We start from the raw sequence: 144,179 nt of genomic DNA, 5'->3' as shown, positions 1-144,179 counted from the left end.
TTCTGAAGAAGAAAATCTAACAGACAACCCCATCCACATACACAGGCACATACCACACAAATATGTATACACAGTGTGGTAGTGACGTCCAGACCAAACAAGAGGTGCTTTCTTACATGGAAATTGATTGGGTTTTAATTAATAAATCATTTATTTATTTATGGCTGCGTTGGGTCTTCGTTGCTGCGCGTGGGCTTTCTCTAGTTGCAGTGAGCAGTGGCTACTCTTCGTTGCGGTGCATGGGCTTCTCATTGCGGTGGCTTCTTTTGTTGTGGAACACAGGCTCTAGGTGCGTGGGCTCAGGAGTTGTGGCGCACGGGCTAAGTTGCTCCGCAGCATGTGGGACCTTTCCGGACCAGGGATCGAACCCGTGTCTCCTGCACTGGCAGGCAGATTCTTAACCACTGCGCCACCAGGGAGGTCCTAATTAATTTTTAAAAGTCTGTCTTAAACTTTGGTCCATTTTCACCTCGGATAAGCTATGATATGTTAAATAGATATTTCTATGACTTTGTTCTTACTGACCCTTTATTTCTCAATAATCGAACCCTTCAGATTCTAATGGAAATTAAGAGGTTGTTTATATGCTGAGGGTGGGCAGGTGTTACATTTTATTTTACATGTTGGTTTGTAGCTGATACAGTTAGAAAACCGCTTTGTCCTGTTTTTTCAAGCTGCATGGGAACTCCATTTCAATGCTGAAGAGGTAGGTAGAGTTATAAGTTATATGTGTTGTAGATATGCTGATAATAAGTTATTCTTTTCTTATAGCTTTTCCAGGAAATCCTTCTGGAGGAGAGGCAGCAGGAGCACTTCTGTCTTGCTGTTCTTGGAGCACACAGAGAGTGACATACTCAGGAAAAAATGAAAATGTTTAATTTTTATACTTTCACCTCAGTTTGAAATGCAGGTGAAAGTTGCATTTTTATTTGTGGCTTGAAGGATAGCAAGGCCTGATAACAAATCATAAAGAAAGATGGAAGCCTCAATAGCAAATTTTATGTTCAAATTTCATCATTTGTCACATATCAGTGGCTAAAAAAAGGAGAAAAACCTTGAATTTGTGCAATACTCCAAACTTTAAACATAGCTGAAATTGCGCTGTGCAGTGGGCCATTCAAAGAGCACATGCAAAGACCTGGGCTCTTCTCTGGTTCAGCAATTGTCCTGTGTACACTCTGGAAGCCTAGAAACCATTCTGTGTGAGAGTTAGCTTTCCAAGTGGCCTCCCTCTTTCCTGACATTGCAGTCTCAAAAGTGCCAGTGTTGTCGCAATCTTTGTATGACATAGACAAGGAGAGACTTTGATTAGAAAGACTATTGCAATAGGGAGGTTGCTCTGATCTCAGAAATCTGCAAGCATGTCAAACTTATACAGAAAAATGTTTTTATCTATTACAAAGTTTTTCCCTAATACCCTGTGCCTCTGGCCATATGAGGGACCACACTTTGCACAGAAAGGCGGGGGTCAAAAAGAGAGCTAAGGGTATTGAATTAGTGCATTTGGTGGTATGGAGGTTAGAGGGCAAGCAGCCTCAAGATTTCTCACGGTCACCTAATAGCATTAATGCCCTGTAAAAATAACTCAATTTTGAGCAGCTAGACTCCAGGCATATAATGAAGTAGGGACCTTTATACTGAGCATTCCATTTTTTTTTAATATATGAAAATTTATTTATATGCATATAAAAAGAACCTTCAAGTCTGTGTCTTTTCCTCTTTTCCTCTCAGAAATAGCATCTACTCAATAGGTGCTCTTCGCTACTTAGAAGTTTGATGTTATTTACTTATTTATTTATATATTTTTAAACTTTTTATTTTATATTGGGGTACAGTTGCTTAACTGTACAGTTGTATACATCTATGATATGTGTAGTGGAAAAAAGAGTGAACAGGGAGTGGCAAAGCAGACTTCTAAAATATTGGGACAATTATGTAAATAGCTTACAATTGTGTTAGTTTCAGGTGTATAGCAGCGTTGGGCCCGGTTAGTACTTGGATGGGAGCATTCCATCTTAATTCCTCATAGCTATTTTTTTTCCTTCCTCCAACCTCCAAATACTGCTGTGTACCTTTACCTGCCATCTGCAACACACAGAAACACAAGAAGACAGCCCTCAACCCCTATTTCTGTTTGCAGTTGGAGATCTCACCAGGTTTGCTAGCTGCTGTTCATTACCTCCCTTCTCTAAAATGTTACCTGATGATAGTTAGATGTGTGACCCATTTCTCAGCGTGGCTGCCTTACACAAGCTTGTATGTCACATAAAGATGTAATAGACACTGGAGAAAATATTCTGGGCTGGAGGTCCTTTCAAATATTGTCATAAACAGGGTTACTTTCTCTATTTGAAGGAATGGCAATATTAGACAATATTAGACAAAGATGGTTGGAGATTAAAAGAAGGGCACAGGATAAATAAAACATGGCTGCTTCTTAAAACAAAGAGATATCCGAATGATTAAAAGTAAATGAAAATAGGTCTTCCCTGGTGGCGCAGTGGTTGAGAAGTCCGCCTGCCAATGCAGGGGACACAGGTTCGTGCCCCGGTCTGGGAAGATCCCACATGCCGCGGAGCGGCTGGGCCCGTGAGCCATGGCCGCTGAGCCTGCGCATCCGGAGCCTGTGTTCTGCAACGGGAGAGGCCACAACAGCGAGAGGCCTGCATACCGCAAAAAAAAAAAAAAAAAAAAAAAAAAAGTAAATGAAAATATTGAGTTGGCCAAAAAGTTCATTCGTGTTTTTCTATAATATCTTCTGGAAAAACCTGAATGAACTTTTTGGCCAACCCAACATTTTCAATGTTAATTTTTGTGGCTATGATGTAGTAAACTAAGAGACAGTGTCTAAACATAGACATTGGAATCAGATGACCTGGGCTTTTACCCAGTCCTATCTTTTATTTGCTGTGGGATCTTGGGCAAGTAATCCAGTCTCTTTGAACATTACCTTCTTTGATTTATAAATTAGGAATGGTTATTCAGAGGATCCTAATGCGATGATGCAAGTCTATATAAACATAGAAGGTGTGTAAAAGTGTTGGATATCATTTATAATAGGTAGTGTCCAACCTTTTTTTAGAAATATTGCCTGTTTGCAAGTTGATTAAGAACCTATTAGCTATGATATGTGTAGTGGAAAAAAGAGTGAACAGGAAGAGGCAAAGCAGACTTCTAAAATATTGGGACAATTATGTAAATAGCTTGAATTTATTGATTTAATGCTAATTATTTTTAGCTTGAATGAGTTTGTCAGACATATAATGGTTATATTAATATACCTTTGCTAGTTGGATTGGTTTAATTTTCCATGTAATTTTCAAGGCTGCATTGAACAGCCAATAGCTATCATATGGGATATTAGAGAACATTGCCGTTACTTTACACTAAAGAGTTGTCATTTGGGGCAATGGTTTTAGAGAAGAGTGTAGCAATAAATGCACTGTTAGATTTATATTTATCCATTCCATTGGAAGAGATTCAAAAGGAAAGAAAAGAAAATGCACGTCAACAACCCTAATGAAGTCAGTTTTATTTCAGTGATTTACACATAAAACTTCCATTCTTCATACTGTAATGAGGAGAGAATGGTAGCGACTCATTCTGCTAAAGAAGACTGTTGAAACTCCCTTGGTTGGAAACGGAGAAGCCACTCATCATTTATAAGTCTAGTGACCCGAATATCTTTGACCAGTATTCACGGAAACTAGTGACCAAAATTCATTGCTGGAATATGTGAATTATTAATAAAGCTTCTGGAAATCCCCAGGTTTCAGGGAAGCATGTGTGGCCAAGGAGAAATAAGGAGATATACAAGTAAACTATTGCTGTGACTCTTTATAAGGGGAGTTTTTAGAGAAGCCCACGGAAATCTGTAATTCATCATGAGACACCAAGTAAGGGCACCCGGGAAATTGCTCTAGTGACCTCCAAGGTGCTGTGTTTACCTTTCTGCAGCTCCCAGTTATGTGCAATGGCATGTGGCTGGATGCTGTAGGAGAAGGTGAAAGGAGCGTTCCTTTAGTTCACAATCACAGAGTGCTAGAAATCTGAGGGCCATTGACATCATCTGGTTTAAACTTCTCTTTTGGTGGATGAGGTGAATGAGACCAAAGTATTTGTCTGAATTCCACAAATACTTACTGCCCCAAGGAAACAGGTGGGGGTAATTAACAATTATTATATACTTGTTATTTTTCAGTATATTCTATACCACAAAGCTACATTTGGGTATTATATCTATTTCACAGATGAGAAAATTGAGGTTCAATAAAAATAAGAAACTTTCATAAAATTCACTGGCTGATAATTTGCGGGAACTGAACCCAGAATGACCTCACCTTTCCACTATGTGAGAGTATCTCCTCAGGAGCAGAATTAATTGTGAGGAAGAAATTCACCTTGATTCTAAAGCATTGGTTTCTTTCTCTTTTGTACTATGATTTGCTGTTAAACTGTTGAATATGATTAGATGAGGTGGAAGAAATGATCCAAGAAGGGAGACAGGAAGAAAAAAAATTCTATGAAGATGGAGGCTTCCCTGGTGGCGCAGTGGTTGAGAGTCCGCCTGCCGATGCAGGGGACATGGGTTCGTGCCCCGGTCCGGGAGGATCCCACATGCCGTGGAGCGGCTGGGCCTGTGAGCCATGGCCGCTGAGCCTGTGCATCCGGAGCCTGTGCTCCACAACAGGAGAGGCCACAACAGTGAGAGGCCCGCGTACCGCAAAAAAATAATAATAAAAAAACAAAATTCTGTGAAGATGAAGTAATATCAGTGCTAGGATGAAGAAACTGGTAAGTGCATGAATGTGATAAAGCAGAGTAAGAGAAGGAAAGTAAATTCACTACTTTGGGAGCCATGTAAAGATCTGAGAGCCTAGAAAATTAAGCTGTACCTTTACTGGAAAATACAGAAAACTAGACTACATGAAATCCTAATGATGCAAAAAGCACATAGAACTACAACTCTTAAGAGTTACTAGTGGTTAGTGTCTTTCAGCTGAGGACTCCAGAAAAAAGTAAATTGACATGCCTCCCCAGGTACTGAGGTATAAATCTAAGCCATAAATGAGACCTGCTTAGACTCATTGTAACCACGAAGCAGTTAACTCCAGCTGGGATTGAAGGAACAAACAAAACATTGTTTCCAAACTATGTTCCGAAGGAAACTTCAATAAGAAGGGAAGAGAGGCTTTGTGCTGAAATAAGCTTAGGCAATATACTCAGCGGAATTCCCTGGTGGTCCCTGGTGGTCCATTGGGTAAGATTCCACACTCCCAATTCAGAGGGTCTGGGTTCAATCCCTGGTTGGGGAACTAGATCCCACATGCATGCTACAACTAAGAGTCCACATGATGCAACTAAAGAGCCTGCATCAGTGCTCCCCAAACTTTCCTCTTTCATGGAAGACAGTTTTTCCACAGACAGGGAGTGGGGTATGGTTGGTTTAGGCTGTAATGTGAATGATGGTTCAGGTGGTAATGCAAGCAATGGAGGGGATGGTTCAGGAAGTAATGAGAGTGACGGGGAGCAGCAGATGAAGCTTTGCTCGCGGGCCCAGCGCTCACCTCCTGCTGTGTGGCTCTGTTCCTAACAGGCCACAGACCGGTAGCAGTCCACAGCCTGGGGGTTGGGGACCCCTGTCCTGCATGCTGCAGTTAAGACCTGGCGCAGGCTAAGTAAATGAATATTTTTTAAAAAAATCTTTGCTCTTGGACAGTGTCAGTAAAGAAACCTGATATACTTTGTATAGCCAGAATTTTCTGGAGAGATTTGACCATGGCACACTTTTTCAGTAACATATGTATTACTGTATGGAACAAAGTTTTTCAACATGCAGTACTTGAATACCTGGTGATATTCGTTGGCAGTCAAGTGATTTGATAGTTAAAGAGAAAAAAGTAAAGATATAATTTTGTTTACATATATTTCAGTGTTTTGAAATAGAAGATTAATCACTAGATTTTCAGAAATTCCAGTATTTTCTTTTGTCTTATATGTGCTACATGTACTAAATTGATCAGTTCATCTTGATTTGAATTCAGTTATCAGGGAATAGTTTTGGTTAAAGTATTGGTACATCATTTGCTTATTGGTTAAAGTCAAGTTCACATTTTATTTTTACAGCTGTACATTTTAGCCCCAATTCATGAAAAATTGATTAAAATGCTTTTTGTTTATTTATTTATTTATTATTTATTTTTTTTTTTTTTGCGGTACGTGGGCCTCTCACTGTTGTGGCCTGTCCTGTTGCTGAGCACAGGCTCCGGATGCGCAGGCTCAGCGGCAGTGGCTCACGGGCCTAGCCGCTCCGTGGCATGTGAGATCTTCCCGGACCGGGGCACGAACCCGTGTCCCCTGCATCGGCAGGCGGACTCTCAACCACTGCGCCACCAGGGAAGCCCTAAAATGCTTTTTAAAAGCATAAATGTCATGCTAAAAATTATAAAGTAAGTGTATCATCTCAAAGTCATGTGGATATAGAACATATATCTATATGTTCTCAAAAATATTAATCAAGTGCAATAAGTTCACAGAAGCAGCCAAAAGGAAAAACTGCAGGTAAGAGATACAATGAACATTCAGATGGGTATGTGAGAATATTATTTCATAGGATCTGCAACTTATTTATTGCTAGAATTCTGTGAAATATCGACAAAAAGCCATATTTATTATGATGCTATTTTCAAAGTACTGGTAAATCCGTCAAATCCAGATTCTTCTAGAACAAGAATAAAAATAAAATTAAGGGATTCCCTGGTGGCCCATTGGTTGGGAGTCTGCCTGCCGATGCAGGGGACACGGGTTCGTGCCCCGGTCCGGGAAGATCCCACATGCCGCAGAGCGGCTGGGCCCGTGAGCCATGCCACTGGGCCTGCGCATCTGGAGCCTGTGCTCCGCAACGGGAGAGGCCACAACAGTGAGAGGCCCGCGTACCACACACACACAAAAAAATTTTTAAAAAATAATAAAATAAAATAAAATTAAGCCTATTTGGAGAACTGCTGAGATCTCCAAGTTGTCAGAGCACAGTGATCACAGCTTTGGGGACAAGAAAAGGAAGCAAAGGGAAATTGATGAAACTGGAAAGCTGGAGAAATTCCAAATCCTTGGGAGCTTTAAAAAAAGTTTACCTAAGAAATTATTAAATCTTGTTATTCAATTGAAGGAGATAGTAAATTTACTGTGAGTTTTTTTTGTTTTAATTGAAGTATAGTTACTTTACAATATTGTGTTAGTTTCAGATGTACAGCATAGTGATTCAGTATTTTGCATATTATTATTCTATTACATGTTATTACAAGATAATGGGTATAATACCCTGTGTTATACAGTAAATCCTTGTTGCTTCTGTTTTATATATAGTAGTTTTTATCTGTTAATTCCATACCCCTAATTTGTCCTTCTCCCCTTTGGTAACCACAAGTTTGTTTTCTATTTATGTGAGTCTGTTTCTGTTTTGTATATACATTCATTTGAATTAGATTTAGATTCCACATATAAGTGATATATAGTATTAGTATTTGTCTTTCTCTGACATTTCATCAAGCATAATATTGTCTAGGTCTATCCACATTACTGCAAGTGACAGTATTTCATTCTTTTTTAAAGCTGAATAATAATCCGTTGTATATATATATACCATTTCTTTTTAATACAATCATCTGTTGATGGGTGCTTGGGTTGCTTCCATGTCTTGGCTATTGTAAATAGTACTGAATACTGGGGTTGCATGTATCTTTTTGAATTACAGTTTTTGGTTTTTTCTGGATGTTTACCCAGGAGTGGAATTTTTGGATCATATGGTAGTCCTATTTTTAGTTTTTTAAGACACCTATACTGTAAGATTTTTTGATACTACATTCCTCAAAAAAAAAGGCATGAGTCCTGATATTGCCAAAAAGTTGATAAACTAGTATAATTAATGTTGAGAAAGAAATTTACAATTTCTTTTTAGCTACAACTTATAATTTTAGAATCAAATAACACTGTTGGATGTTGCCTAATATCAAGGGTAAATGATTTAGAAAGGCAATTATCATATACTTACTAAATACTAAGCAGTTTCAGGTAGGTAACACCAGTGATGTGCTGACCATGGATACACTCTTGGTAAATACCCAGTGAGTTTATGGAGAAAAGTACTCAGTGACACACTGTTTTGATCATCATTAAATATAATGCCACAGAAAGATATTTTAAAATTGTAAATGATTATGTATTTGAGCTATGCTGCAGAGTAGTAAAAGTGTTCTGAGATTGGTATGGCAGAGTGTAAGTCATTTGTACAGGAAGGAATAGCATTCCTGGGTGGGTAAAAGATTGCCTTGAACACCACAGAACAAACAGCTTTATCCACAGTAAGTGTTTCGTTGGACACAATTTCTTTCTCTTCTTTCAACAAAATTAAATAGTGAAAATTATTTATACAGTGACATTATTGTCAGTGTTCATACTTCTTTTCAGTGTGTTTGAGAAGAAATGGACAGATTCTATAGGACTGTTTTTTCACTGGAGTATTCTGGCTGTCAATGGGAAACAGGTACTCCCACCAGTTTTTGAAATGAAGATGATACAGAATATTTCTTCTTGATATTTATTATGCCAGTAATTTCAATGGCTTCTTCAAATGATGAATCTTAGTGATATGTTTGAATCTTAAAGTCTAAACTCAGTGCTTAAAAACAGGGCTTCTCTGGTGGTGCAGTGGTTGAGAGTCTGCCTGCCAATGCAGGGGACACGGGTTCGTGCCCCAGTCCGGGAAGATCCCACATGCCTTGGAGCAGCTGGGCCCGTGAGCCATGGCCACTGAGCCTGCGCGTCTGGAGCCTGTGCTCCACAACGGGAGAGGCCACAACAGTGAGAGGCCCACGTACCGCAAAAAAAAAAAAAAAAAAACAAAAAAACAGAAATAACGTGATTTTATTTTTTAAATGAAGGTATACCAAGATCTAAAATAAGACTAAATATGGAGCAAATGGCTCAAACCATGAATTTGACTCTTACTAGTGCTTGATGATTTTCTGCACTCATCAGAGAAAAAACATTGATAATATAACATGATTATATTTGACATCGATAACTAAATTCTATGACAAAATTATTTTCTAGGGCTTAATACAGTGTAGCAAATGGAAACAAATCTATTTGCTACAGTCTTCCAAATTAAAACATTTTAATGTGGTGTGGTTGCCAATTTATATTCTGAAGGAGCATTGAAAATTGTGTTTTATGTGAAATTTCTTCATAGTTTTTGGATCACTGTTTACCTTTTTCCCTAGAACTATCTAAATTTGCTGCCCTTCTGGATCACTTATAAGACTAAGAAAATAAATCAACCCAGTTGTGTACCTAACATATAACTAATTTTACTGCTCATCACTGACATTATGCAGAGATTTGGTGAAAGTTTAGAAAAAATATTTTCCCTACTGTTGATAGGAAATTTATGAAAATATTAATTTCAATATACATTTTATTTTTGTAACTTAAAATTGTAATACTGAAAGCTTACATAAAATAGTGATATGGATGTTTGATGAATAGCTAGTACATGTTTTATAGATGAAATGTTTGAGAAACATCGATGTAGAGTATTTTAGAAAATGCTAGGTGAGAAACTCAAGGGTTTGGAGGTGTGGAACGGAAAGACAATTAGCAATGGAAATCCCATGGTTTCTAATACCAAAATTGAAATAAGAGAAGGTGTGAGTTAGATGCTCAGATAATTCTATAAAACAGAGTTCTGTTCATGAGGACACATGTGACTGAGAAAATACACTGGTGAAATACCACTGGGAATTGGGAAATAAGAAAGAATGGAGGGAGCAACACACTTTGGTGTTGATTCTTTTATTCATTCATCCAGTTATGAATAGACTATTTTCTGAAGCTGGAGAGGTTAAGTAGTTAGTTGATATAAAAATGAGTAAGGTGTCTGAGGTAAGACTAGAGCCTGTGTCTGTTTGAGTCATAACCAGTGCTCTGGACCTTTGGTGACTGCCATTGACTGAATAATACAACCAGAACAAAACCCATTTTTTGGAGAAATATCATTAGTTGGATTTTGTGTGTGTAAAACCAAGGGTCTACGTGATATCTGCCTGGGATATCAATTATGCAGTTGGATATAAAGGTCTGTGGTTGAGAGGAGCTGTCTGAGCTAGAGATAACAAATAAGGTGTCACTGTATTACATGTAAATCCTGGAATCAATATGAATTTACCTAAGGAAAAAGTTGAGGGTGAAAAGAGAAGAGAGTCTAGAAAATTATACTTGATATTTAAAAGTTAGGTATAATCTTTTTTTTTTTTTTTTTTTTTGCGGTACGCGGGCCTCTCACTGCCGTGGCCTCTCCCGCCGCGGAGCACAGGCTCCGGACGCGCAGGCCCAGCGGCCACGGCCCACGGGCCCAGCCGCTCCGTGGCATGCGGGATCCTCCCAGACTGGGGCACGAACCCGCGTCCCCTGCATCGGCAGGCGTACTGTCAACCACTGCGCCACAAGGGAAGCCCCTAGGTATAATCTTGATATTTAAAAATTAGAGTAGAAGATGTTAGAGAAGACCAAGAAAGAACAATTAGTAAGATAAGAGGAAAACTGGTGGAGTGCAGTATCACAGAATTGAAAGGAAGAGAATGTATGAGAATGGCCAAATATGTGGAATTCTGCTGAGAAGTCAAGAAACATAAGGAGGTCAGTGTTCATAGCAGCACTGTTTACAGTAGTCAAGATATGGAAGCAACCTCAGTATCCATCAACAGATAAATGGGTAAAGAAGATGTGGTATATATATACAATGGAATACTACTCAGCCATAAAAAAGAAGGAAATTTTGCCCTTTGCAGCAACATGGATGGACTTGGAGGGCATTATGCTAAGTGAAAATAAGTCAGAGAAAGACATACTGTATGCTTTGACTTATCTGTGGAATCTAAAAAATACAACAAATTAGTGAATATAACAAAAAAGAAGCAGACTCACAGATATAGAGAAGAAACTAGTGATTACTAGTGGGGAGAGGGAAGGGGGAAGGGAAAATATAAGGGCAGGGGAGAAAGAGGTACCAACTATTATGTATAAAATAAACTACAAGGCTATATTGTACAACATGGGGAATATAGCCAATATTTTATAATAACTATAAATGGAGTATAAACTTTAAAAATTGGGAATCACTACATTGTATAACTCTAACTTGTACATAAACTATACTTCAATAAAAAAATTAAAAGAGTACTTTTACTTAAAAAAAAAAAAGAAAAAAGAAAAAGGAGGGAAAATTCCACATTGTTCCTCTTCCCTTTTGTTTGTTTTCACACATCTGCTCCTGAATGTCACTTTTCTCTTTAAGAGGGGTGTGTGTGTGTGTGTGTGTGTGTGTTTGGGTGGGCACAGTTCAAGGGCTCATGGGATAGTTTTAATATTGAAATATGGATTTAGTAAAGAAATGAAGACAGGTATCCAGGTTATTCTATGGAACAGTGTAATGACATAACTGAATTCAAAAGCAAATTTTAAAGTCCTTGTCATAGATGAATAATAAGCCTGGTGATTTGACAAGGAAAGTGTTTAATTTTATTCTAAAATTATAAACAACTACACTGAGATATGATTTCATGAAGAAGTTTATTTTTAGAAAAAATACCTGCTAAAAGCCCATTCCTGCAAAAATATTGCATGGAAAATAAAGAAGAACCGTCTCTTTTTTGACCATTTTCCTACCTATGTGAATAAGGATTTATTTAATATTGTGTCATATTTTTAAAAATGATATTAATATTGCAAAAGAAAGAAACGGTGGGGGAAATGGACCATTCTAATTCATTAGAAAGTTTTTCTCTTCTAATTAAAAAACTTGGCTTCCTAATCAACACTTTTTTGAAACATAAAGCTTATATTATAGAAGCAGTATCATCTAGGTATTAGAGGTACAAATTGGAAGACCATTTGTCTGGATTCTTAATTACTGAGCCTGCTCTATATGGTACCAAAATTTATAGACTTAGCCAGAGTTGTTTTGTTGTTATACCCAAGATCTGTACAATTTATTTTTGATATGGTGGTTATGGTACTACATTAAATTATCTGTGTATCCATTCCCTAAAAAAGTAGAATGTGATAAACAAGTATTTTGGTTTCAAAACAAATCAATTCTGGTTAAATTTAAATGCAAAAGGTATTTGTTCAGAAGAATTAATTCATTACTTCCCTTATTCATCAGATACGCACTGAGCACCTACCAAAGGCTAAGCTCCACTCTGGGCTTAGGAGATAGAGCAGGGGACAAAGCAAAGTTCCACCCTCAGGAGGCTTATATTTCTACTTCAGAAGATGGACTCTAAACATACGTAATACTTTGAATGTTGAAAATTGATGGAAAGGACAATAAAGCAGGATTTGGACACTGGAATTGATGAGAAGTACATGAATTATTCTCAGAAAAACGTGAATAAGGAAGGCTTAGCAGTTATGGCTACAGCCAAAATCGTCTGGGAAAGATGCTGCTAACTCTGCCTTTCTAGGACTCTGGGCATTGGCTTCTCTACCATGACCTTGCTTATGTACCTCATTCCAGAGTCCAACACAGGGCAGGGACCTCTGATGGCAGAGTGGAGATCTTGCATCCATATTGAGCTATTCCTTGTCACCATTTCTAGTGGAAGTCTGACTCTGTCACCCAACAGTCTTGGGTTTTCCCCAAATTGGGGATGCCAGGTAAAATACAGGATAACTAGTTAGATCTGAATTTTAGATAAATAGCAGTTAACTTTTTGGTATAAATTTGTTCAAATTTAAGTAAGTGTCCTTTATTTGTTTTTGCTAATTCTGACAACCCTACCCCAAAGAGGAAAGGTGTTTGGATGCCGAGCAGCTCCAAAATGACAAATGTCCATTAAAATCAGTTAAATGTGAAGATTCTAGGAAGACCATTACACAAAACCAGAATCATAGTACAGAGTAACAAGTGCTGTAAAAGGAGTGTATACAAAGATCTGTGGGAGAACATCTGAGAAAGCAATTTTTTTTTTTCTGACTACAAGTTGGCTGGACATTTGGCCGAAGCTGCAGATTGGGGATGAATTTTGAGCTGGGTTTCAAAATGAGTACAAATTGGCCAAGTAAGAAAACAGAAGGAGGGTGTATACCCAGAGAAAACCATACTTCAAAAAGACACATGCACCCCAATGTTAATTGCAGCACTATTTACAATAGCCAGGTCATGGAAGCAACCTAAATGCCCATCGACAGGTGAATGGATGAAGAAGATGTGGTATATATATACAATGGAATATTACTCAGCCATAAAAAGGAACGAAATTGGTTCATTTGTAGAAACGTGGATGGACCTAGAGACTGTCATACAGAGTGAAGTAAGTCAGAAAAAGAAAAACAAATATCGTCTATTAATGCATATATCTGGAATCTAGAAAAATGGTACAGATGAACCGGTTTGCAGGGCAGAAATAGAGACACAGATGTAGAGAACAAATGTATGGACACCAAGGGGGTAAGGGGGGCGGTGGTGGTGGTGGGATGAATTGGGAGATTGGGATTTACATATATACACTAATATGTGTAAAATAGATAACTAATAAGAACCTGCTGTATAGAACTATAAAATAAAATTCAAAAATCAATCAAACAATAAAAGAAAAAAGGAGAAAGACTTCACCAGCAGAGAGAATGATATGGACCAAGGTGCAGAGTCATAAAGTGACTCTCATGAGTTTGGAGTGGTTTGCATGAAGAACTTATGTGTATAAGGACTGACTGGAGACAGGTCTGGACAGGGAGCTTAGGATGAAGTTGGGAAGGGTTTTAAGTAGTAGAAGAAACAGGGATCCTTTGGATACGTTTGAATCAGCTGAGTTTTGAAAGCTTTAGCTATAGAAATACTATTCATGAATTTGATTATGGTTTTATATTTGTTAAAGCATCTTAAGTCTCCAAGAGAAAAAAAATACCTTAAGTTGCTCAGTTCTTATTAAAAGTGCGCTCGTTGGGTGGGAAGAGACTCTCAGCATCTGGTACGTGGGGGCTGTGGAAGGATGACCTAAAGCCAGAATGAATAGTAAACCAGGGGGTGAATTACAATACTGGGTGTTGATACATGGTGAAAACCTGTGAGGCGACAGCTAGGGCCTTTGGTATAGCTACTGAGATGGCAGTTAGGCTGGGTGAAAATGAATGGAGACAGAGAACCGCGGAGGTGATGAGCGAGTGAAGGTGCGTTAGATGTGCAAGTTAATGAGGTTATGGGTGAGTAAGTATAATGACTCTCCAGGACTTCTCCTTCAATGGCATGTTTACCCACTCTTCCTAAGCAACAGAGGGGAAAAGCTGAGCCCTTGAAATTGAATCATAGGTTTTATTCAAGGAGAAAGTGTGTTGTAGCAGAAGGCAGAGTAAGTGTTTTATTACTTGGAGATTTTTTATTCAGAGAGCAGACTCCTGTGGACTTTGGTAAATACTTGTCTGTAGTTTTTCAGGGGAAATCAGTAGGAGATGTTTGAACAGCTACGCATGAGAAGACAAATTCAGTTGTCACCCGGTTGGCTTATAGTTTGAAGACTTTAATCAAATAGAAGTGTAATGTCAAATTTACTTTTTCATGGCTTAAAATCATTTTCATCGTATCAGTTTCCACTTCATTCGTCATTTCATTGGTTTTTAGATATATCTTAAGCATTTTGAGTCACATCAAGCCTGAAGACTTTGATACATCAAATGAAGTACTTTCCTAACCTCCTTAAAAAATTGTTTTGTGTGTTCTGTGTCTTTGGGGTGTGTGTGTGTGTATATATATATATATATATTTAATTTTACCTCTTTCTGAGTATATACACTACTGGAGGAAGAGAAGCCATAGACAAAACAATTAGCAGCATAATATTTTAAATGGCTTTTTAAAAGAGCTGCTGAGAAACTGTACTTGATTACTTACATGTTTCATTATTTTTAACATCTGCCTCTGCCTGTCACATTAATATGAATAATGGGGAGTTTGTGTACAAGCTTCTGAATAGGCCCTATAGTTGTTCACATAATAGATTTATGCCATTATGCTGTAGAAGATATATACAAATACATATGTATGTATTTACAAACATGCAATTCAAATGTGAGTTTTTGGAATTCATATTTTGTAAAGGCAATAATTAATATTTGAGCACAAGTAATGGGAGAATAGACTAACTAGAACCAACTTTGCCAAAGAGTGGGAAGTGTACATTGAAATAAGGGAGGATTAAATAGAGGTAAATGAAAAACTGAACACAGAAAGAGGAAATATTGAGAGTATTTGGTCAAATTTGATTTAGCTGAGTTTCTGGAAACAGACTTTCTTCTAAAGGAATAACATTGGAAAACTGCAGATAACAAGGGGAAATAGAACACCATTCTGAGGGTGCAAAAGGAAGGTCAGAAAAGCAGTTTTGTCTTGATAGAAAGAATTATAGCCACTGATGGCCAGGGACGACACTATCTTCTTTGAAAACCTGAGTTCTAGAACTTCCCTGACCATGGAGCAGAGAGTTCTGGAGATTAGAAAAGAGTTAGTCTATGTTAGATAAAACTTAATCCATTTCAGTAAAATTCTACAATTTCCCTGTGCAGATCCTGAATACCTTTTGGTATACTTATTCTTCAGTGCTTTGTCTTCTTTGATGCAATTGTAAAATAATATCTTTTCCTTTTAAGTTTTCTAGTTTCCTGCTCTTGTATAGACATGCGTCTGACTTTCATATATCTAGCCACCTTGTCCAGAGATCCAATAATTTTGTGTTTTTAAAATGTAGTTGATAAAATCATTTGCAAATAATAACAGCTTTATTTCCTTAATTGTAACCTGTATGTTTCTGATCTCTTTCTATTGTGCTAGTTAGGGCCTATAATTCAGTATTGAATAGAAATAGTACTAATGAGTATTCCTGTACCATTCCTGACTTTTTAATTATTTTTAAAATTTTATTTTATTGTGGTAAGAACATTTAACCTGAGATCTACCCTCTTAACAAATTTTTAAGTGTACAATGCAGTATTGTTAACTATGGACACAATGCTGTATAGCAGATGTCTACTACTTACTCACATTGCTTAACTGAAACTTTATGCCCATTGATTAACAACTTCCCATTTTCTCCTCCCACTGGTCCCTGGCAACCATCATTCTACTCTCTGATTCTATGAGTTTGACTATTTTAGATATCTTATATAAATGGAATTGTGCAAATATTTGTCCTTCTGTGACTGGCTCATTTCCCTAGCATAGTGTCCTCAAGTTTCATCCATTTTGTTATTTATTGCATAATTTCCTTCCTTTTGAAGGTTGAATAATATTTCATTATATGTATATACCACATTTTCTTTATTCATTTATCTGTCCATGGGCATTTAGATTGTTTTCTCATTTTGGCTACTGTGAATAGTGCTGCAACAAACATGAGCTTACTACCATGTCTTTGAGATCTTTATTTCAATACTTTTGAATAAGTACCTAGAAGTGGATCATATGATAGTCCTATTTTTAATTTTCTAAGGAACCACCATACTGTTTTTCATAGCTGCTGGATAATTTTGTATTCCTACCAGCAGTGTATAAAGGTTCCAATTTCTCCACATCCACCCCAACAGTTGTTATCTGGTTTCTTTTTTTTTAATAGTAGACATCCTAAGTGTGAGGTGAAATCTCATTGTGGTTTTGATTTGTATTTTCTTAATGATTAATGATATTATGCATCTTTACATATACCTATTGGCCATTTGTATGACTTTTTTTGGAGAAATGTCTGCTTAAATATTCAGCACATTCTTAAATTGGTTTTTAGTTTTTTGTTACTGAGTTATCAGAGTTCTTTATATTTTTTGAAAATGAACCCCTCATCAGATACATGGTTTGCAAATATTTTCACCGATTCCATAGGTTGAATTTCACTGTTTATTGTTTCCTTTGCTGTGCAGAAGCTTTCCAGTTTGATGTAGTCCCACTTTTCTATTTTTGCTTTTGTTGCTTGTGCTTTTAGTATCATATCCGTGAAATCACTACCTAGACCAAAGTCCCCCTGGGACAAGCTTTCCCCTGTGTTGTCTTCTGCAAGTTTTGTAGTTTCAGGTCTTCATTTAAAGTCTTTAATACATTTTAAGTTTTTAAATCTACTTTGTATATAATGGAAGATGAGGATCCAGTTTCATTCTTTTGCATGTGGCTATCAAGTTTTCCCAACATCATTTGTTCAAGAGACTATTTTTTTTCCCCACCGTATATTCTTGGCTACTTTGTTGAAAATTAATTGACCATATATGCATGGATTTATTTCTGGGCTCTCTATTCTCTTCCATTGAGCTTTGTTTCTGTTTTTATGCCAGTATCTTACTGTTTTCATTACTATAGCTTTGTAACATATTTTGAAATCAGGAAGTGTGTTGCCTTCAGCTTTGTTCTTGATCAAGATTGAATTGGCTATTCAGAGACTTTTGTGGTTCCAATTTTAGAATTGATTTTTCTATTTCTGTAAAAAATGCCAGTGGGATTTTGATGTATTTGATACATTTGATACATGAACATTTTAACAATAGTATTTCTTCCAATCCATTAACATGGGATTTTTAAAAAATTTGTTTTTATCTTTAATTTCTTTCATCAGTGTTTTATAGATTTCAGTGTGTAAGTCTTTCATGTCCTTAGTTAAATTTATTCTTAAGTGTCTTGTTCTTTTCAGTGCTATTGTGAGATTAGTTCCCTAATTTCCTTTTCAGGTAGTTCATTGTTAGTGTATAGAAATGTAACTAGTTTTTGTATATTGTTTTTGTATCCTTCAACTTTACTAAATTTGCTTATTATTTGTAGCAGTTTTTTATGGAGTCTTTATTTTGTATATGTAAGATCATGTCATATGCAAACAGGACAGTATTACTTTTCTTTTCTCATTTAGATGGCTTTTATTTCTTTTTCTTGCCTAATTTTTCTGGCCAGGACTATATTGACTAGAAGTGGTGAGAATGAGCATCCTTGCTTTATTCCTGATCTTAGAGGAAAAGCATTCAGTTTTTTTTACTGTCAACTGCAATGCTGGTTGTTGCCTTCTCGTATATAGCCTTTAATACAATGAGGTGATCTCCTTCTATTCCTAGTTTGTTGAAAGCTTTTATCATGAAAGAGTGTTGAATTTGCAAAGTGCTTTTTCTACCTCTTTTGAGATGATACATGATTTTTATCTTTTATTCTGTTAATGTGTATCATGCCAACTGATTTTCATATGTTCTACCATCCTTGCAACTCAGGGTTAATGTGTAATAGTCTTTTTTTTTTTTTTTGCGGTACGCGGGCCTCTCACTGCTGTGGCCTCTCCCGTTGCGGAGCACAGGCTCCGGATGCGCAGGCTCAGCAGCCATGGCTCACGGGCCCAGCCGCTCCGTGGCATGTGGGATCTTCCCGGACCGGGGCACGAACCCGCGTCTCCTGCATCGGCAGGCAGACTCCCAACCACTGCGCCACCAGGGAAGCCCATGTAATAGTCTTTTAATTTGGTGTTGAATTCAGCTTCCTAGTATTTTGTTTAGGTTTTTTGCATCTATATTCATCATGCGTATTGGCCAGTAGTTTTCTTTTTTTATGGTATATTTATTGGGCTTTAGTGTCAGGGTAATTCTATTCTCATAAAATAAGTTTGGGAGCATTCCCTTTTTCTTTTCAACTTTTTGGAGGAGTTTGAGAAAGTTTGGCATTAGTTCTTTAAATGTTTGGTAAAATTCACCGGTGAAGCCATCTGGTCCTGGGCTTTGCTTTGGGGAGGTTTTTAATTACTGATTCAATCTCTTTACTAGTAATTGGTCTGTTCACATTTTCTGTTTCTTCATGATTCGGTCTTGGTAGGTTGTATGTTTCTAAAAATTCATTTCTTTCCTCTATGTTGTATAATTTGTTGGTGCATAATTTTTCATAGTAGTCTTTGTATTTTTGTAGTATTTGTGGTAATGTCTCCTCTTTCATTTATAATTTTATTTGAGTTCTCTTTTTACTTGGTTTAAATATAGCTAAAGATTTGTATATTTTGGTTATCTTTTTTAAAAATCAGCTCTTGGTTTCATCTTTTGTTGTCTTTTTAGTTTCTATTTAATTTATTTCCATTCTGATCTTTGTTATTTCCTTCCTTCTATCAACTTTGGGCTTTGTTTGTTCCTCTTTTCCTAGTTTCCTGAGGTATAAAGTTAGGTTGTGTATTTGAACCCTTTCTTTTCTCTTGATGTAGGATTTATCGCTATGGACTTCACTCTTAAAACTGCTTTTGCTGCATCCTGTAAGTTTTGGGATGTTGTGTTTCCATTTTAATTTGTCTCAAGATATTTTTAATTTCTCTTTTGATTTATTCCTTGAGCTATTATTCTTTGGTTGTTTAGTAGCATGTATAATCTCCACCTATTTGTGAATTTTTCAGTTTTCTTCTTGTAATTGGTTTCTACTTACACATGATTGTGGTATTACTGGGAGATGGGAACTTTTCTCCATTCGCTCTGAGCTGAGCCCTGAGTGAACAGCCATGGTAGTGCTTTCATTCCTGTTAACAACTGCTTCTTTGCAGTAGTCTTGTGGTTCTGTGGACACAAGGCTCATTGGTTTTCAGAGCTAAGTGTTTTAGATGCCTGTCCCTTGGGTGGGAGTCTTAAAAATGGGGGTGCTAAATGTGGGACCAAACCCTCCACTCCTCAGGTAGGAGTTAGGAGTTAACTCCTGATTGTATGGTGCTGGACCAGGAGTGAGGTTTATGGCAAGAATGTGTCTCAGCCTTTCCTACCTGTTTCCATATGGGTATTTTCTCATCTGCCTGATGTGTAGGAGTCTTTCAGCTAGCTTCTGGATTTCTTTCAGAGGAAATTACTCCATGTGTAGCTGTACATTTGGTATATCTGTGGGAGGAAGGGAGTTCACCTATGTGACCATCTTGGTTGACCCATATTTTAAATTGTTATATCCTTTTGGTAAGTTGAGGCCTTTATCAATATGTAGAGATACTCTCCATTCTTAATAGCGCTGTTTTTCTTAAAGTGTATTTTATTTGATATTAATATAGGTAGTCCGGTTTTATTTTGGTTACTATTTTCCTGATAGGTCTTTTTCTATTGTTTCCCCCCAATATTTGTATGTCCTTTTGCTTTTGGTGTGTTACTTACAAGCAGCATTTATCTGTCAGTCTTCAACCTTTAATTTTCCAATTTAGTATATTTATATTGATTATAATTGTTGATATACTTGGGCCTATTTTTACCTACTTTACCAATTTATTAATTAAGTTTGTTCCTTTTCCTGTGTCTTTTTCACTCTATTACTTTTATGATTTGAGTTGATATTTAAACCTCTCTCCAAGTAAGAAAGGAGTGTAGCACTTTCTCTATCAATGGATTTTCCCCCCCTAAACCCAAATCAGTGCCACTCCTCCCCTCTCTAAGCCCCACCCCAAGCCTTCTACATATATACACATAAACAGTAGTTAAAAATAAACTTTGTTATTCTGGAGATTTCAGGGTTTTTTTTGAACTTTCAATCTCTGTTCTTTCAGGGTTGATGATCTTGGCCAAAGGATCCAACAGTTTTACTAGATTTACATCTTATCAGAATTGAAACCCTGTTTTTTAGAGTTGGTATGTATTATATAGCTTTTTTCACTTCTGATTTGTGTACTCTTGTGTAGCTGATTCCCTGAGGTTATTTATGCCACAGTTAAGTAAAATTGGAATTATAACCAGTATATTTTGTGTTTTGCTTTACATGAGGCACTTTGGATAGAGGGTACAAGTTGTCTAATTTTTTCTTCTTGTTGAGGGGGGTGGGTGTTAAACTTTATTGTAAACTTTTTTTTAAGGTTAAAGTTTAAAATTTATTTCCTCATAATTTTTAAAATAACTGATCTTTATTTCAAATGTTAGAGAGATAGGCCAATTTGGATATAGGAATTCCTATCAACTCTCACCATTTGGAGAAATATTTACAGTTACTCAAAACCATTGGTATAGTTTAGATTCACAGCCCTTCTTAGGTCATTTTTGTTCACCAGTTCTGTAACACATTTAGTAAGCACTGGCATGGGCTTTTTTCAATATCATGACAATATTGAGGTGTTGACCTCCATTACTTTGTTGAATTTTCCACTTTTCATTATCTGGTACTCTCAACCCTGTGGATCCTAAAATATGATTTTGTCTGCCCTTTAAGACACCTTTGTCTAGAGTGAACTCATTTTATTACCTTATCTCACAACTGATATTTTAAACTGAGTTTTCCGTTATGTCTGTTTATTAAGCAAATATTACCGCCACAGAGACTAAGTTACCCTAAAAGTGTTTGGATTGCAGATTCTTAAAATTCTTTCAGTCAGAAAATATTTACTGAGAATATGCCATGTGTCAGACTTTGCCCTGGTAGCAGAAGATTTAATGATAAATAAGTCCAACTATTCCTGCCTTTTTAAAGACATAAGCCTAAGAAACAGAGTTAATACCCTATGAGATTCAGACTTTGAATTTCAACTTTTGTTAATTTAGTATGAATATTTACTACACAGGAATAAGAATTTTAAAGTCTTTAAGATTCTCATATTCTCCCTCCCTGTGGGCACATCAGTGTAATCAGCAGGTAGCTGGTGTGCATGGATTCAGAAGACGGACTTTTCCAATGGATGTGTATTACAACAGGGATTGTCCTATAAATTGCTCTTTTTTCCTTTTTTGGTTTTTGAACAAGAATGTGAGAATAATCATTGTCAACTTATACCTTGATCAATCCTCTCAAATGGAGAAACTCTTTCTTTAAATATCAAATCAGGTGGTAACCCAGTCTTCCTGGCTTTGGGACCAATTTTCTTCATTAAATTTGTATCTGAATTTGTTTTGATATTTTGTTATTAATTGGTTTTAAACAGAAGTTGAACTCTCAATAGGGCATTTTCATTCCTATTTTCTAGGTTGTTTTTTTTTGCATTATTTCAAAAGTGCTAGCAATTTTACACTTAATTCACAATAAATCTCTTTCAAATAGAATTATAATTTTAATTTATTTTGAATTACTTTGGTATTTGTAATTTAGTTTTGTCTTTGAATTTTAGATAAACTGATAGAATGCTCCCTGTAGTGAACTTCAGGTATGCAAGTGTTCTGATAAAGTATTTGCAAATGCAACATTTTAATATATGGATTATAATTCATAGTTTATTCCTTTCCATACATTCATGCCAGAAACTTCATATATATATATATATATATAGGATATTTGGGTTTTTAAAATTTTTTATTGAAATATAGTTGATTTATAATGTGTTAGTTTCAGGTGTACAGCAAAGTGAATATATATATATATGTAAATAAATAAATAAATATATATATATATATAAATAATATATATCTATTATAGATTCTTTTCCATTATAGGTTATTACAAGATATTGAATACAGGTCTCTGGGTTATACAGTAGGCCCCTGTTGGTTATCTATTTTATATATAGTAGTGTGTATATATTAATCCCAAACTCCCAATTTATTGCTCCCCACCACTTTCCCCTTTGGTAACCATAAGTTTGTTTTCTATGTCTGTGTAGATTTTTGATGTGACCAGGCTCTTGCCTATAGGACAGATGTAATCCAACTTGTTGTATGAATATCCTGGCTAGTATTAGAACCTGGAAATAAATATTAACTTAAGAAAATGCACATTAACTGAGGCTTGGAGAACTGCAGTGAAAATCAATCTTAGGAACATTCTGTCATTATTTCAGTTTTTTGTGCTCAATCTTTATTTCATTGTTCCTTACCTCAACAGTGCTATATTTGTGTTCCTTAGGTTTGTGTCATTTTAGAAAAATAGGTGGACCAGAACACAAGGACATAAAATTGGATTGTAACCATAACATGATATTTCTGTCATGTTATCTGTTTGTAGTTCAGTTAAGAATCCATATGAACACCTTTGGTATAGAAAAAATGATGCTTTGTTTTACTCTGCTGAAATCAAGGGCTGAACTGTTCAGGAAGACAGAGTTGGTGGTATTGTCAGAGGCTGCTCTGTGTGGGTGAAAAGCCTGATTTATTAACTGAAATTAAGTCCTAAAGAACACATGAAAGCAGATATAGTGGAACCAAAATCTATCAAGATTTAATGGCTAAGCTCATGAATTTCCAAAGTAACCGGTGGATAAAAGTTTAATTTTTTTTCAAAAAATGGACTTACTGTGTACATCTAAATTTAGTAGTGGATCAAAAGGAAAGATGGTTTTTCTCTGCATGAGTGAAGTGGGTCAAGCAAGTTATGGAATTTGGTATAATGGAAAATTTAATGAAAGGAATGAAATTGAGATTGGTATCTCTCATTGGCAGTTTGCAGAGAGTTTGTACAGAAGAGAAACAAAGCAGAATGAAAGAAACCAGTAGAGTTCTCCTTAGACACATCAGAATGGTAAAGAAGCAAAACAGTATGGACAATGCTAGGAAACTGCACAGAACTTCTGCATCTTTTTCTGCATGCTAATGCAACCTAGACTTTCAGAGCCTCAGTTTTTACCTACCTTTTCTACTGATGTTTTATTGGTAAACATTGTTCTTTAAATTCAGTTTAAATATATCTCTTGGTCAAAACCTGTAACCAGAACAGAGATTGATGCCATGAAATGCAGAGATGGATTGGGAGAAAACCTATCACAAATTGCAGGCCTGTTTTTCAATCCAGATAGTCTAAGGGTGGAGTGAATTCTAAAGTTGGCACTTGCAAGATCAAGATGACTGAGACTTGAATAGCAAACATCCTCCCCATTTGCCTTTATCTGCTTTATGTGAAAATACCCAAATTGACAGTGAAATGACTATCCTGAGAAACATACTGCGTGTGTGTGTGTTTGCGTGTGCTGTGGTAGATTGGTGAAAATAAAATTGAGAAAGAGGGAAAGAGCTTAAATATTTATCTTTTGATACATACCTGCCTATTTTCAGGAAGAATATAGTGTATGTCCCATTTAAATGCTAGCGAGACTGAGGTTGTGTGATTAGGTTTTACACAGAGAGATTTGTATGTGAAAGCTTTGCACTGTGAAAAGAATCTACAAGATTCTTCAATTAAAATAGCCCCTTAGGGGGAGACCTTCAAGATGGTGGAGGAGTAGGACATGGAGATCACCTTCCTCCCCACAAATACATCAGAAATACACCTACATGTGGAACAACTCCTACAGAACACCTACTGAACTCTGGCAGAAGACCTCAGACCTCCCAAAAGGCAAGAAACTCCCCCACGTACCTGGGTAGGGCAAAAAAAAAAAAAAAAAAAACAGAGACAAAAAATAGGTATGGGACCTGAACCAGTGGGAGGGAGCTGTGAAGGAGGAAAGGTTTCCACACACTAGAAGCCCCTTTGCGGGCGGAGACTGCGGGTGGCGGAGGAAGGAAGCTTCAGAGCCACGGAGGAGAGCACAGCAACAGGGGTGCGGAGGGCAAAGCGGAGAGATTCCCGCACAGAGGATCGGTACCGACCAGCACTCACCAGCCCGAGAGGCTTGTCTGCTCACCCGCTGGGAGGGGCATGGGCTGAGAGCTGAGGCTTGGGCTTCGGAGCTTAGATCCTAGGGAGAGGACTGGGGTTGGCTGCAGGATCACAGCTTGAAGGGGGCTAGTGTGCCACAGCTAGCCAGGAGGGAGTCCGGGAAAAAGTCTGGACCTGCTTAAGAGGCAAGGAACCATTGTTTTGGGGTGTGCGAGGAGAGGGGATTCAGAGTGCCACTTAAAGAAGCTCCAGAGACTGGTGCGAGCCGTGGCTAGCAGTGCGGACCCCAGAGACGGGCATGAGATGCTAAGGCTGCTACTGCAGCCACCAAGAAGCCTGTGTGCAAGCACAGACAGGTCACTATCCACACCTCCCCTCCCAGGAGCCTGTGTAGCCCGCCACTGCCAGGGTCTTCCCTGGGAGAACACACCGCGTGCCTCAGGCTGTTGCAACATCACTCCGGCCTCTGACAATGCAGGCTCACCCCGCATTCCGTACCTGGCCCTCCCCCTCTACCTGAGTGAGCCAGAGCCCCCTAATCAGCTGCTCCTTTAACCCCCTCCTGTCTGGGTGGGGAACAGACGCCCTCAGGCAACCTACACGCAGAGGCGGGGCCAAATCCAAAGCTGAACCCCAGGAGTTGTGCGAACAAAGAAGACAAAGGGAAATTTCTCTCAGCAACCTCAGGAGCAGCGGATTAAATCTCCACAATCAACTTGATGTACCTTGCATCTGTGGAATACCTGAATAGACAACAAATCATCCCAAAATTGAGGCAGTGGACTTTGGGAGCAAATGTAGACTTGGGGTTTGCTGTATGTGACTGACTGGTTTCTGGTTTATCTTAGTTTAGTATTTAGAGTTTATTATCATTACTGGATTTGTTTATTGATTTGGTTGCTCTCTTCCTTTTTGTTATATATAGATATATATTTATTTTCCTTTTTCTCTTTTTGTGAGTCTATATATGTATGCTTCTTTGTGTGATTTTGTCTGTATAGCTTTGCTTTTACCATTTGTCCTAGTGTTCTGACTCTCCATTTTTTTTAATATAGTTTTTAGCACTTGTTATCATTGTGGATTTATTTTTTGGTTGGTTGCTCTCTTGTTTCTTTTTTTAAATTATTTTTTATTTTCAATAATTTAAAAAATTTATTTTAATAAATTTCTTTCTCTTCTTCTTTCTCTTGTTCTTTCTTTCTCACTCTTTTTCTCTTTCTTTCTCTCTCTTTTTCTCTTTCTCTCTCTATCTCTTTCTCTTCTTTCCTTCCTTTCTTTCTCTCTCTCTCTCCCTCTCTCTCTCTCTCTCTCTTTTTTCTGCTGAGCTGTGTGGCTGACAGGGTCGTGGTGCTCTGGCCAGGTGTCAGGCCTATGCCCCTGAGGTGGGAGAGCCAAGTTCAGGACATTGGTCCACCAGACACCTCCCAGCTCCACATAACATGAAAAGGCAAAAGCTCTCCCAGAGGTCTCCATCTCAAGGCTAAGACCCAGCTCCACTCAACAACCAGCAAGCTACAGTGCTGGACACTCTACTCAAAACAACCAGTAAGACAGGAACACAACCCCACCCATTAGCAGAGAGGCTGCCTAAAATCGTAATAAGGTCACAGACACCCCAAAACACACCAACGGACACAACCTGCCTACCAGAAAGACAAGATCCAGCCTCACCCACCAGAACACAGGCACTAGTCCCCTCCATCAGGAAGCCTACAAAACCCACTGAACCAACCTTAGCCACTGAGGGCAGACACCAAAAACAACGGAAACTACAAACCTGCAGGCTGCGAAAAGGAGACCCCAAACAGAGTAAGTTAAGCAAAATGAGAAGACAGAGAAAAACACAGCAGATGAAGGAGCAAGGTAAAAACCCACCAGACTAAACAAATGAAGGGGAAATAGGCAGTCTACCTGAAAAAGAATTCAGAGTAATGATGGTAAAGACGATCCAAAATCTTGGAGTTAGAACGGACAAAATACAAGAAACGTTTAACAAAGACCTTGAAGAACTAAAGAGCAAACAAACAATGATAAACAACAAAATAAATGAAATTAAACATTCTCTAGAAGGAATCAATACCAGAATAACTGAGGCAGAAGAATGGATAACTGACCTGGAAGATAAAATAGTGGAAATAACTACTGCAGAGCAGAATAAAGAAAAAAGAATGAAAAGAATTGAAGACAGTCTCAGATACCTCTGGGAAACATTAAATGCATCAACATTTGAATTATAGAGATCCCAGAAGAAGAGAAAAAGAAAGGGACTAAGAAAATTCTTGGAGAGATTACAGTTGAAAACTTCCCTAATATGGGAAAGGAAATAGTCAAAGTCCAGGAAGTGCAGAGAGTCCCATACAGGATAAATCCAAGGAGAAACACGCCAATACACATACTAATCAAACTATCAAAAATTAAATACAAAGAAAAAATATTAAAAGCAGCAAGGGAAAAACAGCAAATAACATACAAGGGAATCCCCATAAGGTTAAGAGCTGATCTTTCAGCAGAAACTCTGCAAGCCAGAAGGGAGTGGCAAGACATATTTAAAGTGATGAAAGGGAAAACCTACAACCAATATTACTCTACCCAGCAAAGATCTCATACAGATTCGACAGATAAATTAAAACCTTTATAGACAAACAAAAGCTAAGAGAATTCCGCACCACCAAACAAGGTTTACAACAAATGCTAAAGGAACTTCTCTAGGCAGGAAACACAAGAGAAGGAAAAGACCTACAATAAAGCCACCCAAAACAATTAAAATGGTAATAACAACATACATATCAACAGTTACCTTAAATGTAAATGGATTAAATGCTCCCACCAAAAGACATAGACTGGCTGAATGGATACAAAAACAAGACCCATATATATGCTGTCTACAAGAGACCCACTTCAGACGTAGGGATGCATACAGACTGAAAGTGTCAGCATCCAAAAAGATACTCCATACAAATGGAAATCAAAAGAAAGCTGGAGTAGCAATTCTCATATCAGACAAAATAGACTTTAAAATAAAGACTATCACAAGACACAAAGAAGGACACTACATAATGATCAAGGGATCAAACCAAGAAGAAGATATAACAATTGTAAATATTTATGCACCCAGCATAGGAGCACCTCAATACATAAGGCAAATGCTAACAGCCATAAAAGAAGAAATCGAGAGTAACACAATCATAGTAGGCGACTGTAACACCCCACTTTCACCAATGGACAGATTATCCAAATTGAAAATAAAACAGGAAACACAAGCTATAAATGATACATTAAACAAGATGGACTTAATTGATATTTATAGGACATTCCATCCAAAAACAACACAATACATTTTCTTCTCAAGTGCTCATGAAAAATTCTCCAGGATATTTCATATCTTGGTTCACAAATGAAGCCTTGGTAAATTTAATAAAATTGAAATTGTATCAGGTATCTTTTCCAACCACAATGCTATGAGACTAGATATCAGTTACAGAAAAAATCTGTAAAGAATACAAACACATGGATGCTAAACAATACACTACTTAATAACCAAGAGATCACTGAAGGAATCAAAGCGGAAATCAAAAAATACCTACAAACAAATGACAATGTAAACATGACAACCCAAAACCTATGGGATGCAGCAAAAGCAGAATTAAGAGGGAAGTTTATAGCAGTACAATCCTACCTCAAGAAACAAGAAACATCTCAAATAAACAACCTAACCTTACACCTAAAGAAATTAGAGAAAGAAGAACAAAAAACCCTCAAAGTTAGCAGAAGGAAAGAAATCATAAAGATCAGATCAGAAATAAATGAAAAAACAATGAAGGAAATGATAGCAAAGATCAATAAAACTAAAACCTGGTTCTTTGAGATGATAAACAAAATTCATAAACCATTACCCAGACTCATCAAGAAAAGCAGGGAGAAGACTCAGATCAACAGAATTAGAAATGAAAAAGGGGAAGTAACAACTGATACTGCAGAAACACAAAGGACCATGAGAGATTACGACAAGCAACTATATGCCAATAAAATGGATGACCTGGAAGAAATGGACAAATTCTTAGAAAAGCACAACCTTCCGAGACTGAACCAGGAAGAAGTACAAAATATAAACAGACCAATCACAAGCACTGAAATTGAGACTATGATTAAAAATCTTCCAACAAACAAAAGCCCAGGACCAGATGGCTTCACAGGCAAATTCTATCAAACATTTAGAGAAGAGCTAACACCTATCCTTCTCAAATTCTTCCAAAATATAGCAGAGGGAGGAACACTCCCAAACTCATTCTACGAGGCCACCATGACCCTGATACCAAAACCAGACAAAGATGTCACAAAGAAAGAAAACTACAGGCCAACATCACTGATGAACATAGATGCAAAAAATCCTCAACAAAATACTAGCAAAGAGAATCCAAGAGCACATTAAAACGATCATGCACCATGATCAAGTGGGTTTGAAACCAGGAATGCAAGGATTCTTCAATATACTCAAATCAATCAATGTGCTAAACCATATGAACAAATTGAAGGATAAAAACTGTATGATCATCTCAATAGATGCAGAAAACTCTTTCAATAAAATTCAACACCCATTTATGATAAAAACCCTCTAGAAAGTAAGCATAGAGGGAACTTACCTCAACATAATAGAGGCCATATATGCCAAACCCACAACCAACATTGATCTCAGTGGTGAATAATTGAAATCATTTCCTCTAAGATCAGGAACAAGACAAGGTTTTCCACTCTCACCAATATTATTCAACATAGTTGTGGAAGTTTTAGCCACAGCAGTCAGAGAAGAAAAAGAAATAAAAGGAATCCAGATCTGAAAAACAGAAGTAAAGCTGTCAGTGTTTGCAGATGACATGATACTCTACATAAAGAATCCTAAAGATGCTACCAGAAAACTACTAGAGCTAATCAATGAATTTGGTAAAGTAGCAGGATACAAAATTAATGCACAGAAATCTCTTGCATTCCTATACACTAATGATGAAAAATCTGGAAGAGAAATTAAGGAAGCACTCCCATTTACCATTGCAACAAAAAGAATAAAATACCTAGGAGTAAACCTATCTTAAGGAGACAAAAGACCTGTATGCAGAAAGCTATAAGGCACTGATGAAAGAAATTAAAGGTGGTACAAAGAGATGAGATATTCCATGTTCTTGGTTTGGAAGAAGCAACATTGTGAAAATGACTGTACTACCCAAAGCCATCTACAGATTCAGTGCAGTCCCTATCAAACTACCAATGGCATTTTTTATAGAACTAGAACAAAAAATTTCACAATTTGTGTGGGAACACAAAAGACCCCGAATAACCAAAGCAATCTTGAGAAAGAAAAATGGAGCTGGAGGCATCAGGTGCCCAGACTTCAGACGATACTACAAAGCTACAGTAATGAAGACAGTATGGTACTGGCACGAAAACAGAAATATAGATTAATGGAACAGGATAGAAAGCTCAGAGATAACCCCACACACATATGGTCACTTTGTTTTTGATAAAGGAGGCAAGAACATACAATGGAGAAAAGGCAGCCTCTTCAATAAGTGGTGCTGGGGAAACTGGACAGCTACATGTAAAAGAATGAAATTAGAACACTCCTTAACACCATACACAAAAATAAACTCAAAATGGATTAAAGACCTAAGTGTAAGGCCAGACACTATAAAACTCTTAGAGGAAAACATAGGCAGAACACTCTATGACATAAATCACAGCAAGGTCCTTTTTGACCCATCTCCAAGACAAATGGAAATAAAACCAAAAATAAACAAATGGGACCTAATGAAACTTAAAAGCTTTTGCACAGCAAAGGAAGCCATAAACAATATGAAATGACAACCCTCAAAATGGGAGAAAATATTTGCAAATGAAGCAACTGACAAAGGATTAATCTCCAAAATTTACAATCACCTCATGCAGCTCAATATCCAAAAAACAAACAACCCAATCCAAACATGGGCAGAAGACCTAAATAGACATTTCTCCAAAGAAAATATACACATTGCCAACAAACACATGAAAGGGTGCTCAACATCACTAATCATTAGGGAAATGAAAATGAAAACTACAATGAAGTATCACCTCACACCAATCAGAATGGCCATCATCAAAAATCTACAAACAATAAATGCTGGAGAGGGTGTGGAGAAAAGGGAACCCTCTTGCACTGTTGGTGGGAATGTAAATTGATACAGCCACTATGGAGAACAATATGGAGGTTCCTTAAAAAACTAAAAATAGAGCTACCATATAACCTAGCAATCCAACTACTAGGCATATACCCTGAGAAAACCATAATTCAAAGAGAGTCATGTACCACAATGTTCCTTGCAGCTCCTTTTACAGTAGCCAGGACATGGAAGCATCCTAAGTGTACATCGACAGATGAATGGATAAAGAGGATGTGGCACAAATATACAATGGAATATTACTCAGCCATAAAACGAAACGAAATTGAGTTATTTATAGTGAGGTGGATGGACCTAGAGACTGTCATACAGAGTGAAGTAAGTCAGAAAGAGAAAAATAAATTCCGTATGCTAACACATATATATGGAATCTAAAAAAAAAAAAGGGTTCTTAGGAACCTAGCGGCAGGACAGGAATTAAGACGCAGATGTAGAGAATGGACTTGAAGACACGGGGAGGGGGAAGTGTAAGCAGAGATGTAGTGAGAGCGTGACATGGACTTATATATACTACCAAATGTAAAATAGATAGCTAGCAGGAAACAGCTGCATAGCATAGAGAGATCAGCTTGGTGCTTTGTGACCACGTAGAGGGGTGTAATAGGGAGGGTGGGATGGAGATACAAGAGGGAGGAGATATGGGGATATATGTATATGTATAGCTGATTCACTTCATTAAAAAACAGAAACTAACACAGCACTGTAAAGCAATTATACTCCAATAAAGATGTTAAGAAAAAAATAGCCCCTTAGTCACTTTGATGCCGAGTTTTCTTGCCTTCAGCCAAATAATTTCCTTGATTACGTCTCCAGGAAGAGCTGGCACGGTCTAAGTGCATGGCTCTGTCTGTAGGCCCATCTTTCCACAAAGTCATAAGTGTCTTCTGTAAACCTGGAAGGAAGCCCCTCCCCTACCTTTTCACACACACAGTTCTCTTAACATCTTCCAGTTCAGAGACTTCAGGCACAATTTTCAGATATGGAAACTAGCCAAATCATCCAAACTCCATTTACTGTGGGAAACTAGAGGACAGTATACCCGTGAGAAACATCTGATAGCAAAGGTGAACAGCGCTTGTTGTAGATGTCTACAATTTCAGGAGATGCTGAGATTGGAAGAGGATAAGGAGAACTATAGAGAAAAACCTCAGAAGTTAGTGAATATATTGGAGGGAAAGAGGTGTCCAAGAATATATTGATTTTGGAGATGTGACGAGTTAAGCAAGGAGACAGGATCTGTGAGATGATGGAGCCAATGCGTGTGAAAGTGTGTCATGTTGGAAACATGGAACAAACCTGACTTAGCAGGTTTGGGATTGTGGAGGATGTGGCCAAACTGAGAGAGCCAGGCAAGTTCCTCCTCCCACTAGAAGGCTCCCAACACTCCTTACAGAACCAGCGGAATGATGAAAATGGTTCATGATCGCTTTAGGATGTGACAGCTGAGTTACGGCTGCTTCCCTGTAAGAGTGCAGGTACCACAGGCTGACAGATACCAGGTGGCCAGTGTTAGGGAGATGCTGGGAGCATTTAAAAGGATATAATTCTAGGATATGGAATAGATATGAAACTCTCTTATAACTTGGTTCTCTTATTCTTATATATGATAGGACTTTCAGACCTAATTGAAATCTAATGAGCAGAACCAGTAGGTTTCATCCACATAGAGCATTTTAACTTTGACCAGAAGGCATTTTCATTTATTTTTAAAGACTTTATTATAGTTTTGTGTTTTTAATACTGAATTTAAGACAAATTCTTCCACAAAAGCTGGCTGACATGTTTGTTGAATCATTTTTTTTGTATTCACATGAATTCTCATTGAATATTCTATAACCACATATTGATATAATGCCATTTTTTGGTCTAGTTATTACCTATCTCCTATTATACTAAGTGAATCAAGATGATGTGATCAATTATGTCTTTTTCTGTAAATAATCAGTCAGAGCTTCTAATGTGGAACATAAATTTTTCTAACAAAAGTGTATTTCTGCGAGGAAAGGGTGGTGGATTCTGTGGGGTGATAGAAAGGGGGTTTTCACCTTCTGCCAGGTGGTTTCCTGTACTTGCTGATCATCACCAGCTCCCTGGGATACTGCTCAGTCATTCAAATGCAAGTCTCCCAATCCCTCTTGTAGTTTAGTGTATTGAGGGTGGAGGAGGTAACTTAAGAGCCATTGGCATCTAACCACTCAGTCAGGTGGATGCCGGTGGGCTTCTCTTATTCCTATATATCCCACTGCAAGCATGTATGATCCCCATCTTTTCCAGCAGAAAGACTTGCACACTCTTTGAGTTGTGGTTCCCTATTTCATATGTTAGCTAGTTTTCAGGGATTCCTCAACATTTTGAGGTCCCTCTGACACTTCTTGATTTGGGGGAGCTGTTATAGACTTAATTTATGTATAATTTAATGTCATTTCTAGAGAATCTGGTGAGAAGGAGAGAAACGTGAAAGTGCTCAGTCCATTACTTTACTCCTCTCCTGCAGATAAGATGGATTTTGTTTCTCTGGATGGAAATAATTTGGGCATAAAAATAGGTTTCTATTTCCAATAGTATGCAAGTGCTCTCATATACACACCTGCTATTATTGTCTTATTTTATTTTGTATATATTTGACATCTTTCTCCAGTCTGATTAGAAGAATTACCCACATTATTTTCACTTCTCTAAGGAAGAAGTGGTCCAGTAAAAAAATAAAACTGAAGGAGAGACCAGGTGGCCAATTGTCTGCTGAGTCACTTGCATTCTGTTTATTTCTCCTTTTTATGAATTTCTCTGAGTATACATCACGCTGAATTGGCATGTCATCAGGTAAACAACCACAGAAATACAGATGCCATTTCCATTTTGGGTCAGCAGAAATACACATTCTAGATCAGCAGTCAGCAATCCGCCTGGAGTCAAAAAGTGTGGTATTTTGTTAGGGTTGATTTAGTAGTCTTTAAATTTGAAAAAAAACCATTGTATGTTGAACTTAAATTATTGTAGAATTCATCCTATTTAATCCTATTTAATATTCTATTTAGGCCTTTTTTGAGGTGAGGTGTTCTTTACCAACCAACCCTGTTTGCCCAGGATTAAGTATTCTGTGTCCTGGCAATCTGCTCAGTGTATCCAGTGATAACTGGCATTTTAAATTTACCTGAGACCTAGCTACTTTGTTTTCAGTCTTTCACTAGATCTGTAAAAATGTGTTTTCTATAATCTAATTCCTTAATATATATCAGGTAGCAATAGAGAAATAGCTATAGAAACATAAGACGGAATTGTCCATTGGTTTGCAATATTCAAATTTTCTCTTTTTTGTTGTATATCAGATTGCAAGGAGTGAAATAGATGAACAATGAAATTTTTATTTCTATATTTCTGAGAAAACAATACTGTAAGATTAGCTATCACTTTAGAATTTGTTTTTTTAATCATAATAAGAAACTTTTAATTTTAATTTGTTTTCTTTTCTCTGATTTTCAGTATTAGAAAATATTGCATCAGGATGAGTCTGTATGCTTCAGATATGTGCTTTTTGGTACGTTCATCTTTTATTGCTTATTATCTTTTAACTATGTATTTGGAAACTTATAAAGAAATTCTGCCAAAGAATTAATATGTGAAGGGAGTTCATACTCAATGACATTATAGAAAAATATTTTGGAGTACTGGAAAAGAAAACTGTAATATTCTTATAAACAAATATTTGTTGGGTATGTCCTTTGGGCAAGGCCCTGTTGTAGGAGTTAAAAACAAAGATATTAAAAAACAAACCTGTGCCTTTATGGGCTAACATTCTATAGAGAATAAATTAAACATATACACATACAAAGTGAGACGACAAAAATGAAGTTGCTAATAACATAAAACAAATAAATAAATAAATCTGTATACAAGTAAATTGTCTAACTTCACCAAGTTGAGGATAATTTTTACTTTATTTCAGTCTTTAGGAAATTTCTTCTATATCCGAATTCTATAGATGTCTAAAAGGGTTTGCACACTACTGACATCTTTTGCGGGGGGTAAAACATATTTTCTGAGTAAAAGTGTATCAAGAAAAGCTTTATAAATTTTTAAACTATGTTGAAATGGTATTATGCTTTGTCAGTCTCCAAATTTTTTTATCTTGATATCTCACTTTTTAACCCTCTTTGAACCATCTAACCTTTGAGGAGTAGCTCTCCCATCCTTATATTTAATATTTGTTTAGTGCTTACTATAAGGCACATGTGCTTTATGTACTTAATCACTTTTTTTTTTTTTTTGCGGTACGCCGGCCTCTCACTTTGTGGCCTCTCCTGTTGCGGAGCACAGGCTCCGGACACGCAGGCTCAGTGGCCATGGCTCACGGGCCCAGCCGCTCCGCGGCATGTGGGATCCTCCCAGACCAGGGCGCAAACCCGTGTCCCCTGCATTGGCAGGTGCACTCTCAACCACTGCGCTACCAGGGAAGCCCTTAATCACTTTTAATCCTTGTGCATGATCACACAAAAAGGATGGATACAGTTGGGAATATAAGCACTGAAGTTTACTGTTGATTCAACAGCATGATGGGTCACCCTAACAATGAATCAAATGATATTTTAGTTGAATATTTTGCATATAACATGTGGATGTCCAGTACACATTTGATGATTGACAAACTGGTGGCTGCCGATGACACAGAAAGTCCAATGCAATGTTTATGTCATCTCTGTTCCATTTTTAACACTTCATCTATGTTCATTTTAGCACAAGAAATCTAATAAGTCTTGCCGACTAGCCTTGGCAGACCCTGAGAATCAAATTGGAGAGCAGGCTTGGGAGATATAAGTTTCAGGGTTTGGGAGCTATGTAAAAATGATCAAAAGGGATGCCTTTCCTTATTTCTAATATCCTAGTTCCCTCTTGAAATTTCCCTAATGCTTATTTCAGGATATGTGACCTCTTAACTGGTAATCGATTGGTTCTTCTGTATTAACCAATCTGTCTTGACAGTTCAGTTAATAGTTCAATCAGCTAGTAATGGATTTTTGATTGATAATCTGTGGGTTAGGTCAGAATAGTAAAGATGGCTGTACAGTTAGTAAAATATCATTTTGAGTACACGTTCACGTGATCTTTCATGTGAGTCATGGGCTTCTCCTTAAACTCTAACTCTGATCCTAGCACACCTTGTCTCTTGTGTACTTAAAAGTGAAAAATCACTAGATTCCTAAAGTAGGTTTAATTTATCCCATACAGTACAAGTCTTTTTCCCCACAGATGTTTAGAGACACAGCAGGAAAGATGGCATATTCATAATAGCATGAAAGTGCAGAGCCTGGCTAAATATTATCAACATAGAGTATTTCTTCTGGCCCATGTTTTACCATTTGTCTTGAATTGCTAAACATACAAGACAGCATGTGAAGTATATTTATGCAGCTGTAATTGTGATGATGATTATTTTTTTCCCCAAGTCCTGCTGGGCAGTCGATCTTTCTAGAAGAAATAAAATCATCTCCTGTTTCTGATTAGTATACTGCATAATCTGATTTCAAGTTAACAAAGAAGATATACTGATTCAGTTTAGCCACGTTGGAATATGGTCCTGTGGATTTAATGAAGATGCTTTCAGGAATTAAAAATAATATGAAAATAAAGATGGAAGTCATGACATATTTTAAAACTAAAGAGATCTCTTCATGTAAGCTGGCCAGTTCAATTTCTGTCAAGCCTAACCATATGCTATCGTGATATTAAATCAAAAAACAAGCATGTTTCAGTGACACAGATAATAGAAAATGACAGGGTTCGGATGCACTTTTGCTTATGTATTGTGTTATCTGGATAATTTCTAAATTTTTCCAAACAGACATCAAGATAGGTAAAAGTCTGGCTTGATTTTTAAAAATCATATTTAGTAGATCTAAGGCAGTTTGAAGACAAATGGAATCTTTGAATTTCTGGTGGGCAATTTCTAGCATAGACTTCACATTTTCAATACAAATTGAATTATACGAATAAGTAGTAGCTCAACAAGCTACAGAAATAAAATAGCAAACATGCACACACACATCAAATCCTCCCTTACCTCCCCTATCATCAGAAATGGAGTTATTTGAATTGAAATTGTTATTATTGGATATCTTGTGGTGTTGAAGAGTTTCTTCCCATGGAAACTGAGGATATCTGCTTCTTTTAATATTGACAAAATTAATTTTATTAGGCTGTGAATTTGACGAATTTGCAACTATGCGACTGTGTGAAAGGACCTGAATAGATATTTAGATATTTAGAGCCAATTGCAAATCTTAGACAAGAAAGTTCTATCAATTTGTTCTCTGATTCTCTTCCCTTCTCTATCAGAGAATTCATGGGTTTGCTGGTAATAACCCATATTACAAGTCTCAAAAGGAATCTGAAATAATTCTAAATTGAATCATTTAAACAATCCATTCAAATTACAAAATTCTTAGTTATGTTTTGAAAGAGATTTTATTCAAAGTTGGGGCAATTTCACCCTATATTACAAGTGTTCTGAATTCTTTAGTGAAAATGGCATTCCTTTAACTTAGATATAAAAGAAGAATGACCTTTAATGCAAATGAATAAGAAATCTAAAGAACCATGTATATGATATGAACTTAATATGTTTCCTTACTTTTGTTCGTCATTTAAAAGTTAAAGTCCAACTCTACTACTCAATGAGTTCCCAAATTTTATAGATCAAATTGTCCTCTGTCTTTAGGCTGTGTCTCTCATTAGGGATGACAAACCATATGCAAGGATTTCAACCCACTGAAGGAATCATCGTGCAGTCTGAAGAAGATTCAGCCCAGATACAGAGCTTTGTTTCAGTGGTGAGCGTGAATCATTTTCCTTCCTTGTAGTTTCATTCTGAAATTCTATATAATATTGCATCTGACAAATACATGCAACATCTCTTTGCTTAGTGGATTCCAAGTGAAATGTGTGAAATATATTGTCTTGAGCTGGTATTGTCCTTTTGGTCATCTGGTCCACCATCTGACTTTCTTATTCTGCCTTGTTTCTTATGAAGAAATCTCTAAATTTCATGAGAGCCCTGTGTAGCTGGGGGTATATGTAGGTGGGGGTAGTATGTGAGCAGTTGCTCAGAAGTTGAGTAATGTGGCAGTAGGGTACCTGTTAAAAGGAAAAGTTTGAAATCCTGGAAGAAATAAAATATGAAAATTATATTTAAATGAGGTTTTCCAGTTTTGTCTTTGATATTAAACTGATGAGGTAATTTGCTTTCAGAAGTTAAAATAGATATCTAAAGGTTATAATAATATCAATGCAAAAATAGCGCAGAGAGAGGAAGAGATGGAGAGTTCATTTAAATATGAGAATGATTTGCAGTGATGTAATGGCTCTATTAATATTAATTACGCCATTATCATTCACTGCTCTCCAAATCAAAAATTGCCAGTCTATACCTTAAACTGGCTGAGAGACTGAAATGTAAACAGAAGTTGACAACCTCCCTTCTATGCACACAGGTTGTTCATGATTCTTAGTTTAAAAACATTCTAACCAATCTAACATTGAGAAAAGTCTAGGTTTGGCAGAAAAGCTCTGGAGGTGAAGAATTTGTTACTTCCAAGTGTTGCTTTTATGGTACCTTGAGCTTGGCTTTCCACTAGTTTTTGAAGTGCTGAAGTTGCCTGTCTCAGGTTCTGGTTCCCTCATAGGTCTGCTTAAACTCCTTGGTGAGGGGTAGGGGAAGAAAGAGAGTGCTGTTTAGCCTCCGAAGGGGCTCTTAACAGCAAGGAGAAAACCAAAGGGACAAACGTCTGTTTCCAGCCAGCTGGGATAGAGAGTATGTCCTGTTCAGAAAAACATCACTTAGACTAGAAGGTTTTCGTAATTTGGGAATGGGTGATGGTGGAGATAAAGATTTTTATGCCTGAAAAACTATCCCTTCAGGGATAGGGTAGTCTTTTAACTCTGCACATTGATCTTTTTTTTCTTGAAGCAATTGACATTTAACAAGGAAGAAAACAACATTTTGAAGGTTGTATTTATTTGTTTAATAGTGTCACTGACCTAGTGTTTGGAAGAGAATGTTTTTATGTGCAGTTTAAAATGTTTAATATTGAGTCCTAAACAGATCCATTTCATTAAATTCTCAAGACTTTGATTTTCACCCCATTAAGTTCCATTATTAAAATTACCAGGCGATATCTGAAAAGTTATATCTCTAATAATTGCACAGGTCTCTTCCTCCTTTTTAAATGTAAAATGCTATTTTAAATGAATCATAGCATGTATTTAGCTGCCAGTTTGAATCCCCACATCTGGGAATCGTCCCAAGATTACACACTTCCTGTCTGGAGGAGGTCGCATTCTCGGTATGAGCCTCAACAGCAATGATTTGATGCAGCAGTAAAAAGAGGCACCCCAAGTGAGTCCATGTGATAAAATATGGGAAAGGGGTATGGAAGTCTTGGGTCCTCAATGTATGATGATAATTAAACCTCCAAATTTGAATTTCTCCTCTTTTTTTATAACTATGCCTACCCTGAAAAAAAAAAAAGATTTGAAATATGGGCAGAGGGGTGTGGTGCCATATGGCATCACAAACAAAATTACCTAAACACTTCAGAAACAAGCAGGGTACATTTCTCCCTCCAGTAACCATATGTGAACTCTACACGTGAGAATCTCCCTTCAAGTTGATTCAAATGAGCTCTTTGTTTTTTGGGCTCCAGTGTGTTTCCTTGAAACAAAAACCAGGGGACCTTGGGGAGGAGTTACAATGAGGTCCTTGCAGGGTCTGAATCCAATATTGCAGAGGTTGTAGAACTACTTTTTAAGTGAAAGAATTTTCTGAAGAAGCAAGAAGATGTATAACAAAAGAATCATTGTCACCAACAAGCAGCAAGCCTGCTTTTGGCACAGAACCGTTCTGGGAGTTGTTTATAGAAAATTAAAGAGAACTATTCCTGCCCTAATGGGGTTTATCATTGGAGAAGGACAGTTTTGTTTTATGATAAACAGTGGGCACACAGACATTTTTATAAAGTCCTGAGAATAAATTGATAACTAAAGAAGCAGTGAAATGTCCAGGAAATATTAGTAAAATGTGGATATAGGTTATTGGTGGATCCTTGATTCGTAACCTCTGAACCCAAACTTTCCATTCCTTCTTGCATGGCCTATAGTTGCACATGTTTTCTTGCTGATATCTGTCACGACAGCTCTTTTGATTTTTTTCTTTGAAGTTACCGTTCGGCTTATTTAAAACGTACAGACTGCCTAAGGACCAGGAGACCTTGTGCCATCTATGGGATTGCATACACAATATATAAACTAAACACCTAAAATTGAATTGAGAATATAGTATAAATCATAGGAAACAAAATCCCAAGAAGTATTTACCAGAAGAAATAAGAGCAAAAAAAAGAGATTTCCAGAGGTCTAGAAATGTATCTGACAAAGCTGAGAGGGAGACAAAGTTTAGACATTTAAAAGGATCCTGTATTAGTTCTAGATCCAGTTTAAGTGCTCAGTCGTAGACCACTGATTTTCAGTTAAAGTAACTATGTTGATTTGAGTAGTTGGTGAAAGTTTAAAAGGTGAAGTTAATGAATGAATAATTAATTTAATAAATACTTTTGAATACATGTTAGGAAACCAGTTTAGTCAACATTTTAAGTGGCCTCACTAGAGGACAATTGGAACAGAATAAAAGCACGAGTTACTTCATTTTTGTTAGCTACATAGTTTCCAAGGTATTTAATCATTTTTGGAGTGTTTATTAGACAAGTTTTAATATTCAGACATTTTTTGAACTTTGGACACCACTGATTAATTTTAGTTCTTTATTTAGCATATATAGCATCATGCTAGTTACCAAAATAATAATTGAGTTACTGTAACACTTCATTATTGAAAAGTCAGACTCTTGACAGCCTCAAAACTATTAAGATTTGCAATAGGTTGAATTTTTTTCCTTTCCATTATGGTTTGTTACAGGATATTGAATATAGTTCCCTGTGCTATACAATAGGACCTTGTTGTTTATCCCTTCTTTATATAATAGTTTGCATATGCTAATCCTAAACTCACAATCCAACCCTCCCCTGTCCCTCCTCCCCCTTGGCAATCACAAGTCTGTTCTCTATGTCTGTGAATCTGTTTCTGCTTCATAGATAAGTTCATTTGTGTTATATTTTAGATTCCACGTGTAAGTGATATCATATGGTATTTGTCTTTCTCTTTCTGACTTACTTTACGTAGTATAATAATCTCTAGGTCCATCCATGTTACTGCAAATGGCATTATTTCATTTTTTCATGACTAATATTCTATTGTATATATTGTATATACCACATCGTCTTGATCCATTCATCTGTCCATGGACATTTAGGTTGTTTCCATGTCTTGGCTATTGTAAATAGTACTGCTATGAACACTGAGGTGCATGTATCTTTTTGAATTATAGTTTTGTCATATATGCCCAGAAGTGAGATTGCTGGATCATATGGCAACGCTATTTTTAGTTTTTTGATGAAATGCCATACTGTTTTCCATAGTGGCTGCACCAATTTACATTCCTGCAAACAGTGTAGGAGGGTTCCCTTTGACCACACCCTCTCCAGCATTTGTTACTTGTATACTTTCTAATCATGGCCATTCTGACCAGTGTGAGGTGGTACCACATTGTAGTTTTGATTTGCAATTCTTTAATAATTAGTGATGATGAGTATCTTTTCATGTGCCTCTTGGTTAGTTATCTGTAGGTCTTCTTTGGAGAAATGTGTATTTAGGTCTTCTGCCCATTTTTTGAATTGGTTGTTTGCTTTTTTGTTATTGAGTTGTATGAACTGTTTGTATATTTTGGAAATGAAGCCTTTGTCAGTCGCATCATTTGAAAATATTTTCTCCCAATCCATTGGTTGTCTTTTCATTTTGTTTATGGTTTCCTTTGCTGTGCAAAAGTTTATAAGTTTAATTAGGTCCCATGTAATAGGTTGAATTTTTAAATGTACTCACACATACAATGCAGCACACACACTTGAGTCTAAATATCCATTCACATGTGTTCGAATATTACCTTATTAACAGCTTGAAGATGATTTTATTTAAAAGTTAAGAACAAAGAGGGCTTTGAAATATCTGCTAGTCCAGAATATTAATCACTAAATACCCATCTTCTTTTCCACATTTCTTCCATCATCCCTGACAAGCTTATGAATGTCCTGGCTTCTGTAGCATAACCCAACCCTAAACTTGCTGGAAACACAGAGTTAAGCCGTCTGTGTTGCCAGAGAAGCAAGTGTGACTCTGGGTCACTGAAGTGAAGTCTCAGAGTCCAGAAGCAGGCCTTTCTTCCCTTGCCTGTTTATTTTTAAACTCTTTTTGAAAAATCAAAGTTTGCAATTGCCAAAGCGGTTCAACAGCTAACTAATCCATAGTTCATTTCAATTGATCTTTAAAGTTCACAAAGATACACTTTTCTAAGTGGCTGGCCCCTATATACATGTCAACACAAATCAGTGTAGATCACACAAGTGACCCAGAGCTCTGAAGGAAAAGCTTTGTATTGGCCATCTAAAAAGTTATTGGAACAGACTTGCCCTTTGGTAGAAACACATTGGGATGGAATAACGTCTCTTATGCCTGAAGGCAAACAATCAAGTGATGTCATTCATGCTTGAAGAGGGCATCAGATCATCTTCTATTTAAACAAATGGAGCAACAGATTCTAATAGAAAAACAAAGTTACTTTCTATGACTCCAATGCGCTTTATTGATGGAAGTTCTATAGTTTGCTTCCCTTAGGATTGTTTACTAAAACAACTTTCAATATGACTTGAAAATGTTCCATATTTATAAACTGATTTTTTTAATTATGCAATTTTCATATCAATTTTAGTTTGGAAAAAGCAATATAAAACATAAAAACTCATTACATTCTCCAACTCTAAAAGGTCTGTAGCAAAAAACTTCTAAATGCTATTTCTAAGCCATAGACTTAAGGGACAACACATTGGAGAATAATGATGATGATGAGTTCTATATGATATAGTGTAAGGATTACCTAAATTGATAAAGTAGTGATGTGCAGCTTAACTACAAGTTAAGATCTGTATCACTTGATCTTAAAATTGTTTACTTGAAAATCAACTTTATTGCTAAGGTAGTCAAAAGAAGTATATACATTTCTCAGGCATTAGCCATAAATTGAGAACTTTGATTGTGGACACAAATTAACTATTGGAGGCTTCTCCTTTTTAAAATTATGCTTAATTTTGCTATCTTTATCTAGGTTTTTATCATCTTGGTTAGAGTTTAAGGAAAATATATTTTATTGTATTTTAGTTACCCCATGAATGCATAAAAGCTAAAAATAGTCAAGAAAAAGTATAAAAGTAAAGGTGTTAGAAATGATATATGATGGAACAGTGGAAACCTCATTGAGACCCCTTTATTTGTTATCTGCCATTGTTCCTTTATGGTTTATTGCTTTAATGCTGGGTTTTAAACCTATAGGTCTTTATGACTGCTTTCTTGAAATCAGTTTATTATGTACTTAATTGGCCTGACTCTACTATTTGTACTTGTATATTTATACAGGTGGTAGACCACAACCTAGAAGTCTCTACACATCAAGAATCTTAGACTTACTGTGAATTTACTTTGAATTCTTAAAATAAATGAGTTTTATACTTCCCTTTTTTTTCCAAGCAATCAACATTTCTCAGTGGAAAGGCAAAGAGGCATAACCAGGGCTTGGATGCTAGTTTTCCCTATTAACGTAGTTAAAGAAAGTGGTTAGTGACTCCCCTCTCCCAAGATTGCTGAGTGGGGAATATGAAGGGAAAAATTATGCTGTTTAATAAGTAGTTAATGAAGCAGTGATTGTCTTGGATGAAATTGCTATCTTTCATTCTGATCCTTTTGCCGTTTGTGTGGGGGATCTGTTACAAAATTATTCAATGTGTATTAAAATCTTGATATTTCCCCTGTGTATCTCATCCTCCTCCCAGCTTCCTTGCTTGAATAAATATAACTTCTTTTGACCCAACTGTACAAGCCAGAGACATGGGAGTGATCCTGGACTCTCTTAGCCCCAATATACATATTGAATCCATCTACTTCTCTTCATCTTCACAGTACCCCTAAACCAAGCCACAGTCACTTTTATTTAGACTATTTCAGTAGCCTTGTAACTGGTCCCTCCATCTTGCTCTTAATTTCTTCCAATTCATTTGTTATGAAGCAGCCAGGATAGTTTTTGTTTCTTGGGTTTTTTTTTAAACAATAAAAAAGCGTAAAATGCCCCAGTGACTTTCTGGTGTATTTGAGATACATAAAGTAGAATATCCTTAAGAGCGTTTTTTAGTTTTTTGCACAGATTGCTCTGTGCAATCTGGTCTCTATCTACTGTTCTGTGTTCATCTTGAGCCATTCTCTCATTTGATTCATTGCTATTTCAGATACACTGGCCTTAATTTAGTTTTCCAAAGGGACAAATCTCTTTCCCATCTGAGAACTTTCAGACTTGATGCTCCCTCTGGTTGAAACACTTCTTCCACTACTTTGTGCCTACTCATTCTTCAAGTCTCAGATTAAATGCTACTTCCTCATAGAGGGGATCCCTGGAGGACCAATTTAAACTAGATATACCCTGTTATTCTCTTTCATAGTGTGCTGTAAAATGTGAATTCTGCAAGCCAGGGTGCTAAAACCCTGCACGTTCCAAAGAAAGGTCTGTTATAGGACTGTCTCATAAAAGATGAATACTAGGCCTTTGGGGATATTCTGCCTGATAAGAAATTTTTGTATGCTTGAGGCCTTAAACTTACACAGTGCCATTTTGGTTAGATAGCTTATCTAAACAATACTATTGATGATGAATGTGTGCTTTTGCCATGGGGAATAAAATCTGAGTAGTTGAGGTCAGTCATACAGGAGTTACATATCTCTGTGACTGGATCTCAGTTAAAACCCTGAACATCAGTGCTCAGCAAGTTTCCGTGGTTGGCAGTGCTCAACTGTGTTGTGTCACATTGTTGCTGGAAGAGTGAAGTGCACTCCCATGCAGCTACACTGGGAGGGATCTCCTGGCAGCCTGCACCTGGTTTCTCCTAGATTTTGCCCCATCTGCCTTTTCCCTTTGCTGATTTTGATTGTGTTCTTTCTCTGTAATAAACTGTAACTGTGAGCATAACTGCTCTCCTGAGTACTGTGAGTTTTTCTAGAGAATCATCTGGACTGAGAATAATAGGAACTCAATATCTTGTTTTTTTCCTTCAAAACAATGATTTCCATTTATCATTATATATAATTGTTTATTTAATTTTTTTGCTTGATTTCTACACATTCTACTGGAAATTAGGAAGTGCATTATTTTCTTTCTTTCAGTTTACCTTATTCTTGGCATAGCATGGTAGGTACTCAATAAATATCTGGAATTCAAAGTAAATTTATAGTATTGGGTGAAAACAAAATTTTAAATAGCTCCAAAGAAGTTTAAATAAGATATGATAATATTGTCCTTCAATTTGATTTTAGCCTTTAAATATTATGATTTAGATTTACTACCCCAATAATTAGTATATAATTGGAAACAGAAAGTCACCAAAAAGGCCACAACTAGAAAAAATAAATTTACAAAGGAAAAAATCTCATTGGTAAAGGCAAATACACAGTAAAGGTAATAGATCAACTATTTGTAAAACTAGTAGAAAGGTTAAAACACAAAAGCAGCAGATCACCTATATCCACAATAAGTAGTTAAGGGATACACACAACAAAAAGATGTAAAATATGATGTCAGAACAATAAATGTGGGGAGGCAGTAAAAATGCATGGTTGTTAAAAGGCATTTGAAATGAAGAGATCTGCAACTTAAAATAATCATGTATATATGTGTATATCTACTTACCTCATGGTAACCACAAACCAAAAATATATAAAAGATACACAAAAAAGAGAAAGGAATCCAAACATAACATTAGATAGTCATCAAATCACAAGGGAAGAGAACAATAGAAGAATAAAGGAACAAAAAAGAGCTACAAAGCAACACCAAAACAATTAACAAAATGACAATAAGTACATGGAATTTCTTTAGCTGTAAGTGGACTAAATGCTCCAATCAAAAGACATAGAGTGGCTGAATGGATCCAAAAATAAGACCCATATATATGCTACCTACAAGAGACTCACTTCTGATGCACAGAGACTAAAAGTGAGGGGCTAGAGAAAGGTATTCCATGTAAATGGAAACAAAAAGAAAGCTGGAGTAGTAATACTCGTATCAGACAAAATAGGCTTTAGAACAAAGATTGCAATAAGAGACAAAGAAGGACATTACATAATGATCAAGGGATCAGTCAAAGAAGAAGATATAACCAATGTAAATATGTATGCACGCAACATACGAGCACTTAAATACATAAAGCAGCTATTAAAAAACGTAAAGGAAGAAATCAACAGTAACACAATAATAGGGGACTTTAACACCCCACTTATATCAGTGGATAGATTATCCAGACAAGAAATCAATAAGGAAACAGTGGCCTTAAGTAATGCATTAGACCAGAGGGACCTAACTGATACCTATAGAGCATTCCATCTGAATGCAGCAGAATACACATTGTTTAAAAGTGCACATGGAACATTCTCTAGGACAGATCACATGCTGGGCCACAAAATAAGTCTCAGTAAATTTAAGAAGATTGAAATAATATCAAGCAACATTTCTGATCACAACAGTATGAGACTAGGAATCAGCTACAAGAAAAAAGTGCAAAAAACACGAACATGTGTAGGCTAAACAATATGCTACTAAATGACAAATGAGTCCCTAAAGAAATGAAAAAAGAAATAAAAAATACCTGGGGACAAATGAAAATGAAAGCAAAATGATCCAAAATCTATGGTATACAGCAAAAGCAGTTCTAAGAGGGAAGTTTATAGTGGTACAAGCTTACCTCAGGAAACAAAAGTCTCAAATAAGCAATCCAACGTTATACCTAAAGGAACTAGAAAAAGAAGAAACCCAAAGTTAGTAAAAGGGAAGAAATCATAAATATCAGAGCAGAACTAAATGAAATAAAGATAAGAAAAACACTAGAAAAGGTCAGTGCTAATAAGAGCTGGTTCTTTGAAAAGATAAACAAATTGATAAACCATTAGCCAGACTCATCAAAAAAAATAGAGAGCCCAAATCAGTAAAACAGAAATGAAAAATAAATTATAACTGACACCACAGAAATACAAATGATTGTAAGAGATTACTATGAACAATTATACACCAATAAAATAGCCAACCCAGAAGAAATGGGAAAATTTCTAGAAATGTACAATCTCCCAAGACTGAATTAGGAAGAAATAGAAAATATAAACAAATTACCAGTAACAAAATTGAATAAGTAAGAGAAGAAAATCTACCAACAAACAAAAGTCCAGAACCCATGGTTTCTCATAATTCTACCAAAAGTTTAGAGCAGAATTAACACCAATTCTTCTTAAACGTTTCCAAAAAAATGTGGAGGAGGGAACACTTCCAAACTCATTCTACAAGGCCAGTATCACCCTGATACCAGAACCAAAGATGTGCCGGAAAAAAAAAAAGAAAATTATAGATCAATATCACAGATGAACATAGGTGTAAAAATCATCAATAAGATATTATCAAACCAAATTCAACAATATATTAAAAGGATCATACACCATGATCAAGTGGGATGTATCCCAGGGATGCAAGGATGGTTTAATATCTGCAAATCAATCACTGTGAAACACCATATTAACAAAAGGAAGGATAAAAATCAAATGATTATATCAATAGATGCAGAAAGCCTTTTGGCAAAAGTCACCATCCATTTATGATAAAAACCTCAACAAAGTAGGCATAGAGGATACATACCTCAACATTATAAAGGCCATATATGACAAACCTACAGCCAACATCATACTCAATGGTGAAAAGCTGAAAGCATTTCCTCTAAGATCAGGAATAAGACAAGGATGTCCACTATCATCAATTTTATTTAATATAGTATCAGAAATCCTAGCCACAGTAAAGAAATGAACCTTTGGAGAAGAAAAAGAAATACAAATTGGAAAGGAAGAAGTAAAACTATCACCGTTTGCAAATGACATGATAGAATGCATGGAAAATCCTGAAGATACCACCAAAGAACTACTAGAACCGATGAATGAATTCAGTAAATTAGCAGGATACAAAGATTAGCATGCAGAAATCTACTGTGTTTCTATATACTAATGACAAACTATCAGAAATAGAAATTAAGAAAACAATCCCCTTTACAATCACATCAAAAACAATAAAATACCTAGGAATAAATCTAATTAAAGAGTTAAAAGACCTGTACTTGTAAAACTATAAGACACTGATGAAAGAAATTGAGATGAGAGATTGGTTCAAGATGGTGGAGTAGAAGGATGTGTGCTCATTCCCTCTTGGGAGAGCACTGGAATCACAACTAACTGCTGAGCAATCATTGACAGGAGGGCACTGGAACTCACCAAAAAAGATGCCCCACATCCAAGAACAGGGGAGAAGCCACAGTGAGATGGTCGGAGGGGCGCAATCGCAATAAAATCAAATCCTATGGCCACTGGGTGGGTGATTCACAAACTGGAGAACACTTATAACACAGAGGTCGACCCACTGGAGTAAAGGTTCTGAGCCCACGTTAGGCTTCCCAGCCTCAGGGTCCGGAAATGGGAGGAGGAATTCCTAGAGAATCAGACTTTGAAGGCTGGTGGGATTTGATTGTGGGACTTTGACAGGACTGGGGAGAGCAGAAACTCAACTCTTGGAGGGCACGCACAAAGTAGTGTCTGCATCAGGACCCGGGGAGGGAGCGGTGACCCCATGGGAGACTGAACCAGACCTACCTGCTAGTGTTGGAGGGTCTCCTGCACAGATGGGGATGGCTGTGTCTCACCACGGGCACAAGGATACTGACAGCAGAAGTTCTGGGAAGTACTCTTTGGCATGAGCCCTCCCAGAGTCCACCATTAGCCCCACCAAAGAGCCAGGTAGGCGCCAGTGCTGGGTTGCCTCAGACCAAACAACCAACAGGGAAGGAATCAAGCCCCACCCATCAGCAGACAAACAGATTAAAGTTTTACTGAGCTCTGCCCACCAGAGCAACACCCAGCTCTACCCACCACCAGTCCAGCCCATCAGAAAGCTTGCACAGCCTCTTAGATAGCCTCATCCACGAGAGGGCAAACAGCAGAAGCAAGAAGAATGACTATCCTGCAGCCTGTGGAACAAAAAGCACATTCACAGAAAGATAGACAAAATGAAAAGGCAGAGGACTATGTACCAGATGAAGCAACAAGATAAAACCCCAGAAAAGCAATTAAATGAAGTGGAGATCGGCAACCTTCCAGAAAAAGAATTTGGAATAATGGTAGTGAAGATGATCCAAGACCTCAGAAAAAGAAAGGAGGCAAAGTTCGAGAAGATGCAAGAAATGTTTAATAAAGACCTAGAAGAATTAAAGAACAAACGCCTAGAACAATTAAAGAACAAACACAGATGAACAATACAATAAGTGAAATGAAAAGTACACTGGGAGGAATCAATAGCAGAATAACTGAGGCAGAAAAACGGAGAAGTGACCTGGAAGACAGAATGGTGGAATTCACTGCCACAGAACAGGATAAAGAAAAAAGAATGAAAATAAATGAACACAGCTTAAGAGACCTCTGGGACAACATTAAATGCACCAACATTCGGCTTACAGGGGTCCCAGAAGGAAAAGAGAGGGAGAAAGACCTGAGAAAATATTTGAAGAGATTATAGTCGAAAACTTCCCTACCATGGGAAAGGAAATAGCCACCCAAGTCCAGGAAGCGTAGAGGGTCTCAGGCAGCATAAACCCAAGGAGAAACACACTGAGACACATAGTAATCAAACTGACAAAAATTAAAGACAAAGAAAAATTATTAAAAGCAACAAGGAAAAAACTACAAATAAAATACAAGGGAACTCCCATAAGGTTAACAGCTGACTTCTCAGCAGAAACTATATAAGGCAGAAGGGAGTGGCATGACATATTTAAAGTGATGAAAGGGAAAACCTACAACCAAGATTACTCTACCCGGCAAGGATCTCATTCAGATTCGATGGAAAATCAAAAACATTACAGAAAAACAAAGCTAAGAGAATTCAGCACCACCAAACCAGCTCTCCAACAAATGCTAAAGGAACTTCTCTAAACGGGAAACACAAGAGAAGAAAAGGACCTACAAAAACAAAGCCAAACATAATTAAGAAAATGGTAATAGGGACATACACATCAATAATTACCTTAAATGTGAATGGATTAAATGCTCCAACCAAGAGACACAGGCTTGCTGAATGGATACAAAAACAAGACCCATATATATGCTGCCTACAAGAGACCCACTTCACACCTAAGGATACATACATACTGAAAGTGCGTGGATGGAAAAGGATATTCCACAAAAATGGAAATCAAAAGAAAGCTGGGAGTAGCAATACTTATATCAGATAAAATAGACTTTAAAATAAAGAATGTTACAAGAGAAAAGGAAGGAGACTACATAATGATCAAGGGATCAATCCAAGAAGAAGATATAACAATTATAAATATATGTGCACCCAGCATAGGAGCACCTCAATATGTAAGGAAAACGCTAACAGCTATAAAAGAGGAAGTCAACAGTAACACAATAACAGTGGGGGATTTTAACACCTTACTTAAACCAATGGGCAGATCATCCAGACAGAAGATTAATAAGGAAACACAAGCTTTAAATGAGACAATAGAACAGATAGATTTAATTGATATTTATAGGACATTCCATCCCAAAACAGCAGATTACATTTCTTCTCAAGTGCTCATGGAACATTCTCCAGGATAGATCTCATCTTGGGGCACAAATCAAGCCTTGGTAAATTTAAGAAAATTGAAATCATATCAAGGATGTTTTCCAACTGCAATATTATGAGGTTAGAAATAAGTTCCAGGGGGGAAAAATGTAAAAACACAAACACATGGAGGCTAAACAATACGTTACTAAATAACCAAGAGATCACTGAAGAAATCAAAGAGGGAATCAAAAAATACCTAGAGATAAATGACGACGACAACCCAACGATCCAAAACCTATGGGATGCAGCAAAAGCAGTTCTAAGAGGGAAGTTTATAGCTATACAAGCCTACCTCAAGAAACAAGAAAAATCTCAAATAAACAATCTAACCTTACACCTAAAGCAACTAGAGAAAGAAGAAGCAAAATCCAAAGTTAGTAAAAGGAAAGAAATCATAAAATCAGAGCAGAAATAAATGAAATAAAAACAAAGAAAACAATAGCAAAGATCAATAAAACTAAAAGGTGGTTCTTTCAGAAGATAAAGAAAATTGATAAACCTTTAGCTAAACTCATTAAGGAAACGAGGGCGAGGACTCAAATCATTAAAATTAGAAATGAAAAAGGGGAAGTTACAAAGGACACTCCAGAAATACAAAGCATCATAAGAGACTACTACAAGCAACTGTATGCCAATAAAATAGACAACCTGGAAGAAATGGACAAATTTTCAGAAAGGTATAACCTTCCAAGACTGAACCAGGAAGAAATAGAAAATATGAACAGAACAATTACAAGTAATGAAGTTGAAACTGTGATTAAAAATCTTCCAACAAACAAAAGCCCAGGAACAGATGGCTTCACAGGTGAATTCTATCAAAAATTTAGAGAAGAGTTAACACCTATCCTTCTCCAACTCTTCCAAAAAATTCCAGAGGAAGGAACACTCCCAAACTCATTCTATGAAGCCAGCATCAACCTGATACCAAAACCAGACAGAGATAGTTCAGAAAAAGAAAATTTCAGACCAATATCACTGATGAATATAGATACAAAAATCCTCAACAAAATACTAGCAAACAGAATCCAACAACACATTAAAAGGATCATATACCATGATCAAGTGGGATTTATCCCAGGGATGCAAGGATTCTTCAATATATGCAAATCAATCAATGTGCTACACCATACTAACAAATTGAAGAATAAAAACAATATGATCATCTCAATAGATGCAGAAAAAGCTTTTGACAAAATTCAACACCAATTTATGATAAAAAGTCTCCAGAATGTGGGCATAGAGGGAGCCTACCTCAACATAATAAAGGCTATATATGACAAACCCACAGCAAACATCATTCTCAATGGTGAAAAACTGAAAGCATTTCCTCTAAGATAGGAAAAAGGCAAGGAAGTCCACTCTGCCACTATTATTCTACATAGTTTTTGCAGTCCTAGCCACAGTAATCAGAGAAGAAAAAGAAATAAAAGGAATCCAAATCGGAAAAGAAGTAAAGCTGTCAGTGTTTGCAGATGACATGATACTATACATGTATGCTACCAGAAAACCACTAGAGCTAATCAGTGAATTTGGTAAAGTAGCAGGATACAAAATTAATGCACAGAAATCTCTTGCATTCCTATACACTAACAACGAAAGATCAGAAAGAGAAATTAAGGATACAATCACATTCACCACTGCAACAGAAAGAATAAAATACCTAGGAATAAACCTACCTAAGGAGGTAAAAGACCTATACTCAGAAAACAATAAGACACCGAAGAAAGAAATAAAAAATGACATAAACAGGTGGAGAGATATACCATGTTCATGGCTTGAAAGAATCAATATTGTGAAAATGACTATACTACCCAAATCAATCTACAGATTCAATGCAATCCCTATCAAATTACCAATGGCATTTTTTACAGAACTAGAACAAAATATCTTAAAATTTGTCTGGAGACACAGAAGACCCCGAATAGCCAAAGCAATCTTGAGGGAAAAAAATGGAGCTGGAGGAATCTGACTTCTTGTCTTCAGACTATACTACAAAGCTACAGTCATCAAGACAATATGGTACTGGCACAAAAACAGAAATATATTTCAATGGAACAGGTTAGAAAGCCCAAAGATAAACCCACACACCTGTGGTCAACTAATCTGTGGCAAAAGAGGCAAGGGTATACAATGGAGAAATGACATTCTCTTCAATAAGTGATGCTGGGAAAACTGAACAGCTATACGTAAAAGAATGAAATTAGGTCAGTCCTTAACACCATACACAAAAATAAACTCAAAATGGATTAAAGACCTAAATGTAAGACTGGACACTATAAACTCTTAGAGGAAAACATAGGAAGAATACTCTTTGACATAAATCACAGCAAGATCTTTTTTGATCCACCTCCTAGAGTAATGGAAATAAAAACAAAAATAAACAAGTGGGACCCAATGAAACTTAAAAGCTTTTGCACAGCAAAGGAAACTATAAACAAGATGAAAAGACAGCCCTCAGAATGGAAGAAAATATTTACAAACAAATTGACAGACAAAGGAGTATTCTCCAAAATATATAAACAGCTCATACAGCTCAATATTAAAAAAACAAACAACCCAATCAGAGTATGGGCAGAAGACCTAAATAGACCTCTCTCCAAAAAAGACATACAGATGACCAGGAGACACATGAAAAGCTGCTCAACATCACTAATTATTAGAGATATGCAAATCAAAACTACAGTGAGGTATCACCTCACACCAGTTAGAATGAGCATCATCAGAAAATCTACAAACAACATATGCTAGAGAGGGTGTGGAGCAAAGGGACCATCTTGCACTGTTGGTGGGAATGTAAATTGATACAGCCACTATGGAGAACATTATGGATGTTCTTTAAAAAACTAAAAATAGAATTACCATATGACACAGCAATCCCACTACTGAAAATATACCCTGAGAAAACCACAATTCAAAAAGACACATGCACCCCAATGTTTATTGCAGCAGTATTTACAATAGCCAGGTCATGGAATCCACCTAAATGCCCATTGACAGATGAATGTATAAAGAAGATGTGGTACCTATATACAATAGAGTATTACTCAGCCATAAAAAAGAATAAAATTGGGTCATTTGTAGAGATGTGGGTGTATCTAGAGACTGTCATACAGAGTGAAGTAAGTCAGAAAGAGAAAAACAAATTTCATATATTAATGCATATATGTGGAATCTAGAAAAATGGTACAGATGAACTGGTTTTCAATGCAGAAATAGAGACACAGATATAGAGAACAAACGTATGGACACTTAGGGGGGATAGTGGGGGGCGGGCATGATTGTGGGATGACCTGGGATGTTGAGATTGACATATATACACTAATATGTATAAAATAGATAACTAATAAGAACCTGCTGTATAAAAAATAAATAAAATTCAAAAAAAATTGAAGATGATACAAACGGATGCAAAGATATGCTGTGCTCATTGACTGGAGAATAGTATTGTTAAAATTACCATACTACTTAAAATAATCTACAGATTCAGTGCAATCCCTATCAAAATACCATTGGAATTTTTCACCGAACTAGAACAAATAGTTCTAAAATTTGTGTGGAAACACAAAGACCTCAAAGAGCCAAAAAAGTCTTAAGAACAAAGTTGGAGGTATCATGCTCCCTGATTTCAAATTATACTACAAAGCCACAGCCATCAAAACAGTATGCTACATGTACAAAAACAGACACATATATCAGTGGAACAGAATAGAGAGCCCACCATGAACCCACACTTATATCGGCATTTAATTTATGACAAAGAAGGCAGGAAAATACAATGGGAAAAGACAGTCTGTTCAATAAATGGTTTGGGAAAACTGGACAGCTACATACAAAAGAATCAAATGAACTACCTTCTCATACCATATACAAAAATAAACCCAGAATGGTTTAAAGACTTAAATGGAAAACCTGAGATCATGAAACTTCTAGAAGAAAATATAGGCAGTATGCTCTTTCATATTAGTCTTACAATATTTTTTTGTGTATGCCTCCTCAGGCAAGGGAAACAAAAGTAACAATAAACAAGCTGAACTACATCAAAGTAAAAAGTTTTCGTACAGCAAAGGAAGCTATCAACAAAATGAAAAGGCCACTTAGTGGGAGAAGATATTTGCAAATGATATATCTGACAAGAGGTTAGTATCCAAAATATACAAAAAACTCATACAACTCAACATAAAAAAAATTCAATTGAAAAATGGACAGAGGACCTGAATAGACATTTTTCCAAAGAAGACATAAAGATCGCCAACAGGCACATGAAAAGATGCTCAACATCACTAATCATCAGGGAACTGCAAATCAAAACCACAAGGAGATGTCAACTCACACATTTCTGAATGGCTATTATCAAAAAGAATAGAAATAAGTTTTGGCAAGGATGAGGAGATAAGGGAATCCTCATGCACTGTAGGGGGGAATGTAAGTTGGTGCAGTCTTTATGGACAACAGTATGGAGATTCCTCAAAAAAACTTAAAATAGAACTACCATACAAATCCAGCAATTCCACTGCTGGGTATCTATCTGAAGAAAATGAAAACACTAATTCATAAAGATATATGCACTCTTCTGTTAATTATAGCATTATTTACAATAGCCAAATTATGGAAGAAACCTAAGTGCCCATCAATAGATGAATGGATATAGAGGATATGATACACACACGCGCGCGACACACACTAGAATATTACTTAGCCTTAGAAAGTAAAATCTTGCCATTTGCAAATACATGGATGGACCTAGAGCATTTTAGGCTAAGTGAGATAAGTCGGGCAGAGAAAAACAGATACTGTATGATTTCACTTATATGTGGAGTCTACAAAAAAAACAAAGTAACAAACACAGTAAAACAGAAACAGAGTTATAGATACAGAGAACAAACAGGTTGTTGCCAGAGGGGGAGGGGTGGGGGAGGAGAGAAATAGGAGGTGAGGGAGTTTAAGAGGTACAAACTTGCAGTTACAAAATAAATGAGTCATGAAATGTACAGTGTGGGGAATATAGTCAATAATTATGTAATATCTTTGTATGGTGAAAGATAATAGACTTATCATATTATCATTTTCAAATGTATAGAAACATAGAATCACTGTTGTGTACCAGGAAGTAACATAGAGTTGTAGATCAATTATACCTGAAAAACAAACAAACTCATAGAAAAAGGGACCAGATTTGTACTTCGCAGAATGAAAGGTGGAGGGAAGGGGGAATTGGATGTAGGTAATCAAAATGTACAAACTTCCAGTTATAAGTAAGTACGTACTAGGGATGTAATGTACAACATGATAAATATAATTAACACTGCTGTACATTATATGTGAAAGTTATTGAGTAAATCCTGAGACTTCTCATCACAAGGAAAAAATATTTTTTTCTGTTTCTTTTGTTTTGTATCTATGTGGGATGATGGATATTCACAAACTTATTGTGGTAACCATTTCATGATGTTTGTGAGTCAAATCATGATGCTGTACACCTTAAACTTACACAGTGCTCCATGTCAGTTATAGCTCAGTAAAACTGGAAGGAAAAAAAGACATTCAAAAACTGCAAAGAGTCACCAAGATTTCACCTGGCTTTACAGATTTGTGGTAATAACTAGTAATTCTAATAACTGTTTTCACTAAGTTCTGTGAGTTAATATTTGCTTGTCACATTTGTATAGAATTTCTATAATAATGGTTAAGTTTAATATAGAGAATTTTGGGGATATAAGGGAGAGACAAAACAATGCAATTTTTCAGGTGGCTTATGAAAACAAAGTGACAGCATTGTATATTAGATCTCTAGGACTTATTCATCGGGCATAACTGAAACTTTATACCCTTTGACCAATATCTCCCCATTTTACTCTGCCCCCAGCCCCTTTTAACCAGTGTTCTACACTCTGCTTCTATGAGTCTGACTATTTTAGCTTCCATATATAAGCGAGATCATGCAGTATTTATCTTTCTGTGTTCTGCTTATTTCATTTAGCATAAAGTCCTCCAGAGTTATCTATGCTGTTGCATTGGCAGGGTTTCTTTCTTTTTTAAAGCTGAATATATTTTATTCTATATGCATATCTATGTCAATCTCTATCCATATAGCTACGTACCTATGTGTCTGTCTATCTATTATCTATCTCACATTTTCTTTATTTATCTGTCAGTGGACACTTAAGTTGTTTCTTTATTTTGAATTTTGTGAATAATGCTGCAATGAACATGGGAGTGTTATTATCTTTTTAGGATCCCGATTTCAATACTTTTGGATAGCACCCAGAAGTAGGATTGTTGGATCATATGGTAGTTTTATTTTTAATTTTTTGAGAAAACTCCATATTGTTTTCCATAATAGCTATACCAGTTACATCCCCACCAACAGTGTACAGTGTTCCCTTTTTTCCACATTTTCCCCAGCATTTGTTATCTCTTATCTTTTTGATGGTAGTCATTCTAACAGATGTGAGGTGATATCTCACTGTGATTTTGCTTTGCATTTCTCCAATAATTAGTGAAAATTAATGATACTGAGCATCTTTTCATATACTTTTGGTGATTTATATGTCTTCTTTTGAGAAATGTCTGTTTAGGTCCTTTGCCTATTTAAAAAATTGGGTTATTTGTTTTATTTCATTTTTTGCTCTCAAGTTGTATAAATTTCCTATTTATTTTGGAATTTAAACCCATGTCAGATTGCAAAATTTTATCTCATTCTTTAGGTTGCCTTTCACTCTGAAGATAGTTTTCTTTGCTGTGCAGAAGCTTTTTAGTTTGATGGAATCCCACTTATCTATTTTTGCTTATGTTGCCTGTGCTTTTGATGTCATATTCAAAAAATTATTTTTTAGACCAATTATTTTCTATGTCTCATACTAGTAGTTTTACAGTTTTAACTCATATGTTTAAGTCTAATCCATTTTGAGATGATTTTTCATATATGGTTTAAAATGAGTTCAATCTCATTCTTCTGGATGTGGATATCATTTCCCCAGGAACATTTATTGAAGATACTATCCTTTCTCCATTGTGTGTTCTTGGCACGCTTTTCAAAGATCAGTTGACTGTAGATGTGTGGGTTTATTTCTGGGTTCTGTATTCTGTTTCATTGGTATATATTTCTGCTTTTGTTCTTGTATCATACTCTTTTGATTACTGTAGTTTTGTAATATATTTTGAAATGAGGTAGTGCAATGCCTCCAGCTTTGATGTTCTTGTTCAAGAGTGCTTTGACTGTTTGGGGTCTTTTATTGTTCTATATGGATTTTAGGATTTTTTTTTCTATTTCTATAAAAATTTAGGATTTTGATAGAGATTGCCTTGAAGAAAACAATGTTCTGGAGATCTACGATACAATATTGTGACTATAGTTAGCAATAATGTATTGTATACATTATAGTGGTTAATAGGGTAGATATTACATATTCTCACCACCACCATAACAAATTTAGGATGATAAGTGAGGCCATGGATATGTTAATTAGCTTGATTGTGATGATTATTTCACAGTGGATACATACGATAAATCAACAAGTTGTACACCTTCAATATATAATGTTTTTCATTGTCAATTATACCTCAGCAAAGCTGGGGGGAATAAAGAAAATAAAATGAGGAAGTAAGTGATGAGCTGTCACTGGAAGGAGAATTCTAAAGCTGTGAAGAGGATAATTAATTAAAGAAATTTTTAACTTGCTCTTGACCCACATTTTAAATAGCAGAGTTAGTAAACCAGGACTAGAATTCTCCAAAGAATGAAGTGGAATAGACACAAGCTTGACTTATAAATAGAAAGAATAGGGGTAATGAAAATTAATTTAGGAGGTAAAAATAATATCTATTGTAGTAACTGATACGAAGTATCTACTATTTTTCTGCATGTCCTTGAATTTGTCTCCTTGTTCTGAGCAACTTGTAGTTATTCTTCCATTGTCCTACAACACTGTCTGCTGTTGGTGGAAACTGACATGGGAGGAAGTAGAGGGAAGAAGTCAGGGGGCTCTCAAAAAACCAGTCATGATATGGGTCTGGTAACTGAAAGTGAGTACCCATTTCCAAAGATTCTAGACCTGATGCTCCTAATACATCTTGTAATATTAATGTCAATATCACGAATTTTCCTAAATCAGACAGCCTTTGTTGCATGTGTTGAAATGCTCATTTTCTCTCTGTAAAGTAGGGGGTACTGAAGTGGTCCTGTTTGGTTTTTGTCTGCATGGCATTCGTTCCTCTTCTTGTAAAGCACCTAGATTTCTCATTAAGGATCTGTCCTTCCATGGCCATGGCCTGGGCCTGTAACATTTGCTGTTCCAATCAGATTTACACCTGGGACCTTAAATCTAGAGTAGAAATATCAGCCAGGAACTGGTTTTCCCAGCTGCTAAGCCCTGAAGAAACAGTCACTAATTTTCCTATCTGTGTTCTCAGAAGTGTCCTAGATCTTCATTTATCTGAGGCAAAATGCCTGTGTTGAGTCCATGAGATACCAAATCCAGGCAGAGCTGGAGCCTCAAGGTTGAGGAGTATTAATCTCTTGCTGCCAGGAAGGTCCACCTAGTGAAGTGAGGTGTGGCTTGGCAATGTGTTTGTGGGCTGATGGAGATGTGTACAATCAGTTGTGGGCTGATGGAGATGTGTACAATCAGATGTGTTTATAGGACCTGACAATGTCCCTTATGGAAATAGTACTTTTATTCTAATTTGTTAATACATGGTCTATCACTGAAGTAAATGCTTCTTAGTATACTTTTAACTGAAAAACTGGATCTGGTTACTGTTGCTCCACAGTAGAGTGAATTTAGTGAAAGAAGCTTCTGGATTTTGGCTACTGAACTACTCTTTTTTTTTCTATTCACTCATTGTCATTCAATAAACATTTGAAGAGTATATACTATATATAACACACTGTGCTATGGCCTAATGGAGCTTCATTCTAGCACATTTTTGTATGACCAAAATGATTAGCTTTGGTAGAGAGAAGCTTAAAAGACTTGAGGGAAAATGTCGTTTCAGACAGATAGGGATCCATGAAGTTTTAAAGACGTTTAAGAGATTGTGGTTCTGCAAAACAACTGCCTTTGTTGACAGTTCCCAAATATAGTCTAGTATTTAACTTCATAAGACTTCAAAAGATTCTCTAACTAACTAACCTTAATTCTTCTCCTAAAATCCATTTCTGCCCTCTCCCCAATCATTGCATCTATAGAATAGCTGATTCCTTACGATAATCCTTCATTTAGTTGATAGTGTTAATGAAAAATCCTTTATATAGTTAAGGCAGTTACTGAGTCACTTTTCAGCCTTTTTCCTCTTCAGGCTAAGTAATCTAATTATGTCAACCTTTATATCATAATTAAACTAAATATTGCTTTAGAAGAGTTTAATCACATTAGTGAAATATCCTCCAGTCAAACCAGGTGTCTGGCGAGGAGAACTGTAGTTAGTGGCCTTGTAAAGCTAAAGAGGTTTCCACTTATGTGCTGTTTTGTGCTGTAAACTTCCATCTGGCAAAGACCTGGGGGAAACAACCAAACAAACAAAAATCAGTCACAACTGTTGGCTCTCAGTGGGGCTTGACACTTGAGTAAACTATCTGAAACAGGTCTGAATCCTGCCCCATTGATTAAAAAGGTCCCAAGTACAGGATACTCAGTGTTTTTGCAATAATATGCTAGAAAATCAGCTTTCAAATTAAACAAGTTTGAATCTGATATCTGCCCAGTGAAAGTGTAGAACCACCTTAGAATTATCAGGCTAAGTGATAATTCTAGATAATTTTGAGATAATATCACGTGTCTTCTGCCCTCTGCTGGGGAAAATAGTGGGGCATTGCTGTATGACCTTGCCATCTTGCCATGAATCAAGGTATGTTTTTGCCATTAGTACAGTGGTCCCCCCTTATTCTTGGGGGGTACACTTCAAGTTTCCCAGGGGATGCCTGAAACCCCTGTGGATAGTACCCTGTATATGCTATGTTTTTTCCTGTACATATATACTTATGATAAAGTTTAATTTATAAATGAGACTCAGTAAGAAATTAGCAACAATAGCTAATAATAAAATAGAACGATTATTACAATATACTAAAATAAAGGTTATGTGAATGTGGTCTTTGTCACTCTTACAGTATCTTATTGTACAAAGTTAATGTTTTTTGTCTCTCTTACAATATCTTATTGTACAAAGTTAATGTCTTTTCCATCTTAACTAAGTACTTATCATGCACTGTGGCCATAACTTTTGCAGTTTGAGGCGTGACAGGAAAACTAGCACACATTTCTTTTTCCTTTTTCACAATTTCATGGATAGAAGATTTGTTCTTACTGTAGATCTTAGCAATGTCAGCATACAATTTTTTTCTTTTCTTATTAAGTCGAGAACTTTCATCTTTTCACTTAAAGGAAGTATAGCTTTAAGTGTACAGCTTCTCTGGCAGATTCAAATTGCCAGCATCGCTACTCTTTCACTTTAAAGAGGGCCATTATTAAGTAAAGTAAGAGTTACTTGAACACAAGCACTGCAATACTGTGATGGGTCCGTTAGATAACTGAGAGGACTACTAAGTTACTAAGGGGTGGGATACCCTGGACAAAGGGATGATTCATGTCCTGGTGAGACAGAGCCGGTTGGTTTGAGATTTCATCATGCTACTCAAAACAGTGCAAAATTTTAAACTTATGAATTGTTTATTTCTGGAATTTTCCATGTAATATTTTCAGACTAAAGTTGACCATGAGTAACTGAAACTGTGGACAGTGAAATCATGGATAAAGGGGGACTACAGTGACTCTTTGGCCATGATTGTTCTACACTTTTTTTTTTAAACTACCCATTTCTTACCTTTAACATAGATAGATTTTAACATATTCTCTACGTATCTTAGACAAAATGTATGCTCCAAATAACTTTATGTCCATCAGTCTCTTTGACCTTCTCTATTACTTCCTCTTCTGATTGCTATTGAAATCTTAAAATGGGAAATTATTGTGGTGGTCCCACACTTCCCTGAAGGGAACATGAAGCTGACTTGAAATTTGAATCAGAAGCTATATGACTTCTCAGCTTCAGCTCTTTCTGGTGCTATTGTCCTAATCATTGGATGTCCTTGGGCCAAGACTAGGATGAACCAAGAGAGCTATCCAAGGTGCAGCCTTCAAGGGAGGGAGTGCTGACTCTCAGAGTTCTGCAAGTGCCAACTCTGAGTGTCTCCTAGCCCTGGCTCTGCAGACTTTGTCCCAGTGATGTATGCCAGTAGCATACAGACGTATTAGAATATGGCCGGGAGAGGAGATCACACTTTTGCTGCAATTCTATGGTAGTTTGACCCATGTATCAGTGAAATACGAATTCTGTGGATCCAGTAGAGGGATCTTATGTATCAGCAAACTGTGACTAAACTGAGATCTCTATTCTGGTCCCTCTGATTCTTTTTCTTCTCTTTAGCCTTGTTCTGATGTTACAGACTGAACTGTGTTCTCCCCAAATTCACGTTTTGAAATACTAACCATCGATATATCAGGATGTGACTGTTTGTGGACATAAGGCCTTTAAATAAGTAATTAAGTGAGCTCATATAGGTGGGTCCTAATCCAGTGTTGCTGGTGTCCTTATTAGAAGAGGCAGAGATACCAGGAATGTGTGTGCCCAGAGGAAAGGTCATGTGAGGCCATAGCAAGAAGGTAACCATCTGCATCCAAGGAGAGAGGCCTCGGGAGAAACCAAACTTGTCAACACCTTGATCTCAGACTTCCAGCCTCCAAAACTGTGAGAAAATAAATTTCCATTATTCAAGCCACCAGTCTGGTATTTGTTATGGCAGCCCTAGCAAACAAATACAGCTGATCATATAGCCAACGCTATGCTGGAAAGGTCTTAGTACATGAAAATTTTTCCCTTTCTAGCCCTGCCTATGACCCTTCTGAGATACTCACACATGAACACTTAGTTTATCATTTTATTTTTTAACTTCAAAGAAGCTATTCTTTGGATTAAGAAATCCATTTATGAGGCATAATTAGAATTTGAGGCCAAGCCAAGAAAGATCTCTAGAGGTTTCTCTTTGCTTTTGGAATAGGACTGTACATTTTAATGGGTTGGTTCAGTGTTCTTTAAGTTCGAGGCCATGCTCCGTTCCTGCTGTTATTACCTACAGGAGAAAAGAAATCAACTCAATGTCATCCTTGAATGATGGACTATGCCTTTCTTAAAAACAGAAAGCTGGCTAATTTCCATAATGTACATTTAATGATTGGAACCATTTATTTGTCTTCCCAGTTCTTTCACTTAATTTCAGGTTAAACCACATCTATCCTCTTTTCTCTTAAACACACACACACATATAATATGTATACATATGTAATATAAATATATTAATATATAATAAATATATATATAATATTTATACACAATATATATACATATATATACACATATATAGATATAAACTTCAATAGCAATAAATTAAAATGTTTAAGAGTGGACCAAACGAACACTTTTTTCAGGGGATGAGGACAACGCTTAATAGTCTGTCAGAAGTTTGGTGGTGTTGAGAGCCAGTAATATATGAGAAAACCCCATGACTAGAGTCCTAGGGTTGATTCCACAGCCAACTGGGCTTAAGTGTCCGTATCTGTAAAGGGAGGGTGTTGGGCTAGATCATCTCTAATTCTGTCATGGAAGAATTCTATAACAAAAGGTAAAAAAAAAAAAAAAAAGATAGTTGGAAAACTAGCTGGTTTTCCACATTATCTGAACCTCCACTTTATCCTAGCTGAGTAGAAAAATTCTAAGTGAACCTCTTTCTGATCCATCAACTATATTTGAACCATACCTCCAGGTAATCTATATTCAGCATTTGAAATTCACACTCTAAGCCAAATTTTCAAACCCAATACCTCTAGGCCAGGAAAAGGGCTGAGTGGGGGCAGTGGTGAGCTGAAGACCAGAGCTCGTAGACTGTCTAAAGGGTCCCCCCAGGATTCTGCCCTATATGACATGGCTGTCATGAAAGAGGATAGGATCCATGGTTCCAGATTTTCAGATTTTCTAAGAGAAGCCAGACATCCAAATTTTAATATCAAATCTCCTATTTTTAAAGTGTTGGCAACCAATAACAGTTTGTTTGTTTTTTAATTTTGTATAGGGCAAATAAACATACCCACCATTACTCTTTACTATTCCCATTTTTCTCAGAGTAGGAGCTATGCAGGCATTCCCTGGCACTGGGTTCACGGTGTCCACCTCCGTGCAAAGTCTATGACAGTGGTTTAAAAACTCTGTTTCCTCAGAGTCCAGGAGATCCTCAGGGCTCCTTATGTATAGTTGTCTTATTATTATTTTGACTTGGCCTAAAATTTCATTTGAACTAAGGGTTGTTTCCATAAATATATGTAAAGTGTTTGAAACTGTACTGGGCACATAGCAAGAACTATTTAACTGTTAGCTACTATTATTAGTAAATACTTTGTAAGACGTTCTATAGGAATCATGAGGTATTGTCCTAATTATTCTACCATGCTGTTCTGAAGAAAGACCATCTTTCACTTTCATGAAATTCAAAAGCATTTTAAAGCATCTTTAAAGTTTTTATGATATTCAGAAATAGCTGTACCTTATTATGTAAGGCTTTAATGTGCAAAAATCCGAAGAAAGCCTTTGCTAGTTTGCAACCTCACTTTTGCTATTTTTGCTTTTAGATTAAAATTTAGTTTCATTATTTATCTAGGTTACCCACAGCTGGGACTGACTTGGCGGATTTTACCTTTGGATCTGAGAGTACAAATACATCCATCAATATTCTATTTCCCAAAGGTCTGCTAATTCTCATGAATAATCACTACAATCATGGAAAATTTGCAGAGATAGTAACTGGATCATTCTCCTGCAATTGCTGTGAAGAAAGTCTGTATTAGAAGCTACTTAACTTAATGATCCTCTCACATTCTGGCCCCTGACCTACCTTTCTAGTCTTGCTCTCCAACAATGAGGAGTATTTCACTTTCTTCCTTTGCTTACAGCGTTATCTGTGCCCAGAATGCCTCTTATCTTCCTTCTATTGTCAAAATCTTTTCCATCTTTCAGTGCTAGTTTCAAATTCTGCCTCTTCCAGGAAACCTTCTTGCTCCTTCAGTATTAAAATCACCTTGCACCAGCCCTGACATTTTCTTCCTTTGAGACCTCTTAGCTGTTTATTGTTGTCTCTTTTAGGTACTCACCAAGTTCTTCTTATGTGTGTATGTATACTTTTTATAGCGCCTTACTAGATTTTCTGCTTCATGAGAATATGCATATAATCAACATTTTCTGAAGCAATATTACACATGTAATCAAAGGAGGAATGTCCCTGTACCCTGGCTTAGAGATCTTGGCTCTTGGTCCCCTTTTAACTTTCAGATGTTAAGCCTTTCTATAGCCAGCGGTTGTAGTAGCACCTCATACATTTTCTTTCATTCACGTTTGAGCTCAAGTGATATGGGGACAAGCCATTTTCTCTTAATCTTGTTCTTACAGATAGTACCTTTTCTTGGCTCTGTAACATTCCATATTCTTAGTGATATCTTAAGTTCGTAGGTATCCTAGAATGTTTTGGAGATCCCTTTTGGGATCGGGGTAGATTCAGATTGTGAAGCCTACCATTCTTTAATATTGCCATAATTTCCCACAGAAGGCTGTGTAAACCTTGAAATTCACTTTGCTTAGGCCTATGGGAGAACCCTTATAGAATAACCTAAACACAAAGTGGCTTTCAGATGCCGACGCTTTGGTGTCTAAGGGCTCACAGATGATAAGTGAGGACAAGAATCTCAGAAGCCACTTGACTGTCAGGGAGAGCTGGGTCCTCTCTTTGCCACAAAACAGGTGCCCACACACTCCTGTTTAGCTGGAACAGAACCCAGTTGTGCGTGTTGTTCCTGTGTAAAGATTAATAGTGACCCCTTGCACCCTCAAAAAGTGTCTCAGTTTAGATAATAAAGTATATAGTCCCTCTCCTCATAAAATAGCTTACTTATTATGAAATGTCAGTACACTATTGGAGACCTGTGAATCGAGAGGGAATCGGTAACTAAATTGGAATGAAGAGAAGACTTCCTCCTTAGAGCTGGGATCTTTTCCTTTCTGAGTTCAGTACATTTACTAAGATCCTGCAATTCAGAGTGATTCCTTATCTTCGTAAGATGTTTCTGATGACTCCACAGTGCTCTGGCAATGTCTGTGTGTCGGGGTGGGGTGGGGATGGATGTGGTGAGGATATAGAGGTGGGTGCTCCTACTGGTAATAGACAGTCATTGATTTTCTGGTATAGTGGGGTTGGCACAGTTAACAACTGTGGTAACAGGGAACCCAAGGGCTTTGCTAGTCAGCCTTGGTGACAGTGGGACGTGCCTGAACTGATTACTGTGGCAGAACGGGCATCTTTAGGAAGTGTTTTTCTCCTGAGAGATCCCTGAATTCAACTAAGAGCTCTGGATGTTCCCTTTTAGGCGAATCTCTCTCTGGCCTTGCTTAGATTACATTATAAACAACGGGATTCACACACCCATTTGTTTTTCTGAGCTCTATACCATAATATTATTTTTTTACAACTTTATTGGAGTATAATTGCTTCACAATGGTGTGTTAGTTTCTGCTTTATAACAAAATGAATCAGTTATACATATACATATGTCCCCACATCTCTTCCCTCTTGCGTATTTTAAACTCACTTATCCTTCCAATGCCCTTGTGAGCTCATACCTCATCTTTGAGATTTGGAGATTATGCTCTTTCTCTTGACTACTCTGTGACGGTGCTATGCAGGCTGACTTGGAGACAAAAACTCAAGGTAAGTTTAAAAAGAGACAGAATTTATAATAAAATAATAGTTGTCAGAAGACTTACTTTGAAGTTTGACTGCACAACTCCTAAGTCAAGAGACTTTTCTCAGATTTCTCAGTTTATTCTTAACTCCCATCTCCACTCCCAGTCACGCAGCAGATTCTCACCTGTGTACCTGCACACAAACTGTTCTAACTGATTGGCTTAGGAGCATGATAACCTGGATTTGATTTGGGGGCTAATGGAAACATCCTGGAAAAATTAAAGTCATCAGTGATATTTCCTGAATTTTCTGAGTAGATTCTGTAGTGCAGTGGTTAAAAGCACAAACCTTGTAGCTAGGCTGGAGAGGGTCAAGTTCTTATCCCCCCACTTACTAGCTGTGTGATTCATGCCAAGTTCCTATTGTCTCTAAATCTTAGGTCCCCCATCTTTAAAACAGAGATGATGATGCTGATGGTGATGATGGTGATGATGAATTTGCTTTGCAGAGTTGTTAAGAGGTATTTGTAAGATAACGCATGTTGGGAATTTAGCACCGTGTCTGGTACTTATGAAGGACCAGGTATTTGTATTAACCCTGTGTTTCTGATGCTGTAACATCCAGGGCCGTGCTGACCCTGTAGAGACTACTCCTCCCAGGGGGCTGGCCAATTCCTAGCCATAGTAAGTGACTCACTTGCAAGGGTGCCTTTCATATATGTGAACTCATCAATCCAGAACCCACACCTCCACCACCTCCTCTCTTGGTTTCGTACACTCAGAACCAGTATTCCTCTGCCTTAATCATCCCGGGACCAGGCATCAGACAACTAGGCACAATCCTTTTGCCCCAGAGTGCACTGACATTTTTCAGACTACCAGTCCTAACCTGCTTTCTCTGCCTTACCCATTCCTTCCCATGGAAGCCACAATAAAGGCTCTTGCCTGCATTTTCCCCTTGCTCCTTCTGCTTCCTGAGTGACTGGTGCTTCTCTGTTGGCCCCTGTGTGGCAGTGGCATGCCCCTTCCTTTTGGGAACTATGAGTAACAAAGTAATTTTTCCATAGTGATTGTCTGCTGATCTATTGGCCTCACTATACCTGTATAATAATAAAATCTACATTTTAAGACAATACTTTATTTATGGTGATGATGATTTTAATAGAGAGGACTTAAACTGATTCATTAACCCTATAGCTGCTGCTTATTCACTAATGTTTTCATATAGATAGTTTATCAAGATATAAAAACACCAAATTTTGAATTTTTGCTTAGAAAATTGGAGGACTTAGAAGGCAGGGGATTTGAATTCTAAATTTAAAACCATCACAACAAGGGGGCTTCCCTGGTGGCGCAGTGGTTGAGAGTCCGCCTGCCGATGCAGGGGACACGGGTTTGTGCTCCGGTCCGGGAAGATCCCACATGCCGCGGAGCGGCTGGGCCCGTGAGCCATGGCTACTGAGCCTGTGCATCCGGAGCCTGTGCTCCACAACGGGGGAGGCCACAACAGTGGGAGGCCCGTGTACTGCAAAAAAACAAAAACAAACAAAAACCATCACAACATTTTACTTGAACAAATTTCTCAGCTTCTTGATGTGACAGAGTCTTTGCTTTTAAAATAAATGAATAAAATGCCACAGAGTCCTTGTTTTAAAAATAAATAGATGACACAATCAGGTTGATAAAAATTGACTATGAGAAGAGTAAAATGAGAATGTATAGGAAAGGGTTTTGAAAATACAAATTGGGAAACGTTATGTTACGTAGGGAAATCTGTGACCCAATCTGACAAAGAATAAAGAGCCATCTTATTTCCATTGATAAAGAAATGTCATAAATCTCAATCATTTTATGCAAGAAAAATGAGGCAAAGCTAATAATATAGAGACCACATCTAGGGAAATAAATTCTAAACTATAAGTGAACAATGCATGTGATGAATTATGCATGATTTTAAATTAGTTAATGAACTAGATTCATATTAAATGATAATGAAGGATTTCTGGGCCTAGTTTTGAATTTGATGTTGAAGTAAATCACTGGGCTAGAATTCCTACTGACAGCCATGGCAGTGTAAATCTCTCCATGTGGCCTGTTCAAGGCATCCTCCTTAATGAGGAAGGAGGGAGGAGGGTGTTGGAAGTGTTGCAACACTGAAATACGGAAGTGAGGCTGCGGGTGGATAAGGCACTAAAATACGGAGAGAGAAAATGGCATGTAGGCGTTTGCTTATGAATGAACATTTTCAGCCAAGTCATTTACAGGTCAGTCTCCACATGACCTTAGAGTGGGGGTCTGTTTTCTCCTTGACTGATCTGACCTCTTCTAGCCAATTTCCCCATTCCTTCTTTTTTGATATTTCTTTAGTCACATAGGTAGTGATTTGCCTTCAGCACTTCCTATTTTCCATGCTTGTTGGCCAGTTAGCTCAGCTGGTGGTGATGAGGCCATCGGTCAGTTCTGGAGGCAGCAGGGAGGGTCATTCGTCCTTTGGCGATGTGTTTCCATGGCTGGAGCCAGCTGTCAGGCTTTTTTGCAAGAATAGTGGATTTTGTTGTTGTTGTCAGTACCTACTAAATAGCAGGTGCTTCACATGCCTTCTCTAAATGAATCCTCACAATTTCCCTTTGAGCTGAGTGTACCCTTCACATACCCTTCACTCGTCAGGACACCTGGACTCATGGAGGGCAAATGATTTGGCCAAGTTCCCATACTTAGTAAGTAACCAAGCTAGAAAGTAAGATCAGAGCTATCTCACTCCAAAGCTTGTGCTTTTAACCAGTGATTACTTTGCAAATGTCTACCTGGTCACAGGGAGACATGGGTAAGAGTAAAACTAAATGTATCAGGAGCATTTGTCACTACTGGGAAAAACTCCAAGTATTTTGTCTATTTATGGCTTCATCTTTATATGTTAAAGATGGCACACTCACATTTGGCTCCATGTGTTTGTACCTGGTTCTCTTTCTTGACCTTTCTAGAGGTTAGAAATAAACAAATGACCAAACAACTGCTAATCCTAGTAACTTCTAAACAACCTCTGCGAAGTGAATGAATATAAATATTCCCTTGAATTCAGTATACAGAAGTAGATGATTTTTTACCAGGTTTTCTGAATGAGACCTGGTGGGAATAGAAGCTAGCTTTTCCTCTCTGGTTTATTACTTATGTTGTTTAAGTATTTTTTTCCCTCTCAGTTCTTCATAAACACCTACTAACTGATTCCCCATTGTACTCTGGGGAAAGCATATAATTAAAGTAATTTAAAAAAATTAATGGAACAGAAACACTGACGATACCCCAGTTTCTTGTTACCTTCTCATACCCTTCAGTTATAAATCTATTTACCATGCACTATTACTAGAATCGCCCATTGTGAAAGTTTATGACTTCATTTTAGGATGATTTCTTTAAGATACTCTATTAGAAACTTTGAAAACATGCCTCTGAACATAATGTTTTCACACAGCATGTGTACTATTAATTTTTGAAAATGCACCTTCCAAAACCTATTACATTTGTCACACTGTGATGGAAACATTTACTCCTGGAAATGGTGTTAAGGCCATAAAGGCAAGCAGCCTCAAAAGCTGCGTCATTATCGTTACCTTATCTGTATGTACGTCCTCTCCTGCCAGACACCAGCTTTCATCAAGTTAGCAACAAGGCAATGACAAAATTAGGTTTTCGAAAGTTCATTTGGGAAGTTGGCATTTTGCTTGAGCCCTTCCCTCCTGTGTTAGTCAGTTTGGGCTGCCATACAAAATATCATGGACTGGCTGGCCTCAACAACAGGAATTTATTTCTCACATTTTGGAGGCTGGGAAGTCTAAGATCAAGGTACCAGCTAATTTGGTTTCCTGGTGAAGACTAACTTTCTGCAGTGCAAAGGTTCAACATCTTGCTGTGTCCTCACATGGAAGAGAGAGAGGGCACAAACACTCTGGTATCTTTTCTTATAAGGGCACTAATCCCATCGTGAGGGCCTCATCTAAACTTAATTATCTCCCAAAGCCCCATCTCCAAATACCATCACATTAGAGGTTAGGGTTTCATCATATGAATTTGGTGTGTGTGTGTGTGTGTGTGTGTGTGTGTGTGTATGTGTGCAGGGGGGTGGGCACAATTTAGTCAATAGCACCTACTCTAACTATTACAGCTATAATAGAAGGCTAATAGTTCAAGGAAACATAAATGTGAACTCTGCTCTGAGCTTTCCTCCAGGCCTGGCCTCCTCGGGTCTCATCAGGCTTCCTTTCCACTATACATTCTACCCATCTCCACCTGTGCTCAGGCCAGCTCTTCTGCTGGTCTTTTCCCTTGCTCCATCATTCATGTCTAAATTCTGCCTGTCATTCAGCATACAGCTCAAATGCTACTCCTTCTAAGCATTTTCTGCTGCTTACAACCAGAAATCATTTATTTACACTCTGGTGTCCCTGGCCTCTTGAATCTGTCCCCTTGAGGTTCCTACCATTTTCAAGTATGTATTACTCTTGCTCACATGTGAGCCTGGCCTTCTCTTTTAATGGTAGCTGGATTTGTTTTAATCAGATATGGTAAGACACACAGACATAGAAATGATTGTCATGAAGACAGAAGTTGTTATTACACTCACAGTCCCCTGGAGACAGGCATAGCACAGCATGCAGGGTCTCATGGGAAGCAGAGAGGAGAGATGAGCAGGCAGAGAGAGAGGGGGTAGTAGGCTGAACCCTTCCTGTGGTTTCCTCAGGAGGAAAGAGGAGAAGTAGAGGAAGCAGAGGTAGGATTTGGGGTAGTTTGCACGGTTGCTGTGGGCTCTGGGCTCTAGGGGCTCTAGGGGCTCCCAGGCAAGTTGTTTTACTATCTCTAGGAAGTAGCTAGTTCTGGGAGGGGTAGTTCCTCTGGGGTCATTGAGGCTCCAGATAACAGAGCATCAAAAATACAGAATATAAGAGAGTATAGTTAATATACCTTCCTTTGTTCAAAATCCCTCTTAAATAACTCCATTAATAGAGGTGCTTATTGGGAAGATCAAGAATGAGGATCCATGGTATATGAAACTTTAGGTAAAATCACAATGTCAGGCCTGGATGATAGGAGGGCTGAGGGGGCTGAGACTGGAAGATTGTTGAAAGACATCCTCAGATCCTCCATCTCTTGCTCTCTCTGCCCCCTTCTCTCTCTGCCCACTTCTTCCCACTTCTCATGGACTGCCTCACCCTCTTACTCTAGATTTTTTTCTTCCTTGCAGCTTTTCCCTACTCGTGTTTCTCTCTTCTCATAATTGATACAAATTTCCACTCTGATCCCTCATGGCCCTGGTCTAGCTGTGTCCTCCCTTTGATACAAACCCTCAGCTACTGCAGACCCACTGATTCTTTCCATATCACAGGATTTGCATTCCTAGGAGAGGTCTATGTTTGGCTTTACAGCCTGGTAAAGCAAAGCTTGTGGGAACCGAGGAGACAGGGCAGCTTCCCTCAGAAGAGGTGGTGCATGTGGCAGGGCCCATGATTAACACGTGTGATTGGTGTTGAATTAAGAAGGGAAGAGCTCACAGACGTTCATCCTCAAGAAGCTCCAGTCTAGAAGAGGGGAAGTGGTTCATATGAACAGTGTCATTCATGCAAATAAGCTCTGGGCAGAACAGCAAAGTGATATATGGATAACATTTCCTTTCTTTTTTTAAAATTTTTATTGGAGTATAGTTGATTTACAATGTTGTGTTAGTTTCAGGTGTACAGCAAAGTGAATCAGTTTTTTATTTGTAGTGATAATAATAACAATAGTAATAATAAAATCTAACATGTACGGATTACTTATAAAATGCCAGAAAATTGTGCTGTACATATGTATCCTCATTTAATCCTCAAAACAACCCCTTTAGGGAAGCTTTATTAACATAATCATTTTCTAGATTATAAAAGTAAGGCACAGAGAGGTTAAGTTACTTGCCCAAGGACACACAGATAGTGTCAGAGCTGAGATTCAAACCCGGAAATCCTGACAGTTGTCTATGCTGATAACCATTATACGCATAAGTGGACAATATTTTCCATATTCTTCTGATGTGACATATCAGACTTCATATGAGACTAGCTAAAGGCCCATACATTAAGCGATTCTGTAGAACGTGCAAATCATTTTACTTGATCTATAACTTATCTGAACATTAGTAAAGTGATTACTGCTGACAAATGACCTTAGTCTAAGGAAAGAATGCACCTCTGTAAGAATGCAAAGATGATGTGGATCATATGCTTGGTTGACATTTTTGGAGACATTCATAGCTTTCAGGGAATGGACATTTGGGAAAATACACATAATTTTCCTGGTAACTTAGGCTTACTCATCCCGGGAAGGATAAGAACTGCCATATAAACAGGATTCACTTGCTTCTTGTTGGGAAGCAACATAGCCTTCCATGGGGAAAATATTGCTTTGACAAGCAACAGAAACTTTCATTTCATGAATTTCACTAAACTAGTCACACTCTCAACACTGCCTTGTTCAAACAAAAGAACTCTCTCCAGCTCTCAACCCAAACAACCAGATGGTGAGCCTAGTACTTTCTATACATGTTGCTACTCAAGTATGTTTTCCAGCATCTTGACTGCCAGGGGATGCCATTGCTAGTGTAAATATGTCATTGATAATTTGTCAGTTTGCCCTACTAATGACGGAAACTGTGACTGTCAAAATGATTAAAAAATTGTCTAAGCAATAGCTGTTAACTCAGAAATTTTGAAGAGTATCTTTGCAGTGGAAGAAATATGAGGATGGCAAGTTGATCTGGATCTTAGCAGGTATCCCTTTAGCTACGTGGAGGCCATACAATTCCCACCGATGGCTTAGAAGAGGAGCCCTATGAGTTCAATGCCTTTCTTACGCTGGTATATGTGAGAAAAAAATGACAAGGCTTCCATCAACATTTTAAAGTATTCTAGAAATTCACATTCTCATTGCTATATTTTCTTTTTTCTTATTATTTGTATGCATGTCCCAAATCTAATATACAAAGATTATTCTTTAAAAAGAGAATTATTTTTATTTTATTGAACCAAGATGGAATGTCATCTTTTAGAAATGTCCATCCCATGTTTTGTTTGTTTGTTTCATGTATAAAATGAATTCAGTTGTGTGCCTTGAACAAAGCAAGAGATACATGTAGTTACCTCGAGAAATACACTGAGTTGAAAGATGTACAAACAGAAAGCAACCCAAGGAAAAATAAATTGTTGATTATGTTTCAGAAAAACTGGGTCAAGAAAGTGGGGATAAAAGAAAAAGATATACATTTATAGTAGAAGACAAAAAAAGAAAAATCCCCATCTTGAAAGTCACCCCCATAATATAGAGAAATTGATAACAGTCTACTTGCAGTAATCCACAGTTCTTTGGCAATATTTTAGTATATTCCAGAAAAATCACTATGTTGTGCTAGGCATACAATTCTACTTCACCTCTTTCCCAACGGGCCAAATTTCTCCTTTTATTTTTGAGTTTGATAATACTGTTAACAAAAATCACAACTAAACCCAAATAATTTATGGGCCTGGCAATAAGATATATAAACTGCAAATAAATGGATTTAGTAAGATATTAGTATCTTGCATCAGAAATACATGTTAAAATATTACTGCACTGGCCCTTTGAAAAGGAAGTTGGTTTTGTTACTTTATTTACTTACTAGGTTTTATTGCAGGCTGTATTATATTTTGACAGTTCTGTAGTGAAAGTGTATTCTGATGCCACTTAGGACTGCAGAGTGGTGCTAAATTCTTAGATAATGGAATAAAACTACTTGGAAAACATATGTTTAAGTAAACTATGGTTTGTCCAATTTGGTTTAGAAGTGACTTTACCCCACAAGAACACAATGCAATTCCATAAAAGAGCAATAATTTTAAAAAATGGGAAAAGTTGTTGAAGATGTTAATTTTACCTTTTAGAGAGAAAATGTGGCAGGCTATGAGAGAAATCTTAGCCTGGAGGGCAGTCACTCTCCTGCAGAAAATGCAGGGAGGTGAGTGCAGTGTGGGCTGCAGAGAAGTGCTTTCTTTTTTTTATTTCTCATTTTTATTTATTTATTTATTGAAGTATAGTTGATTTACAATGCTGTGTTAGTTTCAGGTATACAGCAAAATGATTTGGATGTATATTATATGTATAAAATATATATTATACATATATTCTTTTTCAGATTCTTTTCCATTATAGCTTATTACAAAATACTGAGTGGAGTTCCCTGTGCTATACAGTAGGACTTTGTTGTTTATCTATTTTTTATACAGTAGTGTGTATATGTTAATCCCAGACTCCAAATTTATCCCTTCCCCACCTTTCCCTTTTGGTAACCATAAGTTTGTTGTCTTTTATTCTTTTTAAATTTTTATTGGAGTATAGTTGCTTTACAATATTGTGTTAGTTTCTACTGTACAGCAAAGTGAATCAGTTATACATATACATATATCCTCTCTTTTTCGGATTTCCTTCCCATTTAGGTCACCACAGAGCATTGAGTAGAGTTCCCTGTGCTATACAGTAGGTTCTCATTGGTTATCTATTTTATACATAGTATCAATAGTGTGTATAGGGCCTCCCTGGTGGCGCAGTGGTTGAGAGTCCGCCTGCCGATGCAGGGGATACACGGGTTCGTGCCCCGGTCCAGGAGGATCCCATATGCCGCGGAGCGGCTGGGCCCGTGAGCCATGGCCGCTGAGCCTGTGCATCCGGAGCGTGTACTCCGCAGCGGGAGAGGCCACAACAGTGAGAGGCCCGCATACCGCAAAAAAAAAAAAAAAAAAAAAAAAAAATAGTGTGTATATGTCAATCCCAATCTCCCAATTCATCCCACTCTGACCTTCATAAATTTGTTTTTTCTATGTCTGTGGGTCTATTTCTGTTTTGTATGTAAGTTCATTTGTATCATTTTTTTTAAGATTCCACATATAAGTGATATCATATGATATTTGTCTTTCTCTGACTTACTTCACTTAGTATGATAATCTCTAGGTCCATCCATGTTGCTACAAATAGCATTATTTCATTATTTTTTGTGGCTGAGTAATATTCTACTGTGTGTATATATACATATATATATATTGGCTATTGTAAATGGTGCTGCAGTGAACATTGGGGTGCCTGTACCTTGTTTGCCTCGGGCCTTCTACTGGGCCTTGGGGAAGGGCTCCAGTCGTATCAAAGGACTTTGTTACTTCCTCTCAGATCACAGATCTCCTGCTACCATACAAACCTGGAAAACTTCCTAAGAGGGGATTCTTGTGTAGCTCCTCAGTGGCCTTTAATATGCCAGCAGGCTGCTAAGGGGATTAAAAGTAGGGCCTTGGGTACTTGTATCGCCACTCTCTTATTTCCTCTATGCTCCTATTTTTTTTTCTCATCAGGTTCTCATGAGGTTTATATTTGGACCGTTAGTCTTGGTCTTTGGGTCTTTCAAACCATGCAAGAATGATGTCATTGCCCTTGGTCCTTCGGTCTTCTCTCACTCCTCAAACCTGATCTACAAAGTGTGACTACAGAGTCCTAGTCTTAGTCCCATTATGGGATGAAAGGTCATTCTTAGCATATAAAATCCTGATCCCTTACTCTAAAAAACTTTTATCTCCCAGTATTAAAGTCTTAATCCAAAATTTACCAACTGTGCAATTTTCATGAACTTGTGAAAGCCATGTATGTTATCATCTACTGACAAACAATAAAGACTGTATTAGAATATGTAGAAATATGGTTAAAAATAAATTTATTTGGTAATGTGATGTGAGTGACTGTCTCTGCTGATAGTTATTCTTGATTTATGGGCATGAAAATTCTTTTGACAGACTATTGAGAAGGGACTGATAAAGAGATCAGGAGATGAACTCCTGAAGTTTACTTGGGTGAGTTTCTATTTTTGAAACTATATCAGGATTATCAGTTCTTTGAGAAATACCACATGAATTAAGGTAAATTGGCCTGGTTAAATCAGAAAAAAAGGCCATCAACAATTATAATTTTGAATACAATTTGAAAATATGATTAATATGATCAATAGTTTATGTACCGGACATATTTGACTTACTCTTTTCAGTGTCTTAGCCACTGGGGTACTGATATAGGAAGGAGTGATATAAGTATTTTTAGCTTTGAAAATATTGATGGTTTGGTTGTGTTATAGTTATATTGGTGAAAACTTGTCTTTAGATATATAGTTCACCTGATTGAAGGCTTATTAATCTCTACTCTGGGTAGATGACCTTGAGAGACATTTGGCAGTGGAATGTGGCATGGTTAGGTTAAGGCTAGGTTAAAATACCTAATTATAGTACATTCCACAGTTATTAGTTATTGGGAAAGCAAAGGCACTGATATAGAACAATAGAGAAATTATTCCATGTCTTGCTTGCTGTAAGTGTAGATCTTAATAGCAAGCAGAGATCTCCCATGAAGTGTTCATGACAGGGTAACACATTGGTAAGAGTGGGAGAGACATAGCTTCTGCTTCCCTAGCACAGTTTGTTGAGGAGTTTCCTTGTGCTCTCAGCTGCTCAAGAGGAAAATAAACTGATGGGCAAAGCAAAAGAGAAATACAGAAGATGACAGAAGACATACAACATTGCTGTACTGCTTTAGCTAAGCCTCCATAGTGACATATCAGGTACACAGATGAAGTACATCATGGTGTTTTGCAGAAAGAAGCTGTCCAAGTGTGTAAGGTCACACACTGGCGAAATAGAACCACCTTAAACTGAGAAATAGAAAATAGACTCTTCCTTCCTTTACCAAAATTTGATTGCCTGTTTTTGGTGAGTCCAGCCTGTGGGTTCTCTCTACTTTCTCACACTGACTTGGAGGATGGGTATAACTTTTGCCTCTGGATTCCTCTGTAGACCAATAAAGTAAGTAGAAATCCAACGGTGATATAAAAGTGGTTCTGGAATTTTCAGAGTATGCAGACTCCTGTGAGTCTGGGGAAGTGGACTCCAGAGTTGTTGAAGCAAACTTGCACATGCTGAGTCTCCTTTCAGCTTCTCCTGAAGTCCTGGCTGTGAAGCAGTGCACTGCCTGGATGCCCTGAGGCTGTACCAGCCCCTGGTCTCCCCGGTCCCACAGTCTGTGAGCTGAGTAAATATGCTTTATCCTCCAAGAATAGTGACGGCTGCCCCTCAGAAGCAGAAGCTGCAACACCTGGAGATGCTGGACAAGACGACAGCAGGGCCAGCAGGGCAGGTGACTGAGGGGGTGGATAGAAACAGGAGGCAGGGAAGGTGGGTTGAGATCATACGTGACAGGGAAAACTCAGTCAGAGGCATATCTCTGGAATCACAATTGCTTCAGAGAAGAAAGTGTATATGGCTGTAAGACAGTAAGGAAAGATATCCAGGTTGAAGCAGGTCAAAGCAAAATAGGATAGGAAAAGAATTCTTTGGTAAAATGAATTGCTTAGAGTGTCAAGTGGTCCAACAAGGAGATGTGAGTGGCATAATACCACTAATAGAGCGCATTGAACCCTCATAAGACAACTGACATGTGCTTGACCAATTTATGAAAAAATACTGGAGAAAAACAAAAAATCTGATGTTGAAGAAAATGTTCTGATCGAGGACTTTATTCTCTGTGTTTTTCCTCCCAGGAAAACACAGAAAATTATTTTAAAATTAAATCACTCATAGTATATATAATTACTTTTAACATTTTGATATATTTACTTCCTCTGTTTTTCTATGTATACCTTAGTTCTTTTCTTCATATTCTATTATGCAAGTAATTTTATATCCACCCTTTTCACTTAATATTATCATATGCTTTTCCCACATAACTTAAACTATTGGTAAACTTCATTTTAAATGACGCGTTACATTGCATCCTATGAATGTATAAGATTTACTTAGCTATTATTCTGCTTGTTGATGTTTACATTATTTCTATTTTGTTTTTATCATTAATGCCATGATAAATACATTGTTCATGTAACAACTACATCTTAAAATTATTTTCTAGGGTGTGATTTCTAGTTATAGAATATTAAGTCAGGAATTTATTGTAAAGGCTCTTAATTTATCTGACAGTTTTTTGGTTTTTTTTTTTGCGGTACGCAGGCCTCTCACTGTTGTGGCCTCTCCCGTTGCGGAGCACAGGCTCCAGACGTGCAGGCTCAGCGGCCATGGCTCACGGGCCCAGCCGCTCCGCGGCATGTGGGATCTTCCCAGACCGGGGCACGAACCTGTGTCCCCTGCATCGGCAGGAGGACTCTCAGCCACTGCGCCACCAGGGAAGCCCAAATAGATTTTTTTTTAAATGATGGAAGTGGTCCAGAAAAGAGGGAAAAATTGATGATGCAGAAGAGAGAGGGGAGAATTACTGGATCAAAGTCCCTGAGCAGGGAAAAGGGCTAGGATCTTTTATACTAATGGGAGGATTGGCTTAAAATAAAACAGGGATATGTCATCCCTAGCATCAGTCAAGAAGTCTATTAGGTGGGTAAATGTACTGCTGGGTTATCCATAAACAATATGTAATAAACTTGTGTTTAAATTTTTTTCGTAAATGATATAATATGAAAAAAAATGATAGGAACATATTTATCTCATAGTTACGTTACAGTATAGTGTCTGTTGACTCGTATACTTACAGAAAGTGAAAACATTAATAATTTTTCAATGCCTATAATTTAGGATGTATTATCAACTTATTGTTATAGATATTGTTGGCCTGAGGCAGACTGGAGGCACATCTTGAAGTGCACACATTTATAAAATGTATCCAATTCATTCATTTGTTCTGAGCGTCCTAAAACAAAAGCAGGAAGGAATAAGATCCAGAACTTTCTCACTGTTTGGATGTATAAAAATAGAAAAAAATATATGGGTTAGATAAATAATTTTAGACAAATTACTTATGCAATTACAAATACTAGTAAAGAAAACTTTTGTCATCTAGTTTTCAGTGCAACAATAGAATACAGTTCCTGGATTCTTGGTTATTTTCAGAAAATCTGATGTACCATTCAGAAAACCTATTTATTTTGTAATGGTCAATAAAAGAGTATTAAAGGAAGAACATCTAATATAGACAATTATAAAAATCCATTGATTTTTGACAGGAGGTTAATTAAGAGATCTATCAATGTTTATGTGATTATAGAAGATACTCTCTTTTCATTCAGGCTGACAATTCTGACAGAATAATAAATCATCTTTTTCAGATATATTAGAGCATAGCATAGAAACTTTTCTTCAGAAAAATCTTTAATTCAGGAGAAACGTGTTTCAGGTTCCTTTAGTTGATCAAAAAAGGTCTTAGGAAAAATTATGATGGATGTGTAGCCAAGCTTACATCATTGTCAAAAAAATTCTCCATTAGGTTATTCGTCTGCTTTTAGTTTCTTATTTGCAATCTGTTTAAGAGCTCTATTAGGAAAGTCAGAAATCCTTTTCTTGATTTTTAATTTATATTCAGAATTTTTAAGAGAGTCTTTCAAAGAAGGGCTTCTGCACTGACTCTGCAGTGAGTGTACCGTGGTTCCTGTAGAGAAATGAGACAGCTATCTGAGGAAGAATTTTTCTTCAAGGATCAGCGTATTCATTATTTGTGACAATCAGAACTTCTAAGAAAATGTGTTCTAAAAGATAACATTTAGGCAAAGATTGTATGTGAAAGAATAGGGTATCTAAACTATCTTGTAGATCAGAAGGCATAGTTATTGTTATTGTGATGCTTAACACTATTCGTGCCACTTTAAGAAAACAACAAATATGTGTCACTGTTTACTTTTTATATAGTGTGAAAAAACAAAATAATAGTTTTAAAGTGCCAGTCAAAAAAATTCTATGAAAATTTGTAGAAATATTTCTTGAGAAATCAATGTCTTACTTTTCATATCTAGGATAAGAATTCATTTTGAGGAAATATATACTGTACCACACAATTGTATATTTGAAGTAGTCAAGGCTGAGGCAAATACAGGACAGAAGAAATTCTGACATCAAATGAAAAGTTCAGAGAATATATAGCCACAGTTGTAAATTATTCACTTTTTAATCACACAGGATCTTCCTGACATCAAATTTGTTTCTTTGAACAGTATTATCTTTGCTTTTCTGAAGTACCTTTTCCAGAAAACTTGTTCTTAATTAAATTTTAAGAGATCTCAATTACCTAATTCACCTTAAAAAGGACCAATGTACAAATCTATCCAGTAAGCATCTTCAGGTTCTCAGGGCTTCAGTGAAGTAGTTCATAAGGTAGAGAAAATCATTTTATCATCTACCCTTCTTGATGCTATGTTCCTTTACACTTTCCCTTTGGGATGGCTTTGTGGACACCTGGCCACCTCTCTGTGGAGGGTATCCAATTCTCACATAGGCACAATGTGAATGTGAATCAACTCCTATACATCATAAAAGGCAATTTTGAAATAGTGGAACCAAGGTGATTTTGACAGAAATTGTATAAGGAACCAGAAAATAATAAAGAGAATTGAGGTTTGGGCCACAGAAACAATATCTTTGAACTTATCAAGTATGGCCTTTGGGAATTTATTGAAAAAACAAAATAGATGTCATGGAGAGGCATGGTCTGAGTTGACTTGATACAGAGTTACAGAAAGGATACTTTCATAGTACAATATTTTAAATGGGATAGAACTCTACATGATAGTAGTCCATCAAAAAAGTGTATTTGAAAATCCAACACCTTAATGTTAAAAGAGATATAGTCATATATGAAAACCATTCATCAGAAACTTACAGTGTTCTATACTATTTATCAGTATCAGGATAAACAGTAAAAAAAAAAAAAAAAAAATGTACTCACGTGCACTGGAAGGCCTGAAATTCCATGCACTGCCTTGACATTTTTGAGCCTCACAGGCCCCCCAGTGCCTAGTTGTGAGTTCCCTGCTCTCGTCAGTTCTGCCCCTACCTAGGGAGAAAGGCTCCCACTCAGCTAGTTCTCCTGTCACCTGGACCAGCTGCACCCCACTGGGACCTCAACATAATAGATTCCACTTCCCTTCCCTTCCAGCCAGAGAAATTACTCAGACAGGCCAGTCCCATCCCCCCATGGGAACCAGGGTCACCTCACCCTCTTGCCACTACAAAGCCTGTCTCCCACAGGCCCTGCTGGTTCACTCTGCTCTCAAGTGCGGCCCTATGTGACCCAGCACGGCAGGCGGTATTCTCCCCACCAGGCTGTGAGTGTGTGACAAAGTGCTGGTGTCATCTGTCTGGTGGAAGGTGTTTTGTATTTGGCCATCTCAAATCTTTCAGGGCCTGCGATCCCTCCTTCCCCAAAAGAGTAAGGAGGGTGTGGGCGGATGATGAGAACAGCATGTAGATATAAACTCCTGTGCTGCTCTTATCCTTCTCCTCTCAGCTTTAAACCAAGGTCAAATCAGGAGCTAGTCTCTTAGGAAGTTTTCGTTTTATTGCCAGTTTTTGCAGTGATTTGTGGGACTTCTCCCAATGCACTGCAATTTACTATTCTTTCTCTACCTGTAAAAGATAGTTCATCAAGTTCTAATCCAATAGTCCAATAGAAAGAGAACAATAGAGACATAACAGTGGAAGAAACCATAATGTTTTTTATAACTATTCCTTGAATCCAGTCCAAACTGGACTGGTTAGAAATCACTTTCTAAGAAGAAATACTATTCTTTAAAAACATAATTTTTATGAACCCTGGTTAGTATGCATGGTGCAGAACTTGTGGCACTGTATGAAGAAAATATATCATTCTAATATGTTTACCAAAGCTTATAGTTACCAGTGACAATGAGAATGGGAGTTAAGTCCATAGATTAGGGGTTACAAACTCAAATGATGACAGGAACCAGGCAGGTAATTAAATGGGTGAAGCAGGGTGGATGATGATCTAATGTTAAATGTTGGCAACTAATTAAAATGTTACAAAAATGCTGTGTAAGCCAAACAAAACACATCTGTGGACCACATGTCCAAGGGTGACCCTAAAACAAGTTTTAAAATCCTACTAATTCTTCAAGGCCAGCATTGAATGCCTGTTTTTCCAAGAATCCTATTAGAGCAGAGGAGGCCCCAGCTAATCCTGACTTTCTGGGGGCTTTTATTGAACTAATTATCAGAATTAAAAACTATAGCACCTTTGCCGTCTCACTATTTCCTCAGTGGTGTTTCTATTCTTCAAAAGACTGAAGGTCTTTGGGAACAGAAACCATGTATTATGTTGCTTCCATTCTCCTAATAGTGGCAGCATTTTTAAGTACTCAGTTGAAAATGATGATAATAATAATAATAGTAGAAGGAGTAGGAGTAGCTAACATTCATGAAGGTCTTTCCATGATTCTGACATATTTCTATTAGCTTTTACATGTGTTACTTAATCTTAGAGCAATCTTGTGAGGGAGACACTACCATCATCCCATTTTACTGATTAGAAAACTGAGGTACAGCAAACTTAAGTGACTAGTCCAGGTCACACAGCTGGTGAGGGGTGAAGCCAGTAAACCTCGCCATTCTGATTCCATAACCTGTTTGCTTAGCCTTTATGCTACAACTATTCAACAAAATTAATTCTAGCTAAATGTACCAAAATGTTTACTATAGAGTTAATAAGTCTTAAGATGACAGGCTGAACCACCATTCTGTTTTATTCCCATTCCTATTCCCTTTCTGTTTTTTTGTCCATTTTTGATCCTAGTAAGAAATGGAATAGTAGAGTTAACTAACACAGTCATACCCATAAGGCATCAAAATAGCTAGGTGATTTGGTCTAACTCTCTGTTCAAAATTAAATGTAATATCAGTTAAGTTCACCAGTCTGGTAATTTTATGTGTGCAACTGGAACTTTAACAGACAAGCAAGAAATATGGAATAGTTTTGTGAGAAAAACTTAGGGGAAAAGAGGAAAGTCTGCAGTGGTAAGGAAATTGCTTTCTGCAATTTTGCTTCTCTGAATCAATTATTGATGGGATGAATAGGTTTTCTGACTCTGGGTATATCAATGTTTGACCCTGGCTTCATTTGTTTTTTTTCTACATGGAAAAGAAACTATTCATGTATTGGGCCATCTCAGTGTGCATTCAGGATTAGAAAAATATCTGATAATCATTTATGAAAGCATTTTTGAGATTGTATTACTAATTGTTACTGTTCTTTGCTTATGTAACAATAGAGCTCATGTTGTAATACACAAACAAGGACTGTATCCTCCCTCCTGAATTTAATATGAAACTTTGCCCTTCACACCGAGTCATGTATTTTCTGGTATGTTCTGACCACTTGAGAATTCTCTTGGCTCTATGGCCAAGCGAGAGAAGTCTCAACAGTTTAATTTTCAGTGCCAGGATATATGCACTATAGGAAGCTCCAGAAAAGAAAAAGGTAGAATCCCTGGTTCTATCTATTCTAAGTCTTCTCCTGGCCAGATCACTTTCAAGATGTGTTTTTAATGTCTGTACAGCTGCAGACACATATGGCACATGGCCTTTGGACAACCCTTTGACATGGCTGTGGACATGATGTGGCTACTTTGATATTTGTCCTTAAAGCTTCTCACAGATGGTCAGGCTGAAACCCACCACCACCCCACCACATACCTGCACCTAACATTGCATCATCACCACCATGTGTTTCAGCCCTCTGCTGCAGTCAAAGCTTGTCTATCTTAGTGTCATTTCCTTAAGACCATGTATTCTTTTAAATGATGATGGGTGCTAATGGAATAATTTGATAGACAAATCTCTGATAATTTTACTCTTCTCAAGTAAAAGTCAATTTTAGGCTAGTTAAAATGCCCAGCACCTTTAGAAGGTCTTTAAGGAGTGACAGAAAAATTAGAAATTTCTGACAGACCAGTCAAGAGGAGATATTTTGGTGAGTGAGTCCCTTTATAACTCTACAACTTATGCCAGCTAAGTAGAGAGTGGGTCCCTACAACTCTTGGGGTGCACATTGATTCAGGTAACAGTGAACTGGCCATTGTGCCACAAGTAGTGTGCGCATGCACGCACCCACAAACACACACATGCACACAACCTGCCAGCCATTCCTCTCTCACATCTGCAGGGTGTATAAACATTAACACACTTGTGGACTGACTGACTAAAACCATAGCAATGAAAATATATGAATTCAAATACTATAACAAAGCACGTGTAGGAGATTTTATCCAATTTAATTTGACATACAAATTTTAATTTGGCATAATCCGGTGATACAGAAAAATTTTTGACACCAGAAATATTTCACTGTTGAGGAATGTTAAATATATTTTGTTATGCCCATCAATGAATGTTATATTATGCAACTATTTAAATAGTCACAAAACAAGGTTAAGTGAAAAAAAATTCAATAAGTGTGTGTAAATGTGTGTGCACACACACGAACACACACATATTCTACATATTCCACTATATAAGATAGGAAGTCTATAAAATGATACCTGAGCAATGTTTCTGTGTTTCTGAGGATGCTTTTAATGTTCAGCTTTATATTTCTTTGAAGTTTGGACAATTTACTTGTATTATTTAAAAAATATTTGATAGACAAATGTGATGGTAATGAAAGAAATTGACCTATATGTGCTATGACAACATCAGCATTTGGTTTGCTGATAGATAAAGGGGCAAACAGGCCTCCAGTCCTGCTTCTCCCTAACTATAAGGCTGAAAATTTTTAAGCCAAGGAGGCTACAATTGGCAGGGCAGAATACTCGAGAGGAGATTTCTGCCCAAAGAGAGAGCTCTGGAGATCTTCTCAGAGCTTCTCTCGAGTCTTCAGCTGGTACTGATCAGTTCATGAGGAAACTATTTAAGCCCTGAGAAAGAACTGCTCGTAAGGGCAGACAAAAATAATCCGCACAGCTTGCACAGGGCCAGGAAGGGTTCATGTTCTTCCAGACAGCATGGGGAAAACTTGTAAAGCATGGGACACCAGACAGAGCGCTCAAAAGGGTGCTTGGCCAAGCTGGGCCTAGACTAAAACTGCTCTGTTTCCACCAAAGAAAGCTTGAACTGTATCCTTGACAGGATTAAACTGTTTCTCAATAAATTAACTGTACCTAAGAACAAAGCTCAAGGATATTTAAAGGAATATAAATATATACAACACACAGGGTAAAATTTTCAAAGTCTGGCCTCTCATCTAAAATTACTAGTCATGTAAAGAAGCAAGAAAATGCAATCTATAATGAGAAAATCAGTCAATAGAAAGAAACAGAAATGACACAGACGATAGAATTGATAGAAAAGGAAAGTAAGTTATTATAAATATATTCCATATATTCAAGAAAGTAGAGGAAAGAATGAGCATATTAAGGAGGAATATGGAAGATATGAAAAAGGCCCTACTCAAACTTTTAGAGATAAAAGAATACAATGTCTGAGATGAAAAATACACTAGATGAGATTAATAGCAGATTAACTTCAGATTAAACATTGCAGAAGAAAAGATAAGTGAATATGAGGACATAATAAAACAAACTAACCAAAATTTAACATAGAGAAGAAAAGACACACACACAAAAAACCCCCAAACTATGTAAGCTCTGGGATGACTCCAAGTGTCCTAATATATGTGTAATGCAGAGTCCCTAAAAGAAAGGAGGGTGGTGCAGAGAAACTATTTAAAAAATAATGGCTCAAGAAAATGAGAAGACAAGCCACCAACTGGGAGAAAATATTTATAAAAGATGAATCTGATAAAGGATTGTTATCCAAAATATTAATTTTAAATTAATTAGTTTTAAATTCTTAAAACTCAACAATAAGAAAATGAACAACCTGATTAAAAAATGGGCGAAAGATCTGAACAGACACCTCATCAAAGAAGATGTACAGATGGCAAGCAAGCATATGAAAAGATGTTTGAATCATGTCAGTGGGGAAATATAGATTAAAACTACAACGAGATACCACTACACACCTATTAGAATGGCCAAAATCCAATACACTGGTAACACCAAATGCTGGTGAGGATATGGAGTAATAGGAACTCTCAGTCATTGCTGGTGGGAATGAAACATGGTACAGCTACGTTAAGAGATAGTTTGGCAGTTTCTTACAAAACTAAACATACTTTTTACCATGAAATCCAGCAGTTTCAACCTTGGTATTTACCCAAATGAACTGAAAATTTATTTCCACCCAGAAACCTTGCATGAATTTTTTTTATATATATATTTAAAAATTTTTATTATTATTATTATTATTATTATTTGGCCGTGTTGGGTCTTTGTTGTTGCATGCAGGCTTTCTCTAGTTGCAGCAAGCAGGGGCTACTCTTCATTGAGGTGCGTGGGCTTGTCACTGCGGTGGCTTCTCTTGTTGCGGAGCACGGGCTCTAGGTGCATGAGCTTCAGTAGTTGGAGCACACAGGCCTCAGTAGTTGTGGCACATGGGCTCTAGGGCATGCAGGCTCAGTAGTTGTGGCTGGTGATCTTTAGAGTGCAGGCTCAGTAGTTGTGGCTCATGGGCTTAGTCGCTCTGTGGCACGTGGGATCCTCCTGGGCCAAGGATCAAACCTGTGTCCCCTGCATTGGCAGGTGGATTCTTAACCACTGTGCCACCAGGGAAGTCCTGCATGAATGTTTACAGTAGCTTCATTTATAATTGCCCCAAACTGGAAGCAACCAAGATGTTCTTCATTAGGTGAATGAATAAGTAAACTGTGATAGGTCCAGACTATGGAATGTTATTCCACACTAAAAACAAATGAGCTATCAAGCCATGAAAAAACATGGCAGAAACTTAAATGCATATTACTAAGTGAAAAAGGCCAATCTGAAAAGGGTGCATACTGTATAATTCCAATCATATGACATTATGAAAAAGACAAAACTGTAGAGTTAGTAAAAGGATTAGTGGTTGCCAGTGGTTGTGGGGAGGAAGGGATGAATAGGTGGAGCACAGGGGATATTAAGGACAGCGAACTATTCTGTATGATACTACAACAGTGGATGCATGTCATTATATATTCATCAAAACCCATAGAATATACAACACCCAGAGTTAACTCTAATGTTAACTATGGACTTTGGATGATAATGATGTGTCAATGTAAATTCTTTGTACTTTTTGCTGAATTTCACTGTGAACTTAAAACTTCTCCAAAAAGTGAAGTTTATTAATTAAAACACAGTGGCCAGAATTTTTCCAAATTTGTTAAAAATGATAAAGACAGAGGTCCACAAAATTCAACAGGGCATAAATATAAAAAAAATAAACAAAGAAAACTGTACCACAAAAATCCTAGTCAAATTATTTATAACTAGTGATAGGGAGAAAATCTTAAAAGCACTAAAAAAAATGCATTATGTACAGAGGTACAAAGATAAGAGCAGTAGCAGACATTTCCTCAGCAGTAATAGAAGCCAGAAAAAAGTGGAGCAACTTATTTAAAATATTGAGGGAAACAAAAACTGATCAACCTCAAATTCTATGCCCAATGAGAATATCTTTTAGAAGGAAGATAAAAGATAGCTGCCTTCAGATATACAAAAACTGAAAGAATTGATCACTAGATTTGTACTTACAGAAATGATAAAGGAAGTCCTTTGGACAGAAGAAAAAAATGTTACCAGATACAAATCGGAGCATAAACAAAGGAAGAGAATTGGAAATAGGAAAATGATTTTAAAAAGGCCTGTGTTCTTATTTTATCTTAAAAAAATCTCTTTAAAATATAATTGAGTGTTTTGATCTGCATTTCTCTAATGATTAGTGATGTTGAGCATCCTTTCATGTGTTTGTTGGCAATCTGTATATCTTCTTTGGAGAAATGTCTATTTAGGCCTTCTGACCATTTTTGGATTGGGTTGTTTGTTTTTTTGATATTGAGCTGCATGCGCTGCTTGTATATTTTGGAGATTAATCCTTTATCAGTTGCTTCATTTGCAAATTTACTCAGCCATAAAAAGAAACGAAATCGAGTTATTTGTAGTGAGGTGGATGGACCTAGAGACTGTCATACAGAGTGAAGTAAGTCAGAAAGAAAAACAAATACCATATGCTCACACATATATGGAATCTACAAAACAAAAAATGGTTTTGAAGAACCTAGGGGCAGTACAGGAATAAAGATGCAGATGTAGAGAATGGACTTGAGGAGATGGGGAGGGGAAAGGATAAGCTGGGACGAAGTGAGAGAGTGGCACTGGCATATATACACTACCAAATGTAAACTAGATAGCTAGTGGGAAGCAGCTGCATAGTACAGGGAGATCAGCTTGGTGCTTTATGACCACCTAGAGAGGTGGGATAGGGAGGGTGGGAGGGAGATGCAAGAGGGGCGAGATATGGGGATATATGTATACATATAGCTGATACCTTTTGTTATAAAGCAGAAACTAACACACCATTGTAAAGCGATTATACTCCAATAAAGATGTTAAAAAAATATATATAATTGAGTGTTTAAAATTAACAAGGCTGAATTGTGGAATTTATAATGTATGTAGACGTAAAGTGAATGACCACAATAGAGCAAAGGCTGGGAGAGGAGAAATGTAAGTATAATGTGGTAAGGCTCTTTTATTGCATGGGAAGTAGGTTAACATTAATTGAAGGGAGACTATGATAAATTAAAGAAGTATGCAAAAATCTCTAGTGAAACCACACAACAAAAGAAAACCAACAAAATCCATCTATAAAGGGGCATAGCTTGTAGGTCAATAGGAAGATAAAAAGGAATCTTAAAAATATTTTATCCAAAAGAAAGTTGAAAAGGAGAGAAAATGGGACAAAAAATAAGTGGGGCAAGTAGAAAATAACAAGCAAGATGGTAGAGTTAAACACAGCCGTACTAATAACTACATAATATGTATATGACCTAACACTCCACTCAAAAGGCAGAGTCATATGCTTCAAAAAGCAAGTTCCCACTATAAACTGCTTACAAGATACATATTTTAAGTATAAAGGCACAAATAGGTTAAAAGTAAAAGGATGAAATAATATATGACATGCAGACATTAATCAACAGAAAGCTAGAGTGGCTTGGGTTTAGCTAAGGTATGTTAAATTGAACACCAAAGCCGTGAACTAAAAGTGATTGAATAGTACTTCACAGAAAAGAAAAGTGATTAAATAGCACTTCATGAAATTGAAAAGTTTGCTTTTTAAAAGACATTGTTACAGAAATGAAAAGAGAAGTCATTGACTGGGAGAAATATCTCCAAAATATATAGCTGACAAAGGATTTGTATTTAGACTATACAAAGAGCTAAATATTATATAATTCAATATTAATAAGACAAACAACCCAATTTAAAAAGGGCCAAAAGATTTGAACAAACACTTTACTAAAGAAGATACATGGATATCATATTGACATTTTACAAGTTGCTCAATGTCAATAGTCCTTTATGGAAATGTAAATTAAAACCACAAAGAACTACTCACACGTAGCCTCTATAGTCAGTAGTACTAAAACATTAATTATTTCAAGAGTGGGCAAGGACTTGGACGAACTGGAACTCTCATACACCCTGGTGGGAATGTAAAATAGTAAACATTTTGGAAAACTGTTTGCCCATTTCTTCAAAAGGAAAACGTACACCTACCAAATGACCAAGATATTTTACTCCTAAGCATTTATCCGAGAGAAATCAAAGCTTTTGTTTATAGAAAGACTTACATAAATGTTCATAGCAGCTTTATTTGTAATAGCTAAAAATTGGAAATAACTCAAATATCCATCAAGAGATGAATGGATACACACTTTGTGGTATATCCATATAATGGAAAACGGATTAATGACAAAAAAGAATCAACTTTTAACAAACACAACAACATGGATGGGTCTCAAAATAATTATGCTGCATTAAAGAAGCCAGATGCCCCCCCAACAAAAATGAATACATATTATATGATTCCATTTATATAAAAGTTTAGAGAATGAAAATGAATCTATATGAAATAAGACAGATCAGTGGTTGCCTGGGAGCAGGGGAAGTCATGGAAGGTGGGGAGAGATGCATAACAAAGGGGAACAAAGAGACTGTGGAGATAAGAGATATGTTCCTCATCTTAATTGTGGTGATTCTCTCACGAATGTGTACATATGTCAAAACTCATCAAACTGTAGTCTTTAAATATGTGCAGTTTTGTATATGTCAGTTATACCACAATAAAGCTGTAATTGTTTTTGAAGATTCCAGATGAGATGTTTGTTGAGTGGGGAGGGCCTGAGAATACAGCTACCTGAAACCAGAGTATAACTCTCTGGATGCTGGTTAGCCTCTACAGTGGGTTGGGGCTTCCAGGTTGATAACAAAGAGCTGCCTAGTGAGAGAGCTTCTTTATGAGTCCTCAGGGTTTGGCTTTTCGGAGCAATCTATTGTACTGTTTAGTTTAATAAGCTTTATGTCCCATTGCATTGCAATATAGATCAATGGAAAGAGGAAAGGCAGATTATTTATAGGTTAAATCAGAGGTCCCCAACCTTTTTGGCACCAGGGACCGGTTTCGTGGAAGACAGTTTTTCCACGAACCAGGGGTGAGGGGGTGGGGAGATGGTCTGGGGATGATTCAAGTGCATTACATTTATTGTGCACTTTATTTCTGTTATTATTACTTTGTAATATATAATGAGATAATTATACGACTCACCAAAATGCAGAATCAGTGGGAGCCCTGAGCTTGTTTTCATTTGCCACTCACTGATAGGGTTTTGATATGAGTCTGCAAGCGGTTGATTTATTGTGGTCTCTGTGCAGTCAAACCTCTCTGCCAATGATAATCTGTATTTGCAGCCGCTCCCCAGCGCTAGCATCACCACCTCAACTCCACCTGAGATTATCAGGCATTGGATTCTCATGAGGAGCGCACAACCTAGATCCCTTACGTGCGCAGTCCACAGTAGGGTTTGCACTCCTATGAGAATCTAATGCCGCCGCTGATCTGACAGGAGCCGGCGCTCAGGCGGTAATGCGAGTGACGGAGAGCGGCTGTAAATACAGATGAAGCTTCACTGGCTCGCCCACTGCTCACCTCCTGCTGTGCAGCCTGGTTCCTAACAGGCCATGGACTGGTTCCGGGGGTTGGGGACCCCTGGGTTAAATAGCAAGGTAGCACAATACCAGGCACTAGCTTTGATAGTTATGACTTAGAGCCAAAACATAGATAATAAAAATGTGTGGGAAATGATCTGGGACTAAAAATCATGAAGAATGGTTTTCTAGAGCCACATATAAAAAGTCACCTCATCATTCAATATCCAAATATGCCCCTATACCGTTACAATATGGTTAACATTAAGGTGGAGTAAAGTATAAATATTTTGTGTGGAATAGATTAATTCTATCTAAAAGTTTCAGCAAAAATTTATTGTTATTTTTATTATTTTTGCTTTATTATTGATATCTTTCATTAGTGTAGTACATCTATTACAAGTGATGAGCCAATACATTACCAGTAGTTTCCATGGTTATATGAGGTTCACGCTTTGTGTTGTACATTCTGTTGGTTTTGACAAACATATGTATAATTACCTGTATCCACAGGATAATACAGAATAATTTAATTGCCCTAAAAATTCCCTGTAATTTACCAATCATCTTTCCTTCCCTTCAAATGAGACCCTGGCAACCAGTGATCTTTTCACTGTCTCTGTAGTTATATCTCTTCCAGAATCTTGTTATGTTTAGAATCATACAGTATGCTGCTTTTTCTGATTGGCTTCTTTCACTTAGCAATGTGCATTTAAGATTCCTCCATGTCTTTTCATGGCTTAATAAGTCATTTCTTTTTATTGAACAGTAACATTCCATTTTATGGATATGGCACAGTTTATCCATTTGTCTATTGAGGGATGTTTTGATTGCTTCCAAGTTTTAGCAATTATGAATAGAGTAGCTATAAACAAACAGATAATTTTAAAATGTCCATGTTATAATATGTGTATTGCATTGTTCTAAGAAATATGTTAATGTCCCTGTACATACCTTGAAAAAGATGCTGAGGGGAAAGGTAAGCCTTTAGAGTTTGTTTGACTTTATTAGTAGAACTAAAACTTAACGAGGGACAAGCTGAACTCAGCAATTGAGACTTAAATATTATTGTTTGTTGTATTATTATCTATGTTCCATGTTTTCAGAGTCTTCAGAGTCCTACATTGACTCCTTCCAAAGGGGATTGGATAAAGGGCCCCCAGAAACATGGTAGAAAAAATAAAATTGACAATAATGTATGACGACAAAAATTACTGTCGTTACTATTGCTATTAAAACATGAGCATAGAAATGAATACATGTAGAACATTCTCCAAGGCTATGTGGAGTGTTTATAACTGCCCTAAGCATACTATGTAATTATGGAATATGTTATGGTTCAATTTGTTCTAAGACATTATAACAATTGCAATATTTCACTCCTCAGAAAAAAAAACAACTACCATGTACACACCTTAAATATTGCGGACATATTTCACCTTTGTACCATATGTGTCAGGCTATGGGCTGTGGATTTATGGCAACTGAAAGCAGACACTTCTGTCTAAAATATAACTCACTTATGTTGATTTTACTAATTTTGATATGTGATGAAATATTTGTTTTCAATGGAGAAAAACAGATTGGGTTTGCATGAGTAAGACTTTCATTAATTGTAATTCCTTTTTTGAAATTCTCTGTTAAATTTTATGGTATAGACCAAGAATCCAGAAATTACTTATTAGTGATCCATATTTTCTGTGCAAATCTATGCAGAGATTCTACACAGCTGAGATTCACACAGTGGATGCACAAAAGATAAAACCATGGATTGTCATTTTAAAAATTTTGACCAATTAAAGTTATCTTTAACTCATAAATATTTTATCAAGCGATTTGTAACAAGATCTCTCAACTTTGTTTTAGAAAATCCTTAAAATGAATTAGTAATTATGAAAATATATGAGAAAGAATAATGATGAATTCATGGAAACACTGAAACCATAACACGGTTACATTTTAAGGTACAAAATGTAATGTGCTCCATGGGATAAAACTCTCTTCCTGCCCAGTATGATATTGAGTCCAATATTGTCTAAATGTGCAGGTGAGCACAGGCTTGCTTTGACGCCACAAATTACATTTGGTATCCTAATCATTTATCACCTCCTTGCATATCTTCAGGAATAATGGCTAATTGAACAATATTTTCACACAGAATATTGCAGAGGATTTTAATGAGGCAGAAAAATGTCAACATTTCATTGGGTGATAGGTTTTGTTCAGAGCAGCTGGTAGTTATGAATTGCCAATTAGGAAAACTTTGGTAATCTGTAATCTATGTTGCTTGTCCAGGATTTATCTGAGTTTGGCAGCCATAAATTTGGAAATAGAATAATGACCTGGGGATATTCCCTTATGTTGTCTGATATATTTGTGTAAAATTTTCAATTTCATGTGTTACAGATTGAAGCAACATAAAACTCAGCATTTGAAAGGTGAATCTTTATCATTTTAATTAGTAAAACTCATTATATTGGTTTATTAACTTTTTTTCTCTCTGTGCAATATAAGGTAAACACTTAACCAGTTGATTTGATCAATGTAGACAGCTTAAGTAGTTATTCCAGGTCTCAAAAACAGATAGTTTTCCCTCAAAGAATTGTATGACCTGTATGATAAACAGACTGTATAATTGTAAAATAACTTGTTAAATTTCTGTTGTTTGAGCCTAATTTCACCAATTGCCCATGTAACAACTAATTTTGCAGAATCTGCGTGGGAAAAAAGTGCTCACTGAAGAACTCACAAATAAAATGTGTAAATGATTTCTTTATGTGAGTAAATAATTTTGATTAAATTTTTTCCTAAATGGAGAATAAGGGTATCTGGAATCTTCCATGTACACTTGTGCTTCCGTGATGGCTCTTTTGGGGAACAGTTCTCAACATTGCAGTTAGAACCATGCACCTTTGATCCTTTTAGATTTGGAAGATATCTTATTTGATTTCTATATAAAAATCTTGTTTTAGTTTACCAGAAGGTAAAAATAGAAGGAATGAAAAATTATGAGATGGAAAAGTACATGAGTCATAATATTTAAAAGAAAATTTATTCAGATCAGCTAAATTGCCCTAATTAAAATGCACAAACTCTAACATTAAAATTTTGTTCTCCACATGGAAATTATTTCTGTCCTTGGAACTTGCCCCACTTGTTACAAAAGAATATTATCAAAAGATCATAATTACCTACACGCTTTGTCATGGTGTCCATTTTTCCCACCAAGGGAATGACCAGTGTCACCTGAAAACAAAAAACTCTCTTATTTACTAATGATGCCTATATTTTTCCTTTTTGTCATTTTTTCCCCTTTATGTATGTGGTACCTCGAATTTTTTATGCCTCTATGCTATCCTGCTGTGAGAAAGAATAATTACATCTAATGAGAAAAGATTAAAATGCTATGACTCACAGAAATAATGAAAGTTGATTATGTTTTATACAAGGCATAAATCCCAAACCTACATTTTACACTTGAAATTAGCTTACGACCTGATCAGCGGCGTAATAACGGTGTGGAGAATGTTCATCACAGCACTTGTTTTGCTAAGTGCACTCCCGTCACTCCTCACCCCCCAGGTCTCAGCCTTGTCACCAAACATCCATCTTTCCTTAAGTCGAAAAAGGAGAGGCCAGTTTGAGTTTTCTTTAAACCTTAGTTGACTTTATGATGTCTTGATTTTATTTATTTTAGGTATGTTTAGTCCCAGTAACATGTGCGAACTAGATAACATCCATAGTCTAAAAAGAACTAGCCAAACAATTTCTTAGTTTTCTCTTTGAACAGGCTCCAGGACCAAAGATTTTCTAGGTTAAAACAGATAAAGTGCAATCTAGAGCTGATTGTTGCCTGTTAAACAATGAGGATCTTTTCCCATCATGGACTCAGCGTGAAAGTTCATTTCAGTTCTAGTCCAGTTCACAGAGATCTTTCCTGCACACAGGCATTGTTGTCTAACATATGCAGTTTTATAGTAGAGCAGAGGGAGACATTACACACAAATAGACTTGTGCCGTAAACACATATGGGCTTAAGGGATTGTTTAGAAGGAAAGAGAAAAAGAAGCCAACATCAAAACTTCAAAAGGACTGAACTGCAATTCTAGAATACAAGAAATTCTCTTTTGTCTATCTACCTATCTGACATGAATATCATAACTTTCTGAAGTATAATGTGTTAAAATATTTTTAAGTCCCACGATAAGATATTTCTGATAACGCATTGGCGTCCTGTGAACATGGCCCCATTAATCTGAATCAGATCCCCCCTTGGGGAGATAAGCTGGTTTTACTCCACGGGTGGATGTATGTGAGCAGCAGCCATATTATGTGTAGCCAAGTCTGTGGTCTCGGTAACTCTGAGAACCGACAAGATTAGATACTATGAGGTGTATTTATGTGATGAGACCATTTTTCTGTGATCTCTTCTCAGTGTGCAATGAAGAAAAAAAAGTTTTTGAAACTTCTATTAATAACTTTGCAGTCAAAAAAAAAGAGAAAAAGACTGGAAGCATGGCAAAGAAATGCACAAAGTTATCTCTAGGGAGAAAACATTGGTAAATATTACTCCATTCTAAATGAAGAGAAGGAAAATATAGTGCCTTCCAGAAATTGAGCATGGCTGTTTTTAAAAGGAGCAATTCTTTTATTGTAATACTTGTAGGCTCACCTCTTTAATTGCTTCTTTTGCATGGAGGAGTTTCAATAGAAATAAATGCATATCACAAACCAAGAGTGGCATTTCCAAATGGATTCTGTGAAGGTTATAATATAGGAATAATCTAGTATTAGTTCTGTGTTGGAAAAAAATGAATAAATATTTGTTCTCAAATGCAATCTCATATAGAAGTAGAGTCAGAGTTCAAGTTATTCCTATAGCATATGTTTATGTACGTGTACTTCTCTCCATGTCCTTCCTTTCAAGTAAACTTCATAGTCAGTCATTATAATGATCCCTTTGCAAACATCCCTGATTCCCTTCAATCTCTCCTGCTTTGTCAGACTCATTTGGTAAAACTACAATCCAGGCAAAATCTCTCACTCTGCTCTGTACCTGCAACTGCGTAGATGAATGTGGCTTCAGAAAACTCAAAACAAAACAAAAGCCACAACTGTGCTGCCTTTCTCAATGACCGCAAACTTTAAATGCTCGTGCCTGGGTCTAGCACTTGTCCCACTCTCCCTCATGTTTTATACTATCTCCCTTCTCCTCAAACCTCCCAATTCTACTCCCTTCTCAGATGATGTCCTTGCATCCTATTTCCCTAGTAAAACTGAAATAGTCAGAAGAGATATTTCACAGCCTCCCAGCACCATGCTCTGCCTTCTCACTTTTCAAAGTAAGAACTGTCTGAAGTGCTTTGTAAAGCATGTCCCTTAAATTTGTGCACAAAATCTATCCCATCTCATTCACTCAAGAACATCATACTAATAATTCTCCCCCCTCCTACATCATAAATTCCCCCCTCTCTATGCGATCATTCCTATGAGTACACTAATTTGTAATTTTGCCAATATTTAAAAAAACCTCTTACTCCATTTTCTCCATCAGCTAACACTCGATTTCTTTGCTCCCCTTTATAGCAAAATTCCTTAAGCAGGTTTATACACGTGGTCTACAATTTCACCCCTCCCATTCCCCCTTCAGTTCATTCTACTCAGTTTCTCACCTCTGCCGTTTCCTAAAAATTGCTTTTGTCAAATCACCAGAGACCACACAAAGAAAAGTCCAGTAGTTAATTCTCAGTCCTCTCTTACCTGACTTATCAGCAGCATTTGGCACAATGGATCATTCCTCTTTGATACACCTTCTTTACTTGGCTTCCAGGGTAACGTATTGATACATTTTTAGTTTTGCTCCTGTAACACTCTTGTTAGTCTCCTTTGCTGGTTGCAGTATGTTTTTCCTTTGCTATTTAAGAATATCTAATACTAGCATTAAAAAAAAAAACTAGAGAAAAAACAAACAAGGATAACTTTCTCTGCAAGATAATGGCCAGGAGTAAAAGCCTCTAAACCTTTGAATAGAGCAAATGTGTGTTTGCTCTGGGAAACTTCCATCTACTGAGCTTCATGCTTTCTTTTAGCTTTAGTCCTCATATCCACAGTCCGCAGGAAGGCTGACATGGCCGGGAGAAAGTAGTGTAAACATTACATAATATAAGTTTTGGGTAGTGTGGTGTTTACAGTGTGTTTGCATCCTATCCTAACCATTAATAGGCCTCACGTTTTCCACCTTGCTTTTCATTATAAGTTTTAATTGATTGAATAAAGCAATGCTTTGAATATCTTTATATGGTTTGTGAGCCATTCTGTTTCATGACCTTTGGAATAGCTGCCTAGTGGTGTACTTGGAGGCTACTACTGTCTGGAAGTCATTTCTCCCTTGCAAAAAAAGAAAAAAACAAATGGCTTTTTCTCCTTAATCTTTTATTGTTGGAATGACTTCGGGCTCAGATTCCTTTATGTTTTTCTCTATCTAAGGTATCCCTTGGTGATCTCATTCATTCTCATGAATTTAAGGACCATCATATGTACTCAAGCCTCCCTAATACATAGTTCTAGTACAGACCCCTCTAATGAACTTTACACCTTCCTGTTATATATCTTGATATGTAAATATCTCAAGCTCTAGATGTCTGAAACTGAACTAATTCTCCAAATCCTTTTTGACCTATAGACTCTTTCATCTCAGTTGATGACAACTGTCTTTTCAATTGCTTATGCTTAAAACCTTGAGGTCACTGTTTTTTCTTGTGGTTTTTTTTTTTTTTTTTAATGTCACATCCAATCCAATGTTACCATCCTGATCTAAGCCATCAGCCCTTCTCACCTGGGTTACTCCTCTGGTCTGCAGCCTGGTCTTCTAATTTGACACCTGCCAACCCCTATAGACTACTTTCAGCATAGTAACCAGAGGGATTTTTAAGAATATAAGACAAGTTATATCACTTCTGCTCACAAACCTAAAGTGATATCTGGTCTTACTGAGAGTTAAGCCAGGCCTGTCGATCAGTTGTAAGCTTCTACATGGTTTGGCCTCTGGACCATGATCTTTCTGATCTCATCTCCAGTTCTCTTCTCCTTTCTCACTCCACTCTTCATGAATTTCTTTATGACTCCTCAAATACTCAAGGGCTTTGCACAGGTTGTACCTTTGTCTGGAATATTCCTTTTCCCAGATACTTATGTGGCTAGGTCCCTCATCTTTATCAAGTCACTGGCTCAAAAGCTACCTTCTCAATGACATCTACCCTGTGCACCCTATTTGAAATTGTAAGTTGGTTCTTGCCTGATACTCCCAATTTCCTTCTCCTGCTCTGCTTTTTCCATTAGTCTGGTGAAAATATATCATTCACTCATTTTGCTTCTTGTTTATCGTCTGTTTTACCAGTTCCCCAGGGAAAGAGATATTTGTCTGTTTATTTCACCTAAACCAGAGGGTCTCACGCTTTAGTGTGCAACAGAATCACCTGGAGGGCTTATTAAATCACACATTGCTGGACCCCACTATCAGAGTTTCTGATTCATAAGTATATTGTAGGATCCAAGAATTTGTATTTCTAGCAAGTTCGCAATGGTACTAAGGCTGCTAGTCCAGGGGCCATACTTCGAGAACCACTGAACTAGAAAATTCCTGGCATATCATAAGTGCCTAATAAATAGCTGTTAAATGAATTAATAAAGTATCTCATTTTAATTTGTATATGTGAGTACTGTTCGTATTCAATACTTCTAATGTGTTAATTTTCTGTTTTTCTTTTATAAATTTCTTATTTGTTTTCACTATCACTTTGTTATTAGGATGTTTATTATTTTTTTATTAATATAAATATTTATATACAGTTTTTCACCTAAGCTTTATTATAATTTAAGAAAAATTGATTTTCAGTGCCATTGAGTGAGCCCAAAATGTCATAGCAGTGTAACAGCATCAACAAGAAATGTTCCAGTTAGAGGTCTAAAGAACATTTTAAAAACCATCTTAGGGATTAATATGCTTATTGAGAATATTAACTTTTGTCTGCCATATGTTTGGAAGGCATATTTTCTGTTTTGGCTTCTGCCATTTAATATTGTTCATGCCTTCTTCATGATGACAAATTTAAATTTGGGCCATCAAAATTATTAATGACCATGTATAAATTTTGACCCTGTATGTTGATTTAGAAAATCTTCCCCCTTTCTGAGATTAGATACATATTCATCAACATTTTCTTATTATTATTGTAATATGTTATATTATTACTATTCTTTTATTTTCTTTATGCTTCCTCACTTTCTATTTTACTCTTTAATCTATGATATTTCACATATGGTGTTTAAAAAAATCGACTAACCTACTTTCTATATATAAGCCAGTAGGTTTACATTATCTTATCTTTATGGTAGCTTTTAATATTTGATAGGGTAATTTCTTCCTTATTTAGTTCTCTAAAGAGTGTGATAATTCATTTTACTTTCTTTAGGGGAAACTTCATCAAATTAAAGTACTGTTAAAAGTTTTACTGAAATTACATTACAGCGATAGATTAACATTTGGGGAATTTACATTTCTACAATATGGAAATACTTTTGCTATTTAGGATCACAGAATAGCACTGATTGTCATAATTTTTGTGTTCTTCAGTATATTTTTGTAGTTTTCTTCATATTTGCTAGACTTCATAATTCTTACTTTGTTTAATCTTAAGCCTTATGTCATTTGTGAATATGATCCAATTTTCAGTATATCTTCTAATTGATTATTTGCACATATCCAAGTGATTGATTTTTACATATAATTTTAGTAACAGGCTGTCTTATTGAACTATCCTATTAATTTTTTTTTCTGTTGTCCCTTCTGTGTCCAGGAAGAGTATCATAACATTTATAAATAATGATGATATTCTTCCTCATTTTTAATTTTTTTAATGTTTTATTTTCATATTTTATTTTCTTGTTCTGTTGCATTAGCTAGAAATTTCAACATTTGTTAACATAATAGTAGAGTTAATGACCATCTCTTTTGAAGTTAATTATTTGCTGAAGGATATTTTTCATTTTTATGTTTTCCAACTATATGTCTATTATTAGTTTACAGAGATATTTTAAAATTAGAAATAAAATTGAAAATTTGTCAGTTATACTATAAATTCATAAGGCTGTATACCTGGGAGATATGAGAGAATGCTATGTCTGAATTTTTGTGGGCCCCACCCCCCAAATTGATGTGTTGAAATCCTAGCCCCCTAAGGTGATAGTAGTAATGGGTGAGACCTTTGGGAAGTGCTTATGTCATGAGGATGGATCCCTCATGAGTGGGATTAGTGCTTTTATAAAAGAAATACCACAGAACCCCCAGCCCTTCCACCATGTGAGAATACAGTAAGTCTACAACTCAGAAGAAAGTCCTCACCTGACCTTACTGGCATCTTGACCTTGAATTTCCAGACCCCAGAAGTGAGTGAAATAAACTTCTGTTGCTTATAAGCTACCCAGTCTGTAGTATTTTGTGATAGCAGCCTGGACAGACTAAAACAGGAACGTATGTACTAAAGAATCTAGCATCAACGATAGTCTAGAAAATTATTTTCTGTATTGTTCAAAGGTGAAAATGAAAACACATGATGGATTTATAAGTTTGTCATTGAGATTACTTCCATTTATTTAAAAAATATGGTCCAGGCACACACACACACACACACACACACACTATGCATGTACAGTTTAAACAGTTGAAAAGGAGTGAAGAAACAATACATCACACTCAGGCATACCCACAGCATGGGATGGTTCATTTTAGAAATATGATCATATTTTGCCTTTAGACCAAAAATGCTCTAAGACATTTAGGGTAGTGTAAGCTTAGTTTGGGAGAAGCTAGCTGGCTTTCAAAATATAGGTGTGTATAAGTTTTGTAGCCCAGGCACCAAGCTGACCCAGAGGAAGTCAAAATCTTGGAAAGCTCTGTGGGCCCTCAGGGTCTTTGGCTGGGAGGATGGTTTCTTTGCTTGATAGTATTTATTCCTTCTTGTAACCGGTAGACAAACAAGATTGGCCTGGTTGTGTTTGTTTGAAACTCTAGCCTAGTTCAAACACAACTATCCATCAAAGATCAGTGGAGTACTCTGGAGCATTGGAATGTAGAGTTGTTGGGATGGTGGCATTTTGCCTTTTTCCTCTTCAAGTTTGTCATTTCTTAAACCAGGATACAACTGTGTGTTAGTCCATGGATGGGTTTTGGACTTTTTGAGAGCGCTCTGAAAGTAATTACAGATTTTGTGTATGTGTATGCATGCATATGTTAAGGAAAACTACGATGGACAGAAAGATCCTTGATGGGAAATTTCTCATCTCATTCCCTTTTGTGTTCTCAGTCTCCAAGACTATTCCTAGCCCATGAGGATCCCTTAACTGAGGTGCATATCAATCAATGAAAGAAAGAATGAATGAATAGCTCATGAGAGAGATTGTTAATATATCTCTCAGTATTACAACTACTTCAAATCATAAATATTGTTCTTTCGCTGTATCTGGAAGAATTTTCTAATTTATATTCTTGAGAATGCTTTTAAACCTTTGAGAAGTGTATTTGTAAATATGTTTCTGAGATTCCCCTGCCTCTAGTTAGTTCTCTTCCTTTTCTTCTCTGGTAATAATAAACAGTATAATTATTTACCTGTACTAAATAGTCAATGCCTAATCAGTTCTACTAACGTACTTTGTTCAAACTTTTACCGTAAATAATGAATGAATGAATGAATATAATACAACAACAAAATTTTCAATGTTTACATGACATTCTGATGTTGTTTTGATATTAAATTCTCTTCATTTTTGGTAAAGACTGCTTTACTTCCTGTTAGGAATTCTGTAACAGTTTATTCTCAATTACAGACAATTATCTTATTACTTAAAATAGTTTTCACCTTCAGGTAAAAATGAATCTCTTAAGCAGGTAAACAAATAATCTAAAAGTCCTATATTAATATTTAAGTAACTTTTTCTGTCTTAGTCTCTTTTTTTTTTTTTTTTTTTTTGCGGTACGCGGGCCTCTCACTGTTATAGCCTCTCCCGTTGTAGAGCACAGGCTCCGGACGTGCAGGCCCAGCGGTCATGGCTCACAGGCCCAGCCACTCCGCAGCATGTGGGATCTTTGCGGACCGGGGCACGAACCCGTGTCCCCTGCATCGAAAGGCGGACTATCAACCACTGCGCCAACCAGGGAAGCCCTGTCTTAGTCTCTTTTTGCTCTGCTATTTAGCTTCTTTCACAAACATCTAATTTGCCTTCATTTGAATTAAGCAGGCAGAATAGTTTTTGGTAAAATTTGGGTTTTAATTTATGCATCATCTTCTTTAGAACTCTGGAATATCAGCATTACTGCATTGCAGGTTTCAAACATGACTCTTACTGTAGCCAGATTTTCATAGCATGCTGTCCAGTTCTGGAATTCTGTGAATAAAAAAAATAAATGCTAATTGTATTCTTTCTTTGGCTACTAAGTAGTAAGTAGTAGTAAGTAGGCAAAAGAGAACCCTAAATTTTATATAATATCACTTTTAACTCTCATCTTATTAGTCCTCATTATTTACCACAGAGTGTTAATAAGTTGATATGTTTACCCTACATGTAGGCATTAATAAAACTTAGAAGTTTGTACTCCCATTTAGCTAAAATGTTGATAAGTTGATGACAGTTAAGAAACAGATCATTGCTTCCAGGAGAGAAGGAATTTTTTCAAAGAAACTTGCTAAGAAACACTTTTTCTTCAAACCTATTATTGAATGGGTACAGCTGCAAAACATCAGCACTCACAAGGGGCTTTGCTCATTACACCATTTCTCAGATGTCACTCACAGAGTTCCCCGCACGGAGAATGCACTGTAATGGCTCTCCCCTTTTTGAAATAAGTGCTTTATGGAAACAGTGGAGCAGGTGTACTGAGACCAATGAGATGACAAAATACAAGGAGGGTCCCAAGTTCAAGGGTGAGCTGATTTGCCCATGGGGAATTAATGCCACTTAGGAGCGCACCCTGGTTGATCTAATCCAATTGTTGTTTCTCCTTGAAAAGATTCAGAAAAATTGGTGGAAAAGGATAAGGGCTTTATGAGAGCTCTTGTACAGAGTGTCCTCACACTCAAGTAATGGGCAAAGCAAGTGGAAGCCATAGCAACATCTACTCCTGCAGACCATGCTCTGTTTCTGTTTTGTTTGTTTTTCTGTTGTTGTTAATTGGTCCTGTAGAAGAAATGTAGTTTGTTCAGGATTAATGCTATCCTCTCTCTCATAAACTATTGCAGCAGCCTCCTCTGTGTTTTCACTCTCATGTTTGTGATCCTTTCCCCACATACATAGTAGACCTAATATTCTTTTTTTTGTTGCTGTTTTTTAATCTGCCTGATCATTGTCACTGTAAACTCTGTAGAATTTTAAATTGTTATCCTGGCCTCAGGGCCCTGAAGAGTCTGCCTCTTTCTGATTTCTCTGACTTCATCTTGTACAACTCTGAGCCCTGTTCATTATCATCTAGATATCCTGGCCTCCTATTATATTTTTCTCCCAAGAATTCAAACTTGTTTCTACCTCAGATTTGTTTTTCCCATCCGTGAAGCAACCTGCCTTTCCCCCTGCTCCGCCACACCCCTCCAAAAATTCTTTGCTTTGGTGGTTCTTCAGAATTCAAACCTCAGCTCAAACACCTCTTTCTTAGATATGCCTTCCTGATCTACTCATTTTAAATTAGCATCTCTTATTCACTATTATGATACTTTTATTTTCTCCATATCCCTTACAAGTAACAGGCATTACATTTTGGTTTACTCGTTTCCTTTTTCTTTTCAGGTTTCTTTGGCAAGAATGTATACCCCATGTGAGTAGAGTACATGTCTGGCTTTCAAGGTGGTACCCTAGCATCAAGGACAGTGCCTGACATACAGAAGGCCCTCGATAGATGTTTGCTAAGTATGTAACTGAGTAACTCCATTATGAATAAATAAATGTAGTGATTTTTAGTAACCACATTCTGTGAGTAGTACAGAGTTTTCCCTGTGTCAGTCACCAGCTCTGGTGTGCCCTAGATATCATTTGTCTAAAAAAGCCCAAAGTCATTTCTTGGTTTATATTAGGAAAATCTTACAGGAAACCAAAATGAGTGGTTCATTTATTTATTCATTCAACATAAATTCATAATTCAACACCCAAGGGAATATAGAGACCCTGCCTTTTGCCTCCATAGACAATTGTTAACGGTTCTCGGAAATGTCTTGAAGAATAGGAGTTAGCACTGCAGATCAAAGGTCAACGTGGGCAGTAGTTCCAGGCAGATAATGCAGGAAGAGGAGAGACAAAAGGGCGCGTTTTGGAGATTTCAGGAATCTGAGGGTGTCTGATCTGTGAATGGCTGTGGAGTGGTGATGAGTTTGGAAAGATGGAGAGGAAGTAATTTGGAGAGTCTGTTAGTACCGGTCACAAACTTGGCATCCAATCTTGTAACAAATACCAAGGTTACAGAACTCTGGTGGCCAGGGCAGGGTTGTGCAGATCAGAGGTGGAAGTGAAGATGAGATGTACAGAGCATGGGTGAAACTTGGCAAAGCATTACAGAGAAGTTCTTTGAACAGCTGAGGGGATTTGTCTTGGATTGGGCAAAGTATAGCATATGTATTTGTTGGAGGAGGTCATCCAGAGGATATGACAGTGGTTGACCTGAGAGCTGGACCCCTTCCCCTGTCCTTGAACTGTCTGTTCTACTGTTCCCATGCTAACAGCCATTTCAAGGATGCAGGCTTGAGAGGACAATGTGTTGTTAAGGCCGTCTGGATGGTATATGTGACTGAACCCAGGTAAGGCCTCCACATAAACTTTAAAGATTCTGGCAGGTGGGTTTGAAACCGTGGGTTAAATTCATTTCACCTGCTTTCGCTAATCAAGGTCGTCTTGAGACTCGCATGTCCTCCAAGCAGCCTGTTGCTGAAACAGTAAGATGTTCGCCTGAGTTATTTTCCAAGAACTTGGAGTCAGCTGTGTCTAGTTCCAGCTGCGCTGGTTAAGACTAGATAGGACCCACGACCCTTCAATTGGGTATGCACGAGGAGGCCCTTTTGACTTCAGAGGGATGAAAACTCCGCCCTCAAAACGTGCGGACGCCTGGAGCCTAGTTACGCCTGCGCAGGGGGACGATTACCGCACCTTTTCCCAATCACATTTCCGGAGATCCTCCCACCTCGCTGCTTTTTCATTCTTTACGACACAAATACCTTGCCTTCGGGGCGGCGGATTCGAGATTCATTCTCCCGTTTCATTCCCTGTCTTGCGAATAAACCCTCTCTTCGCTGTTGACCTCTACATCTCAGCGTTTTGGCTTAGGCGATGTCAGGCAAGAGCAACCTGGTTTGGTAAAAGGTTCGGAGATCCTGTCTTTCGGCTGCCCAAGACGAACCTGGTGAGTAACCTCCCTTGCTTATGAAAACGGCCCCCAGCAACCAACTTGGAGTGGGCTGCCCCTTCCTGTGGTCTCCTTGCCCTCCAGTGCAGGGTTCAGGAGTTTCAGTGGTGTTGCTTACTGGCTGTGTGACCTTTGTCACATTAGCTCGTGTGATCCCCGGTTTCTAGGGCAAGAGTGACTGAGACTGGTTCCTGGTATCACCGTTTGTACATTTTTTTTTTTTTTTTTTTTTTTTTGCGGTACGCGGGCCTCTCACTGCTGCGGCCCCTCCCGTTGCAGAGCACAGGCTCCGGACGCGCAGGCCCAGCGGCCACGGCCCACGGGCCCAGCCGCTCCGCGGCACGCGGGACCCTCCCGGACCGGGGCACAAACCCGCGTCCCCTGAATCGGCAGGCGGACTCCCAACCACTGCGCCACCAGGGAAGCCCCGTTTGTACACTTTATAGAGGTTGTGTTAGAGAAATGCCTAAGATATGAGTCATATGCTACATTGCCATTTTAAATCACTCATGATAGCTGTGTAAAGAAAATATTGACATTGCTTGCTAGAGCTGTGTTGTGAATGAGCTGTGGAGGAAATTGGCTGAGATATTAGAGTAGGCACTTGCAGAAAAGCTGAGATGAAAGTATAAAGGGGACCGCGCAAGGAAAATCATGGCTGGGGTCATCCTCAGTAGCAGATAACAGTTTGGCCTTATTTGCATAACTAAGGTAATTAAAAACCCTCTTCCTGCCTGGTAGCTCATGTATCTCTTGAGTCCTGGTGGACACCTGCGGGAAGTGGCCTTGCTTTGGAAGAGGGGCTGAGAGCTTGTAGTGGCTACCTGACTCTGGCAGCATCACAAAACCCTTAAATTGAGCCTCCTTAAATGAAGTATTGGATGAATGACTGCACTTTTTTTGTGTGTGTGTGGTACGCAGGTTTCTCACTGTTGTGGCCTCTCCCGTTGCGGAGCACAGGCTCCGGACGCGCAGGCTCAGCGGCCATGGCTCACGGGCCCAGCCACTCCGCGGCATGTGGGATCTTCCCAGACCGGGGCATGAACCCGTGTCCCCTGCATCGGCAGGCGAACTCTCAACCACTGTGCCACCAGGGAAGCCCAAATGACTGTATTTTTTATGGGGCGTTTAGGAGCACCGGATGCTCCTCCCAGAATGTATGAATTCATTTGTCCTCACAAGAATCTTACGACATAGGTGTTATTAACTACTCCCATTTTGCAGGTGAGAAAACTGATCTAGGAAGAGATTAAATAACTTGTGTGAGGTTACACAACCCACATTTGCTGGAGCTGGAATTCAATCCCAGGCGTGATGGTCTGAGTAGGCTGCTTGACCCCTGCTCTACATTGAGACCACACTATTTCAGCAGATCTCAAATTTTAATAGGCATCAGAAACACCTGGGAACTTGATTAAAATAGTTACGTGGGCCCAATCTCAAGGAACCATTTTTTTTTGCCCAGTATCTGCAGGTGTCCCTGGTTCTTGGGATTTTGCTGAATATCCAATTAAGGACCATTGCTTTTGCCTGTGAGGCAACTGCCTTGTAATGAAACATACTCCTTTCCATAAAATAGTAATGATAATGAAGTTTAGTCAGGACTGGATTGAGAAACTAATGGGAGAATTTACATGAAAACACTTGGCAAATCACTAACTCTCAGACTGGCCAGAAACACCTAGGTAGTTAATTACAATGAATTCCCTGGTGCTCACCTGTAACTACTTGATAAACAGTATCTTTTGATAAAGAAGGCAGTGCAGTTGGGGGGCATACAGTGTTTGAGCAAGAATGATCTTAGTTCAAAGCTGTGTGCTGGTTATACTCTACAGTGCGTTGAATATCACCTAAATGCTTTGGGTCACAGTTTTTCCTCAGAAAAGTGCGGGTGGAAATTCTTCTGCAGCCCTCCACAGAGATCAAAGGAAGGGGTACCTCTGTGGCACTTGAAGGTGGGCATCACACATTAGTTGCTTTCCTTTAGAAGTGAGCAGAAATCCCCCATGACTTTAAGGTCCAGAGCATTTGTTTTCAATGATAAAATATGCATTAGCTTCTTTTCTCCTGCTGTTACAATATTCAGTCATTATAATCTTACAGAAAGAAATTTTCTTTGTACTGACTTTAATGGTTTATCTCTCAAACTGCCAGATGGTTCCATCAACAACTTAAGAAATTTATGAAATTAATCCCTTCTAAACTTCACATTTAATTCTGTTTCAGTGGCTTCAAACCACAGCTTTCATTTGAATTCTGAGAAAATTGGAGAATGATTTTCCTCATAGACTCCAAAATGCTGTTTTGCTCGCCTCCTTTGAGCAGTGCCTGATATAGCTACAAAGGGATAAACAAGTCTGGCACACAATTTTGCATTAAGCTCCAAGAGATTTCATTTTTCTTCATAATCCTAATGAAACAAACATGAGACCAGCAGAGAGTTGGGTGGGACTTTTCTATTAGGTATTGTATTTCTTCTTTTGTTTTTTCTTTTTGCTTTTGTTTCAGTTGTGTTCTTCAGCTAAGAACTAAAAAGAGGTTAGAAAAGTTCACGATTCCCCAGGGCCATCCCACCACTGGCTCCATCACACAAGGCATTTCAATTTCACCTCAATTAGATCAAGGAGAGTGAACTACTGTGGCCCAAGAGATAAACTCAGGTCTAAGGCAGACCCTCACCCCTTGCCATTCTGACTCATACAGATCCTCAGCATGGAAGGATTTTTCATCATGAATTATTATATGAATTTTCCTAAAGGGGCTCATTCCCTTTTTTAATATTTTAAATAAATGGCTCGTAGTCATCATCAGTTTCTATGTTTATTTAGGAGAAATATTGCTTCTTATTCTGGACTTGGAGAATATAGACTGAGTTCCAGTTTTAGCTGTATGACTTATTACCTGTGAAACCTTGGTTAAGTCAAGCAGCCTCCCTTTATTCAACTGTTACATACCATATAATTCAGTGTTTTCTTAAGAATTCTAATTTGCCACGTGGGGAACAAATGTTAATTGTTAACTAGACATCTGGAGTCTGAGAATCCTTACTGGAGAGTGGCAAGTTAACTGAGAAATGACTTGGAGTTATGAATAAATCCTGAATGATACTTCAGTTGATATGTAAACCAGATCAGTCACTGGGGCTGAACGGGTAGAGCAGTGAGTCATTGATCAGTTACTGCAAAGAATTATATTATCCCAGTATGAAGGACAATTGTAAAACCAGCACTCAGTCGATTGACTATGCATTTATATTGTCTTCCCACCACTGATGGACTCCCTGCCATGTTCCCTGCAATGGCTTTTCTAACCCTTCTCATTCAAGCCCGTTCCCTCCTGCCTTTTTCTGAACAGTCTGACTTCCTACTTTAATGAGAAGATCAGATCACCTGAGTTGGCCTCCCTCAAAGTCTTTCCATCATGCTTGTCTCTATTTCTCCACAAATCTTCTTCTTTTTTTTTTTTTTTTAGTCTGCTTTATAACAAAGTGAATCAGTTATACATATACATCTGTTCCCATATCTCTTCCCTCTTGAGTCTCCCTCCCTCCCACCCTCCCTATCCCACACCTCCAGGCGGTCACAAAGCACCGAGCTGATCTCCCTGTGCTATGCGGCTGCTTCCCACTAGCTATCTACCTTACGTTTGGTAGTGTATATATGTCCATGCCTCTCTCTCACTTTGTCACAGCTTACCCTTCCCCCTCCCCATATCCTCAAGTCCATTCTCTAGTAGGTCTGTGTCTTTATTCCTGTCTTACCCCTAGGTTCTTCATGACATTTTTTTTTCTTAAATTCCATATATATGTGTTAGCATATGGTATTTGTCTTTCTCTTTCTGACTTACTTCATTCTGTATGACAGACTCTAGGTCTATGCACTTCATTACAAATAGCTCAATTTCATTTCTTTTTATGGCTGAGTAATATTCCATTGTATATATGTGCCACATCTTCTTTATTCATCGGATGATGGACACTTAGGTTGTTTCCATCTCCTGGCTATTGTAAATAGAGCTGCAATGAACATTTTGGTACATGTCTCTTTTTGAATTATGGTTTTCTCAGGGTATATGCCCCGTAGTGGGATTGCTGGGTTGTATGGTAGTTCTATTTGTAGTTTTTTAAGGACCCTCCATACCGTTCTCCATAGTGGCTGTACCAATTCACATTCCCACCAGCAGTGCAAGAGTGTTCCCTTTTCTCCACACCCTCTCCAGCATTTATTGTTTGTAGATTTTTTGATGATGGCCATTCTGACTGGTGTGAGATGATATTTCATTGTAGTTTTGATTTGCATTTCTCTAATGATTAATGATGTTGAGCATTCTTTCATGTGTTTCTGAGATGAATGCTGCAACCTGTTTTTTTTACTTTGCTTTCAATTCTCTGGGACCTTGTTCCTTTCTTATCTTTCACCTTTAATCTCTCTCTCTTAATAATTTCCCTTCTACTTCAAAATATGCTTATACTTTTCTCTGTTTTATAAACACAGTAAATAAAAAGTGCTTCCTTCTCCCTCAAACTATTTTTATTTTATGGCTTTACCTTAGCAGGTAGTCCCCATGTTCTGATCTTTCTAACTCTCCATCTCCGCTTTGTGACATGCTGTGTCCTGACACTGTGACTCCCATGCCACACAATCTCCACTCTCACTGATCATAGATGACCTTTTAGATACAACTTTCTGGTTTATTTCAGTCCTCTTCCATCTCTTCTTCCTCCTCTCTCTCCACCAGCAGTTCTGGAATGTTTGAAACTTACTTCTTTTTAAATTCTCCCTTTGTGCCTTTCCTATTGGTTTTCCTCTGTCTTTATAAATCATCATTTTTGCTCATTTATTTACTGGCTTCTCTTTCTTTCTTAGGCCTTTCATATGTTTACCTTTCCATGGACTTTTTTTTTTTGCTTGTAACAACAAAATTTTATGTCTCATTCAACCTATATGCCCATCACAGATTAGCTGGAGTTTCTGTTCCTCAGGTTACTCATGAACACAAGCTGATGGGCAGGGGATCCACCTCAATACATACATTCAAAATCTCCAGGACAAGGACAAGAGAATGTGGAAAATCATAAAATGGTGCTTAAAGCTTCTACCTAGAAGAGATTCATATCACTTCTGTGCATGTTTCACTGGTCAAAGACAGTGGTTAAGCCCAACTTCTGAATGCAGTCCTATCGTACATCTCAAGAAAGGTCACTGCAATGTTCAATCAGTGGCCCTAATGATTGCCACACAAAACATAGGCATCCTGCTTTCATGGATCTTTTTTAAGGCCTCTTATCTCCTGTCTCCTCATCAGCTCATCCTTTTCTCCTTTTTCAAATATTGCCTCCATGAAGAAGTCTTTGACATGTAGATTTGCCTTTCGCTCCAGTCAAATGATTCTCTTCCCTAAATTATTGCAAATCATTATTAATATTCATTTACAAGACTTAACCTGTTCTCATGATACAGGAATTAACATTTTTGTTCTTGACTTATGTATACTATTTTAGACTTTATATATCTTTGACAGGATCTGGGTCTAAGTTATCTTTTTGTAGTGTTCTATCTACATCAAATGCTATGGTTGTTGAAACTCTATTCTCAGCAAGGGACTTGACTTTACACAGTATATTCTAGATATTCATTAAACTTGATGAATTAAATTGAGGGCACTCTGGACACGGGGAGGAGGAAGGGTAATCTGGGACAAAGTGAGAGAGTGGCATGGACACATATATACTACCAAATGTAAAATAGATAGCTAGTGGGAAGCAGCCGCATAGCACAGGGAGATCAGCTCAGTGCTTTGTGTCCACCTAGAGGGGTGGGGTAGGGAGGATGGGAGGGAGATGCAAGAGGGAGGGGGTATGGGGATATATGTATACGCATAGCTGATCCACTTTGTTATACAGCACAAACTAACACACCATTGTAAAGAAATTATACTCCAATAAAGATGTTAAAATAAATAAGTAAATAAATAAATTGAGGGCACTCTGAATCACTTTTAAAAATTGAGGCTATAGATCCAGAAATAAGAAAAGCAAAATTCTTTGCTATACAACATTCTTTTCTTTGTAATTTACTCTCATAGTATGCAATGCATTAATGTGTCCAGGAAGATGCAAGAAGAAATAAGCATAATAGGTCTAGTGAGCTTTCTTTACTTACCAAAATGGCTCAAAGATACTGTGAAATATGCAAGTGCTGATATGGATTGGCTGAGCCTTTACTATTTCCACTTAAGTCCTATCCTTAATAATGTTCTGGTCCCCCAACTAATCTAACACTCTACTGTCAACATTCTTCACTTGTAAGGAATGGAGAAAGTTGGAGAAGGAAGTGAAATTCAGCACTACACTTGATTCACTGTCCTCAGCAGCATGGGCCTGGATATATTCTTATTCTATACTGATTTCCACCCCGTTGCTTCTTTTATTCTGGCCTCAGTTAACTCCCCCAAAATAATAAGACATATTTTATTATGTATGATATATACATAATCTGTGTACAGTAATAAGCACATTTCAGGCTCTGTTGAATGTTTTTAAAATTTAGGAAATACCAGCTTATAGTAAACTTTCATAGTCACCTCAAGTCTTTTGTGGAGTAAAGCAAGAATATGAGTAAGTCAGATGAAGCTCTTAGATCTGTAAATGAATACACTAATGGAATGGACTGTGATCTGTGCCTTAATGGAAGCTGGATATGCAGATCAGATGCTTATTTTTTTTAAGAAAAAAAAAGAGAAACAAACCAGATTTGGACCAAAGAATCACAGTCGAAAGTGGCGTTAAGTAGAGATGCCTCCACAAGAACAGGGAGTCTGATTCAGCATAATGAGAGACAATTCAGTAGATAGAGTGGGAACTGGTTCAGAAGACATCTCTGCTGATCTGAAGTAAGGTGGGATAGTTACCTGAAAAGAAAAATAATTTTTTCTTTTTTCCTAATGTAGAACAGTGCATTAAATGATTGGCCTGAGATAATTCTATGTCTCTCTCTGTCTCTGTCCCCCTCCGTCTTCCTCAACAATCTATTGCGCCTACCTGTGAGTAACTTATGGAAAATCTCTCACTACTGTTACAGAGTTAACCAAATGACTCCAGTTTGTGAAGAAAATCCTTAGGTATGACTGACATAACCTTTGCTAAGCTACTCAGTGCCTTCTTTTATCTTTGGTTCTCCATAAAAACCACTCTTTGCTGGGAGGATTTGGGGAATGGATTGTTCAATCAAAGAACCAGTTATTTAGTTAAACCTGGGTAATTGGCATCAGTATTTAGTGATTATATTATAATAATAATGATTATTAAATAGTAGTTCTTTTTCAGTGATTTATAAAGTAGTGGCTTAGAGCCACAACTTAGTTTCTGTGTTCCCTCAAACATGGTTTCTCTGTTCTTTGCCTTAAACTTAGTAGTAGTTTAGTCAGTATGTATCTAATTTTGACATGTAAATCAGTCTGAATTTTCTTCTGAAACATGAGCAGAGTGATTTAGATTGAACAGAAAGGAGAAATTTATTTTTTTTACTGAAATAACTTCTGCAACCATCATATCCACTAATTGAATGGCTTTCTATTCAGCAGAATCACTTATATACAAACACAACTTTCACTTTAAGATTACCTTGGTTTCCAGTTACAAAATTGGATTCATAAGTCTGCATGTTTTCCTTGCAAACAGTTTTTTTACAGCTTGATTACTGAACAGGTGGCCATTCCTAAAAATTTAGTTCTTTGATGAATGAACAACTGGGTAATATAATTTCTCTTTCCCCTTCAAAGAAATAAAAAAATTGAAGCAAAATAGAATTGATTTAATGGTGAATGATTGACTCTCTTTTTTACTAGTAAAAAATGGAAGGCTCTGAAAATGTGTCTCCTCTATCTTTTGCTTATTTCCGAAAAGATGTACGTGATGTCTCTGTATTATATTGTGGGTTGGCAAAGGTGATTTATGTGTAAGCGAAATGCAAAGCTGTCAGAAATTGCTGTCATAGAATATTCTTCTTCTAAATAGTTGAAATTGACAGGGTCTCATAAGACCCACAACTGGACACATGACTGTTTAATCAAAAGATGGAATTTAAGTACTAGACTCTGTCGCTGATCATCCTGGAATGATAATTAAAAAAAATAGATTGAAAAAATCTCTCTTGAGGAGGACCTTCGAGATGGCAGAGGAGTAAGACGTGGAGATCACCTTCCTCCCCACAAATACATCAAAAAAATCTCTACATGTGGAACAACTCCTATAGAACACCTACTGAACGCTGGCAGAAGACCTCAGACTTCCCAAAAGGCAAGAAACTCCCCATGTACCTGGCTGTGTGGCTGACAGGGTCTTGGTGCTCTAGCTGGATGTCAGGCCTGAGCTTCTGAGGTGGGAGAGCCGAGTTCAGGACATTGGGCCACCAGAGACCTCCTGGCCCCACATAATATCAATTGGGGAGAGCTCTCCCAGAGATCTCTGTCTTGAGGCTAAGACCCAGCTCTGCTCAACAATGAGCAAGTTCCAGTGCTGGACACCCTATGCAAAACAAATAGCAAGACAGGAAAACAACCCCACCCATTAGCAGAGAGGCTGCCTAAAATGATAATAAGTTCACAGACTCCCCAAAACACACACACTGGATGTGGTACTGCACACCAGAAAGATCCTGCTTCATCCACCAGAACACAGGCACCAGTCCCCTCCACCAGGAAGCCTACCCAACCCACTGAACCAACCTCACCCACTGGGGACAGACACCAAAAACCATGGGAACTACGAACCTGCACCCTGTGTAAAGGAGACCCCAAACACAGTAAGTTAAGCAAAATGAGAAGACAGAGAAATATGCAGCAGATGAAGGAGAAAGGTAAAAACCCACCAGACCAAACAATTTAAGAGGAAATAGGCATTCTACCTGAAAAAGAATTCAGAGTAATGACAATAAAGTTGATCCAAAATCTTGGAAATAAAATGGAGAAAATACAAGAAACTTTTAGAAGAACTAAAGAGCAAACAAACAGTGATGAACAACACAATAAATAAAATTAAAAATTCTCTAGAAGGAATCAATAGCAGAATAACTGAGGCAGAAGAATGCATAAGTGACCTGGAAGATTAAATAGTGGAAATAACTACCACAGAGCAGAATAAAGAAAAAAGAATGAAAAGTATTGAGGACAGTCTCAGAGATCTCTGGGAAACATAAAACACACTAACATTCAAATTGTAGGGGTCCCAGAAGTAGAAGAGAAAAAGAAAGGGACTGAGAAAATATTTGAAGAGATTATAGATGAAAGCTTCCCTAATATGGGAAAAGAAGTGCAGAGAGTCCCATAGAGGATAAATCCAAGGAGAAACATGCCAAGACACATATTAATCAAATTATCAAAACTTAAATACAAAGAAAAAATATTGAAAGTGGCAAGGGAAAAGCAACAAATAACATACAAGGGAATCCCCGTAAGTTTAACAGCTGATCTTTCAGCAGAAACTCTGCAAGCCAGAAGGGAGTGGCAGGATATATTTAAAGTGATGAAAGGGAAAAATCTACAACCAAGATTACTCTACCCAGCAAGGATCTCATTCAGATTTGACAGAACAATTAAAACCTTTACAGACAAGCAAAAGCTAAGAGAACTCAGCACCACCAAGGAAACACAAGATAAGGAAAAGACCTACAAAAACAAACCCAAAACAATTAAGAAAATGGTAATAGGAGAATACATATTGATAACTACCTTAAATGTAAATGGATTAAATGCTCCTACCAAAAGACATAGACGGGCTGAATGGATACAAAAACAAGACCTGTATATATGCTATCTACAAGAGACCCACTTCAGACCTAGAGACACATACAGACTGAAAGTGAGGGGATGGAAAAAGATATTCCATGCAAATGGAAATCAAAAGAAAGCTGGAGTAGCAATTCTCATATCAGACAAAATAGACTTTAAAATAAAGACTATTACAATAGACAGAGAAGGACACTACATAATGATCAAGGGATTAATCCAAGAAGAAGATATAACAATTGTAAATATTAATGCACCCAACATAAGAGGACCTCAATACATAAGGCAAACACTAACAGTAATAAAAGGGGAAATCAACAGTAACACAATAATAGTAAGGGAGTTTAACACCCCACTTTCACCAATGGACAGATCATCAAAAATGAAAATAAATAAGGAAACATAAGCTTTAAATGATACATTAAACAAGACGGACTTACTTGATATTTACAGGATATTGCATCCGAAAACAACAGAATACACTTTCTTCTCGAGTGCTCAAGGAACATTCTCCAGGATAGATCATATCTTGGGACACCAATCAAGCTTTGGTAAATTTTAAGAAAATTGAAAACGTATCAAGTATCTTTTCTGACTGCAACGCTATATGACTAGATATGAATTACAGGAAAATAACTGTAAAAAATACAAACACATGGAGGCTAAACAATATACTACTGAGTATCCAAGAGATCACTGAAGAAATCAAAGAGGAAATCAAAAAATACCTAGAAACAAATGACAATGAAAACACGACGGCCCCAAACCTATGGGATGCAGCAAAAGCAGTTCTAAGAGAGTTTATAGCAATACAATCCTACCTCAAGAAACATGAAACATGTCAAATAAACAACCTAACCTTACACCTAAAGCAATTAGAGAAAGAAGAACAAAAAAACCCCCGAAGTTAGCAGAAGGAAAGAAATCATAAAGATCAGAAATAAATGAAAAAAAATGAAGGAAACAATAACAAAGATCAATAAAACTAAAAGCTCGTTCTTTGAGATGATAAGCAAAATTCATAAACCATTAGCCAGACTCATCAAGAAAAAAAGTGAGAAGGATCAAATCAACAGATTGAGAAAGGAAAAAAGAGATGTAACTTACACTGTAGAAATACAAAAGATCACGAGAGATTACTACAAGCAACTCTATGCCAATAAAATGGACAAATTGGAAGAAAAGGACAAATGCTTAGAAAAGCACAACATTCTGAGAGGGAACCAGGAAGAAATACAAAATAGAAATAGACCAATCACAAGCACTGAAATTGAAACTGATTAAAAATCTTCCTACAAACAACAACCCAGGACCAGATGGCTTCACAGGCGAATTCTAGCAAACATTTAGAGAAGAGCTAACACCTATCCTTCTCAAACTCTTCCAAAATATAGCAGAGGGAGGAACACTCCCAAACTCATTATACGAGGCCACAATCACCATGATACCAAAATAAGACAAAGATTTCACGAAAAAAGAAAACTACTGGCCAATATCACTGATGAACATAGATGCAAAAATCCTCAACAAAATACTAGCAAACGGAATCTAGCAGCACATTAATAGGATCATACACCTTGATCAAGTGGTGTTTATCCCAGGAATGCAAGGATTCCTCAATATACACAAATCAATCAATGTGATACACCATATTAACAAACTGAAGGATAAAAACCATATGATCATCTCAACTGATGCAGAAAAATCTTTCGACAAAATGCAACACCCATTTATGAAAAAACTCTCCAGAATGTAGGCATAGAGGGAACCTACCTCAACGTAATAAAGGCCATATATGACAAACCCACAGCCAACATCATTCTCAGTGGTGAAAAATTGAAACCATTTCCTCTAAGATCAGGAACAAGACAAGGTTGCCCACTCTCACCACTATTATTCAACATAGTTTTGGAAGTTTTAGCTGCAGCAGTCAGAGATGAAAAAGAATAAAAGGAATCCAAATCTGAAAAGAAGAAGTAAAGCTGTCACTGTTTGCAGATGACATGATACTCTACATAGAGAATCCTAAAGATGCTACCAGAAAACTACTAGAGCTAATCAATGAATTTGGTAAAGTAGCAGGATATTTGGTAAAGTAGCAAAACTAATGTGCAGAAATCTCTTGCATTCCTATACACTAATGATGAAAAATCTGGAAGAGAAATTAAGGAAACACTACTATTTAGCATTGCAACAAAAAGAATAAAATACTTTGGAATAAACCTACCTAAGGAGACAAAAGGCCTGTATGCAGAAAACTATAAGACACTGATGAAAGAAATTAAAGATGATACAAATAGATTTAGAGATATACCATGTTCGTGGATTGGAAGAATCAACATTGTGAAAATGACTCTACTACCCAAAGCAATCTACAGATTCAGTGCAATGCCTATCAAACTACCACTGGCATTTTTCACAGAACTAGAACAAAAAGTTGCACAATTTGTATGGAAACACAAAAGACCCCAAATAGCCAAAGCAATCTTGAGAAAGAAAAACGGAGCTGGAGGAATCTGGTTCCCTGACTTCAGACTGTACTACAAAGTTACAGTAATCAAGACAGTATGGTACTGGCACAAAAACAGAAAGATAGATCAATGGAACAGGATAGAAAGCACAGAGATAAACCTACGCACATATGGTCACCTTATTTTTGATAAAGGAGGCAAGAATATACAGTGGAGAAAAGACAGCCTCTTCAATAAGTCATTCTGGGAAAACTAGACAGCTACATGTAAAAGAATGAAATTAGAACACTCCCTAACACCATACACAAAAATAAACTCAAAATGGATTAGCGACCTAAATGTAAGGCCAGACACTATAAAACTCTTATAGGAGAACATAGGCAGTACACTCTATGACATAAATCATAGCAAGATCCTTTTTGACCCACATTTAGGGAAATGGAAATAAAAACAAAAATAAACAAATGGGACCTAATGAAATGTAAAATCTTTTGCACAGTGAAGGAATCCATAAACAAGATGAAAAGACAACCCTTAGAATGGGAGAAAATATTTACAAATGAAGCAAGTGACAAAGGATTATTCTCCAATATATACAAGCAGCTCATGCAGCTCAATATCAAAAAAACAAACAACCCAATCCAAAAATGGTCAGAAGACCTAAATATACATTTCTCCAAAGAAGATATACAGATTGGCAAGAAACACATAAAAGGGTGCTCAACATCACTATCTTTAGAGAAATGCAAATCGAAACTACAGTGAGGTATTACCTTACAGCGGTCAGAATGGCCATCATCAAAATTTGTAGAAACAATAAATGCTGGAGAAGGTGTGGAGAAAAGGGAACCCTCTTGCACTGTTTGTGGGAATGTAAATTGATTCAGCCACTATGGAGAACAGTATGGAGGGTTCTTAAAAAACTGCAAATAGAACTACCATATGACACAGCAGTCGCACTTCTGGACATATACCCTGAGAAAACCGTAATTTAAAAAGTAATGTACCAGATTGTTCATTGCAGCACTATTTACAATAGTCAGGACATGGAAGCAACCTAAGTGTCCATTGACAGATGAATGGATAAAGAAGATATGACACATATATGTGATGGAATATTACTCAGCCATAAAAGAAACAAAATTGAGTTATTCGTAGTGAGATGGATAGACCTAGAGTCCATCATACAGAGTGAAGTAAGTCAGAAAGATAAAAACAAATACTGTATGCTAACACATATATATTGAATCTAAGAAAAAGAAATGGTTCTGATGAACCTGGGGACAGGACAGGAATAAAGACGCAGATGTAGAGAATGGACTTGAGGACACGGGGAGGGGTAAAGGGTAAGCTGAGACGAAGTGAGAGAGTGGCACTGACATATATACACTACCAAATGTAAAATAGATAGCTAGTGGGAAGCAGCCGCATAGCGCGGAGAGATCAGCTCCGTGCTTTGTGACCACCTAGAGGGGTTGGATAGGGAGGGTGGGAGGGAGAAGCAACAGCGAGGGGGTATGGGGATATATGTATACGTATAGCTGATTCAGTTTTTTATACAGCAGCAACTAACGCAAGAATGTAAAGCAACGATATTCCAATAAATATGTTAAAAAAATATCTCTCTTCCTTTGTTTTCATGTGTTTATTTCAGCTGGTAGTGACAAAGTGGGGAGAGATATTGCTTGTTAGTACATTGTGCATGGAAAGTCAGTTTTTCTTTTGCAGGCAAATGGGAAGCGACTCAGTTTGTGTCACTTAGGTTGAGAAAACCGTTAGAACTGCACTGTTGATACTATAGAATGCCTTCCAATTCCATCAATTTTTTTAAATTTATATATTTTATTTATTTATTTTTGGCTCTGTTGGGTCTTCACTGTTGTGTGCGGGCCCTCTCCCGCTGCAGCAAGCGGGGGCCAGTTCTCGCTTCAGTGCACGGGTCTCTCATTGTGGTGGCCTCTCCCACTGTGGAGCATGGTCTCCTGGCGCACAGGCTCAGCAGTTGTGGCTCATGGGTTCTAGAGCACAGGCTCAGTAGTTGTAGTGCACGGGCCCAGTTGCTCTGCAGCATGTGGGATCCTCCTGGACCAGGGTTTGAACCTGCGTCCCCTGTACTGGCAGGTGGATTCCCAACCACTGTGCTACCAGGGAAGCCCCCAATTCCATCAGTTCTTGATGTCACTTTGGATAGTATGTTCTTGTAGGGTAGTCTCAACGTGATGTCTGTCCTCATTTCTTTACTTTGGCCTGTGGAAGATTTGAAAATAGTGGCTTGGTGAGTTAGGCTAACCTTGATCTCCAAGATACCACATTGCTAAGTATGGTATGTGATAATAAAATTTTCTCCCATTTTAAACTATTAGTTTAATGCTGTAATAACAACAACAACAAAAATGGTTTGCTTTCAGTATTAAAATTATAACTCAGATGGATTTTTGCATTTGTGTCTGTAATTTCACGAGCTATCAATATTTTCTAATAAAGGAGCCAGCATAGGGATGTTTTAAAAAACCTGCCTTCATGTAGATTGTCTCACATTAGGCTTTCTGCTTAACTCTGTGTGTCCTTGATGGGGCATTGCTTGAGTTCTAAATACTCCACGTGTGTTTAGTTTTGCAAGGAGGCCCGGAACTCCACTACTACCCATTTTATGCCTTTTAGGAAATAATTGTCTTTTTCAGTCACATTCAAATAAATATTTTTGGTACTCAGTACAACCTGATTCTGATTATGCAGCATTCAAACTTCAAGGGATCAAATCACCAGCAATTCGCTTCCCCAAGTTGCTTTCTTAAATCAGCCTGTAAATAGATTTATGTTGCCTGTGGATATAAAGCAGTAGAGTAAAACTAAACCTTCCTGATTTCCAAATCAGCATTTAAAGAGCTGTAATTCATATTTAATGAAGAAAAACAGCTAAATAAGCATCCACAAGCATTTAACTAGAGACTTCATGCTCATAAAGTTTTTATCCCCTGCTAAAAGCCTTTTACCATATCTTTTTATTATACTTTGATACAAAATGCTAAGAGGAAGTTGGATATTGTTAGACTGCTATTAAATTATAAGAGAACAAATATTAGGGATAAATTTCAGCTCAGTTAACTAGGACAAGATTGACAATTTTCCTAACTTGTACTCAACATTTAAGTTTTCAAAGAGAGAAAATGTTTTATTGCCAACAGAACATGAAACAATATTGATGCCAGATGTCTCTGACCTTTTGTGTAAGAATAAAGCACTTTCTATTTCAAGGTTGGTCATCCTGTTTATAAATAGGTACAGTGTGGTGAAAATTGACTTTGTTTTACCTGTGAAATTGGGTTCGGCCATTTCCCCTGAAATAAAGATGGGCTGCTGAGAGCTGCTGCCTGAAAGCAAAATATACAATTGACAGCATAGTGTACGTGTATTTGGGGGTTTGTCGCTGCTCAAGTATTCAGGCCTCAGATCTCCATCATTGAAAAACATCCTATCTGAATGTCAGAACCAAAATCAGGACTAGCTGAAATGAGAGAATACAGTGTTTGAGAACTAGCTGATTCCCTAAGACGTTGTTTTCTTGGTTTTAGGTATCAATTTTGCTTCACATTTGGTCTTATTTTCTAAACCAGACTAGTATTGAAGAGGAATGATGAGATGTGTTTAGAGATTATGAATCATCAAGAATGTTACTTTAAATAGACACAGATTTCAGCATGTATACTTGGCCACCATTGACAACCACACTTAAGAATGAATGTACCATCCGTTCTTCCAGGCATGACCAGTTATTCTGGGCAAGTAAAATTGGCACCATTAGGCCCAAACAAATTCAGTTGCCTAATCAGCTTCAAGCTCAAAAAGAGCCCTACTAATATTAAAGGCATTTATTGACTTTTACTTATATCTCCAACTCTTTCTTTAACAAAGTCATCACATATAGAAATTTGTAAATTTAATCATTTTGAAGAACAAGAGGGCAGCAGATTATTTTTGTGTGTGTGGTGTGTTTCAGTCTTCTGAACTGTACTTGCCTTTCCAGAAAGGACAGCAGGACCGTAGCAGCCCTTTCCTTTCCTTTCTTTCTGTGGCAGTCTGATCAGTGACCAAAGACTAGGTGATCCTATGAAGAATTCTCCATACACTTGGGAATAAAATTTAAACTGACCTCTGACTCAAAGTCTCGTGCAAAAGAAAGATGACTTTGGATTTCTTCTGAATTGAATGGAGTGCTCTATTGATCTCTGCAATGAAATATAAGTGGTACCCAATGGACTGCTATTTTAATGAAGCAGAGCAAATTCGATGAATTGCCCAATTCTTTTGGGCCCTTTAGAAAACTACTCAGAGCGTGGTTTTAATGGAAAAATGGCCCAAGGAAATTGAGTACGTGGTCTCCCTGTACTCATCCATTATGGCCATATATCTGAGTCACTGCTTCAGATTATGTAGGTCCTTAATAAAAGAGTTTAAGACTGGAGTGGGGTCTGGTATTCAAGCCATGGGTTATATGTGTAGAATGAATGACTCTGACTCTGAAGGACATCTGCATCCAGTGACCTGTTGATTCGTTTATGAAGATGCTTGAATCCTTTAAGTGTCGGAATCTTCCATAGAGATTATTCTCATACTCTTTGGCTGCTTTGGGCAGTCAGCTTTGGTGTGTCACGTTAGCACTTGTGGGCTTACCTTACATCTACACTATAGTACTCAGCATTAGCTTAGGTGGACCATTCTTAGGAATGAAATGAGTACAATTCTGATAAGCTAACACAGGAGTGCATTAATTTGGTTTAGCATTCCTATGATACAGCATTTAAAAAATAGCTATACAGTTGATTAAATAATGCATGTGTGTCTGGGGCATTGATGTTGCTCCAGTAACATGCTATATATGCCTTGAATCTAATTATGAAAACTGTATATGCTTATTATAGAAATTTGGAATCTGTGGGAAAAGTGCAAAGTGAAAACTCTTACAGCTTATATATATATCAGAAATAATATGTTATATATTATGATATAATTTATATATTTAAAATTCTGATTTTCCTTCCATTTTTGTTTTAGTTATTAATGAGTATATTTCTGCACTACTGTTTTTTATCACATTCCATGTTGATATAATTTGATTTATTTAACCAATTCATTAATTATAGACATTTAGATTGTTTCCAAATTTATAGCATAATAAATAATGCTGTAATATGAATAACCATTTATAGAAATTTTTGTGCAATCTACTGCTTCAGGATGATTTTTAAGAGTAGAAGTATTCTAACAACTGAGTAGCTCATTACAGTGATTCTTATATATATTGCCAAGTCGCCTTCCATAAAGGTCATACCCATTTTCATTCTTACAAACATATCATGAGAATTTGTGTCCCCATACTATAGTCAACACTAAGAATTCTTATTTTTTAAAAAAATAATGGCCAATTAGTAGACAGTCAATGCTATATCACTGTAAAAATTTCACATTTGATTGCTTAAAATGTTGAATGATTTTCACATGCTTATCAGCAATGTACACATCTTATTCAGTGTACTGTCTGCTTCTGTCATCTGCTCAAGTCTTTCCTACAGGATATTTGCTTTATTCATATTGATTTTAAGACTTCTTTATGTATTAATAATATCAACACATCTTTTTGTCATATATATTAAAATATCAGTTTGTGATTCAGAAAGAGGCATTTCCCAGAAGGTTTTGTTTTCTACATTTTACTTAGGATAACCTTAAAATGGGTGGGCACAGTGACTCAGCATTTGGGAAAAGAAGCCAAGGAATGTGCTGGACGTGGGAGAATAGAGGAATGAAGAGAAGTGGTTGAAGACCAGAGTTGACATTTGTATATTTGAACTCATATAACGGAGGCAAAGAATTTACTGGATTTTCTTACATAACCACTTGAGAACCATTAAGAATTTCCTCCCTCAAACAGTAATTTGTGGTAGGAAAAGTTAACATGTGATTGATAGGTCAGGTAAGGTGAGTGAACTATTCTATGTGATTAAGGTGATGGATGGTTAGAGAGGTACATTAACTCTTAAGGTCATTAAGCTTCCACATGGTACCCTGCAGTTGAAATTTACTAGTAACCTTTAAAAGAAGGTGATCTTTTAGATGTCTTTTTTGCAGAGAGATTTACTCAAACAAGCCCACCCAGTGGGGCTTGGGGTAAGTGTGTGGCCTGTATACACTAGCTTTTTGGATCTTATATCCTGGGTTAACAGCATTAAAAATGATCAGATTACTGAAGATGGTGCCTTTCACCACTAACATTGTCTGTCTTGTCTGGTATGTATTTAGGAGTTGTTTTTCTCCAGAGCTCTTCTGACTTTAGCTTGAAAAAATTTTGTCCCCTCCTGGGAACATTGTTTATTTACTTTCACTGTGTTATCCATTATTCCAAGGACTTTAGAACCATTGGGGAGATGGATATTGCATGTTCTTCCATGACAAAGAAATTCTAATCAAGAGGATGTCACTTTTTATTCTGTTCATTGAAGGCTGGAATGTTGAGCCGACTTCACTGATAGCTTTCAAGAGCCCATCATTTAAGATAATGGATAAAATGGAACATTTTATTGAAGCAGGATTCATTTCTCAGCATAGCGTGAATACACTACATCACTTATGTTTGCAATACAAATGTGTGGTCAAGGGGGGATATACTCACAGATATATTCACAGATATATCGTGATGTTTGTATGTTAACTCTTTAGTAAATTTTAATCTTTCTTCTTCCTTATTAGTACAAATGTGGCAAAGGCCTTTTTTTTGATCTCAGCATGCAATCCTGGAGAAAAAACCTTGGGCAGCTGAAGTATGTACTATACAGGGTTATGAGGATTAAGAATGATAAAGCTTGGGAAAGTGCTTTGAAAAAATTGTGAAGCACTTCATAAATACTGGGTACAGTGATGATTATTTCCAGGCCAAGTACATGTTGGCCTTTGCTCCCGCTTTTTAAGAGGTCACTAGCAGTGACAGAAAGTGAATGATAACACTGACGAGGGTGAAGATTAAGGATAAAAACCTCAGGACAGGGGAAGCATATCTGCTAAAACCATTAAGCTTGGAGGAGGAAGAATTTGTTCTTGGGGGGTGGTGGGCAGTAGGGTTGCTTTGTTTTTGCTCAGACACCTGTATAGATCCCATGTGATGATTAAGAATCTAGCAGATCAATGTATATTAGAATAAATATAATTCATCTGTAAAGTATATAATTATGCAGATATTACTGCTAAGTGAAAAAAGTGAGAAATTAAAAAAATTTTCAGTAAATAATAGTAGCAAGGGGATACAGGTATAGCAAGAATCATGAAGAAGGGACATTTGGGAAATGCTGGGCTAGGTTATCTTTACTTTCATCTTAAGCCCTAATATTTAAAGTACATAGTTTCTTAAGGGAGACACGAAGGTCAGTGGGAACCATTACAATGGTATCTCTTCTGTATAGCATCAGTTACTCCAGAAATTGCAGTATGACTTTAGAGCACAATGAGTATAGCTGGCATGAGTCTCAATACACATCAAAGAGAGGACAAGAAAGAGACCTGCATCTGACCTGACAGGCCAGAGCAACGGCACACTTCAAGTGCACAGAGAATTCAGGGGCTGCTGACCCTCCCTGGTCACTTTGTCACATCTTTTCTGTTATATTATCTCTACATACAAGGCTGCCTGTGTCATTTCACTCATCCAGTGGGTTCTGAAAAGTCCAACCATTCCATCTGGAAGGAGGGATATGTAAAGGCCGCTCAATGACATCTTCCTTTGCTGCTTTCTTGTGCCATTTTAATAGCCAAATGTTTTAGAAAGTCTCTATTTACAGAAGAGAATTCTTAAACCTTTTTAGGTACCATTTATAGGAGAATTTTGACGAACCATTCAACTGCTGCAGACTATCTTGAGCATCTGATTATATTGCCTTATTATTCAGTGATAAGAAAGCAGTGAGACTGCATGGTCTCCTGATGAATCTGTGAAAGAAATGAGAAGCGACACCCACTGGGTTGCAGTCTATTCATCAATAGTAATCCAGTATTTTATAGAACTCTTACCAAAAGTAACAAAGTTACTTGTATCCAATACTTTTTGAAAAATAGAATTGTAATTGAATAACTACTTGTTTGTTTTGCTCTTTTTACTGGCTTTATCAGGCCCATTAGCAGCCATTAATGCTTTAGCTTGCAGTTCAAAATGCCCTTTTAATGTTCCTCAAGTGAAACACAGGCAGAACAAAAAGTGAAAAGAGAGTCTCTTTACCAATATTTTCTTTTAGGAAATTAATTTTTTTACAGATATATATGTATGTATATCTAGATATATTTCATAAATTATTACCTAGTTGCCTCAATACCATTCATGGAAAAATCCTCTTTTCTTTTTGAATTGAAATGCATCAACTGAGTTATCATATATATTTACTTTCCTCTGTTTATTTTTTTTAATTGAATAACATTAGTTTATAACATTACATAATTTTCATGTGGACAACACTATAGTTCCACTTCTGTATACACTATAGCATGCTCACCACCAGAAGTTTAATTTCTCCCTTTTAGTTGACCCCCTTTACCCATTTCATTTTGCCCCCAATCTTCTTCCCTTCTGGTAACAACTACTCTGATTTCTATATCTTTGTGTTTGTTTTTGGTTTGGTTTGGTTTGTTCATTTCTTTTGTTATTTATTTTTTTAAGATATTCCACATATGAGTGAAATCATATGGTATTTGTCTTTTTCCATCCAACTTACTTCACTTAGCCTAATACCCTCTAGGTCCACCTCTGTTGTTGCAAATGGCAAGATTTTATCTTTTTTCTGGCTAAGTAGCATTTCATTGTGTGTGTGTGTGTGTGTGTGTGTATGTATGTGTGTATGTATACATACATATATGTATGTATACATACATACACACATACACACACACACACCACATCTTCTTCATCCATTCATCTGTCAATGAGCACTTAGGTTGTTTCTGTACCTTGGCTGTAGTAAATAATGCTGCAATGAGCATAGGGGTAGCATATATCTTTTTGAATTAGTGTTCTCATATTCTTTGAATAAATATCCAGAAGTGGAATAACTGGAACATATGATAGTTCTATTCTTAACTTTTTGAGGAATTTCCACACTGTTACTGTTTTCCATAGTGACTATACCAATTTATACTCCCACTAACAGTATATGAGGGTTTCATTTTCTCCACATCCTGTCCAACACTTGTTATTTCTTGCCTTTTCGATAATAGCCATTCTAACAGGCATGAGGTGATATCTCATCGTGGTTTTGATTTGCACATCCCTGGTGATTTATGTTGCTGAACATCTTTCCAGGTGTCTGTTGGCTGTCCGTATGTCTTCTTTGGAAAAATGTCTATTCATATCCTCTGTCCATTATGAAAAATTGGGTGGTTTTTTGTTGTTGAGTTATATCAGTTCTTTATTAACCCTTATCAGATAAATGATTTGCAAACATTTTCTCCCATATGGTAGGTGTCTTTTCATTTTGTTGATAGTTTCCTTTGCTGTGCAAAAGTCTTTGTTTGATGTAGTCTCATTTGTTTATTTTTGCTTTTTATTTCCCTTGTCTGAGGAGACATTCAGAAAGATATTGCTAAGACTGATGTCAAAGATCATACAGCATATGTTTTCTTCTATGAGTTTTATGGTTTCACGTCTAACATTCAAGTCTTTAATCCATTTTGAGTTTATTTTTGTGTATAGTGTAAGAAGGTGGTCTAGATTCATTTTTTTGCATGAGACAGTCCAGTTTTCCCAACATCATTTATTTAAGAGACTATCTTTTCTCTATTTTATGTTGTTTGCTCCTTTGAGCAAACAATGTCTTCCTAGAATTCACCTGTGAAGCCACCTGATATTGGACTTTGGGTTTTTTTGGAGATTTTTTTATTGTATCAATCTAATTACTAGTGATTGCTTTATTCAGATTTTCTGTTTTTTCATGATTCAGTCTTAGAAGGTTGTCTATTCTAAGAATTTATCAACTTCTTCTAGATTGTATAATTTGTTGGCTTACAGTTGTTCATAGTATTCTCTTATAAACCTTAGTATTTCTTTGGTATCCACTGTAATTTCTCTTCATTCATTTCTGATTTAATTTATGTGAGCCTTCTCTCTTTTTTTTTAGTGAGTCTGGCTAAAGGTTTATCAATTTTTTTTTATCTTTTCAGAGGACCAGCTCTTAGTTTCATTGATGTTTTCTATTGTGTTTTAAGTCTCTGTTTTACTTCTTTTCACTCTTATCTTTATTATTTCCTTCCTTCTACTGACTTTGGGATTCATTTGTTCTTCTTTTTCTAGTTTCTTTAAGTGTAAGGTTAAATTGTATATTTGAGATTTTTTCCTGTTTCTTGAGGTAGGCCTGTATTGCTATAAAGTTCCCTCTTAGTACTGCTTTTGCCCCATCTCATAGATTTTGGTATATTGTATTTTCATTTGTCTTCAGATATTTTTTTGGTTTCTTCATTGACCCAATAGTTGTTCAGAAATATGTTGTTTAGTCTCCACATATTTGTGATTTTTCCTCCTTTCATCCTGTAGTAGATTTCTAATTTCACACCATTGTGGAGAGAAAAAATGCTTGATATGATTTCAGTCTTCATATATTAATTGAGACTTGTTTTGTGTCCCAACATATGGTCTATCTTTGAGAATGTTCTATGTGCACCTGAGAAGAATATGTATTATGAGGCATTTGGATGGAATGTTTTCTATACATCTATTAAGTCCATCTGATCTCTGGTTTCATTTAAGGTGGTGTTTCCTTGTTGACTTTCTGTCTAGATGATCTATTGATTGATTAAGTGGGATATTGAAGTCCTCTACTAATGTGTTGCTGTCAATTTCTCCCTTAGGTCTGTTCATAATTGCTTTATATATTTCGGTGCTCCTATGTTATGTGCATATGTATTAATATGATTCTATAGTATCCGTCTTTTTCTCTTGTTATATTTTTTGGCTTAGTCTATTTTGTCTGATATGAATATGGCTACTCCTGCTTCCTTTTGGCTGCCATTTGCTTTAACTATCATCTTCCATCTTTTCACTTTGAGCCTATATATTTCTTTAGAGATCAGGTAACTCTTCTGGAGGCAAAATATAGTTGGGTCTTATTTTTTTAATCCAGCCAGCCACTGTGTGTCTTTTGGTGAATTAAATCTATTTACATTTAGGATGATTATTGATAAATAAGGTCTTAGCACTGCCATTTTATCTTTTGTTTTCTGGTTGCCTTATATCTTTATTTTTTCTTTTTTCCTTGTGTTTCTGTCTGCTGTTTTATTTTGGTGGTTTCCTATGATATTTCTCTTATTTTCCTCTTTTTCTTATTTTTCAGGTCCCTCCTCTAGATTTTTGTTTTGTGGTTACCATGAAGTGTGTATAAAACATCTCATAGATAAAATAGTCTTTTTTCTGCTGATAGCATCTTATCTTCATTTACCTATACAGGTTTATCCTTTTTCTCTTCCCCCTTTATATTTTTCTTGTTTCAAATTATTCCTTTTTATGTTGTGATTTTGTTACCAAATAGAAGTAGTTATAGTTATTTTCACTGCTTTTTGTTCCCTTTTAAACTTCCTGCTATAATTGTATGACTACCTATTTTGATATAGAGTTGCAGTTTTCAGATTCTGTCATCTTCTCAAAGTTTTGTGTGTTTTGCCTTTTCATTTCAACATTTCCTGTAAGGCAGGTTTTGTGGTGATGAACTCCCTCCACTTTGTTTTTCTGGGAAAGCCTTTATTTCTCCTTCATATCTGAATGATAACTTTGCTGGATAGAGTATTCTTGGATGAAAGTTTTTTAATCTTTCAAAATTTTGAATATGTCATTCCACTGTCTCCTGGTCTGTAGAGTTTCTGCTGGGAAATCTTCTGATAGCCTAATGAGGATTCCTTTGTAGGTTACTGTCTTTTTTTCACCCCCTGGCTGCCTTTAAAATTCTTTGTCATTGACTTTTGACAGTTTTAATACAATGTGTCTTGGAGAAGGTCTTTTCCATTGTGGTAATTAGGGATGTTCTCTTAGCTTCATGGTCTTGTGAACCCAGTTCCTTCCCCAGTTTGGGAAGTTCACAGCTATTATTTCTTTAAACTCTGTTCCCTTTTCCCTCTTTTCTCCTTCTGGCATACCCATTATCCTTATGAGTCAGATAGTTCGCAATAGAGTCAGATACTTTATCATAAAATTTCTTCATTTTTTTAGATGTTAGTTTTCTGTCTTCTTCTACCCTTATAATTTCTAGAATTCTATCTTTGAGCTTGCTGATTCTCTCTTCCATATCGTCTGCTCGGTTTACAGAGCTTCCTAATGAGGTCTTCATTTCATTTATTGAGTTCTTCAGCTCCTGAACTTCTGTTTGGTTCTTTTTTGGAGTTTCAGTCTCTTTGGTAAGGTATTCCTTCTCTTCATTAATTTTATTCCTGAGCTCATTGAACTCCCTTTCTGATTTTCTTGAAGGCTGTTAAGTTTCTTCATGACAGTTGTTTTGAATTCTTTATCAGATTGCAATATTCCATGACTTTAATTTGGGTTTCTGGAGAATTGTCATTTTCTTTTTGTGACACCATATTCCCTTGGTTTTTCATGGTCCTTGATGAGTTGTTCCTCTGCTGGTTCATTTGAAGTAGTGAACACCTTTCTAACAACAGGTTAGTAATTAGAGTTCTTATTTTTATTTATTTATTTTTTTGGTTTTCAGTAGGTGGCACAATAGCACAAATTTTTGATTTCTCTTACCTGAGCTGCCTCTGGCTATATTTGAGAATCCACAGTTTAAACCTTCCACTGCCTCTACCAGAGGTGTAGTCTAGTGCACCTGTTGTTGCTGTTTGTTCCTCTGGGATTGCTGGTGACTTGATGCTGCAGGTGTCACTACTGTTGCTGAGATGGTGGACACCTACATCTGGGGTTGCCTGGGTCTTGGGCTGCCCCACCATCGGGGGAGTGGGAGGTTGGGAGGGGAATTGGGGTCACTCATTGGCTCCTCGGAAGCTGGAGGGGTGGGGTTACAGCCCTCACTAGAAGTGAAATTGAATTTGTACTTTAAAAAAAACACTCCCAGCAAACAAAAGCCCAGGACTAAATGGCCTGGGGAATTCTACCAAACATATAAAGAAGAGCTAATACCTATCCTTTTCAAACTATTCCAAAAACTTGAAGAGGATGGGACACTCCCAAATTCATTCTGCCAGGCCACCATTACCTTGATACTAAAACCAGACAAAGACAAATTTGCAAAAAAAACAAAAACAAAATTATAGGCCAATATCTGATGTTATTGATGCAAAAATCCTCAATAAAAATGTTAGCAAACCAAATCCAACAATATATAAAAAGGATCATACACCATGATCAAGTTGGTTTTATTCTGGGATCACAAGGATGGTTCAACATTCATGAATCAATCAATATGTTACTCTCAGGGGGCTAGGATTACAGGCACCACCTCTGCTGCTCCCCAAGTTATACCTCCTCTACGTGTTCCAGTCCATCTACCTTTAGATGCAGAGATGTGCAGAGCTCTTGGCGTTCTGGTGTGCTGGGCAGAGGAAGCTCTGCTGAGCTATGGATGTTTCACTGGTTTCAGATTGAAGGGGAGACAAAGGGAATGTCTTAAGCCACCTTAAGCCACCATAATGCGGACATCACTTCCTACTTTCTTTCCTTTCTTAGTCATAGCATAGCCCCTAAATCTTTTAATGTTTGGAAATAATATGTAATTTATGATACCCATTTTTCATATGGTGATCTACTTCATTGATTTGTTTCATTGCTATTCTACTTGAGAGGTGTTACACTCCTAGTTTATTAAGACCTTATTGTTATTCAGCAAATAGTTTTCTTTCGTTTTTAGATAAAGAATATACCTTAAGATTTGTGCATTGATGTGGTATAACTTTTGTTACATCAAAAGCACAGATAGGGGCTTCCCTGGTGGCACAGTGGTTGAGAGTCCGCCTGCCGATGCAGGGGACACGGGTTCGTGTCCCGGTCTGGGAAGATCCCACATGCCGTGGAGCAGCTGGGTCCGTGAGCCATGGCCGCTGAGCCTGCGTGTCCGGAGCCTGTGCTCCGCAACGGGAGAGGCCACAACAGTGAGAGGCCCGCGTACCGCACAAAAAAAAAAAAAAAAAAAAAAAAAGCACAGATAATGGCTAGTCATTGTATTCCATGGCTTGATCATAAATGAATCACACATAGTGTTTCCAGTTAATAAGTGTTTGTTGAAAGGTAAGAGATGGTTTATGTAGACAGCTTCACTTAGAATATTGGGATGTTATTGCTGAAAGACAGAAGGAAAACTATTTCTAGGCTTTTATGGTGGTAGGCACCATGCCAGGTACTTTAGTGGCTTATTTCATTTAATCCTTACAACAGTTCTATAAAATGGCAATATTAGTACTGTTTTACAGATAACATTACAAACCAAGATATGCATCTTAAGAAACATGCCTAAGGTCTAAAGAAGACCTTAGCTTGGACTGAAATCTGAAATTCATTGTCTTTAGTATTCCAGCCAGCTTAGAGAACACCTAGAACAACTTTTAAGAAATTTTTATTAGAAATGAACTTGGAAGAGTTGAGTTCTTGCTCAGTTTTGTGAAGCAAATTCAGGAAAGACCAAGGACAGAAATCCATTCTTCTGGTTCTTAGTCTTTTACAATTTTTACATTATCTATTTCACCTAGGAAATCACAGCATAGACTCACTGCCTGATTTTGAATGCAGCTTTATCATTTACTGGATATGTGATCTTGAAAGTGTATAAAACAGAAATAAAAACAGAATCTACCTCTTAGGGACATTGCAACTAAATATATGTAGAGAGATTGTATGCATGGTAAGTGCTCAGTTGTGAGTAAATTCTGCTACTAATGGTAACCCTGGGATCACATTCTATCTCTTATCAGTGTCAGATCACAAGAACAAACCAGTGGTCACTCTTTAATACACTGGTATAAATTTAAATCTATTTATTATTTTTTATATAGAGTACTTTAAATATTTTGTATCTTATCATTTTACTAAAGTTTGCCAGCTACAGTGAGAAGATGAAAAGAATATTTAGAAACTGTATTGATACAAAGGGAGGGTAGGTACATAGGCATTTTAGAGAATTCCTGAAATCGTGTTAATTGACACAAGCCACCCACCAAGTTTATACCTGAGGCTTACAGTGGGATAAAGAAAGTCATTGTTTAAAGATCATTTCCCACATAGTCAGGAGCAGACATACTTAGAGCTGTGTGCTCTAATGACTGCAGAGAAAATGTCAGAGTAGTAAGCTACCTTTGGATGCTAGTGTAAAACTCCAGGAGACTTCATGTATGAAGGAGTAGTAACAGGAAAACAGATGTGACTTTTTATATGTGTATTAGGATGAGGGCCAATTTGATCCATATATTTAAGGAGTTTGGAAAGTCCTCTAAACTGAGATTTAGGGAACTGATTTTGAATCTTGACCTTGGTACTGACTAGTTTTATTCCTTTGAAAAACTGTGTAAGCTTATATTGTCTAAAACAGTAGACATTATTCACATGTGAATATTTATGGTATTTTAATCAATATAAATTTAAAATTAAAAATCAGTTTTTCTGTTGCATTATCCACAAATGTTCATTAGTCGATTAGTTACATGTGGCTACTATATTGAGCAATGCAGAGTAACATTTCCATCTTTGTAGAAAGTTCTATTTGACAGAATTGAAAATTTTCTGACCTCGCTCTTTACCTCTGTAAAATAAGAGGGTGGACTCCATTGTTTCTCTTAGTCTAATATTCTAAGACTTGTTTGATGACAGCTCATACTGGGACAGGTAAGCTTAGGTTGTGTTTTGCTATACTCTCCATGAAGATTCCAGTAACAGTTGCAAATAAAACTTGGAAGAATTCTGTGATAAGCATCCTGCAGTGTCACCAATAGCCACTGCCTTTCGTCTTCTATGCCCTCCTCCTTTTCCTCCTTCCCTCCTTCTTTTTTTCTTCCTCTTCCTCTTCTTTTTTGTCTTGAAAGAAAAAGGCCATTTGTCCTGAACCATAAGTTAGCTTTGTAAAAGTGACATTATCTGCCACTCTTAACGTGGTGGTGATAATCCAGACAGGCTAGATTATATGTGGTAACAGATGGCTCCCAAATCTCAGTAGTTTAAGACAACAGGGTTATTTCTCTCTCATGTTCAATATCTGCTGAGGCTCACTATGGGCTTTGCTTTGCATCATCCTTACTCCTGGATCTAGGCTCCTAGAGCAAATAGTTCTTCACTGTAGCAAAGGGGAAAAAGGAGCAGGGAGTCACATCCTGGCATTAAAATTTCTTCCCAGGAGTGCCCCATGTCACCTATGCTCACATTTCCTTGGCCAAGGTGAATTCATGGCCATATTTAACCTCCATAGCGTAGAGAGAAATACAATGCTGCAATGTCCCTGGGAAGCAAACTGGGAAAATTTGGTGGAACGTATGAATGACTACCACAATATTCATAGGTTCACATCCAATAAAAATGCTACCCACGGGACTAACGGGAGGATCAAACACTTCAGGGGCAGTAGCTGAGTGACACCACTGCTGTGAATTACAGTCTTCATACCCATTGTCCTGCACATTGTTGCCACACAGAAATGCTTGATCCGGTTGCCAGATTTCCTCCTTCTCCTCCTCCTCTTCCTTTACAGGAGAAGCTAGAGATATATATTGTTATGTGAAGTATCTTTAAAAATATTGGGTTACTGTTTATAAACATGTGGATCAAAGAATGTACGGAGCTTGCGACTCCTGAACTTTGGAATGGAAAGGGGGTGAAAGCAGATAGTGGAGAGACAGTGGCGTGCGAGGAAGGAGACGCAAGTGTGGATCCTAGTAATATGATGAACTACTTGTGTGACACTGAGTGAGGCACTTACCCTCTGTTTCCTCATCTATAAAACAGGTAGATTGTGCAAGATCCATGACAACACTAAGTATTTTGGACTGGTTCCAGCTGTTCTGGGAGCTACCTGGGGTCATAGACGAAGTTATTTCTCCATCTCTTTGCACCTGATAGTGTAAATTTGATATAAATTAAACTATATTTCCTTTTCTCCATTCTGCTAGGCACTGGGGCAGGGACTAGAGATCTGAGAGGGATATTCAAATTTCATAAACATATCAGTGCCCTAGGACAACATGGTGTCTCTAATGTTCTTTTTTTTTTTTTAACAGAAAAATAATGGCACTGTGTAAAGTATCTTGAAAGGTGAGTTGGTAAATTAAGAGCTTTGACTTCGATGTTAGACAGATTTGCTAACTGTATCACCTGACCTGATCTCATCACTCTTACTTCTCTGCTTCAGATTCTTCATCCATAAAGATGCAATAATAGGGAATTCCCTGGAGGTCCAGTGGTTAGGACTCCAAGCTTCCACTGCAGGAGGCAGAGGTCCAATCCCTAGTCAGGGAACTAAGGTTCCGCATGCTGTGTGGCCAAAAAAAAAAAAAAAAAAGATGCAGTAATAAAAAATGGCATTTACTTCATAAAGCTGTTGGGAAGGTTAAATAAGATAATACATATAAAATGCCTAATATTTAAGTTTTCTGAGCTATTGTTGTTACTGTTGTGCCCCAACTTCTTCCCCTACCAACCTTCTCCCACATGTGATACTCCTGGAACCTAATCATGTGATCCCACAAGCCTTCACTGAGATTGTGCTCGACATGTGACAGAAGGAACTGTTAGCTTTTTCATTTCCTGTTTTTTTCTAATCAGATCTTATGTAAATGTAACTTTTGCCTTTGGAATTAGGAACCCACAAAGGGGATGGCTTTAGGGGCATTCTTGTCTTAGACTTGTTTTATATGACAATTTCAGTTTAAAAATTTTATCTGTACTAACCAGAGGAGATATTCATTGTGCTACAAGTCTGGTAAGAAACATGAAATAAATGCTTTGATACCGCTGATGTGAATCCCATTGACATAACTAAGGCCAGCAGAATTGTTCTTCGGACTTTGTGTCTCCAAGTTAGAAAGTTTGAAACATGTTGGCAATTAGAAAAGTAAATATTTCTTGAAATTTATTGAAGTTGTGTTTTCCTTGTGATGGATTTGGAGACCTGTGAGGACCAAGGCTAACTGGAATAATTTCATCTTCAAAGAACATTAGGCTTGATTTAAAGCTCTGAAGACCCTCTGAAATTTAAACTGTGGCATCATTTTATTGGGCATTTATCTATATTATCATTGCAATGATCAGAGATGATCATTGCATTATTGAGTAGCCAGAAAATAATTAAATACGTCATATCTGTGATCTTAGGCAAAATTTATTTTCATTGGAAAAGATTCATTGCATGAACAGGTTATACTTGAGTAAAATCTCTTTAACTGTCTGTTACATACACCATATGATTCTGAAACTACTTACTTAAAAGATAACTTTGGGTTCTTGTTTTTCTAGTTTTTTTTAATCATGAACACTCTACTAATCTGTTAAAACATTTGGCTTTTATTACACTCACTTCGTCTGTGGAGAAAACCTACTTTGTTTCTCAAAGGCAAAATTGAGCTGTTTTTCTCTCGTTCAAGTAGATCTTGTCATAAATGCTAGTTATTAAATTCAAAAGGAACATACACTTTTGGAATCAAGTAAAATTTTAGTTCTTCATTGGAGCTGCTGCACAGAAGACAAAATCTGTATCTTTTATAGAAGTACAATATGTTCTTTTTTTAAAAAAAGGCTTACTGTAGCTTTTTTCCCCTGATTTAAAAATTACACATACCCCTTGCAAATATGCAGGTGTATCACAATTCCCTACCATGCAGAAATAATACTGTTGATTTTTTGAAATACTACTTTTTTTGTCTTTCCCCATGCACACAGAAGCATAAAAATTACAGACCCAAATAATTCCCAATTACTTATAACAGATTTCAATAGGGACATTTTTATGTGGTCATATTTTATTCTACTTTTTCAAATGTCTGGGTTCCTAGTTACAGAGGACATTTGCTGGTGGAAACTATAATTCTTGTTTAAACCTTGAGGGCTAAAAATTTAGTCGATGCATTTCTTTGCCTTTTACTTGCCTTTCCTCTTTTGAATGGACTAGCTTTCAGCCTTTTAGAGGGTGGGCAGAGAAAAGGGAAGACACTGATCTTCACATAAGTCAGTTTTGCTAAGAGCCCAGAGCTGGAGGGGTAGAGAACAGATATTAGACACCAGGCAAACAGTTTAATACAGAATTAAACAGAGCACAAGGGTAACAAGAAAAATAAATAACACCTGTAATGTGTCTGCATCTTTTCTAAATTAAACAATCACTTTAAACTAATATACCAGTAAAATAGCAATAACAGCCATATTTTAATTGAAATGAAGATAGGTAACTATGTTAAAAACAGTCTTAAATCCAAATTTGTCCAAGATTCATATTTTTCCTGGAACAAGTAGTATACATAAAGTTTTGGTTTTCCTTTACCAGAGTGCTTATTCATTATTAAAAATTTCCAGATTCTGTGCCCATATCACTAGTGTATTGGTTCATTTTTAGAGTACTCCGGCGCATATCATTTTGTGTGGATTTCAACTATTTGATTCCCCTTCCTTCTGAGATCAAATAAGTGGCTCCATATGCAGAGCATCATAAGAAGGATATTATTACCTTTGTCTGTAACTGAAAAATCCATAGAGTCTAATGTATTGTACTAGACCCAAAGAAAATGAAGCCCAGAGGATGGCATGACACTGGGCAAGTTTTTGTTGAACTCATAAGGGAAAAAGAGAGCATCTTCCTGTTGTCGTGGTGGGTGATTACACTGTTCACACTTTTTTTTGTCAGAGTCACCTTTTCAAACCACTACCTTGAGTAACTCAACTCTTGGCCTGATGTAAAGTAAGTACTTAGGATACATCAGTCAATTACTTGAGAATTATTAGGAACTTGACTCACTCAAGTCATTGATAAGACCAATTCTTTCGATGTCCAAGGTTAGGAGGAGACTCAGGACCACAATTAATTTTGTAATGTTAAATTCCATTGCACGGTCTCACGGTAGAAACATCTCCCAGCAGCCTGCTGGGCAATCTTCCCAGTTCCCCTGCTTGATTTCCAAGGGGCTGAAGCCAGGAATGATTTTGCTTTGACAATCAGCTAATGAGCCTTTTCATCATCTTTCCAACTGCCTTGTACTCAGTGGAAGTGATCAAAACACCTAAAGAAGGTTCATATATCCAAAGGGTCTTCAGATTTCTACTCTAAAGTAGGTTACTTTGAAAATGGATTTGGCTTTTCCCTACCCTCCAATTCCTTATAATATCTCTCTAAATAGGTAATAAACTCTATTTATATTCCTCATCTCTTATTTTGTGCAACCCCCATAAAGCAATGAATTTCTATAAAATGAACACATGAATGAATGAATGAGGAGTTCTCCTTCAGAGAAATCTATAGGATAAGATGCATGATGCCTGTCTGGAAAAGCACAGCAAGCCTTTCCTGAAGGGGTGTGGGGGCAAAGATATAAAGCCAGAAAAGAGCATTCAAGGAGGGAAGGTCATCCATTTTGACTGAGGGCAGAGTGTGTCAGTGAAGAAAAGACTGGAGAGTTTGGTTCGCTATATAGCACAACTTTAACTATGTATACGTAAAATTGTCCAGAATTGACTTCTACATGTTACCATAACTACTAGACTGCAAGAGTAATCATTACACAGATGAATCCCATATAAACCTAGAATTCATGTGGTCTAATCTTAGCATGAAGCCAAGTAACAGCAGTCTAGTAAGGAAAAATGAAATATGTGTATATATATCTCTATCTATCTACCTATCTATGTATCTATCTATGTATGTATCTATCTGACCAACCAACCTGTTTAAAACTATAGCAGCAACAACAACAACAAACTAGGTTAGTACATTAATGCTCAGCACAGCTTCTTAAAATTCCTAAAGGTGGTTCTCTTAATTCCAAACATTATTAAAGTCCTGGTTATCTTAGGGAGAAGATTCTCTGTTGCCTTCCTACTTTCCACCTACAGTTGAACTCCTCGATCTCCCTTTCAGTTACACCCACCTCAGCTTTTTATTGTGAAGATTACCTTAGCCTCTGTGAATCTTAAGGTTTCCTTTTCCTTCTCCCCATTTCTGGAATTTAAACATCTTGGATCTGGTCCAGCAGAAGAAATCTTAGCCCTTAGCAGGGGAGAGGCAGAAAAAGCAAGCATCTTTTTTTCTCTGATCTCTGCCACACAAAGAATTGCTAATTAAGAATAATGTGCTGTAAAGGATAACACATGATATTTTGTGTCAGAGGACCAGGGCCTAAGCCAATAATTCCATTCTTTCTAACTGGGTTACCTTGGGCAAATGAATTAACCACCAGTTGGGTTCCTCATCTGTTAAACGGGGATGGTAATTATACTAACTTCACAGTGAGGAGGGGTGTGTGTATGTGTGTGTTCACTTGCAAAGAGCCACATAAATTATAGTTATTAGTGATGGGTTTTTTTTGAGATTATTGAGTCAGTTCATCAAGTTCATTTGGGAAGAAAATTGTTCTCCTTTTCTTGTGAGATCCTGTCCTCACATTTCCAGTGTTGTCCTGCAGCACTCCTGCTCAGTCCTGGGGGAGTGTGTGAAGCCTCTGGGCTGCCTGAACATCTCTCTCTTCTGGGCCCTCAGTAACACTTTACTCTTGGGGATTTTCTTGTCCAAGACACATTGTTTAATTTAATGCCTTATTTTCACTCTTTGTAACACTGCCACTATTGCTTCTCGAGATGCCTTTACAACGTCTTGTTAAGGTAAAGGCTATTTTGCCCATTTAAAGTTAAGCATGTGCTACCACGGAAAACTTAACCTTACCCTGTGCCTTCTCTTTCAGCTCAATCTAAAATAGTTTAAATCAGTGACTTTTACTTTATCTGAGGCTGCTGTAACCAAATGCCATAGAATGGTTAGTATGTAAACAATAGAAATTTATGTCTTATAGTTCTGGAGGCTGGAAGTCCCAGATCAGGATGCCAGCATGGTCAGATGGGAGCCCTCTGCAGAGTAGCTGACTTCTCCTTGAATCCTCATGAGGTGGAAGGGGCTTGGGAGCTCCGTGGGGGTCTCTTAAAGGCACTAATCTCATTCATGGGGGCTCCACCCTCATGCTTAAGTGCCTCCCAAAGACCCCACTGCCTAATAACATCATATTAGGAGTTTGAATTTCAACATAAGAATTTGGGGGGGGCACAAATACTCAGACCATAGCAACTTTGATTTTAAAAAAGCAATGCGAAAGTAAACTCTATCAGCTTCCCTTGTGAAAAGCACCAGCTGAAGTTGTCAGAATATACAACTTAATTGCTTTTTGGCTATTACCTGGTGAAGGGCCATTTAGGCTTGAGGAGCTATATTTTATTTTATTTTTTTGGTTTATTATTTTTTTAACATCTTTATTGGAGTATAATTGCTTTACAATGTTGTGTTAGTTTCTGCTGTATAACAGTGAATCAGCTATATGTATACGTATATCCCCATATCCCCTCCCTCTTGCATCTCCCTCCCACCCCTCTAGGTGGTCACAAAGCACCGAGCTGATCTCCCTGTGCTATGCAGCTGCTTCCCACTAGCTAACTATTTCACATTTGGTAGTGTATATATGTCACTGCTACCCTCTCACTTCTTAGTCCCAGATTACCCTTCCCCCTCTCCGTGTCCTCAAGTCCATTCTCTATGTCTGTGTCTTTATTCCTGTCCTGCCCCTAGGTTCTTCAGAACCTTTTTTTTTTAGATTCCATATATATGTGTTAGCATATGGTTTTTATTTTTCTCTTTCTGACTTACTTCACTCTGTATGACAGACTCTAGGTCCATCTTCCTCACTACAAATAAATCAATTTTGTTTCTTTTTATGGCTGAATAATATTCCATTGTATATATGTGCCACATCTTCTTTATCCATCCATTCATCTGTCAATGGACACTTAGGTTGCTTCCATGTCGTGGGTATTGTAAATAGTGCTGCAGTGAACATTGTGGTACATGACTCTTTTTGAATTATGGTTTTCTCAGGTGTTCTCTTTTTCAATTATGCCCAGTAGTGGGATTGCTGTGTCATATGGTAGTTCTATTTTTAGTTTTTTAAGGAACCTCCATACTGTTCTCCATAGTGGTTGAATCAACTTACATTGCTACCAACAGTGCAGGAGGGTTCCCTTTTCTCCACACCCTCTCCAGCATTTATTGTTTGTAGATTTTTTGATGATGGACATTCTGACCTGTGTGAGGTGATACCTCATTGTAGTTTTGATTTTCATTTCTCTGAGGAGCTATAGTTTAAATAGACTTGGTGTACTCTTGTGCCCTCTCACGTCTATATTAACAAGCTCAAAATCAAACTAGTAGCCAGGAAATGCTAATAATGGGGCTAAAAATCACTTGGTCTCTGACCTTATGCATTACTTGCTATTATTTTTGTCTTAGTCATCATTTTATCTACTGCTATTTTCCAAGGAAAAGACCTGTTTTGAGTCAACAGAATGGTAAAACCCATACCACTGATGTCATTATTCCTTAATCATTGAGATTCTAATTTAATTTATGTACTACTTTAGTAGTGCAGGAAATTAACTGATGAGTCAATTTGTTTTTAGACAAATAATTGTAAAGCACAGATGTATAGCAATGCTTTTGAATTAAGAAGAACATTGCTTCACTGCACCCCCTTTATGATACTTGGCATTTTATTAATATCATAGGTATAAAATCTGATTACATGAGATTACCAAGACAGAAGCCACATTAAGTGAATGATAGCTATTGACTGGGTCTCTGGGATGTATTCATCAGGCCCATGATAAGGGGAAAAGCAGAGCCATCCATGGAACCTCATCTCTTATAATATGGGGAGTGGCTTTCCCTAGGCTGCCTGCGGGTGGCATGTGGTTGCCAGGGCATCAGGACAGGGGGCTGTTTAAAACTCTTACTTGCCTGCTGACAGCAGTTATCAGCTTACCGCAGGGACTTTTGTTCTGAAAACAGCGCTTCCTTGTACAGCATGCCAGGGGAATGCTGTGGCTTTCAGGACTGGTTGTCAGGGGTGGGGCTAGGGGAGTCCCACACATACATGACACTTTGCATTTCATCATGCTGCTGCGAAGAGGACACTGCATTGTAGGAACATGGGACGTAATTATTACAGTTGGGGTAGTCCTTGGAGAGGTCTGGAAAGAAAAATACTTGGAAATTATTCTTAAATATGAGTACAATTTCATTCTTTTAGTTCCTGCCCCATTCCAAATCATGGACTTTAGAGTCAGTCTAACTTGTAATTTGTTTTCTAGTTAAACCTATTAATAGCTGTGTGACATAGGGGATATAACATTACAATTCTGAGCACAGTTTACTTATTTTCAAAATGGAGCTCGTGTGTGTGTGTGTGTGTGTGTGTGTGTGTTTTAAATAAGATTACAAGTCTAAACTAGGGCCTGAAACACAGGAGGTACTCAATATATGCAGTCTCTTTCCACTTTTAATTAATCTCATCTTTAGTGATGGGCTCAGTTTGACCCTGCAGAACTGTTTGTAACATATTTGTTCTAAGCAGTGTGTTTTCTAGGATACTGACAATGTGAATAACAGGAGATCTGAATCAAAGTACCATTTACACAAGATTAGAAAGGAACAGACTCAGAGCTGAGAGGAAATAGATTAATTTCAGCTTCAATGTTTATAACTTTATTGGTGTGACATAGTACAAATGGGCTGCCAAGGCTAACAAATAAAGTGTTTGTGTCTAGGGACAGATTTTAGATCGCATCTCTCTCTGTCTTATTAGGTATCATCCCCATCTCCACTCCCACATCGACTTCAGTATGGGCTGTAGATGTTTGGCTGCTGTATTTTTTATAGCAGTGTTTCTCTCTTTGGAGAGGAGTTTCTTCCAAGTTAAAGAATATAAATTGAGACATGGAGAGTTGAAATGTCTCAAAGAAAAGTGATGAAAATGATGAAGGGTTGACTAAATTGATCTTTAAAGACAGTCTAAAGGCACTCTGATTATTGAATCTCATGAGAAGAGTTTAAAGGTGATAGGGAACAAAACAAACCTGCAATAAATAATATACATGTGCCAGTGAATAACTGTTTTCTACTTCCCTTCAAACAGAGAGGAAAGGGGCTTCTTTTCAATACTAACACTAATTTGGATGCAACTTTAAGATTCAGTTCTTGCCTGTAATGGGTAGCAGATACTGGAATTCAGCTAACAAGTGAGCCTGTGAGATTTCTTCCTCAAAAGAATTTTGTTAAAAACAAGACTCGCAGTCTTTCTGTTGTGAAGGAAGAGCATCTTGCTCTTCCATTCGTGGCAAAAGAGTTGGATTTCTTTTTTTCCTATGACCTATGGAGGAACCATCTAGGTACAGACCTCAGACTAGACTCTGCTTTTAACTAGTTTAATTGTCTATAGTTGTGTGTAAAATTTCATTTGATGGAAGGGTTATGCTGATAAAGTGTTTCACATCTACCAATCAAATGAGAGGTGGAAGAATTTACCTATCATTGGCTAAAGGAAATGAAAACCGTGTACACAGCTATGATGCTTACCATTTCCATTTCCATTTCTCATTTATTCCTCACCATAGTCCTATGAGGTAGGGATGATTATCCCCATTTTCTGGATGAGAAAACTGAAACTTAGAGAGGTAGATCACTTGTCCACACTGGTGCCTGCTGACTCTAAAGCCTGTGCTTGCTCCATAGCCCCACGTGGCCTCCTTCGTGCTCCCCTAAGCACCTATGACTGAGGGCCTGAAGGCAGGGTGTGGCCCTTATCTTCCAGGAGGACACAGTGAGAATAGAATAAGATGGAGATCATGTCTGGAGGATGACTTTTGAAGAATTCACCTTCTCTTACATTTCCTATTTATTTAGAAATACTGTCTTATGAGTCCCTAATCAGAAAACTAACCTTTAAGAAATCAATATAGACCCTCAGATATTTCTGAAAATTGGAGAATTTAGTAAAGTAACATTTACACTGATTTCCTACTTTAGTTTTATCATTTGGGTAAACATTTCTTCAGTGGTTTATTCTTCATTTTTGTGAAATTTGAAATAATCTTGAATGTTAGTATTAAAATGTGATTGTAGCTATTTCTCAATC

This window comes from Mesoplodon bidens (assembly GCF_964165515.1).
Source record: "Mesoplodon bidens genome assembly, chromosome: 4".
In the NCBI taxonomy this organism is placed as follows: Eukaryota; Metazoa; Chordata; class Mammalia; order Artiodactyla; family Ziphiidae; genus Mesoplodon; species Mesoplodon bidens.
Note: the sequence above shows the minus strand (reverse complement) of the source record.